At 39.0% G+C, this 144,179-nt stretch overlaps 1 protein-coding gene across 8 annotated transcripts; it reads left to right on the top strand.

Annotated features, from left to right (window-relative positions):
* The first annotated feature begins 32,258 nt into the window (after positions 1–32,258).
* Positions 32,259–98,141, top strand: TUBGCP5 (tubulin gamma complex associated protein 5). Of its 8 annotated transcripts, none has more exons than XM_007098929.3 (24): positions 32,259–32,617; positions 35,195–35,248; positions 35,359–35,467; positions 47,992–48,088; positions 48,499–48,578; positions 49,212–49,347; positions 74,250–74,357; positions 76,282–76,396; positions 77,152–77,241; positions 78,011–78,104; positions 78,595–78,841; positions 80,486–80,688; positions 81,934–82,049; positions 84,013–84,281; positions 85,223–85,421; positions 86,064–86,252; positions 87,326–87,508; positions 90,413–90,497; positions 90,601–90,721; positions 91,449–91,627; positions 93,031–93,156; positions 93,722–93,810; positions 95,643–95,743; positions 97,684–98,141. In XM_007098929.3, exons 1-24 carry the CDS (start codon positions 32,472–32,474, stop codon positions 97,728–97,730), a joined length of 3,183 nt encoding a protein of 1,060 aa, XP_007098991.1. In that variant the 5' UTR covers positions 32,259–32,471; the 3' UTR covers positions 97,731–98,141. The 8 variants fall into 8 exon arrangements, with proteins under 8 accessions (XP_007098991.1, XP_007098990.1, XP_007098993.1 ...); XM_007098928.3 differs by having other exon boundaries at positions 76,279–76,396; XM_007098931.3 differs by having other exon boundaries at positions 32,261–32,617; positions 76,279–76,396; positions 90,679–90,721.
* The last annotated feature ends 46,038 nt before the right edge of the window (positions 98,142–144,179 follow it).

Raw genomic sequence — 144,179 nt, 5'->3', positions numbered from 1 at the left:
TCGGAAAAAACCTAACCAAAGATGTAAAAGATCTGTATGCTGAAAACTATAGAAAGCTTATGAAGGAAATCGAAGAAGATATAAAGAAATGGAAAAACATTCCGTGCTCATGGATTGGAAGAAGAAATATTGTTAAAATGTCAATACTACCCAAAGCTACCTACACATTCAATGCAATCCCAATCAGAATTACACCAGCATTCTTCTCGAAGCTAGAACAAGCAATCCTAAAATTTGTATGGAACCACAAAAGACCCTGAATAGCCAAAGTAATATTGAAGAAGAAGACCAAAGCAGGAGGCATCACAATCCCAGATGTTAGCCTCTACTACAAAGTTGTATTCATCAAGACAGTATGGTATTGGCACAAAAACAGACACATAGACCAATGAATAGAGTAGAGAACCCAAAATTGGACCCACAAATATATGGCCAGCAGGAAAGAGTATCCAATGAAACAGTTTCTTTACAAATGGTGCTGGGAGAACTAGACAGCAACATGCAGAAGAATGAAATTAGACCACTTTTTTACACCATACACAAAAACAAATTCAAAATGGATGAAGGATCTGAATGTGAAACAGGAAACCATCAAAACCCTAGAGGAGAAAGCAGGAAAAAACCTCTCTGACCTCAGCCGCAGCAATTTCTTACTCAACACGTCTCTGGAAGCAAGGGAAACAAAAGCAAAAATGAACTACTGGGACCTCATCAAAATAAAAAGCTTTTCATGGTGAAGGAAACAACAAAACTGAAAGGCAACCGACGGAATGGGAAAAGATATTTGCAAATGACATATCTGACAAAGGGCTAGTGTCCAAAATCTATAAAGAACTCACCAAACTCCACACCTGAAAAACAATCCAGTGAAGAAATGGGCAGAACACATGAATAGACACTTTTCCAAAGAAGACATTCAGATAGCCAACACACACATGAAAAGATGCTCAACGTCACTCTTGATCAGGGAAATGCAAATCAAAACCACACTCAGATACCACCTCACGCTGGTCAGAGTCGCTAAAATGAACAAATCAGGAGACTATAGATGCTGGCGAGGATGTGGAGAAACTGGAACCCTCTTGCACTGTTGCTGGGAATGCAAACTGGTGCAGCCGCTCTAGAAAACAGTGGGGAGGGTAGTCAAAAAATTAAAAATAGGTCTACCCTATGACCCAGCAATAGCACTGCCAGGAATTTACCCAAGGGATACAGGAGTGCTGATGCATAGGGGCACTTGTACCCCAATGTTTATAGCAGCACTTTCAACAATAGCCAAATTATGGAAAGAGCCTAAATATACATCAACTGATGAATGGATAATGAAGATGTGGTTCATATATACAATAGAATACTACTTGGCTATGAGAAAGAATGAAATCTGGCCATTTGCAGCAACATGGATGAAACTGGAGAGTGTTATGCTAAGTGAAATAAGTCAGAGAAAGACAGATACCATATATGTGAATCTTGAGAGACTTATTGAGGACCATGGGGGAGGGAAGGGGGAAAAAAGTTACAGAGAGGGAGGGAGGCAAACCATAAGAGACTCTTAAATACTGAGACCAAATGAGGGTTGATGGGTGATGAGGGAGAGGGGAAAGTGGGTGATGGACATTGATTGAGGAGGGCACTTGTTGGGATGAGAACTGAGTGTTGTATGGTAACCAATTTGACAATGAATTATAGTTCTTAAAAAAATGAAAGTAATTAAGGGAGACACAAAAATATGGAATATTCCATGCTCATGTATTGGAAGAACTTTTTTTTTTAATGTCATTACTACCCAAAGGAATCTACATATTCAGTGCAATGTGTATCAAAATAACACCAACATTCTCACATAGCTAGAACAAAAATCTTAAAATTTGTTTGGAACCAGAAAAACACTAAATAGTCAAAGTAATGTTGAAAAAAGAAAACCCAGCTTGGAGGCATCACAATTCCAGACGTTATGTTGTATTACAAAGTTGTAATCATTGAGACAGTATGGCCCTTGCCCAACAGACACATAGATCAGTGGAACAGAATAGAGTACCCAGAAATGGACATACAAATGTCTGGCCAACTAATCTTTGACAAAGCAGGAAAGAGTATCCAATAGAAAGCAATCTGATGCAAATGGTGCTGGAAAACTGGACAGCAAGAAGAATAATGAACCTGGACCACTTTCTTACACTGTACACAAAAATAAATTCAAAACGGATGAAAGACCTAAATGTAAGACAGAAAAGCATCAAAATACTAGAGGAGAAAAGAGGCAGCAACTTCTTTGACCTCAGCCAGAGCAACTTCTTACTAGGCATGTCTCTGGAATCAAGGGAAATAAAAGCAAAAATGAACTATTGGGACCTCATCAAGATAAAAACTTCTGCATAGCCAAGGAAACAATCAACAAAACTAAAAAGGAAGAAGATATTTGCAAATGACATATCAGATAAAGGATTAGTATCCAAAATCTATAAAGAACTTATCAAACTCAACACCCAAAAAACAAATAGTCCAGTGAAGAAATGGGCAGAAGGCATGAATAGACACTTTTCCAAAGAAGACATCCAAATGGCTAACAGGCACATGAAAAGATGTTCAATATCACTCATCATCAGAGAAATGCAGAGCGAAATCACAATGAGATACCACCCCATACCAGTTGTAAAGAGGTTCCTCAAAAAATTTAAAATAGAACAACCGTACAACCCAGAAATTACTAAGTAATTCTTCAAAAGATACACCAGTGGTGATTTGAAGAGGCATCTGCACCCCCAAAATTTATAGCAGCAGTATTGACAGTAGCCAAAGTATGGAAAGAGCCCAAATGCCCATTGACCGGCAAATGGATAAAGATGAAGTGGTATATATACACATTGGAATACTGCTCTGCTTTCAAAAAGAATGAAATCTTGCCACTTGCAACAACATGGATGGAACTAGAGTGTATTATGCTACATGAAATAAGTTGATCAGAAAAAGACAAATATCCTATGATTTCACTCATACGTGGAATTTAAGAAACACAACAGGTGAACATAGAGGAAGGGAATGAAAAAATAAGATAAAACACAGAGGAAGGCAAACCATAATAGATTCTTAAAATCAGAGATAAACTAAGGGTTGCTGGAGGGGAGGTAGGTCAGCAGATGAGTGAAATGAGTTATGAGCATTAAGGAGGGCACTTGGGATGATCGCTGGATTTTATATGAAAGTGATGAATCACTGGGTTCTATTCCTGAAACCAATACTACACTCTATGTTAACTAAGTTGAAGTGAAATGAATATTTTTAAAGAGAAAGTAATCAAGCTGAGCAAATAAGCAAAAAAGAAAAAAAAATAGACCAAATTAGAATAGACATAGGGAGCTCAGTCACTTCATCAAGCATAATAACATTCATATTATAGTGATGCCAGTAGAAGAAGGGAGAGAAAATAGGGCAGAAAACTTTTTTGAAGAAATAATAGCTGAAAACATCTCTAATCTGGGGAAGGCAACAGATATTCAGAAATAGGAGACACAAGGATCCCTCAACAAAATCAACCCAAAAATTTCCACGCTAAGACACATAGTAATAAAAATGGTTAAGTAGCAATAAACAATTTTAAAAGCAGCAAAAGAACAGTTTCACACAAGGGGAAACCCCATAAGGTGATGAGCAGATTTTTCAGCAGAAATTTTGCTGTCCAGAAGGGAGTGGTATAAGACATTCAAACTGTTGTAAGGGAAAAATCTGTAGCCAAGAATATTGTATACACAGCAAGGCTATCATTCAGAGTAGGAGAGATAAAAAGCTTCTCAGAAAACAAAAACCAAAGGACCATTAAATTGGCCCTTCAAGAAATATTAAAGGGGACTCTCTTAGTGGAAAGGAAAGACCATAAGTGAGAGTATATAAAGTAGAAAACATAAAAGCAGTATAAATATGTATATCTTCAAAAATCAGGCATAGGATGGGAATGTAAGCTGGTGCAGCCACTCTGGAAAACAGTATGGAGGTTCCTCAAAAAACTAAACATATAACTACCCTACAACCCAGCAGTTGCACTACTAGGCATTTATCCATGGGATACAGTTGTGCTGTTTTGAAGGGACACATGCACCCCCATGTTTATAGCAGCACTATCAACAATAGCCAAAGTATGGAAAGAGCCCAAATGTCCATCAATGGATGAATGGATAAAGAAGATGGAGTCATACTCCATACAATGGAGTATGACTTGGCAATCAAAAAGAATGAAATCTTGCCATTTTCAACTATGTGGATGGAACTGGAGGCTATTATGCTAAGTGAAATTATCCAGTCAGAGAAAGACAAATATCATATGACTTCACTCATATGAGGACTTTAAGAGACAAAACAGATTAACATAAGGGAAGGGAAACAAAAATAATATAAAAACAGGGAGGGGGACAAAGCATAAGAGACTCATAAATATGGAGAACAAACAGAGGGTTACTGGAAGGGGGATGGGAGAGGAGATGGGCTAAATGGGTAAGGGGCATTAAGGAATCTACTTCTGAAATCATTGTTGCACTATACACTAACTAATTTGGATGTAAATTTAAAAAATAAAATCAATCAATCAATCAGGCATAGGAACACAAAATAAAATAAAATAAAATATGGATATAAAATATGACAGTAAAAAAGTGGGGAGAAGAGTAAGGAATGGGTTCAAACTTAAGGGACCATCAATGTATTATAGACTACTGTACGCAGAAGATGTTATAAACAAACCTAATGGTAACCACAAATGAAAAACCACTAATAAATATTCAAAGAACAAAGAAATCTAACAAACCATGAAAGAGAGCAAGAAAAAAAAAGGATCAGGAAAACCTACAAAAATAACGCAAAACAACACAAGGGCAATAAATACATATCTATCAATAATTGCTTTGAATGTAAATGGACTTAAACCCTCCAATCAAAAGACATAGAGTGACAAAGCCAATAAAAACATGAGATTCATCTATATGCTGCCTACAAGAGACTCGTTTCAGACTTAAAGACACCTGAGGCTTGAAAATGAGGGGATAGAGAAACATTTATCATGCAAACGAATGTCAAAAGAAAGCCAGGGTGGCAATACTTACATCTCACAAAATAGACTTTATTTTTTTGTTGTTCATTTATTTTGAGAGACAGAAACAGTGTGAGTTGGGGAGGGGCAGAGAGAGGGAGAGGGAGAGAGAATCCCAAGCACGCTCTGCACTGCCAACTGGAGGCTGACATGGGACTCAAACTCAGAAACTGCAAGATCAACCTGAACCAATACCAAGAGTCAGACACTTAACCAACTGAGCAATACAGGAGTCCCTCACAAAATAGACCTTAAAACAAAAGCCATAATTAGAGAGAAAGAAGGACTATATAATAATATAATAATGTATAATATAAATATTAATCATAATAAATATATAAATATCGGACATATATAATATATAATAAAATAAATATATAACAATGTATAATTATATATAATAAAGGGGACTCTTATTGTCCTATATATAATATAATATAATATAATATAATATAATATAATATAAATATATAACAATGTATAATTATATATAATAAGGGGGACTCTTATTGTCCTATATATAATATAATATAATATAATATAATATAATATAATATAATAAACAATAATAATAAATGGGACAATCCAACAAGCAGCTCTTGAAACATATTTTACATCTTCTTTCATATTCACTATTCATATGAAAAACATTGTATTTAATATGCAAAAATGTTATGCTAACAAGCTTTTTTGCATTTATTTTTTTACCTGGGAGGCTGAATATATATTTTTAGGTTAGCCATTTACTTTTTCTATTGCAAATTTTTTCTTCAAGTTCTTTGCTTTTATGCACTGGGAACTGAATGTTCTTATACTTGTTTTAGATTGAATTCTTTCAAACAAAAATTACATTTTTCACCAAGTACTCTGCCATTTAATTCTTGAGTATATATTACATGTATTTGCGAGGTGCTATGAGACATTATAATTTATTTGGTCAAATATATTAGTCAATCACATTGTATTCCCACATTCTTTTTTTTCTCCCCCCTTCCTCATTCCTTTCTAAACATAGGAAGTTTTGCACCATTTTTATGTGTATTGTCCCTGTATTATACATCTGTTTTTCCTATTTGTTACCTTTTTACATTTTGTAATTAGACCTATTTTTTAAAAAAACAATCATTATCTTCCATCTTGTGGAACACATTCTTTGTCATTCAACTAAAGATCATCTATACAATTTTTTGCACGTATGAATACCTTTATGATTATATAAAGGGTGAAATTGTAACTTTGGATACTGCTTTCTACATATTTTTAAAAATGTAGATTTTCCAGGTCTTTTAACTCCAGTCTTTCATCCATTTAAACTTGAGTTAGAGATTCATGTTAATGTGATTATTTTATTGTTATATATACATATATATGTGTGTGTATATATATATGTATATACACATATCTACATGTATATGTGTGTATATGTACACATGTATACATAAACACATGTATATGTGTGTATATACATATACATGTAGATATGTGTATGTACACATACATATATGTATATGTGTACATATATACATATATACACATATGTGTGTACGTATATACACATATCTACATGTATATGTATGTATATATACATATACATGTATATGTGTGTATACACATGTATACATATACACATGTGTGTATGTGCACATGTGTACATATACACATGTATATGTGTGTATATATACATATACATGTAGATATGTGTATATACATATACACATATGTATACATATGTATACAATATATGTATACATATATACATATATGTATACACACATATACATGTAGATATGTGTATATACATATATATATGGCAGTTTCAAGATTTCAATTCCATTAGGGAGGAAGGGTTAAGATGGCAGTGTGGTAGAGGGCCCCTTGGCTAGTCTCATTGCCTGAACATGGCTAGATCAACACCAAATCATTTTTGAACACCTAGGAAATTGAGTTGAGGATTAAAATTTTTTATTTATTTTTGAGAGAGTGAGAGAAACAGAGTGCAAGCAGAGGAGGGGCAGAGAGAGAGAAGGAGACACAGAATCTGAAGCAGGCTCCAGGCTCTGAGCTGTCAGCACAGAGCCCTACATGGGGCTTGAACTCACAAACTGAGAGAGATCATGACCTGAACCGAAGTCCAATGCTTAACCAGCAGAGCCACCCAGGCACCCCTCGATTTGAGGATTAAGAGAACATTCTGCATAATTTGAGGGTGAGAATGTGACATATACATGGTGCAGAGAGGGAAACAGGGAGAGAAAAGCCACAGTGCTGCAGTGGAGTGGGAGCCCTTTTCATGGAAAGGAGGAGAGAAGGGGAGAGAGATAGCAGTGCATTAGGCTTGTGCAAGAAACCACTCCCCTAAAACCTTTGATGGGTAAATTGTGAGGAACTATCATAAGTTTTTGCAAACAGTAGAGCTGAAATTCTGAGTTTTTGGAAGTCTGTGACATTCATTTGAGTATATTCAGGTGGGTGGCGGTGCTCCAGGGGAGAGGGAAGGGAAGCTGGGAGCGAACAGCAGACTGCATGGTACAAGGATCCCATGGGTCACACTGGGACAGAAAGTTCCCCTTTTCCAAGTGCATTTGGAAGACAGTACACTGCTTCTTCAAGGACAAAAGATCTGGCTGGCACCTTTGAGTAGCTTTTCAACAGCAGAAGACAGAAGCATGTGCAGAGGGCAGAAAAAGTGGTTGCAGCTTTTCACTGTGCTTCACTATAAACGCCAGGCACCTGCACAGCCCTGGGACTGCTTTTCTGGGTCAGAATGGTGCAGCAATGGCGAGGCTTTCCTCTGCAAGAGGAGAATGGGTCCATGCCTTGCCAAGTTCTTCAAGATTTGGAGTTTTGAATCCCAATCACACACCAGAGATAAAGCACAGGAGAGCTGTGGCACTCTGTGGGTCGATGGCCCAGGCACACAGGGTTAAGGGCAGGGATCTGACACAGGAAGCATAGGACATGGGAAAGGAGATCACTTATCTGTGAGAATGACCTGAACAGAGGTGAGCACCAGCTCCCCTACACCAGAAGAGAGAGTGGGGTGACCCCATCTTACCCTACCCACCAGAAATGCTGGACTTCAGCAAACAATACAGTACCTCAGGCAAGGCTGCGGCCACCTACACCAACCCCCCACCCCTGGGCCCTACAGCAACAACTTTATAAGGGTAGGTCTAATTGTGTGCCAGCACAGCAGGCCTATCCCCAACAAGACCAACACAGGCTTCCCTACATGCACCAAATCTACTGATCATAGAGCACTCCAAAACAGCAGTTTCGGTTCTGGTGGAAATACAACCAGGCTTTTTTATTTTTATTTTTTGGAATCAGGCTTATACTCTTTTGTTCATTTGTTCTTCTTGCCTTTCTCATTTTTTTGATCAGGCTCCTTTTTCTTGTTCTTTTCTTCTTATTCTCTTTTGCTTTCTTTTTTTTTTTTTTTTTTTTTTTTTTTGGAATTAGGCTTATAGTTTTGTTTGTCTGTTTTTTAGGGTTTTTTGTTCCTTTTCCTTTTTTTATTTTTTTGGATCAGGCCTTTTCTTTTTTTCTTTTTTAATTTAAATCCAAGTTAGTTTAACATATAGTGTGATAATGATTTCAAGAGTAGAATTTAGTAATCCATCACCTACATACAACACCCAGTGCTCATCCCAAGTGCCCTCCCTAATGCCCATCACCCACTTAGCCAATCCGTCTACCCAGTATCCCTCCAGCAACCCTCAGTTTGTTCTCTGTATTTAAGAGTCTCTTATGGTTTGCCTCCCTCTCTGTTTTTATCTTATTTTTTGCTTCCTTTCCCCTATGTTTATCTGTTGTGGTTCTTAAATTCCACATATAAGTGAAATCATATGATTTTTGTCTTTCTCTGACTTATTTTCCTTAGCACAATATACACTAGTTCCATCCACATAGTTGCAAATGCCATGATTTCATTCATTTGAATGTCAGGTAATATTCCATTGTACCACATCTTCTTTATCCACTAGTCAGTCGATGGATATTTGGGCTCTCTCCTTAATTTAGCTATTGTCAATAGAGCTGCTGTAGACATTGGGGTGCATGTGTTCTGTTGAAACAATACTCCTGTATCCTTTGGACAAATACCTAGTAGTGGAAATACTGTGTTGTAGGGTAGTTCTATTTTTAATTTTTTGAGGAACCTGCATACTGTTTTACAGAGTGGCTGCACCAGTTCACATTCCCACCAGCAGTGCAAAAGAGTTCTCCTTTCTCTGCATCCTCACTAAATCTGTTGATTCCTGAGTTGTTAATGTTAGCCATTCTGACAGGTGTGAGGTGGTATCTCATAGCGGTTTTGATTATTTCCCTGATGATGACTGATATTTAGCATCCTTTCGTGTGTTTGTTAACATTTTGATGTCTATATTAGAAAAGTGTCTATTCATGTCTTCTGCCCATTTCTTCACTGGATTATTTGTTTTGGGGGGTTGAGCTTGATAAGTTCCTCATAGATTTTGAATACTAATCCTTTATCTGATACGTCATTTGCAAATATCTTCTCCCATTCTGTTGTTTGCCTTTAGTTTTCCTGATTGCTTTCTTTGCTGTGCAGATGCTTCAACTTGATGAGGTCCCAATAGTTCATTTTTGCTTTTGTTTCCCTTGCCTCCAGGGACACATCTAGTAAGAAGATGCTCTGGCTGAGGTCAAAAAGGTTGCTGCCTATTTTCTCCTCTAGAATTTCAATGGTTTCCTGTCACATTTAAGTCTTTCATACATTTTGAGTTTATTTTTGTGTATGGTCCAGGTGCATTTTTCTGCATGTCACTATCCAGATTTCCCAACACCATTTGGTGAAGAGACTCTTTTCCATTGGATATTCTTTCCTGCTTTGTCAAAGATGAGTTGATCATATAGTTGTGGGTCCATTTCTGGATTCTCTATTCTGTTCCATTGATCTATGTATCTGTTTATGTGCCACTACCATACTGTCTTGAGGATTACAGTTTTGTAATTAAGCTTGAAATTTGGAATTGTGATGCCTCCAGCTTTGTTTTTCTCTTTCAACATTACTTTGGTTATTCAGGATCTTTTCTGGTTCCATACAATTTTGAGAATTGTTTGTTCTTGCTCTGTGAATAATTGTTTGTTCTTGCTGGTGATATTTTGATAGGGATTACATTGAATATGTAGATTGCTTTAGGTAGTATTGACCTCTTAACAATATTTATTCTTCCAATCAATCTTTGTGTCTTCTTCAATTTCTGTCATAAGCTTTTTATGGTTTTCAGTGTATAGATCTTTACATCTTTGGTTAGGTTTATTCCTAGGTATCTTATCATCTTCAGAGCAATTTTAATGGGATTGATTCCTTGATTTCTCTTTTTACTGCTTCATTATTGGTATATAGAAATGCAACTGATTTCTGTACATTGATTTTATATCCTGTGACTGCTGAATTCATGTATCAGTTCTAGTACTTTTTTGGTGGAGTCTGCTGGGTTTTCATGTAGAGTATCAAGTCATCTGCCAAAAGTGAAAGTTTGACTTCCTCCTTACTGATTTGGATGTGTTTTACTTCTTTGTGTTGTCTGATTGCTGAGGCTAGGCAACACTATGTTGAATAACAGTGGTTTGAGTAGACATTCCTGTCATGTCCCTGATCTTAAGGGGAAAGTTCTAAGTTTTTCCCCATTGAGGATGATATTAGCTGTTCTTTTGTATACAGCTTTTATGATCTTGAGGTATGTTCCTTTACTCCCTACTTTCTTGAGGGTTTTTATCAGGAAAGGAAGCTGTATTTTGTCAAATGCTTTTTCTGCATCTATTGAGAGGATCATGTGGTTCTTATCCTTTCTTTTATTAATGTGATGTATCACATCGATTGATTTGCATTATTAAACCAGCCCTACATTGCAGGAATAGATCCCACTTGATCCTGGTGAATAATTCTTTTAATACTTTGTTAGATTTGGTTTGCTAGTATCTTGAGAATTTTTGCATCCACGTTCATGGTGGAAATTGGTCTGTAGTTCTCATTTTTAGTGGGGTCTTTGATTTTGGAATCACTGTAATACTGGCCTTCCAGAGTGAGTTTGGAAGCTTTCCTTCCATTTCTATTTTTTGGAACAGCTTCAAAAGAAAAGGTATTAATTCTCCTTAAAATGTTTGGTAGAATTCCCCAGGGAAGCCATTGGTGTATAATTGCTCATAATATTTTTATTATTGTGTGTATTTCTGCTGTGTTGATTGTGATCTCTCCTCTTTCATTCTTGATTTTATTTATTTGGATCCTTCCCTTTTTCTTTTTGATCAAACTGGCTAGGGGGTTATCAATTTTGTTAACCAAAAACCAGCTCCTGGTTTTGTTGATCTGTTCTACTGTTTTTTTTTTTTTCATTCTGATATCATTGATTTTTGCTCTAATCTTTATTATTTCCCTTCTTCTGCTATTTTTTGGCTTTATTTGTTGTTCTTTCAGCTCCTTTAGGGATAGGGTTAGGTTGTGTATTTGAGATCTTTCTTCCTTCTTCAGGAAGGCCTGGATTGCTATAAACTTCACACTTATAATGGCCTTTGCTGTATCCCATAGGTTTTGGGCTGTTGTGTTTTCATATTCATGGGCTTCCATGTACTTTTTAATTTCTTCTTTAATTTACTGGTTAACCCATTCATTTTTTAGTAGGATGTTCTTTTATCTCCAAGTATTCATGGTCTTTTCAACTTTTTCTTGTGGTTAGTTTCAGGTTTCACAGCGTTGTAGTCTGAAAATATCATGGTATGATCTGAATCTTTGTGTACCTGTTGAGGGCTATTCTGGAAAATGTTCCGTGTGCACTCAAGGAGAATATGTATTCTGCTTCTTTAGGTTGAATTTCTGAATATATCTCTTAAGTCCATCTAGTCCAGTGTGTCATTCAAAGCCATTGTTTCCTTGTTGATTTTCTGCTTAGATGATCTGTGCATTGCTGTAAGCTGGCTGTTAAATTCATACTACTATGGTATTATTATTGATGAGTTTCTTTATGTTTGTCATTAATTAATTTATATATTTGATGCTTTAAGTTGGGGCATAAAGAGTTACAATTGTTAGATATTTTTGTTGTTACAGTCTTTGTTTTAAAATCTAGTGTGTCTTATAGAAGTATGGCTACTCCAGCTTTCTTTTTTTTTTTTATATCCATTAGCATGATAGGTGGTTCTCCATCCCTTCCCTTTCAATCTGCAGGTATCTTTAGGTCTAAAATGAGTCTCTTGCAGGCAGCATATATATGAGTCTTGTTTTCTCATCCATTATGATACCCTATGTCTTTTGATTAGAGCATTTAGTCCATTTACATTTGGAGTCATTATTGGAAGATACTAATTTAGTGCCATTGTATTGCCTGTAGAGTTGGTGTTCCTGGTGATGTTCACCAGTTCTTCCTATTCTCTGTTTCTTTTCAGGTTTTTTGTTTTGTTTTCTTTTCTCCACTGAAATATTCCACCTTAAAATTTCTTGAAGGGCTGGTTTAGTGGTCACAAACTCCTTTAGTTTCTGTTTGGGAAACTCTTCATGTCTCTTTCTATTTTGAATGACAGCCTTGCTGGATAAAGAATTATTGGCTGCATATTTTTCCAATTCAGCATATTGAATATATCCTGCCACTCATTTCTGGACTGTCAAGTGTCTAAGGACAGATCTGCTACAAACCTGGTTTGTCTTCCCTTGTAGGTTAAGGACTTTTTTTTCCCCTTGCTGCTTTCACAATTCTTTCCTTGTCTGTGTATTTTGTGAATCTGACTATGATATACCTTGGTGATGGTCATTTTTTTGTTTAATCTAATGGGAGTTCTCTGTGCTTCTTGGATTTTGATGTCTGGGTCCTTCCCCGGATTCAGAAAGTTTTCCGCCACAATTTGCTCACATAAATCATCTGCCCCTTTTTCTCTCTCTTCATGTTTGGGATTCCTATGATTCAGATGATGTTTCTTTTTCTTTTTTTTTTTTTTTTTTTTTTAATTTTTTTAATGTTTATTTATTTTTGAGACAGAGAGAGACAGAGCATGAACAGGGGAGGGGCAGAGAGAGAGGGAGACACAGAATCTGAAACAGGCTCCAGGCTCTGAGCTGTCAGCACAGAGCCTGACGCGGGGCTCGAACTCACGGACCGCAAGATCATGACCTGAGCCGAAGTCAGACGCTTAACTGACCGAGCCACCCAGGCACCCCGCTGATGATGTTTCTTTTTAATAAGTCACTGAGTTCTCTAAGTTTTTGCCATGATCTTTTGCCTTGGTTTACCTCTTTTTTTTCTACTTCATTGTTCTCCATAATTTTATCTTCTATATTACTGATTCACTGTTCTGCTTAGTCAATCCTTGCCATTGCAACATCCATTCGAGATTTGCATCTTGGTTATAGGATTTTTAACTTTGGCTTGAATAGATTTTAGTTCTTTTATCTCAGTAAAAAGGGAATATTTTATCTCTGTAAAAAGGGAATGTCTTTTATGCTTTTTTCAACCCTATTCTTATACGCATGCTTTAAGTTTTAGTTCAGACATCTTACTTATATCTGTGTTAATTAAATCCCTGGCCTGCATTTCTTCCTGTTAATTAAATTCCTGGCCTGCATTTCTTCCTGTTAATTAAATCCCTGGCCTGCGTTTCTTCCTGTTCTTTCTTTTGTGGTGAATTCTCTCATCTTTCATTTTGGAGGAAGAAAAAAATTAACAAAATTAAAATTAAAAAATTAAAAACAAAACAAATCAAATAAAGGAAGCTAGATCTTCGGTGTGTTTTGGTCTTCTTGTTGAAAGAAGCTTTATAGAATAGAGAAAAAAGGGAAAGGGAAGTGAAAAAAGTGAAGAAAAAGTTTTAAATTAAAACATGTAAATGATAAAATAGAATAAAATAAAGAAATAAAATGGAATATGAAATTTTTAATTAGAAAATTAAAAATTAAAAAATAATTTTCTCTTTCTGTATTCAAGAAAGAGGAAAAAAAAGAAAGAAAAAACACAGTTAAAGCAAAAACAGGAGTAAAGAAAACAAACCGATAAATGAGCCAGCAAATGTAATGAAACCTGAATGAAGTTACATCAAGTTTCCCCTAGAACTGACACTTTGAAACACATTATAGTCTGGTTAGCTAAGCTGGTGGAGGAATTTGTGCTGGTGTTCTGGGGGATGTGCCTGGAAGGTGCAGTTGGGTGGGGTTTGGTATAACAGCTCCCTTCTCCACTAGGTGGCACTTCTTAGCATACTGGGGTGGATCCGTGTGAGTATACACATGCCCATGCATGGTAGAGGTGAAAATGGTTTCACCCAACTACTTAGTCTATGATGCAGGAACTTCATGCTCTCACCAACTTGTGATCAAGCACACCTTTTTTGTCTCTGGCCTCTGTCCGCTCCCCACCTCTACCCTGTCTGTGTCCAAGCTGTCTGCCTACCAGACAGTACCTCCTGCCAGAGTTTTATCTTAGATGGGGTTGTGTTTCAAAACCCCACACTTCAGAGATCCCTGTGCCTTGGACCCATGCTGACTCTCTGGGGGTCTCACTGAGCAATGGCCAGACACCAGCTTTCCCCAGCAAACATTCATGTGATCACACAGGGGCAGAGGTTCAGAGATTTTGGCAAATCACAACACACAGCCAGCACAAGGTTTCACCACATTCTGGTGTCTTTCTCCCATTACCAGCAAATGTGGCTGCTCTATGGGATCTACCAGGACCTTTGCCCACACAGAAGCCATATGGCCTCTACCAAATGAACTCCAAGCAGAGGTACTGATATTCCCTGTGTGGCACATGGACCCCTCAGACCACACTGCCTGCTCCTGGGGATTCACCCTACTTCTTCACCAGAGCACTGCCAGGCAGTGAGCTCTGAACCTTCAGACTCTGAACTCCACTGTTTATAGAATCCAGGTGGTATTGAAACCCTCTCCTTTCTCCCCATCAATGGTTTTGGGGAACAGATTTCTTTTTCAGTCCCCTGCAAGTGTTTCCACTCTTTTTCTCAATCTTTCTCTCCAGCTACTTTCAGGGGGAAGGCTTTTCTTGTGCCATCCCAATGCACCACACTCTCCCCCATAATCTTTCTTGCTCTGTCCTCTTTCTGTGAAAATGGCTCCCTACACTCTGCAGCTTTTCTCTCCCCCAATTCACCTCTCCACACTGTGTACCTGCCAAGTTCTGTGGCTCAATTTATGCATATTGTTGGGTTAATCCTCAGATCAATTTTGTAGGTGTTCAAAATGGTTTGGTGCTGGTCTAGCTGCGTTTCAAGGACAATACAAGATCAGGGTCCTCATACTTCTCCACCATCTTAACTCCTCTCTCAGGACTTTTATTTAATCAGGCCTATTTTAACAAACAATCAAAGAACACCTAGTGAAAGGCCCAAACACTCCCCACCGCAAACAAGGAGTAACTCTGAAGAGGACTAACCTGGGGAAAAGACCAGCCAAATCACAATAGCAGAGTGCAAACAGCATACACTAAAAACATTTCCTGAACTGCTAAGCCCTGGACAGTATAAACCCCTTCTTAATATAACATTACACTCAGAATCAGGAAATATAACATGCTTTCCTAACATGCAAAAAACAGAAACTTAGACAAAATGAAAACACGGAGGAATTCTCCCCCAAAGAAAGATCAAGAAGAAACCAGAGTTGAGATATGTTCGAAACAGGTATAAGTAATATATCTGAACAATAATTTAAAACAAGAGTCATGAGAGTACTAGCTGGCTTGAAAAAAATCAAAGCATAAAAGACTCAAGGGAAGACCTTGCTGCAGATATAAAAGAACTAAAAACTAGTCAAGCCAAATAAAAAAATGTTATCACGGAGATGTAAAATCATCTGAATGTCATTGCAACCAGGATGAAAGAATCAGAGGATCAAATAAGTGATATAGAAGATAAAATTATGGAAAATAATGAAGCTGAAAAGTAGAGGGAAATAAAACTATTAGATCACAAGTATAGACTTTTTGAAATCAGCAATTCTTAAAAGCACAATAATATCTGTGTCATGGGAGTCTCAGAGAAGAAGAATGGGATAAAAGGGACAGAAGGTTTATTCAAACAAATTATAGCTGAGAACTTCTCAAATCTGGGGAAGGAAATAGGCATTCAAGTGCAACAGGCACAGAAAACTCCCCTTCCAAATTCACAAAAACAGGTCTACACCAAGACATATTATAGTAAAATTTGCAAAATATAAAGATAAAGAGAGAATTCTGAAAGCGGTTAGGGACAAAAGGCCCTTAATCTACAGGAGTAGACACATAATGTTAGCAGAAGACCTCTCCACAGAAACCTGGTAGGTCAGAAGGGGGTTTCATGATATATTCAATATGCTAAACTGAAAATACACAACCAAGAATACTTTATCCATCAAGTCTGTCATTCAGAATAGAAGGAGAGAAAAAGAATTTCCAAAACAAATAAAAACTAAAGTTAATTAGCACTAACCCAGTTCTGCAGGAATTATTAAAGGGGACACTTTGAGTGGCAAAGAGAGACCAAAAGAAACAAAGACTAGAAAGTAACAGAGACAATCTATAGGAACAGCAAATTTAAAGGTAATACAATGATAGTAAATTCATACCTATTGATAATTACTCAGAATGTAAATGAACTAAATGCTCCAATCAAAAATATAGAGAAAGACAGATACCATATGTTTTCACTCTTATGTGGATCCTGAGAAACTTAACAGAAGGAGGAGGGGAAGGGAAAAAAAAGTTAGAGAGGGAGGGAGCCAAACCATAAGAGACTCTTAAAAACTGAGGATAAACTGAAGGTTGATGGGGGGTGGGAGGGAGGGGAAAGTGGGTGATGGGCATTGAGGAGGGCACCTGTTGGGTGCCCTGTTGGCACTGGGTGTTGTAAGGAAAACAATTTGACAATAAATTTCATATTAAAAGAAAAAAGAAAAATGTAGGAAATCAGAATGGATAAAAAAACCCCAAGACTCATCAATATGCTGCTTATAGGACACTCACTTTAGATTCAAAAAACCCTCCAGATTGAAAGTGAGGGGATAGAGAACAATTTCTCATGCTAATGGACATCAAAAGAAAGCTGGCGTACACATACTTATATCAGGCAAACTAGATTTTAAACAAAAGACTGTAATAAGAGATGAAGAAGGGCACTATGTCATAATAAAGGGGTTTACCCATCAAGAAGATCTAACAATTATAAATATTTATGCCCCCAACTTGGAACACCCAAATATATAAATCAATTAATAACAAACATAAAGAAACTTGTTGATAATAATACAATAATAATAGAGGACTTTAACACCCCACTTATAGCAATGGACAGATCATCTAAGCAGAAAATCAAGAAGGAAACAATGGCTTTGAATGACACATCAGACCAGATGGACTTAACAAATGTACTCAGAGCATTTAACCCTAAAGCAGAAGAATACACGTTCTTTTCAAGTGCACATGGAACATTCTCCAGAATAAAGCACATACTGGTTCACAAATCAGCCCTGAATAAGTACAAAAAAATCCAGATCATACCATGCATAATTTCAGACTTAAACCCTATGAAACTTGAAGTCAACCACAAGGAAAAAAAAAATGGAAATACCACCAATACATGGATGGTAAAAGAACATCCTACTAAAGAACAAATGGTTTAGGAGAACCTAGGTGGCTCAGGTAGTTAAGCATCTGACTCTTGATTTTGGTTCAGATCATGAACTCAGAGTCATGAGATTGAGTCCCATATCAAGCTCCATCCTGGGCATAGGGCCACTTAAGATTCTCTCTCTCTTCCTCTCCCTCTACATCTCTTCCACACACACACTCTTTCTCTCTATCTCTCTATCTCTCTCTGAAAAAAAAAAAGAATAAATGGGTTAAGCAGGAGATTAAAGAAGAAATTTTAAAAATACATGGTAGACAATGAAAATGAAACCATGGCAGTCCAAAACTTTTAGGATGTAGCAAAGACAGTCACAAGAAGGAAGTATATAGGAATGCAGGCCTTCCTCAAAAGGAAGAAAAGTCTGAAATACACAACCTAATGTTACACCTAAAGGAGTTGGGAAAAGAACAGCAAATAAAGGTCAAAAACCAGCACAAGAAGGGAAATGATACATATTGGAGCAGAAATAAATGATAGAGAAACAAACAAAAGTAAACCACAGTAGAACAGATCAATGAAACTAAGGGCTCGTTCTTTGAACAAATAAACAAAATTGATATACCCCTAGTTAGACATACAAAAAGAAAGGAGAAAGGACTCAAATAAATAGAATCATGAGTGAAAGAGGAGATATCACAACCAGCACTACAGAAATACAAACAATTATCAGAAAATATTATGAGCAATTATATGCCAACAAATTGAGCAATATGGGAAAAAATGGATAACTTCCTAGAAACACATAAACTACCAAAACAAGAAGAAATGCAAATTTTAAACAGACCCATAATCAGTAAAGAAATAGAATCAGTAATCAAAGATCTTCAAATAAATAAGAATCTAGGGCTGGATGGTTTCCCAGTGGATTTCTACCAAATATTTAAAGAAGAGCTAATACTTATTCTTTTCAACTGTTGCAAAAAATGGAAATGGAAGAAAAACTTCCAACTCATTCTATAAGGCCAGCAATACCTTGATTCTAAAACCAGACAAAAACCCCACTAGAAAGGAGTATCACAAAGCAATAACCTTGATGAACATCAATGCAAAAATTCGTAACAAGATACTAGCAAATCAAATTCAACAATACATTAAAAGAATTATTCACTGTGATCATGTGGAATTTATTCCTGGGATGCAGGAGTGGTTCAGTATTTGCAAATCAATCAACATGATACACCACATTAATAAAAAAAGAGATAAGAACTATATGATCGTCGTGTAGATGCAGAAAAAGCATTTGAAAAAATACAGCATCCTGTCTTGATAGAAACTCTCAAGAAAGAAGGGACAGAAGAAACATACCTGAACATCATAATGGCCATATATGGAAGGCCCACAACTAATATCCTCAACGGGGAAAAACTGAGAGCTTTACCTCGAAGGTGAAGAGCACAACAGGGATGTTCACTCTCACCACCGTTGTTCAACATAGTACTGGAAGTCCTAGCCTCGGCAGTCAGACAACAAAAAGAAATAAAAAGCATCCAAATCAGCAAGGAAGAAGTTAAACTTTTAGTCTTCAGAGATGGCATGATACTCCACAAGGAAATCCCAAAAGACTCCACCAAAATACTGATAGAACTAATACATGAATTCAGCTAAGTCGCAGGATATAAAATCAATGTGCAGAAATCGGTTGCAATTCTATTCACCAATAATGAAGCAGGAGAAAGAGAAATCAAGGAATCAATCCCATGTACAATAGCACCCCAAACCATATAATACCTAGGAATAAATCTAACCAAAAAGGTAAAAGACCTGTATCTTGAAAACTATAGAAAGCTTATGGAAGAAATTGAAGGAGACACAAAGAAATGGAAAAACATTTCATGCTCATGAATGTGAAGAACAAATACTGTTAAAATGTCGATACTACCCAAAGTAATCTACACATTCAATGCAATCCCTATCAAAATAACAGCAGCATTCTTCACAGATTAAGAACAAAGAATCCTAAAATGTGTGTGAAATCAGAAAAGACCCTGAATAGCCAAACCAACCTTTAAAAAAGAAAAGAAAATCTGGAGGTATCACAATACCAGACTTCACACTGTATTACAAAGCTATAGTCATCAAGACAATATGGTACTGACACAAAAACACATAGATCAGTGGAACAGAATAGAGAACCCAGAAATGGACCCACAGCTGTATAGACAACTAGTTTTTGACAAAGCAGGAAAGAATATTCAATTGGAAAAGGATAATCTCTTCAGCAAATGATGCTGGAAAACTGGACAGTGACATGCACAAAAATGAACCTGGACCACTTCTTACACCATAGACAAAAATAAATTCAAAATGGATGAAAGACCTAAATGTGAGACAGGAAACCATCAAAATCCTTCAGGAGAAAACAGGCAGCAACCTCTCTGACCTCGGCCAGAACAACTTCTTACTAGACAAATCTCAGGAGGCAAGGGAAACAAAAGCAAAAATGAACTATTGGGACCCCATCAAGATAAAAATCTTCTTCAAGCAAAGGAAACAATCAGCAAAACTAAAAGGCAACTGACAGAATGGAAGAAGATATTTTCAAATGACTTTTAAGTAAAGGAGTATTACCTAAAAATCTATAATTAACTTGTCACACTCAACACCCAAAAAACAAATAATCCAGTGAAGAAATGGGAAGAAGATATATAGACACTTTTCCAACATAGACATCCAGATGGCTAACAGCTAAATGAAGAGATGCTCAACATCACTTATCATAGAGAAATACAAATCAAAACTACATTGAAATATCACCTCACACCCATCAGAATGGCTAAAATTAACAACTCAGGAAGCAAAAGATGTTGGCAAGTATGTGGAGAAAGGGGAACACTTTAGCACTGTCGGTGGAATGTAAACTGGTGCAGCCACTCTGGAAAATGGTATGAAGGTTCCCCAAGAAATTAAAAATTGAACTACCTTATGACCCAGAAATTACACTACTAGGTATTTATCCAAAGGATACAAAAATGCTGATTCAAAGGGGCACAGGCACCCCTGTTTATAGCACCATTATCAACAATAGCCAAATTATGGAAAGACCCCAAATGTCCATCGACTGATGAATGAAGATGATGTGGCATATATATACAATGGAATATTACTCAACATTCAAAAAGAATGAAATCTTGCCATTTGTAACAATGTGGATGGAACTTCTTTTGCTAACCAAAATAAGTCAATCAAAGAAAGATAAATATCCCATGATTCACTCATTTGTGGAATTTAAGAAACAAAACAGATTAACATAGGGGAAGGAAAGGAAAAATAAGATACAAACAGAGAAGGAGCCAAACCATAAGAGATTCTAAAATACAAAAATAAACTGAGGGTGCCTGTAGAGGAGTTAAATGAGGCCAAAAACTAATGGGTGATGGGCATTAAGTAGGGCACTTACTGGGATGAGCACTGTGTGTTATATGGATGTGTTGAATCACTGAGTTCTACTCCTGAAACCAATACTACAGTGTATGTTAACTCACTTGAATTTAAACAAAAAAATAAATAAAATAAAAACAAAAAAATTATTTTTCCTTTTTTCTTTTTGTACTTGTTCTTAAAATAGCCATTAATCTCAGTGTCAGGAATGTAACAGGCTTTCCTAACAATCACACACAGACACAAAAACAGTGATCCAGACAAAATGACAAAATGGAGGAATTCACCCCAAAAGAAAGAACTAGTGTCATAGACTCTGGGTCTAAAGTTCTTTCTTGTCCAGCAAGAAAGCGGAAGTGGGATTAAAAATGTAAGAGATGGCTAATGTCCAGAAAAAGACAAGAGCCCCAAATAAGGGTCCTTGCTCTGTATTTATTAAGATCAGAAAGCCCACAAATGTGATAGGCATGCACAGACAATGAATCTGGAACATTAACTCATGGGCATGAGGGAAAGGAGGTTTGAAGATACATGGTGTTAGGGGTTTGGGTCAATATAAACCAAATTCCTGGTGACAGGCAGATGGGTGTTAATGGCAGACAAGAGGCACTGTGTTTGTTTATCTTAGTCAGCCTAGGGGATAAGACAGCTGGACTGTGCAACCTCAAGGTTAATAAGAAACCTTTCTCTTGCTAATTAGCTCCTCTCCAGGCAGCTTCACAGGCAGAGGTCTATAGCCCTATTTACCTGTTTACCTAATTTGGTCCTTCCTTCCTGTGAAAGCAGCTTTCTGCTATAGTGCTAAATTGGGGGATGTATCTGCACTGAATATTTAATCTTATTTACCTCATATACCTTTGTATTGGGGCCTTTGCTCTGCCCTCTCTATCCTGGGGGCCTTTGCCCCCCCCACTCTATCCTGGGGGATCCCCCCATACCTATTTAGCTAATCTTGCTTACCCAAACTTGGGTGTGAGCATCCTATGGCTTTGTAATTCTTTATGCCTTGTTAACCCATCAGTGCAGGCTCAGGGAATTCCTAAGCTTATTGCCCACAAACTAGAAGTCACAGCCAATGATTTAATTAACACAGATATAGGTAAGATGTCTGAAATAGAATTTTTAAAAATAATCATAAGGGTATGAGCTGGGCTTGAGAAAAGTGCAGGAGACACTAGAGAATTCCTTACTGCAGACATAAAAGAACTAAAAAGTAGTCGGGATTAAATTTAAAAAATACTATAACCAAGATGCAAAACCAAATGGATGCAATGAAAATGAGGAAGGAGTGATGCAGAGGAATTAATCAATAAGAAGATAAAATTATGGACCATAATGAATCAGATTAAAACAAGGAAAGAAAGATATTGGATGATGAATGTAGACTTAGGGAACTCAGCAACTCCTTATAGCATAATAACATTTGTATCATAGGAGTCCCAGAAGAAGAAAAGAGAGAAAAAGGAACAGAAAGTTTATATAAGCAAATTATAGCTGAAAACAATGGCTATCCAAATCCAAGGGGCACAGAGAACCCCGATTAAATTCAACAAAAGCTGTCCATCGTGAAAACATACCATAGTCAACTTCACAAAATATGCAGGCAAGGAAAGGATACTGAAAGTAGTATTGGGAAAAAAGACCTTAACCTACAAGGGAAGACAGATCATGTTCAGAGCAGATCTTTCCACAGAAACTTGACAGGCCAAAAGGAAGAGGTATGATATATTCACGTGCTGAATGGAAAAATATGTAGCTGAGAAAACTTTATCCAGCAAGGAATTCATTCAAAATAAAAGGAGAGATAAAGAATTTCCCAGACAACAAAAACTGAAGGAGTTCATGACCACTAAACCAGCCCTGCAGGAAATATTAAAAGGAACTCTTTGAGTGGGAAAAAAAGACCAAAAGCAACAAAAACCAGAAAGGAACTGAGAACATCACCAGAAACACCAACTTTATAGGTAACACAATGGCACTAAATCCATATCTTTCAATAATCACTCTGAATGTAAATGGACTAAATGCTCCAATGAAAGGAAATAGGGTATCAGAATGGATTTATAAAAAAATAAGACTTATCTATATTTTGCTTGCAAAAAACACATTTTAGACTTGCGGACACCTGCAGATTGAAAGTGAGGGGATGGCGAAGCATCTATCATGAAAATAGATGCCAAAGAGAAGCTGGAGAGGCCATACTTATATAAGACAAACTAAATTTTAAAACAAAGACTGTAACAAGAGATGAAGGGCATTATATCATAATTAAGGGGTGTATCCACCAAGAAGATCTAACAATTATAAATATTTATGCCCCAACTTGGAACACCCAAATAAGTCAATTAATAGCAAACATAAAGAAACTCACTGGGGGGCACCTGGGTGGCTCAATCGGTTGATTGTCCAACTTCAGTTCAGATCACGATCTCACGGTCTGTGGGTTCCAGCCCCACATCGGGCTCTGGGCTGTCAGCTCAGAGCCTGGAGCCTGCTTTGGATTCTGTGTCTCCCTCTCTCTCTGCCCCTCCCCCGCTCATGCTCTGTCTCTCTGTCAAAAATAAATAAATAAATAAACATTAAATAAATAAACATTAAAAAAATTAAAAAAAGAAAAGAAACTCACTGGTAATAATACAATAACAGTAGGGGATTTTAACACTTCACTTAGCAAGGGACAGATCATCTAAGCAGAAAATCAAAGAAAACAATGGCTTTGAATGACACGTTGGATGGACTTAACAGATAAATTCCGAACATTCCACCCTAAAGCAACATAACACACATTCTTCTTGAGTGCACACAGAACATTCTCCAGAATAGAACACATACTGGGTAACAATCAGGCATCAACCAGCACAAAATTATTGATTATATCGTGCATATTTTCAGACACAATGCTATGAAACTTGAAGACCACCACAAGAAAAAAATTGGAAATACCAAATATACATGGAGGTTAAAGAAAGAATTGGTTAACCAGTATAAAAGAAGAAATAAAGAAGTACATGGAAGTCAATGAAAATGAAAACACAACAGTCCAAAACCTATGCTATGCAGCAAGTCAGTCTTAAGGAGGAAGTATACTGCAATATAGGCCTACATCAAGAAGCCAAGAAGCAAGAAAGGTAGAAAATACATAACATAAACGAATACCTAAAGCAGCTAGAAAAGGAACAGCAAATAAAGCCTAAATCCAGCACAAAGTGGGAAATAATAAAGACTAGGGCAAAAATAAGTAGTGTAGAAACAAACAAAAAAGAGTAGCACAGATCAATGAAACTAAGAGCTGGTTCTTCAAAAGAATTAATAAAATTGATAAACCTCTAGTCATACATCTCAAAAAGAGAAGAGAAAGGACCCAATAAATAAACCACGAATGAAAGCGGTGACATTACAACCAACATCACAGAAATATAAATAATTATAAGAGAATATTATGGAAAATTATATGCCAACAAACAGGACAATCTAAAATAAATGGATACATTCTTAGAAACATACAAACTACCAAACCTGAAGCAGAAGGAAATAGAAAATTTGAACACACCCACAACAAGAAAAGAAATTGAAATTGTTATCAAAAAATTCCCCCCCAGGGGCGCCTGGGTGGCTCAGTCGGTTGAGCGTCCGACTTCGGCTCAGGTCATGATCTCATGGTCTGTGAGTTCGAGCCCTGCGTCGGGTTCTGTGCTGACAGCTCAGAGCCTGGAGCCTGCTTCAGATTCTGTGTCTCCCTCTCTCTCTGACCCTCCCCCGTTCATGCTCTGTCTCTCTCTGTCTCAAAAATAAATAATAAAACATTAAAAAAATTCCCCCCCAAAAAACAAAAGTCCAACACCAGATGGCTTCCCAGGGGAATTCCACCAAAAAACAAAAGTCCAACACCAGATGGCTTCCCAGGGGAATTCCACCAAACATTTAAAGAAGAATTAATGCTTCTTCTTCTTAAACTGTTAAAAAAAAAAAAAAAAAAAAATATATATATATATATATATATATATATATATATATCGAAGGAAAACTGTCAAACTTAGCCTATGAGTCTGGCATTACTGGATTCCAAAACCAGACAAAGACCCCACTAAAAAAGAGAATTACAGGCCAATATCCCTGATGAATATGGATGCAAAAATTCTCAACAAGATACTGACAAAATGAATTGTGAGACTCATTCTCAAGTGAGATTTATTACTGAACTGCAGGACTGGTTCAATATTCACAAATCAGTTAAGGGGATATGCCACACTATTTAAAGAAAGTATAAGATCCATATGATCCTCTCAATAGATGCAGAAAAATATTTGACAAAATACAGCATCCATTCTTGATAAACACCCTCAACAAAGTAGGGATATATGGAATATACCTCAACATCATAGAGGCCATATACGTAAGACTCACAGTTACTGTATTCTCAATGGGGAAAAGCTGAGAGCCTTTCCTCTATGGTCAGGAACAAGACATGGATAACCACTCTCACCATTGCTATGTAACATCATACTGGAAGTCTTAACCTCAGCAATCAGACAATAAAAAGAAGTAAAGGGCATAAAAATTGGCAAGGAAGAAGTCAAATGTTCACTATGTGCAGATGACATAATATTCTACGTAGAAAAGCCAAAAGAATCTACCAAAAAATTATTAGAACAAATATAGGAATTCAGCAAAGTCACAGGATACAAAATCAACATGCAGAAATCTGTTGAATTTCTATACACTCATAATGAAGTTGCAGAAAAAGAAATCAAGGAATCTATCCCATTTTCAATGGCACCAAAAATGGTAGGATACCTAGGAATAAACCTAACTACAAAGGTAAAAAAAACTGTACTCTTAAAATTATACAAGATTTATGAAGATATGGAAGAGGACACAAAGAAATGGAAAAGCATTCTATACTCATGGATTGGAAGAACAAACATTGTTAAAATGTCTATACTACCCAAGCAATCCTGAAAAAGAAAAACAAAACTGGAGGCATCACTATTCCAATTTTCAAGCTGAATTACAAAGCTGTAGTCACCATGAAATATGGTAATGGCACAAAAACAGACACCTAGATCAATGGAACAGAATAGAAAACCCAGAAATGGACCCACAACTAAATGGTCAACTCATCTTTGACAAAATCAGGAAAAAATATCCGATGGAAAAAAGATAGTCTCTTCAACAAATGGTGTTGGGAAAACTGGATGGCAACATGCAGAAGAATGAAACTAGACCCCTTTCTTACACCATACACAAACTTAAACTCAAAATGGATGAAAGACCTAAATGTGAGACAGGAAACCATCAAAAGCCTAGAGGAGAATACAGGCAGCAATCTCTTTGACCTCAGCCATAGCAACCTCTTACTAGACATGTTGTTGGAGGCAAGGAAAACAAAAGCAAACATGAACTATTGGGACTTCATCATGATAAAAAGCTTCTGAACAGCAAAGAAAAAAATCAACAAAACTAAAAGGCAGCCTACAGAATGAGAGAAGATATTTGCAAGGGTTAGTATCCAAAAATATAAGGAACTTCTCAAACTCAAAACCCCAAAAACAAACAACCCAGTTAAGACATGAGCAGAAGACATGAATAGACACTTTTCCAAAGAAGACATCCAAATGGCTAAGAGACACATGAAAAGATGTCAACATCACTCATCATCAAGGAAATACACATCAAAACCATGATGAGATATTACCTCACACCTGTCAGAATGGCTAAAATTAGCAACACAGGAAACAGCAGATGTTGGTGAAGATGTGGAGAAAAGGGAACCTTCTTACCCTGCTGGTGGAAATGCACTCTGGTGCAGCCACTTTGGAAAACAGTATGGAGGTTCCTCAAAAAACTAAAATTAGAATTACCCTACTATCCAGCAATTGCACTATTAGGTATTTACCTAAAGGGTACAAAAATACAGATTTGAAGAGATACAAATTTTCAGCCATAGCCAGACTATGGAAAGAACTCCAATGTCCATTGACTGATGAATGGATACAGAAGATGTGGTATATATTCACAATGGAATATTACTCAGCCATCAAAAAGAATGAAATCTTACTCATTACCATTAGTAATGGTGTGGATGGAGCTAGAATGTATTATGCTAAGCAAAATAAGTCAATCAGAGAAAGACTAATATATGATTTCACTTATATGTAGAATTTAAGAAAAAAACAGGTAAACACATGGGAAGGGGGTGGGAATTGAGAATAGAGGGAGACAAACCACAAGAGACTCTTAACAATAGAGAACAAACTGAGGGTTAATGGAGGGAGCTGGTGGGAGATTGGCTAGATAGGTGATGGGTATTAAGGAGGGCACTTGTTGTGATGAGCACTGGGTGTTGTATGTAAGTGATGAATAAATGAATTCTAGTCCTGAAACCAATATTGCATTATATGTTAACTGCCTGAAATTTAGATTTTAAAAATAATACATTATATAATATATATAAGATACAAAGTATGCATTAATCAACTATTTGTGTTATTTGGTAAGGCTTCTGGTCAATAGTAGCTATTACAAGCTGTTGAGCAGTCAAAAGTTTTACCGGGATTTTCAACTGTATGGGGCCAGGCACCCTGAACCTCCATATTGTTCAAGGGTCAACTGTATATACTATTGGCATAATTTTATAGTATAGTTTTGCTGTGCAACACATATAAGCTGAACAGCATTAGAAAATGAATGAAACCCACTGGATGTGCAAGGGTCAAATTGAATAGCACATGTTGTGCACACCAGGAGTGATAGTCAAATGATACAGAGTGGTTCTTCATAGAGTGGTTGAATCACAAACAAGTTTGAGGGGTATGGTATTTGGTTGGGAAATTGCTGATGAGCAGGAATTTGAAATCAACAGCACAACCCGGGTTGAAAATGTGATGACTCGCAATGGGTATGAGGCATATAGACTGGATAACACAATTGGTTTGCAAATTATTAGGTGCATAGAACATCTAAATGTATAAGGAGTCAAGTTAGAATGATGTAGAATGGGTAAGCAAGAAGTTGTTATTTCTCTATAAGTTATAGTTAAATGGCACAGTGTGTATGCAAAGTACAGAAATGGAGAAAACAGCCTGGTTATGCATCAGATGCCAGGTGAATTCTACAGAGGGAGCTCAGGCAGGTGGTTTTTGGGGGGTGGATGGGACTGGGATCATCCAGGGACACAGCCATAAGGCTGCTAGAAGCCATGCTAGCATTTGGTCAAATCTCTTAGTGCAGTGGTTTAGATGGAGTTGTTATATGCCAAGATTTCTACAATCCTCACCCCCAGGGCCTCCCAGGATGCCCTGTTTCCACCAGCACAGGGGTGGGTGGGTCCCACGCAGGGGTACGGGTGGGCTTGAACAAATCCCATGGTCATCCCTCTCCAGCCAGATAGTTCCAGTCCTCTAGGAAACATTTTTTGAGGTGCTGCCAATCCTAGGAGTAAGAAGCCAGTCCCAGGAACCCTTTCCAGGCCTCCCTGCATGGTCCGAATGGACCTGGAAACATTTTCTAGAGGGTCATGTGATGACAAGGTTCCATGTGGGACTATGGTCAGACCACTGACTCTTCCACAGACGTCTCTGACTGGACACTCCAGAGACATGAAAAATATTTAAAAGGCACATCTGACCACCTAACCACACCCAGGACTGTGGCCAAAACCATGCTATCACTGGGCCTCCCTTTCCATCCTAAGCTTTTCACTGCCTTCAAGTGGGACTAAGAAAAAATTTCAAGAGGCCTATCTGGTAGCCAGGCCTCTCACAGGACTATGTTTGGGCCCCAGCACCATCCCATGCCATAGACCCAGTGCCATAGACAGGACTTAGAAACGTTTTCCACGGGCACATCAAGTGATGAGGGCCCACACTTGACCATGGTCAGGACACCTCCACAGAGCTTCCTAGACACCCAAGCTGTGCTTGTCACCAAAGAGAGCTTAGGAAATTTGTTGGGTGGTGCTTTCAATGACTGGCCCTACACAAGACCTCAATGAGCATGGGGTGCAATCTCAGAGTGTAGCTGACCTGCCTGCAGTGTTCCTTTCTCTGGTGAGGGATATGAAAATATTCAGAGGGCTGAGATAAGCAGGCCCACATAGGAAACCGCCAGGCATGGGCAACCCCTTTTTGGTTCTTACTGGCCCCCATCATTGGAGTGGGCCTTGGGAATGTTTGGGGAGTGCCTTATGTGACTGGGTCCCATGCAGGGCCACAGCTGGGTTATAGACACCCACCTAAGACCTCTCTGGCCAGCTTGGACCAATCCCCATTTGTCAGAGGCATCTGACAACCATGGCCAAGACCAAGGTGCCCTGCTGAGTTCCCTATGTCAGTCACAGGCTGATGTCCACCTCCAGAGAGGAACATAGAAAAAGTTTCTGGGGGCACATCAAAACCTAGACCTCATGAAGCACCCTCCCTGGGCAGCCCTTACTGGCCACCAGTACCCACATTCTCCAGAGGGGATATCCAGAGGCCATCCAATGACCAGATCCACACAAGACCAGGGCCTGATCCTTAGTGCACTCACAGGCCTCCGTGGCAGGATGTTTTTATCTCAGCCACTGGAGGTGGGTTGAGAAACATTTTGGGGAGGCACCTCTTTACTTAGGAATCAAGTATCAGCTCAGGTCAACAGGAAGGCACAACAGGTCACCCCAGTTCTAGTATGATCCCACTTGGGAGACTAGAAGCTGAATGCACATTCTGAAAATGTTTATGCCTCCCTCCAAAGGGGAAACCACCAGGGAAGTCCTGGTATAGAAGGGCACCATGGGCCTGGCTGTGGCCTTTCCTGGGAACTTTGGAGGCACCCCCAAAACATTTCTAAGTCTCTAGCATGGAAAGGCTTGAGAAGGCCAGCAAGTCCTCAAGAAGGAGCTCTGATGGATCATGGTATTAGGAACCCCACCTGAAAAGTTTCTAATTCCCCCTTCACAAACCAGGACCAGTCCACTTAGTACAGACAGGTCTGGGGAGTGCACTCTGGGCTGGCCACAAGTCCCACATGAGTCCTGGTCATTGACTGTATCTCCCAAGAACATTTCCAGTTTCTCCTCCAGAGGTGAACATTGCCTCAGGTTGGCCATGGATGAAGAGAAGGGCATTGCAACTCCTCCAAATTTTTGTAAGTTCCCTCCAGAAGCCACTACAGACTTGGGTGGGCATGCAGGTCTGCAATAGGCATCCCCGGATTGGCATAGTCCCGTGTGTGGAACATTTGACAGAGATAATCCTTAAATATTTCTAAGTCCCTCCAAGTGGTGGGAGGGGGTCATGGGACAAGGTGGACAAGTGGGATAAGGATGGTGCCTTTGGCCAGGCTGTAGTCATGCATGGAGCCCAGTCTTTGCATGCACTTCCAGAAAATTTATCTAAGCACCATACTGGAGGGCAGCACTGATCCAGGTCAGCAAGGGACAGATGGCAGTACTCCTGGCCTGTTTGCTGTCTATCTTTCATTTGTACTTCCCAAAAACTGTTTCCATGTCCATTGCCAAAGGGGTGACCAGCTAGGGCCAGACTTAGAGGTCTACAGAAGATGTCTGGAGGCTTATGGTGTTTTGAATGGAACTCAGTCATCTAAGGCACCTTGGGAAAATTATTTCAACTCCCCTTTCAGAAAAGAGATGCTAACCCAGGCCAACCAGAGAAGCCCAGGAAGAGTGGCTCAATCTTTAAGAAGTCCAAGTCACTGGGAGTGACCTGTGGAAAGTTTTCTAAGTCTCCCTCCAAAGGTCAAGACCAACTGGCTGGACAAAGAAATAGAGACACATGTAAGCATATGCATATACTTTGATTTTTAGAGATGTACAGAAAGCAATTAGATTATAGGTTTGGGGTCCTGAGAAAAACGTGAACTACTTACACAGATTTGAGAGTGATAAATGTACAGACGACAGGTGAAACTGGAGTAGAAAAGACTGCTCAAGAATAGAGTAAAAATTCCCTTTCATAGAAGCATCTAATACTATGATTTTCTCCTTCTTGTAAGATTTGTGTAATCATGTGCAGTCTATGTTTTCGGTAGTTGCTATGGTGTCTGAATGGTCTGCCCAAAATTTATATGTTGAAATCTATTAAGTTGAAATTTATTAATCTATTAAATCTATTAATCTATCCAGTGATGATGGTATTAGGAAGTTGGGCCTTTGAGAGGTAATCAGGTCATAAGGACAAAGCCGTTATGAATGGGATTAGTACCCTTATAAAAGAGACCCTAATGAACTCCCTTGCCCCTTTCACCATGTGAGGACACCCTCACCCAACCCCATGCTGGCACCCTCATTTTGAATTTCAGCCTCCAGAATTGTGAGAAATAAATTCTGTTGTTTATAAGCTACCCAGTCTATAGTATTTTGTAACAACAGCCCAAATGGACTGACAGTGGTATATCAACTATTACTACAGTAAAACAATGTAATAAATCACATGAAACCCTACCAGATCCCTAAAAGAAAACATAAAGAAGTCCATGTAACAGGTTTTGGAATAGTTAGATGCAATATTGAACAGAAACAGTTCAGGGGCACCTGGGTGGCTCAGTTGAGCTTCGGACTCTGGCTCAGGTCATGATCTCACAGTTCCTGGGTTCCAGCAACACATCAGGCTCTGTGCTGACAACTCAGAACCTGGAGCCTGCTTCAGATTCTGACTCCCTCTCTGCCCCTCCTCCCCCCTCAAAAATAAATAAAAACTTTTTTTTAAAATGAACAGAAACGGTTCACAGGTACAGTTTTAACTACTGAACTGTATTTCAGTAATTTAATTACTGAATTTTAAGTACTGAACAACAAAGACATACTCCATCTTTAATCAACAGGAATTATAAAGTCCTTTGGCAGCTCCCAATCACAAGCCAGTGAGAGCAGAAGGAGCAGCGCTCAGCCTGTCTGCCTCTGCCAGACAAGCCACTTTGCTGACACTTGCTGTAGTGAGGACCATGTAGTGTGTCCTATGTAGACAGAGGGAAACTGAGAGATCATTAGAGATCACCTCTAGAAGGAGAAACTGAAGCTTGGATAAGAATGGACAATTAACTGGTCACGGTACCTGAAAAGGTAGGTGCGAATGAGGACTAATGACTGTTCTCCAAACATCGTAAATTAAACCACCAACCAAGGTTAGCCAGAGATTATTATTAATCTGACTAACAGTAACGGTTATTTCTTTGAGGACGCTCCTAAATGTACTCAAGGTGAAACTGGAAAACGCACGCAAGAGCGTCCTACAAGAATCAGCAAGGACACAACCAGGCAGGAGCTAGAATTCGAACTCTCGCGACAGCGGCCGGAACCTCTCCGAGGAGCAAAGTGGTGGGAGCGTGAACTCTCGCGAGAGCAAGGAACAACCTCACGGAAGGGCGTCGTTGTGGAAGTTAGAGCAGTATGTTCCGGCCCGCGCCGTCTTGGAGCCAACTGGACCCACAGCAGGAGCGCGACGTTCGCGAGCTCATTCGCCATGTGGCTGGCCTTCAGGATGAGGCGGACCCCAACTTCCAGCTCGCCCTGCACTTTGCCTGGTCCAACTTCAGGTGTGGGGTGCGGCTCCGGGGCCGAGGCTGGGAACAGGAATGGGTCAAGGGGTATCCGGGCGCGCGGCCGTGTTTCCGACCGTCATGCGCGCTGCCTCCCAGGAGCTTGGTGCTCTAGTGTCCTTTGGATCCCTGTCGCGTGTGACAAACGCATAATGAAACAGTGGGTTTTGGGTTGTTAAGGGTCGGCCTTACCCTTAGAAGCGCACTTCTGGGGAAGGGGTTTGTGTCTCTCATGTTCCTTCTCCCACTCTCTGCGCTTAGCGCTGTGCACTGCGCAGCAAACATTTTTTGAATGAGTAGGTAAATGAAGTTTTAGAGCAAAATAATGGTCAAACCCTACTTAACACTGTATTCTTACTCCCTACCCCTTATTTACTCCCTACCCCTTATTGAGCCACTCCAGATCTCTCTTACCTTGGTCTTGTGTTTTTGTTTTTGTTTTTTTTTTCTCTTTTCAAAACGCACAGCATAGTACACTGGATAACTTGTATGTTGTTTACTGTTTGTCTCCTCCACCCCTCCTTCCAGCTAAAATGTAACTTCCATGAGGGTAGGGATAATGGTTTGTTTTGTTCATTTCTTATCCCAACACTTGGAATAGTTCCTGGCACATAGTACACTAAGCCACCATGTAATACAATTTCTAATACAGTGTCTCATGTAATTTCTCGAGATTTATGAAGTCAGAGCTCCTATTTTTATTTATGGAAGATGTAAATTAGACAGTACTGTTATGATCATTACCTATAATAGAATTATTACTAAAAGAATGTACATCCTATATGTAATAGGCAACATACATTTGCCTATTTAATTTCAATAGAAATGGTTTTTCAGTTTCTGTATTCTTGATCATCAACCTTAATCATACATACAGTGCCTACTTGGTTTATAATGAGAACAGACAATGAGTCTAAAAGCCTGCCAAGTTTCTGAAATAATGAGTTCAGTTCTTAAGTGTAACCTATAAATATAACAATGTCTGAATAGGTCATATAAGACAGAAATTTAAGTGCTGTACCCCCAAATAATTTCTCTATTAGTTAATATGTCAATGGCAGTAGGTAGCTGGACATCATTTTAGACTTCAGAGAGACATTAGAAGTTACTGTCTCACATTGAGAAACTAAGTGATAAAGGGATGTTCTGTATTCAGCCATTTACTGGAATAGAATTAGATATATATTTTTAGTGGTGTAAATTATTTCTTTTAAATACAGATTGTTGTCTTTGATACTAAAAATTAGAAAGTGAGTTGAATGAGCTATATGATGCTTTAATCCATGAGAAAAATGAACAATACATGTTTGCTTTTTTAAAATTTTGTTTATTTTTGAGAAAGAGAAAAAGAATGAGTGGGGGAGGGGCAGCGGGGGGATGGGGGGGGGTAACAGAGGATCTGAAGTGGCCTCTGGACTGACAGCAGAGAGCCCCATGCAGGGCTCAAACTCATGAACCATGAGATGGAAGTCAGATACTTGACTGACTGAGCCACCCAGGTGTCCCATGTTTGTTTGTTTGTTTCTTTCTTTTTTGAATTGTGGCCATGTTCTAAGGCCCTAGAAATTCAGAGATGAGTGAAATATAGCCTCTATCCTAAAGGAAGACAGGTCTACATATGATATAGAATTGGAGTTTTTAATCTGAGAGCCTGTAGAATTCAGGTGTTATGAACTTAGACAAGAAAAAATTACACTAACCTCTAACTAAAAACTGGCATTTCCTCAAATTACAAATAAAAGCAACAAGCAATAATAATTTACCTAGGACTGTGTCACAGGTAGAAATCACATAGTTCACATCATAAAGTTGTGGCAGATATTTTCAAATATTTTTTGCTGTTGCTTTACTGATAATTGTGGATCCATTGCTAGATCTTGTTATTTAATGCTTTAATAAATGTCTCATTATATCACAAACTTTAAAAGGTACTTCACAACCATATTTCAGTAGGCTTGGGTTTTTTTGTATTTCATCTCACTGGCACCTGGGTGGCTGAGTTGGTTAAGCATCCGACTTTGGCTCAGGCCATGATCTTGCAGTTTGTGAGTTCAAGCCCCGTGTCAGGCTCTGTGCTGACAGCTCAGGGCCTGGAGCCTGCTTCAAATTCTGTGTCTCCCCCCACTCCCCGCCCCTCCCCCTCTCGTGCGCGCGCGCTCTCTCTCTCTCTCTCTCTCTCTCTCTCATAAACAAACATTAAAAAAATTTTTTTAAACATTACTTTGAGAAGTAATGTTTCATAAATTCATAAAGCCTAAGCTTCACTGGGCTTCACTATGGCATAAAAAGATTAGGAACCCCTGCTATAGAATGTGCTATACTGACTTAGATACAAGGCATTATGGGAAGATGAAGGAATCAGAGGACAAAGGAGGCTAAGGATGACCTGTACTTGAGCAGTTTCTGAGATGCAGTGGCTGTTTGCCTGGGTGGTAGAGGTGATACAGGGAGAGAGGTGCACTCCTGGAAATATCTTGCCGAATATAGGGTGACTGTGGGGATATAGAGGGCTCTGAGACTGGTCTACTTAGCTATATGACAAGGTTCACCTAAGAATTGCATTTTCTCTTTTAGATTTCATCATTTCTTGGATGTTAACAGCCACAAAGTAGAAAAAACAATAGAAGGGTAAGTTAGTTTCGTATATATGTACATATTCAAAAATATATGCATTTTCTTATAAATCTTTCTATTAATGTAAGTTTATAACTGTCAGTTTACTTTTAAATATATTTTAGAATTTATGAAAAATTCATCATTCATTCTGATCTCAGCAAAGCTGCTAGTTGGAAGAGATTAACTGAGGAATTTCTAAATGCATCTCTTCTGAGCATAAAGGAAATAAAGGTATGCATTATATTGTGAGATCTCTTTTATATTTTACCATTTCTAATCGGTTATCATCAACTTGTTTCTGTTACTATTTAAACATTTATTTTACAATTATGATTGGAGCAGAGTCTTCTGGAAATTGACTTAAGCATTGTCATCAAACCCAGTGTGCCTCAGGCTTGTGATCCAGGAAAAAGCATGTTCTTGTGTAATTATCTTCTTAGCCCAACCTACTATGGAGATTGAGATCAGAGATTGGCACAAATAATAACACTGTCTGACTGTCTTAAAATTTTAAATGGCTTTTCAGCACTTGGTAATAATAACTACCTATGTAATGCCTACTAGATGCCAGGTGCTGTCCTCAGCACATTCACATTCAATTGTGGGTTCCTAAGATCACCCTTAGACTTGGTGATTCACTGTAAGGATTCACAAAACTTTAAAAACGCTGTTATCGGGGCGCCTGGGTGGCGCAGTCGGTTGAGCGTCCGACTTCAGCCAGGTCACGATCTCGCGGTCCGTGAGTTCGAGCCCCGCGTCAGGCTCTGGGCTGATGGCTCGGAGCCTGGAGCCTGTTTCCGATTCTGTGTCTCCCTCTCTCTCTGCCCCTCCCCCGTTCATGCTCTGTCTCTCTCTGTCCCAAAAATAAATAAAAAACGTTGAAAAAAAAAAATTAAAAAAAAAAAAAATAAATAAATAAATAAATAAATAAAAATAAAAACGCTGTTATCCTCACTGTTAACAGTTTATTACAGTAAGAGAATACAGATTTAAATTGAGCAAAGAAAAAAGATACATAGGATAAAGTCCAGAAGAGACCAAGAATAAGCTTCTAGGTATGCCTTCCCATAAGAGTTGTATGAGGATGCACTTAATTCTCCCAGTGATAATGTATGACAGCACATGCAAAGTGTTGCAAACGAAGGAAGCCCATCTGAGCCTCGGTGTCTAGCATTTTTGTTGGGGGTCAGTCACGTGGATGTGCAATGCACATGTGACTGACCTTAGTTCCTCAGTCTCCAGCCTCCCGCAGAGGTCAAACCAAGGACCTCAAGCATAAGAAAATACATTCACAGGGGCGCCCCGGGTGGCTCAGACAGTTGAGCATCCATCTTCGGCTCAGGTCATGATCTCACAGCTCATGAGTTCGAGCCCCACATCAGGCTCTGTGCTGACAGCTCAGACCCTGGAGCCTGCTTCAGATTCTGTGTCTCCCTCTCTTTCTGTCCCACTCATGCTCTCAGGAGCTAGTCAAGGGTGAGTTGTCCTGAGACCTTTGAGATATTCAGAGTTTGGGCAACTCAGGCTTCCTGAGTAAACCCTTTATTATGCACATACATTAACTCATCTTCACAATAATTTCTGTGAGATATTCTGTAATTGTTAGGTTTTACCTTTGTCTACACTGTGGGAAGTGGTAAGGAAGAGAGCTTTCTTCTTTGTAAGGAAGAGAGCTTTAAAAAATTTTTGAAACTATCGGAAACTAAGGAAAGGCTATAAAAGTATTTCTGGAAAAAAGAGCTGCAGTGCTCTGAATCCATGCCCTGAGAGTTAGGAACACTTGTGTGTAGGGAAATACAAATCAAAACCACAATGAGATACCACCTTACACCTGTCAGAATGGCTAACATTAACAACTCAGGCAACAACAGATGTTGGCAAGGATGCAGAGAAAGAGGATCTCTTTTGCGTTGTTGGTGGGAATGCAAGCTGGTGCAGCCACTCTGGAAAACAGTATGGAGGTTTCTCAAAAAACTAAACATAGAACTACCCTACAACACAGCAGTTGCACTACTAGGCATTTATCCATGGGATACAGGTGTGCTGTTTTGAAGGGACACATGCACCCCCATGTTTATAGCAGCACTATCAACAATAGCCAAAGTATGGAAAGAGCCCAAATGTCCATCAATGGATGAATGGATAAAGATGTGGTATATATATACAATGGAGTATTACTTGGCAATCAAAAAGAATGAAATCTTGCCATTTGCAACTATATGGATGGAATTGGAGGGTATTATGCTCATTGAAATTAGCCAGCCAGAGAAAGACAAAACTCATATGACTTCACTCATATGAGGACTTTAAGAGACAAAACAGATGAACATAAGGGAAGGGAAACAAAAATAATATAAAAACAGGGAGGGGGACAAAACAGAAAAGGCTCATAAGTATGGAGAACAAACTGAGGGTTACTGGAGGGGTTGTGGGGGGGGGGGGATGGGCTAAATGGGTAAGGGGCACTAAGGAATCTACTCCTGAAATCATTGTTGCGCTATATGCTAACTAATTTGGATGTAAATTTTAAAAAATAAAATTAAAAAAATATATATTTTTTAAATAATTGGCATAATTTTCCAAATGGATGTCAGTGAATTGTGTAAATCCTCTGAAAATAAAAAAGGAACAATTCCAAAAAACAAAAACAAAACAAAAAAAGGAACACTTGTGTGTATTGTGTGGAATACACTCATGTGTATTATTTCTGCAAGGACCATTTTGAAAGAGGAGGCGGCAAATCTTTGCTTGATTTATTTATACAACTTCCTGGGCAGACTATAGAATTTAATAATTTAGACCTTATGACAGCATAGTACTAATAAAAAAAAAATAATGGCAAGCATTGTTACAGCACTTACTGCATGCCAGGCCCTGTTAGTTCCATAAAGACCATGTTCACCAGGTACTATTACTATACTCATTTTGGCAAGACAAATGCCTTAATCTCAGTCTCATTTGAACCAGTGAAAACTTGTGTTGTACAGAATAATTAAATAAAACAGTGAGTGTCACTTCTGATTCCTGCTTTGACCTTTTCATTGTCATATCCTGTGATTTTTCTGTACATTCCTTGAGCACAGGGGGACCACATTCCCTTTGCTTTGCTGTGGCACGTCCTATGTCCTGTACTTGAACTGCCCTTCCCCTTCTCTCCTGCCTGAGAAATCTCATCCTTTAATATTAAATCCAAGTGTTGTCTCTATTGATACTATGTATTGCAGTATGTTATTACGTTCGTTATTGTTTCTTTCATATTTTCCCCTTTCACATGTGAGTTTTACAAGTTTAGGGTTCTGTATCTGATTTATTCTCAGTCACCTGGAACAGTGTAGACAATAAATATGTGTGGAAGAAAGAAATCTGTACAATCCTATCCTCTCCCTGTCTGTCCTCAACTCTTGTGCCACCTACATCCAGAATTGGTTGCTGTTTTCCCCCTTGCTGTGGCATCTTCCACACACCTGTTATAGTGTAGCAATGTTGTAGACTCTTGAGTCTGTAATTAAGAGTCTCTTATGGTTTGCCTCCGTTTCTGTTTTTATCTTATTTATGCTTCCCTTCCCCTATGCTCATCTGTTTTGTTTTTTAAATTCCACATATGAGTGAAATCATTTATCTGTCTTTCTCTGACTTATTTCACTTAGCATAATACCCTCTTCTAGTTCCATCCATGTTGTTGCAGTTGACAAGATTTCATTGTTTTTGATCGCTGAGTAATAATTCCATTGTATATATAAATACCACATCATCTGTATTATCTGTTGATGAATATTTGGGCTTTTTCCATAATTTGGCTATTGTAGATAGCAATGCTATAAACATTGGGGTGCATGTGCCCCTTTGAGTCAGCATTTTTGTATCCTTTTAATAAAACCTAGTAGTGCAATTGCTGGGCTGTAGGGAAGTTCTGTGTTTAATTGTCTGAGGCACTTCCATACTGTTTTCCAGAGTGGGTGCACCAGTTTGCCTTCCTACCAGCAGTGCAAAAGCGTTCCCCTTTCTCTACATCCTCACCAACATCTGTTGTGTGTGTTGTTAATTTTAGCCATTCTGACAGGTGTGAGGTTTTGATTTGTGATTTTTTTTTGATTTGTGGCTTTTCATTGTGGTTTTGATTTGTATTTCCCTATGATGAGTGATGCTAGGCATCTTTTCATGTGTCTGTTAGCCATCTGGATGTCTTCTTTGGAAGTGTTTATTCATGTCTTCTGCCCATTTCTTCACAGGATTGTTTTTTGGATACTGAGTTTGATAAGTTCTTTATAGATTTTGGATATTAACCCTTTATCCAGTATGCCATTTGCAAATATCTTCTCCCTTTCCGTCAGTTGCCTTTCAGCTTTGTTGATAGCTTCACTGTGCAGAAGCTTTTTATCTTCGTAAGATTCCAATAGTTCATTTTTGCTTGTTTCCCTTGCCTACAGAGACCTGTCTAGTAAGTTGCCATAGCTGAGGGCACAGAGTTTGCTGCCTGTTTTCTCCTGTAGGATTTTGATGGTTTCCTGTCTTACATTTAGGTCTTTAATCCATTTTGCATTTATTTTTTGTGTATCCCATTTATAAGTTACCCATTTACAATTGCACCAAAACCCATAAGATACCTAGGAATAAACCTAACCAAAGAGGTGAAAGATCTATATGAAACCTGTAGAACACTTCTGAAAGAAACTGAAGAAGACTCAAAGAAATGAAAAAACATTTAATGCCCATGTATTGGAAGAACACGTACTGTATTGTTAAAATGTCTATACTGCCCAACACCATTCAATGCAATTCCTGTCAAAACAATAGCAGCATTCTTCACAGAGCTAGAAAAACAATTCTAAAATTTGTATGGAACCACAAAAGACCCCAAATAGCCAAAGTAATGTTGAAAAAGAAAAAAGAGAGAGAAAAGGAAATGAAAAAAAATAAATAAGAAACTATTACCTTGATTCCAAAACAAAAAAAGAAGAAAGAAAAATATTAAGCCTGGCCCTGTTTCCACCAGAACTGCAGTTGTCATTTTGAAGCATTCAATTTTCAGTGTACTTGGTGCATCCTGGCTGTGCTGTTCTTCTAGAGGAGAGCCTGAGCCACTGCCTTGGTTCAGAGTTAGTCTTGCCTGAGTAAATAAGCAGTTGCCAGGCACAGGGGGGGCGAGGTTTGTTGTAGGTAGGGCCTGCCTCCACTGGAGGCTGCTGTGTTGCTCTCCGAAGTCATACTGTGTTGGTATGTGGGGAAAATGGCACTACCCCAATCCTTCATCGCTGGACAGATGATTGCACACCCCACACTGGTCAGGCAACCCTCACAGAACAGTGAGTGAGGGCAGTCAGCTTGCCCTGTACCACAACTCTCCTGCATCTTTTCTTTGGGAGTTCAAACTTATGCAGCTGGGATTCAAAACTTGAAGTCTTAAAGGACATGCAACCGTGCTGACCCATGCCCTCCTCTGGAGTAGTGCCCCTCTACTCTGTCTAAACTCTTTTGTCTCTGAAAAACAGTCCCAGGCCTGCACAGTGTGTGGAATCTATGGTGTAGCACCACTAAAAGCAGCAAAGGTTATTCTCTCTGGGTGCATCTCTGTCCCCTGCTGATTAAAGACCTTTTGCTGGCACCTGCAGGGTCTTTTGTCCTTGGGGAGGCAATATACCCTCTTACAAAAGTACTCTAGGAAGGAGAATGTTCTCTATCAGTATGCCCCTGAGATCCCTACACCACGCTATGCACTCCAGCACCAGTGTCCTTCTTCTCCCCAGTAGCTCATGCCACAGCTCCACTCTGGAGTAAGTTGCACACTTCCAAAACCTCAGAGTTTAAGCTCCAAACACCGTTTGCAAGAAAACCTGCTACACTCAGTACTTCTTATTCCCCGGCCCATGGTCCAGAGAGGCTTTTCTCCTGTGCAAATGAGTGCCACACTCTCTCATCCCCTCTCTTTTTCTTGCCCTTTTGTCTCTCCACAGAAAGGGTTCCCTCCCCTCCATGGCACCACTGTTTTTGTCTCACCCAGTTCACTTCTTGTACCTTGCACCTGCCTCGCTGTCTCCCTCCAACAATGGAGATCGTTTTGCCACTCCAGATTAATTTCCTAGGTGTTTCAGAAAGTGATCTGATCTCAGTACAGCTGTGTTTGAGGGACTAGGAAAGCCCAGGGTCAATCTACTTCTCCACCATTTTAATTTCCGAACTTCATACTTTTTTTTTTTTAGTTTTATCAGTATATAACAACATACCATAAAATCTATCTACTGTGGATATACATTTCACCAGTTTTAGTAAATGTGTAGTTGTGCAACTACAATCCAGTTTTAGAACATTTCCATTACCCCAAAAGTTTCCCTCAAGCCCATTTGCAGTCAGTGCCTGCTCCCACCCCAGCTCCAGACAGCTGCTAATCTGTTTGCTCTATTTATAAAATTGCCTTTCTTGGATATTTCATATAAATGAGTTCACAAGGTATATAATTTTTGTGTGCTTCTTTCATGATGTTTTGAAGTTTCATCCATGTTGTAGCATGTGTTCATCTTCTATTTTAATTGCTAAATAGTATTCATTGTATGGATAAGCCACATTTTACTTACGCACCAGTGGATGACATTTGGATTGTTGCGAGTTTTTGGTTAGTATGAATAGTTCACTATTGTGAACTTTCACTATATGAACATTCTTATATAGTTATATATTCTTATAACACTATGTGAACATTCTTATAGAAGCTGTGTGTGAACATAAGTCTTCACTCTTTTTGGACACATTTCTAGGAGTGGAATTGCTGGGTTATATGGTAAGCTTAGGTTTAACCAAATTATTTCCCAAAGTGGCTATATCATTTATATTCCCCCAAGCAATGTATAAGGGTTCCAGTTTCTCCACATTCTTGCCAACACTATTTTTTATCTATCTTTTATATATACATCATACAAAATATGTAGTAATACATTGTTATGGTTTTGATTTACATTTCCCTAATGACTAAAGGTTGAGCATTTTTATGTGCTTTTTAGCCATTTATATGTCTTCTGTAATGTCTGTTAAAGTTTTTTTCCGTTTTTAAATGATTGTCTTCTTACTGAGTCATCATTGTTTCTTTCTTACACAAGTTCTTCATCAGAAAAATGGTTTACAAATATTCTAGTTCCTAGCTTGTCTTGTCATTTTTTTTAATGGTGTTTTTTGAAGTTTAAAAAGGTTTTCATTTTAATGAAGTTCATTTTATCTATTTCTTTCTTTTATAACTTGTGCTTTTGGTGTCATGTCTAAGAACTCTTTGCCTCACCCAAAGCTAAAGGCTTTTCTCCTCTGTTTTCTTCTAGCAGTTTAAGCACTTGTATTTCGATTTATAATTCCTTATGAGTTAATTGTTGTATATATTGTGAGGAAAGGATCTAAGTTAAAGGTTTTTTTGTTTTTTGTTTTTTGTTTTTTTACCTTCAGATATTCAATTGTCCCTTCACCATTTGTTGAAAAGACTATTCTTTACCTATTGAATTGTCTTGGCAACTTTGTCAAAAACAAATTGAACATAAATGTAAGGATTTATTTCTAGACTCTGAATTGTTTCATTAATTTATATGCCTATCCTTACACAAATACCATAATGTGTTTATTACCGTAGCTTTATAGGAGTTTCAGAATCAGGTAATATAAGTACTACAACTTTTTTCTTTTTCAAAACTGTTTTGTATATTCTAGACCCTTTGAATTGCCATGCACATTTCAGGACCAGCTAAAGTTCTACAGAAAACCTTCTAGGATTTTGGCAGGGATTGCATTGAATCAGTAGATCATTTTGGGAAGTAGTGCCATCATTGGTTGAATTACATCCCCAGAAAAGATAGTCCAAGTTCTATCCAGGGAAAAATTCTTCCCTCAAGCATTCAGATTGAGCATGGCTTTGCTGACAGCTTTATTTTAGACTTCTAGCTCCCAGAACTGAGAGAAAATAAATTCTGTTTGTTGCAAGCCATGCAGTTTGTGGTATTTTGTTATGGCAACCTTTAGAAACTACTACATGGTCTTATCAATACTAAGTCTTCTAATCCATGAACATGAACTCTCCATTTATTCATATCATCTTTCATTTTTCTCAGCAGTTTTTTCCATGTACAAATCCTTCATTTCTTTTACATTTATTCTAAATATTTTCTTCTATTTGATGGTGTTATGAATGGAATTGTCTTCTTAATTTCATTTGCAGTTTGCTTATTGCTAGCATATTAAAATGTTAATTCACTTTTAAATTTTTTGTGTATTTAGACTTGCTAAACTCATTTATTCCAGTAATTGTCATCTGGATTCCTTAGTATTTTCTGTTAGGGTCATGTCGTCTCCAAAAACAGTTTAACTTCTTCCTTTCCAATGTGAAGTGTTTTTTGGCTTTTTGCACTAGCTGGAAGCTCCAATACAGTGATAAATAGAATGGATATCTTTGCCTTGTTCCCAGTCTTGGAGGAAAAGCTTCAGTTTTAACCCTTAATTATGATGTTAATTGTAGGTTTTTCACAGATACCCTTTATCATTTCAGAGATGTTCTTTTTTATTCTTAGTCTGTTGAGAGTTTTTATCATGATTAAGCTTTGGATATTGTCAAATTTCGTTCTGCACCTTTCAGATAATCTTATGTTTTTGGCTTTGTGTTATATTAACATGAGGTCTTAGCTCAGTCTGCCATAACAAAATGCCACAGACTGGGTGGCTTAAAAAAAACAAAAAAATTATTTTCTCATGGTTCTGGAGTCTGGGAGGACTAAGAATAAGGTGCTGACTGATTGATTTGCTGGTTATGACTCTCTTCCTGGCTCATAGATGGCCACCTTCTCCCTGTGTCCTCACATGGCAGAGAGAGCTCTCTGATATCTCTTCTTATCCCATTAGACCAGGTCTTCTTATGAACTAATTACCTCCCGAAAGCCCCATCTGCAACTATCATCACACCAGGGGTTAGAGTTTCGACATACGAATTTGAGGGGGACAAACTTTTAGTTCATAACATATGATGTGTTATATTAAATGATCTTTGGGTGTTAGTCTGATCTATTTGTGTGTGGTCTGAGAAGTACACTCATACTTAAGGCCTGGCTTATATTTTGTGTTAGTCGTCTCTCATCTCATTGCATGAATTCGTGCTCCATCAGCCAAGAATGTATAGGTGGTTTGGGTCCACTCCAGTCTCTGCTATGTACAGCACAACCTGTAGTCAACCCAAGACATGAAAAGCTTAACATGCCCCTTTGGCTGTCTTGCCTCAGGATTTCCCTAATAAACCCTCAACTGTTCTGCTGGTTGGCTACTCGCCCCACAGAGGCCTACAACCACTGACTCCCCACTTCACTTGCTACTGCATTTAGCACTTTAGCTGACAGCTCTTTGATTTCAGTTAGACTTTTCCATCAACAACAGCAAAGCTGCTGGTTTTCACTTCCTGTCTATCCTGGTTAAACTACAACTGTGATAGAACTAGAAGGAGTGAAATAGCAAATATGCCACAAACTCACATAGTTCTTCCCTGAGATCATTTTCATGGATTAATTCCTCTCAGCATTTGTATGCCCATAGTCCATTGAGAGCACTGAAATGGTTGTCTGGTAATTTTGTCTAGCTTTTAGTTACTTTTAGAGGAGAGGATTTGAAGACCATGTGCCTCCAATCATGCCAGAAGTGAATCTCTAACTTCACTATCTATTATAAATAGAGATATATAGTATTCATGGGAGTTACTCAGTAAATGGCAGTTTACCATCCTCCAGGCTCTTAATGATATTTGGCAAAAGAGAATTTGGAGTTAGTTATTGTTGGAAAAATAAGCAAAGACTTTGACCTACTTTTAAAACCCCGCTGGAACTATAAATTCTTAATTCTTCGTAGCTTTGAGTTTCAAAGAATGTGAAAGTAGAGTATATGTTATTCCTAAATTTGAGATTCAGGACCACCTCTGATATAATGTACAACACATTGGATTGCTTCTTTCATCATATATGTAAATGTGTTCATTGACTTTCTGCAGAGTAGCAGGGACCAGGCAGGGCTTCAGAAAACAGAGACTAGGGGCATGTGGTTGATGTGTAGATAGAGTTCCAGCTCTTTATCTTCATCTCTTATGTAAAGAGATGGCATAAAAGAACAAATTAACTTATATTTTTAAACTTCAGTAAAATTGGGGCACCTGGGTGGCTCAGTCGGTTAAACGTCTGACTTTGGCTTAGATCATGATCTCACGGTCCATGAATTCAAGCCCTGCATCGGACTCTGTGCTGACAGCTCAGAGCCTGGAGCCTGTTTCACATTCTGTGTCTTCCTGTCTCTCTGACCCTCCCCCATTCACGCTGTGTCTGTCTCTGTCCCAAAAATAAGTAAACGTTAAAAAAAAATTTTTTTTAAGTTAAGTAAAATAGTTCATATCTTCTAAATGTAAGTGCCAGAGTCCCCACTCTTAGCAGTCTTCTTTTTCTTTATTACAATTAGTAATTGTGGTCAAAGCATGGTATACAGCTGGTTGATAGGCTACATTTTGGCCATTAGTGCTAATTGCTAATTTATTGTTCAGTGATAAACTCAATTAATTGAGTTCTCTCAGGGGAAGTTCCTTTATAGATGTTACTCAGAAAATGAACAAGGAGTAGGGAAATGGCATCATTCAGGTCCTCTTCCCGTGACCAAGAGCTGCTTTTGTGCATCCTTACACCACAACAGGTCAATGCTCTGATCCTTTGCAAAGTAGGGAGATCCACAAGGGTTTGATGTGTACCATTTTACTGCATACACTTCTTTCCTCTGCCACTGGTAACTTTCACCTTATTCAGGTGCACAAAATAAAAAAAAAAATCTGATGTTAACAATTATTACTAAGTAACAGATTTATATAGTGAGAGGTATTTCTTTTTCAAGTATTTATATTTTAGACCACTTTTCTCTGTGGAATAAAAATTCTTTTCCTCGGTAAAGGAATTCAGGCATTTCCAGGCAGGTGAAAAATTACCAGAAAAAGGGCAGCTCTTTGCAGTCTTATTAGTGATGTATTGCCTAAGCATTCCTAGGAAAGTTCAGCAAATGTTTACTGTGTCCCTGGCATCATACTAGGTGGTAGGAACACAGAATAAACAAGACATGATCATCACTGCCCAGATAGTTTAAGTTATTTAATTATAATAAACACTCTGAAGACACATATAAGGTACTACAAATGGTCCCTGACTTACAAAAAAGCAATTGGCATTCAGTGGAGATTCATATTTTGAGGGGTACCTGGGTGGCTCAGTCGGTTAAGCATCCAACTCTTGGTTTCAGCTCTGGTCATGATCTTGCAGTTTGTGAGTTCAGGCCCCACATCAGGCTCTACGCTGACAGTGTGGAACCTGCTTGGAATTCTCTCTCTCTCTCTCTCTCTCTCTCTCTCTCTCTCTCTCTCTCCCCCCCTCCCTCTCTCCCTCTCTCCCTCTCTCCCTCTCTCTGCCCTTCCCTGCCTCTCTCTTCCTCTCTCTCTCTCTCTCTCTCAAAATAAATAAATAAACTTTAAAAAATTAAAAGATTCAGATTTTGAACTTTTTCTTTTCCCAGGTTAGTGATGTGCAGTAGGATACTGGTGATGCTGGGCAATGGCATTGAGCCACAGATCCCAGTCAGATAGGTGCTCATGAGGGTAAACAACCAGTATACTTACATACACTTACTTGTTGGGTTGTATCCATACAACCATTCTGGTTTTTGCCTTCAGTTCAGTATTCAATAAATTACATGAGATATTCAGCACTTTATTATGTTAAGTAGGCTTCACATCCAGCATGGAGCCCACTGCAGGGGCCTGAACTCACGACTCCGAAATCAAGACCTGAGCCAAGATCAAGAGTCAGACACCCAACCGACTGAGCCACCCAGGCACCCCAGCACTTTATTATTAAGTAGGCTTTGTGTAAAATGATTAAGTGTTCTGAGCATGTTTAAGATAGGGTAGGCATGGGGTGTGTAACTGGCTCAGTTAGTAGAGCATGGGATCTTGATCTTGGGGTCCTGAGTTCAAGCTTCATGTTGGGTGTAGAGATTACTTAAAAAAAAAGGGGGGGGGGTATAGCCAATCTATGGTGTTCAGTAGGTTAGGTGAATGTATTAAATACATTTTCAACTTACAGTCTTTTCAACTTAAAATGGCTTTATTTGGATGTAACCCCATTAAGTTGTGGAAGATTTATGTAGAATATACAATAGGAAAAGCTCACCTGGTCTTTAGACATCCGAGACTTACCTTCCTTGAGTTTAACCCATCTTTTCTCTCCTTTCCAGCACAGTTTATGACTTTTAACATATTTGGGGGTATTTTTATTTTTTGGTAACTTTTTAAATACTTTTTTAAAAATAATTCGTTTTAAAAAAAACTTAAAATTTGAAGAAAGTAAAGGAGATCCAGTATACCCCTTGCTCAGGTTCACTAATCAGTATCCTTTGATCTAGAATAGTTCCTCAGCCTTTCTTTATCTTGACCCTGACATTTTTGAAGAACACAGGCCAGTTATTTAGTAGCATTTCCCTCAGTTTAGGTTTTTCTGACAATTCCTCATTAGCATTCAGGTAATGCATTTTTGACAGATTCTTTATATGTACACATTTGAACTATAAAAAAGATAAAGAGATTAGGATTTATTTAGATATAATTCATGTTTTCTCCAACTAGGAACAATATTGGGGACACAACTGACATGGGGTTAACTTTTCTTAAACTAGTTTTGAAAGCTCTTTACAACCTCAGTGATTTATATTCCTCATTTTTTGTTTTAAAGACAGATGTGCATTATTCAATACTGTCACTTCTTCTGTGTCTGTCTGATTCTCCTTCAAACAGCAATTATGTGGAAACACCAAGAGATAAAGAAGTGGGTATGTTACCAAATGCTTTAATATATAACAAAAGTAAAATTGGTTTTATTGTCAGACATTGAGATTTTATAAAAAGTTGTAAAAATCTATGAAACTAAAATATTCTCTTGCTTTGGATACAATTGCAATTGCAAATCCTCATTTAAAATATCCTCATTTTGAAAGTCCTCATTTTGACTTTGTCAGTTAAACTACTTTCAATTAGATAAAGAGAAAAATCACTTTTGAAGATGAAGTTAAAATTTAAAATGTATTAGAATATCAATTTATTGAGTATTTTGATATTTTTGAACTTTTGTTTTCTGAGTGTATTTTATTTGAGTTTTGTTAGACTTTTTTCCTATAGCTTTGGGAGTTTTTCCCCCACATATTTTTTATAAAACTAATGAGTTTCTTCTGTTACATTATAGAAAAGAAAGATGATTTTGACTGGGGAAAATACTTGATGGAAGGTGAAGAAATTGCCCTTGGTCCGAATGTAGACACACCAGTAAGTAGCAATAGTTTAGCTATTGTAAATACAAATACATGCCAAGTGATATATTATTTTTATGGTTCCTTCCACCCTAGAGCAACTTAACTAAAACAGGAATACTCTTCATTAAATTAGAGTAGTTTATTATCAAAGATTTATTAAGATTTTGCACTGAATTAATAGTACTAGAAAGTTGAATGGAATGAATGTAAGTATCCCTTAAGGAGCTGTGACTCTAGGGGCGCCTGGGTGGCTCAGTTGGTTGAGCGTCCGACTTCGGCTGAAGTCATTATCTCACAGTTCTTGGGTTTGAGCCCCGCATCAGTCTCTGTGCTGACTGCTTGCTCAGAGCCTGGAGCCTGCTTCAGATTCTGTGTCTCCTTCTCTCTCTGCCCCTCCCCTGCTGACACTTTGTCTCACTCTGTTTCTCAAAAATAAATAAATGTAATAAAAAAAAGAAGCTGTGACTCTTGGGGGGCTTTGCCACCAAAAATAATTCCATGCTATAATAGTAACTTTCAAGACATTTAGAAAAAAGTGTCATTTGGTTTAGTTTTGCTTTTCTTCTGAAATTTTCTTAATCTTATCATCTAGATAGCTCTAGTCACTACACACTCTAAGGGTAGGTATATTTCCCTTTTTAATCAGAACTGGTCTGAAGAAAGTGAAGACGAAGATGATCAACAGCCCTTAAGTAGAGAAGACTCTGGGATTCAAGTGGACAGGACACCATTAGAAGAACAAGATCAAAACAGAAAATTGGGGCCTCGTGTCAGCTGGAAAGGTACCATGTGTTCTCAGATGCTGGCATCATTTTCTCATACAAGAATTCTCTGGAAGGACAGGCAATCTTTGGGGATCAGTTCTGTGTGATTTAAGATATTGGTAAGCTCTGGCATCCTCATAAATGTTTTTAAACCATTAGTAGATCTTTCTTCTATAGTGTCTAAGAAGTGGCACTACAAAATTAATGTTGAAAAGGGATTTAGAGTGAAATTCTGTTCCTTTTTTATAGTTCTGAGAACTTTGATAGTCCTAAATGTTAGTTTGTTTTTTTATTAGAGAAGGGTTGACTTTGCTAGTTAGTAACTAAATAAAAGGAGAAAAGATCTATACAATTTAATTTTAAATTGGAATGTCTGCTTTTTGAGTTTTAGTGAGGAACTATGAATTGGTAGAATCTAGAAAGAAGTGGAAGCAACCTCAGAGTTGTATTACTTCTCTAGTTGTATTACCTCTCATTACTTCTCATTTTGTAGGTAAGGAAACAAAGTCCTGGTTACATTGTTTTTTTTGTGGTCATGTAACTGTGAAACTAACCCCTTCACTAACCATGAAGCTTGGGATATGTAACCAGACTCTGTTCACTGTACTTGAACCTTGCCACATGGACAAAGAAGTTAAAGCTGATTTGGCATCCTAATGATTTTCTGGCTTATTTTTTCTTTTTAACTTGTGTATTAGACCTTTATCAGAGCACATCATCATCCCTAGTCCATGGAGGAACTTTTAGTTTGGTTTATATCATCTCTTCTGCTATTTCTGATTCTCACTTCCCTTTCCCTTTTTCTGCTAGCCCAGTTGTAGGCACTATTCTAATGTATTTGATACCTGTGTTATCACATATGTTGGGTTCCTGTAAAACATATTCTGTTGATTGGTATATTCTGTTTTGAAATTATGTACTAGTATTATCCCATGTGCAAAGCTTTGTTCTATTCCTCTTTTCATTTATCTTTATTTTAAATCTGTCCATGTCACTCTTGAACCTCTCTTCTGTCACTCCTAACTGCTACATAGGTTTCTGCAGTTTGCAATACCACATTTCTATTATCACTTCCCTGTGGACTGTCTTGAGCTGCCTTTGCCCCCCCCACCTAGTGCCATGTGCATTATGGACCTGGCCCCCACAATCTCCTCCCTGCTTGATAAGATCCACCTCTCTGGTTTGGGGTACTTTTGTTTCCATTTGCATTTGACTGTTTGGGATAAGTACTTGTGGCTCCTCAGCTCCTTCAGTTTTTTGTTTGTTTGTTTTATCCATGTTAGTTAACATACACTGTGGTAATAATTTCAGGAGTAGAATTTAGTGTTCCATCAATTACATACAATAGCCAGTGTGCATCTCAAGTGCCCTTCCTAATGTGCATCACCCATTTAGCCCATCCCCCCCACCTGCTGCCCCTCCAGCAACCCTCAGTGTGTCCTTTGTATTTTAAGAGTGTCTTATGGTTTGTCTCCCTCTGTTTTTATCTTATTTTTGCTTAGCTTAATACACTCTGGTTCCATCCATGTTGTTGCAAATGGCAGATTTAATTCTTTTTGATTGCTGAGTAATTGTGTGTGCGCATGTGTGTACACACACACGTGTGCGCGCGTACACACACACACACACACATCTTCTGTATCCATTCATCAGTCAATGGACATTTGGGTTCTTTCCCTAATTTGGCTGTTGTCAGTAGTACAGCTATAAACATTGGGGTACATGTGCCCCTTCAGATCAGCATTTTTGTATCCTTTGGATAAATTCCTTGTAGTGCAAATTACTGCGTAGGTCTATTTTTAATTTTTTGAGAAAACTCCATACTGTTTTCCAGAGTGGCTGCACCAGTTTACATTCCCAACAGCAATGCAAAAAAAAAAAAAAAAAAAAAAAAAAAAAATCCCCTTTCTGTGCATCCTTGCCAACATCTGTTGTTTCCTGAATTGTTAATTTTAGCCATTCTGACAGGTGTGAGGTGATATGTCATTGTGGTTTTGGTTTGTATTTCCCTGATGATGAGTGACGTAGAGCATCTTTTCATGTGTCTGTTAGCTTTGTGGATGACTTTTTTGGAAAAGTGTCTATTCATGTTTTGCCCATTTCTTAAATAGATTATTTGTTTTTTTGGGTGTTGAGTTTGATAAAAGCTAGAACAATTCTAAAATTTGTATGGAACCAGAAAAGACCTTGAATAGCCAAAGTAATGTTGAAATAGAAAAACAAAACTGGAGGCATCACAATTCTGAACTACAAGCTGTATTACAAAGCTGTAATCATCAAGACAGTATGCTACTGGCACAAAAACAGGCACACTGACCAGTGGAACAGAATATAGAACCCAGAAATGGACCCACAAAGGTATGGCCAACTAATGTTTGACAAAGCAGGAAAGAATATCCAATAGCAAAAAAAGACAGTCTCTTCAGCAAATGGGGTTGGAAAGCCTGGACAGTGACATGCAGAAGAATGAACCTGGACCACTTTCTTGCACCATACACAAAAATGAACTCGAAATGTAAGGCAGGAAGCCATCAAATTCTGCTAGAGAAAACAGGCAACAGCCTCTTTGACTTCAGCCGCAGCAACTTCTTACTTGACATGTCTCTGGAGGCAAGGGAAACAAAAGCAAAAATGAACTATTGGGACCTTGTCAAGATAAAAACATCCTTGGGTCGCCTGGGTGACTCAGTTAAGAATCCGACTTCAGCTCAGATCATGATCTCACAGTTCATGGATGTGAGCCCCACGTCGGGCCCAAGTGCTAACCACATTATGAACAATTTACAGGTCTGAGTACAACAAAATAGAAAAAAAGAATCAGATTCTGTTTGAAGTATCCCATGAAAAACGTTAACTAGACAACAACTGCAATGTTAAATCTAGGAATTAGTATCTAGACATACAAAAGACTCTGAAGGGTGCGGTTGGGAAGGAAAGACATGAAACCCGAAAGAAAACAAGAGGGATATCAGTGGCCACTTCACAGAAGAGGCAAGACTGAAGGAGCTTTTTATCTTTTTTTTTTTTTATGTTTATTTATTTTTGAGAGAGAGAAAGAGAGGTGCAGTGTGTGAGCGGAGGAAGAGCAGAGAGAGAGGGAGACACAGAATCCGAAACAGGCTCTAGGCTCTGAACTATCAGCACACAACCTGATGTGGGGCTCAAACCCACAAGCCATGAGGTCATACCCTGAGCTGAAGTCGGATGCTTATCAGACTATAAGCCACCCAGCCACCCCTTCCATAAGCATTTTAGAAGCAGTAGCAGTTCTTTTTAAAAATCCAGCTGGAGGGGCACCTGGGTGGCTCAGTCGGTTAAGCGTCCGACTTTGGCTCAGGTCATGATCTCACAGTTTGTGAGTTCGAGCCCTGTGTTGGGCTCTGTGCTGACAGCTCAGAGCTAGAGCCTGCTTTGGATTCTGTGTCTCCCTCTCTCTCTGCTCCTCCCCTGCACATGCTCTTTCTCTCTCTCTCTTTCTCTCTCTCTCTCTCTCTCTCTCTCTCTCGCCTTCAAAAATAAATAAAAACCATTTTAAAAAATTACAAAAAAAAAATCCAGCTGGAATTTTTATTGGGATTGCATTGAATTTATATATTTAGCTTGGAGAGATTTAATATCTTTACTTTGAAAATACCTACATTAATTCTAATTTTTTGTCCGACGATTTGGGAATTCTCTTTATAAAGATTATAAGTATTAATTTTTACATGTGTTAATCATTTTTGCTGTGAATGATGTCTTTTTTGTTTTATCACTGGTGTATGGGAACACTGTTGGTTTTTGTAAATTGTTCTTATATCCAGCATTTGCTGAACTTACATATTAATTGTAATAGTTTGTTGATTCCATTGGGTTTTTCTTTCTTTCTTTTTTCTTTTTTTTTCTTTTTTTTTTTTTTTTGAGACTGAAGTGTTTAGGAAAGATGAAGTTTTGGTTTTTTTTAATGTTCAGAGAGAGAGAGAGAGAGAGAGAGAGAGAGAGCGTGAGTGGGAGAAGGGTAGAGAGAGGGAGACACAGAATCTGAAGCAGGCTCCAGGCTCCGAGCTGTCAGCACAGAGCCTAACTTGTGACTCAAACTCACAGATGGGGAGATCATGACCTGAGCTGAAGTCAGAGGCTTAACTGACTGAGCCACTGAGGCGCCCCAGGAAAGCTGAAGTTTTAAAGGTGTTCCCAGAATTTTAAAAAATTCTGTTTTCCCCAGCTCCCAAATTGTAACTGAATATTGGACAGATTAATTGATGGTAATTTTATAGTATTTGGAATTGGGAATAATAAGGTTTTTCATCATGGGCACAAGTGAAAGGCACATGTTCTTTTTAGAACTGTGATGTTTCAAATGTGCATTTAACTAAATTCATTGAGCTCTTGCTATTCATCATATATTGTCAGACTAAAAATACAAAAAAAAACAGGAAACATTATTCCTTCATATGAAGAACTCACAGTATAGTGTGGGAAACTATATTGTTAACAGATAAACTGTGATTCAGTGTGATAACTGCTATAAATAAAGTGTAATGCTTTAGAGAACCTAAAAGATGGAACAACTTTGAGAGAGGCAGGAAAGGTTTATACAGTGAGAACAACTTAGAATTTATATTTGTGGTCTTGAAAATAGTTATTTCCAAAACTATTATGCAAAAGGAGCCATCTGGGGAAACTGTTTAAAAATACTGATTATAGGAGAGGAGCCAAGATGGCAGAACAGCATGGAAGCTTTTTGTGTATCTCGCGTCCATAAAATAACAGCCAGACCAACGCTAAACCATCCTACACACCTAGAAAACCAGTTGGAAGATTAACACAACAATCTACACAACCTGAACCACAGAATTCAGCAGGTATGTAACACGAAGAGCTGAACTTGGGGAGCAAGAAGCCCTGAAAGGTAGGGAACCCCTTTTGCAGGTGGAGAGAGGACAGAGACTGGGGAGAGGGGGAGCGTACAGGAAAATCACCCCTCCCCAAAAGCAGCTGGAGAGAAAGTAGAAAATTGGAAATGGCCGCAGGGACTAAACTAAAAAGGGAGAAAGGAGAAAGGAGAGGGTTTAAATTCCATTAGGACTGTAAACAAGGGGAGCGCAAAGGCTGCAACTCCACAGCTTGATACCTGACAGTGCTCTGGTGGGAAAGGTGAATCCCCAGGAACAGAGTGGGGTCCGGGAGGTTCTCGGGCCACACGGGGAAAGCGGTTCCACTGCTGGAAGGACATTTGGTAGAGACTGTTGAAGCCACCTGGTCCCAGCAGACCCCGGAAGGCAGCCACATTCACTGGTGCTGGGACAAGGTTGTTGAGGGTGAAGCCTAGTGTCAGATGTGTGTTGTGATTTTCCATGGTCCCTGAAACACTGAGGCCACACTGTCTCGCGATTTTTTGGGGGGGCAGGCTGGCAGCTGGCTGCAGTCTCGGGTCACCGTCAATAGCAGGATCCAGTGGGCCATAGCTCATTCGGCCATCGCTTGGTGAGACCCTCCCACAGAGGGGCGGAGCGGGTCAAAGCCACAGTCCTTCGGAAGTAAGGGACCCAGGGAAAACAACCACATCTGAGACAAAACTTGGGAGAGAGGTACTCCCTGGGGCCTGGTCACAGAGAGTGGAAAAGTGGGGAGTGGATGAGAGCTGAAGACGGATAACTCGTGCGCGACGCTAATCTGGGAGAACAGACTGGGTGGCACCATTTTTCACCACTCCCGCGCATGTGCACTGATGAGCACTACAACAATCCACCCCAGTAGGCTAGCAGCACCATCTAGTGGAGAGCGGATCTGTTACACTGAGCCCCACCCAACTGGGCCAGTTTTGCTCTTCAGGAACACAAACCTCACTGCCGGCTTAATCTATGGACTATAAAGAGCTACTTTGACCTACCTCTAGAGGAAAACAAAGCAATTTCAGTTCTACTTCAATCTGTTAGCAGGTTCATCTACTCAATTTTTTTCTCTCTCTCTTTTTCCTTTTTCTCTTTTACAATTCTTTTCTTTTTCTTGAATACAGAAAGAGAAAAAACTCATTTTTATTTTCAATTTTTATTAAAAATATCTGTTTAATTTTTATTACTGTATTTTTTACTTTTGTTTAAATTTTCTCAAATTATACTTTATTTCCATCATTTTATTTTAGTCTACTTCAGTGTACACACCTTTTCAAATTTTCAAACAATTTCCTTTTTTTAATTTCTTTTTCTTTTTTCTTTTAAAAATATTTTTATTTAATTATTACTATATTTTTTGCTTTTATGTAAATTTTTTCAAATTCTATCTTACTCCCATCATTTGATTTCAGTATACTATATTCACTTTTTCAAATTTTCAAACGATTTCTTTTTTTTGCCTTTTCCTTTTTTCTTTTTATCTTTTTTCTCTTTTTCATTTTTTTTCTTAAATACAGAAAATGAAAAAATTCGTATTTATTTTTAATTTTTATTAAAAATATTTTTCTATACTTTTTTCTACTATATTCTCTACTTTTGTGTATTTTAGTCTACTTTAGTATATTCATTTTTTCAAATTCCCAAACGATTTCCTTTTTTTTCTTTCCTCCCCCCCTTTTTTATTTGTTTTGTTTTTTTTTTGTTTGTTTCTCTAATCTGTCAAACCACTTTCTACACCCAGACCAAAACACACCTAGAATCTAGCATCATCTATTAGATTTTTGTGTGGGTGTGTTTTTAATTTTTAATTTTAATATTTTTTTAACTTTAATTTTTTTAATTTCAATTTTTCTACCTCATTAAGTCCTTTTATCCCTTCAAAATGACCAAGTGAAGGAATTCATCCCAAAAGAAAGAGCGCAAAGAAACAACAGCCAGAGATTTAACACAGACACAAAGCAAGATGTCTGAACCAGAATTTAGAACCATGATAATAAGAATACTAGCTGCAGTCGAAAATAAATTAGAATCCCTTTCTGCAGAGATATAAGAAGTAAAAAATAGCCAGAATGAAATTAAAAATGTTGTAACTGAGCTGCAATCACAGATGGATGCAGCAGCGGCAAGGATGGACGAAGTGGAACAGAGAATCAGCGATATAGAGGATAAACTTATAGAGAATAACGAAGCAGAGAAAAAGAGGGAGATTAAGGCAAAAGAGCACGATTTAGGAATTAGAGAAATCAATGACATATTAAAAAGGAACATCAGAATCATAGGGGTCCCAGAGGAGGGAGGGAGAGAAAAAGGGGTAGAAGGGTTATGTGAGCAAATCATAGCAGAAAACTTTCCTAACCTGGGGAAAGACACAGACATCAAAATTCAGGAAGCACAGAGGACTCCCATTAGATTCAACAAAAACCAACCATCAACAAGGCATATCATAGTCAAATTCACAAAATACTCAGGCAAGGAGAGAATCATGAAAGCAGCAAGGTAAAAAAAAGTCCCTAACCTACAAGGGAAGACAGATCACGTTTGCAGCAGACCTATCCACAGAAACCTGACAGGCCAGAAACGAGTGGTGGGATATATTCAGTGTGCTGAATCAGAAAAGTATGCAGCCAAGAATTATTCCTGTATTATCCCATTTTATCTTCATAACAATCTAATAGGTACTTTTCCCATGACTCCAAAGAAGGAAAATGAGTCAAGGCAGGCCAAGCAATGTGCTCACCTGGGCTCATGTAATGATATTGGAGCAGACATCAACAACTCAAAGCAGCAGACTTGCCAGGACCCAGCTTGATCTCACCTGCTCAAGTCTGTCTTTCCTACCACTGGGTAGCTGGGTGGTCCAGACACTGAGCTGACCTCTCTATAAGGTGATGCTAGTGAAACACAAATCAAAAGCCAGGACACAGTCACACAGTGAGAGGGACAAAGGGAACACTGGCCCATCTGAGGAGTGGGAAGGCAAGTGCTCCTGGAGTGCTGAGTACGCATATTGCCTTAAAAGAATCATAAGCGAGTGATTCAGTAAGTGTGTGTGAGGGTCAGGTCCTAGGATCTAACATTTTGGGGAAGGTATTTGGGGCAGCTTCTTTCTCATTTTCAACTTGATGTATGCAGTCAGATGCTTGGATGTATGCAGTCAGATGCTGGCTCTGCTACTTACCAGGCACATAACCTTGGACACGTACTTCATTTCTCTTTGTCAATTTTCTCATCCATAAAGTGGGCCTAATAACTACACCTACATTTGAGGGCTGCAAGGATACATAGTATGTAAAGTACCCAGAACTAGAGTTAGCCACACTGGTGTTACTGTAATTAAACTTTTATTGAAACACAGCCACACTCTCATTATATATTGTCTATGCCGCTTTGATGTTACAACAGTGGAATGAGATAGTTGTGATAAATATTCACTCTCTGGACCTTTATAGGAAAAATAACCCTGGCTTAGAACATTGCTGGAGCATAGGTACTCAAGGTATTATTTAAACCCAAACTCACTTCCAGAATGATAAGCCTGAGTATGTGCACAAAGATAGAAACAAAAGTATTGACTATGGTGGTGACAAATGTGAAACAACAATGTCAATTAATAAGAAGCTGATTATATATATTATAATATGTCCATGTTATGGAACACTATACAGATATTAAAAAGGAATGAAGGAAAATTTGTGTATATACACTGTGTATGCCAACATATAAATATCTCCAAGATCTTTAAATGAGCCAAAATCATCAAATGGATAGGTACAGTGGTATATGCAATATAATCTCATTATGTTACCAAAAGAACACACACAAAAAAACAAAAACTATGTGTATGTACAGAAAAGGCTATATAGTACCACAGAAGTACTGAGGAAATTTCACTTTTAATATATATAGTTCCGGGGGCGCCTGGGTCGCTTAGTTAAGTGTCCGACTCTTGGTTTTGGCTTAGGTCATGAACTCATGGTTCATGGGATCAAGCCCCGCATTGGGCTCTGAACTGATAGCACAAAGCCTGCTTGGGATTCTCTCTCTCCCTCTCTCTCTGCCCCTTCCCTGATTGCACACTCTCTCTCTCAAAATAAATAAGTAAAGTTAAAGTATATGTATTATATATGTTATGTATAATATATATATTTATATATACACACACACACACACACAGAGTTCTTTAATTTTTTAATAACTGGAAGTTTTATTCTTTTCATGACTTAAAAATATTACTCAAGATTACACCGTGCATATTTTCAGACCACAACGTTATGAAACTCGAAATCAACCACAAGAAAAAATTTGGAAAGGTAACAAATACTTCGAGACTAAAGAACACCCTACTGAAGAATGAATGGGCCAACCAAGAAGTTAAAGAGGAAATTAAAAAGTTCATGGAAGCCAATGAAAATGATAACACCACAACCCAAAACCTCTGGGACGCAGCAAAGGCGGTCATAAGAGGAAAGTATATAGCAATCCAGGCTTTCCTAAAGAAGGAAGAAAGATCTCAGATATATGACCTAACCTTATGCCTTAAAGAGCTGGTAAAAGAACAGCAAATAAAACCCAAGATCAGAAGACAGGAAATAATAAAGATTAGAGCAGAAATTAATGCTATTGAAACCAAAAAAAACCAGTAGAACAGATCAATGAAACCAGAAGCTGGTTCTTTGAAAGAATTAGCAAAATTGATAAACCACTAGCCAGTTTGATCAAGTTAGAAAAAGGAAAGGACCCAAATAAGTAAAATCAAGAATGAAAGAGGAGAAATCACAACCAACACAACAGAAATAAAAACAATAAGAGAATATTATGAGCAATTATATGACAACAAAATGGGCATTCTGGAAGAAACGGACAAATTCATAGAAACATCTACACTACCAAAACTGAAACAGGAAGAAATAGAAAATTTGAACAGAGCCATAACCAGTAAGGAAATCGAATTAGTAATAAAAAATCTGCCAAAAAAACAAGACTCCAGGGCCAGGTGGCTTTCCAGGGGAATTCTACCAAACATTTAAGGAAGAGTTAACACCTATTCTCTTGAAACTGCTCCAAAAAATAGAAATGGAAGGAAAACTTCCAAACTCTTGTCTCTGAAGCCAGCATTACCCTGATTCCAAAACCAGACAGAGACCCCACTAAAAAGGAGAACTATAGACAAATTTCCCTGATGAACATGGATGCAAAAATCCTCCACAAGATATTAGCCAACCGGATCCAACAATACATTAAAAATATTATTCACCACGACCAAGTGGGATTTATACCTGGGATGCAGGGCTGGTTCAATATCCACAAAACAATTAACGTGATTCATCACATCAATAAAAGACGTAATTCATCACATCAATAAAAGAAAGGATAAGAACCATATGATCTTCTCAACAGATGCAGAGAAAGCATTTGACAAAATACAGCATCGTTTCTTGATAAAAACCCTCAAGAAAGTAGGGATAGAAGGATCATACCTCAAGATCATAAAAGCCATATGAGCGACCCAATGGTAATATCATCCTCAATGGGGAAAAACTGAGAGCCTTCCCCCTAAGGTCAGGAACAAGACAGGGATGTCCACTCTCCCCACTGTTATTTAACACAGTACTGGAAGGCTTAGCCTCTGCAATCAGACAACACAAAGAAAAGGCATCCAAATAGGCTAGGAGGAGGTCAAACTTTCACTCTTCGCAGATGACATGATACTCTATATGGAAAACCCAAAAGATTCCACCCAAAAACTGCTAGAACTGATTCATGAATTCAGCAAAGCTGCAGGATATAAAATCAATGCACAGAAATCGGTTGCATTCCTATACACCAACAATGAAGCAACAGAAAGAGAAATCAAGGGATCGATCCCATTTACAGTTGCACCAAAAACCATACAATACCTAGGAATAAATCTTACCAAAGAGGTGAAAAATCTGTACAATGAGAACTATAGAGAGCTTATGAAAGAAATTGAAGAAGACACAAAAAAAATGGAAAAAGATTCCATGCTCCTGGATAGAAAGAACAAATATTGTTAAAATGTCAATACTACCCAAAGCAATCTACATATTCAGTGCAATCCCTATCAAAGTAACACCAGCATTCTTCACAGAGCTAGAACAAATAATCCTAAAATTTGTATGGAACCAGAAAAGACCCTGAATAGCCAAAGCTATCTTGAAAAAGAAAACCAAAGCAGGAGGCATCACAATCCCAGACTTAAAGCTATACTACAAAGCTGTAATCATCAAGACAGTATGTTACTGGCACAAGAACAGACACTCAGATCAGTGGAATAGAATAGAGAACCCAGAAATTGACCCACAAACATATGGACAACTAATCTTTGACAAAGCAAGAAAGAATATCCAATGGAATAAAGACAGTCTCTTCAGCAAGTGGTGCTGGGAAAACTGTACAAGGACATGCAGAAGAATGAACCTGGACCACTTTCTTACACCTTACACAAAAGTAAACTCAAAGTGGATGAAAGACCTCAATGTAGGACAGGAAGCCATCAAAATCCTCAAGGAGAAAGCAGGCAAAAACCTCTTTGATCTTGACCACAGCAGCGTTTTACTCAACACGTTCTGGAGGCAAGGAAACAAAAGCAAAAATGAACTATTGGGACCTCATTAAAATAACAAGCTTCTGCACAGCTAAGGAAACAATCAGCAAAACTAAAAGGCAACTGAGATTTTCCTGGTGGGGAGGGGGAAGATGGTGGCGTAGGAGGACGCTGGGCTCACCGCATCCTGCTGATCACTTAGATTCCAACTACACCTACCTAAATAACCCAGAAAACCGCCAGAAGACTAGCAGAACGGAGTCTCCGGAGCCAAGTGCAGACGAGAGGCCCACGGAAGAGGGTAGGAAGGGGGGGCAAGGCAGTGTGCACTACACGGACTGGCGGGAGGGAGCTGGGGCAGAGGGGTGGCCCACTGGCCAAGCAGAGACCCCGAGTCTGGCTTGCAAAAGCGGAGGGGCCGGACGGAGTGTGTTCAGACAGCGAGCGGGACTTAACATCTGAAAGGTTATAAGTTAACAGCTCTGCTCAGAGAGCGGGAAGGCTGGAGGACAACGGGAGGGAGAGTTGCTGAGCCCCGGGAGGACAGAGCTCAGTTTGGTGGGGAACAAAGGCGCTCGCCAGCGCCATCTGCCTCATCCATCCCCCAGCCAAAATCCCAAAGGGAACCAGTTCCTTCCAGGGAACTTGCTTGCACCGCACAAACACCCAACGCTGTGCTTCTGCGGACCCACACCTCCGGCGGCAGGCCTGACTCCCTCCCGCTTCCGCAGGGCCCCTCCCGAAGCGGATCACCGAAGGAGAAGCGAGCTAAGCCTGCCCCTCCCGCCCCTGTACACCTTGCCTATCTACCCCAGCTGATACGCCAGATCCCCAGCACGACAAGCCTGGCAGGGTGCAAGTAGCCCAGACGGGCCACGCCACCCCACAGTGAATCCCGCCCCTAGGAGAGGAAAAGAGAAGGCACACACCAGTCTGACTTTGGCCCCAGCGGTGGGCTGGGGGCAGACATCAGGTCTGACTGCGGCCTCACCCACCAACGTGAGTTATGCAGGACAGCACAGGGGAAGTGCCCTGTAGTTCTGCACCACTCCAGGAACTATCCAAAATGACCAAACGGAAGAATTCTCCTCAAAAGAATCTCCAAGAAATAACAACAGCTAACGAACTGATCAAAAAGGATTTAAACAATATAGCAGAAAGTGAACTTAGAATAATAGTCATAAAATTAATCTCTGGGCTTGAAAACAGTATAGAATACAGCAGAGAATCTATTGCTACAGAGATCAAGGGACTAAGGAATAGTCAGGAGGAGCTAAAAAATGTGATAAACGAGCTGCAAAATAAAATGGAAACGACCACGGCTCGGATTGAAGAGGCAGAGGAGAGAATAGGTGAACTAGAAGATAAAATTATGGAAAAAGAAGAAGCTGAGAAAAAGAGAGAGAAAAAAATCCAGGAGTATGAGGGGAAATTTAGAGAACTAAGTGATGCACTAAAGAGAAATAATATACGCATAATTGATATTCCAGAGGAGGAAGAGAGAGGGAAAAGTGCTGAAGGTGTACTTGAAGAAATAATAGCTGAGAACTTCCCTTTTCTGGGGAAGGAAAAAGGCATTGAAATCCAAGAGGCACAGAGAACTCCCTTCAGACGTAACTTGAATCGATCTTCTGCACGACATATCATAGTGAAACTGGCAAAATACAAGGATAAAGAGAAAATTCTGAAAGCAGCGAGGGATAAACGTGCTCTAACATATAAAGGGAGACCTGTAAGACTCCTGACTGATCTCTCTTCTGAAACTTGACAGGCCAGAAAGGAATGGCAGGAGATCTTCAATGTGATGAACAAGAAAAATATGCAGCTGAGAATCCTTTATCCAGCAAGTCTGTCATTTAAAATAGAAGGAGAGATAAAGGTCTTCCCAAACAAACAAAAACTGAAGGAATTTGTCACCACTAGAACAGCCCTACAAGAGATCCTAAAGGGGATCTTGTGAGACATCGCTACAAGCATAAAACATACAGACATCACAATGACTCTAAACCCATATCTTTCTATAATAACACCGAATGTAAATGGACTAAATGCGTCAACCAAAAGACATAGGGTATCAGAATGGATAAAAAAAACCAAGACCCATCTATTTGCTCTCTACAAGAGACTCATTTTAGACCTGAGGACACCTTCAGATTGAGAGTGCGGGGATGGAGAGCTATTTACCATGCTACTGGAAGTCAAAAGAAAGCTGGAGTTGCCATACTTATATCAGACAAACTAGACTTTGAATTAAAGGCTGTAACAAGAGATGAAGAAGGGCATTATATAATAATTACAGGGTCTATCCATCAGGAAGAGCTAACAATTATAAATGTCTATGCGCTGAACACGGGAGCCCCCAAATATGTAAAACAATTACTCATAAACATAAGCTACCTTATTGATAAGAATGTGGTAATTGCAGGGGACTTTAATACTCCAATTACAACAAAGGATAGCTCATCTAGACACAGGATCAATAAAGGGCGCTGAATGATACATTGGATCAGATGGACTTGACAGATGTATTTAGAACTCTGCATCCCAAGGCAACAGAAGATACTTTCTTCTCGAGTGCACATGGAACATTCTCCAAGATAGATCACATACTGGGTCACAAAACAGCCCTTCATATGTATACAAGAATTGAAATCATACCATCCATGCTTTCAGACCACAATGCTATGAAGCTGGAAATCAACCACAGGAAAAAGTCTGGAAAACCTCCAAAAGCATGGAGGTTAAAGAACACCCTACTAAAGAATGAGTGGGTCAACCAGGCAATTAGAGAAGAAATTTAAAAATATATGGAAACAAACGAAAATGAAAATACAACAATCCAAACGCTTTGGGATGCAGCGAAGGCAGTCCTGAGAGGAAAATACATTGCAATCCAGGCCTATCTCAAGAAACAAGAAAAATCCCAAATACAAAATCTAACAGCACACCTAAAGGAAACAGAAGCAGAACAGCAAAGACACCCCAAACCCAGCAGAAGAAGAGAAATAATAAAGAGCAGAGCAGAAATAAACAGTATAGAATCTAAACAAAACTGTAGAGCAGATCAATGAAACCATGAGTTGTTTTTTTGAAAAAATAAACAAAATTGACAAACCTCTAGCCAGGCTTCTCAAAAAGAAAAGGGAGATGACCCAAATAGATAAAATCATGTATGAAAATGGAATTATTACAACCAATCCCTCAGAGATACAAGCAATTATCAGGGAATACTATGAGAAATTATATGCCAACAAACTGGACAACCTGGAAGAAATGGACAAATTCCTAACCACCCACACGCTTCCAAAACTTAATCAGGAGGAAATAGAAAGCTTTTGAACAGACCCATAACTAGTGAAGAAATTGAATCAGTTATCAAAAATCTCCCAACAGATAAGAGTCCAGGACCAGATGGCTTCCCAGGGGAGTTCTACCAGATGTTTAAAGCAGAAATAATACCTATCTTTCTCAAGCTATTCCAAAAAATAGAAAGGGAAGGAAAACTTCCAGACTCATTCTATGAAGCCAGAGTTACTTTGATTCCTAAACCAGACAGTGACCCAGTAAAAAAAGAGAACTACAGGCCAATATCCCTGATGAATATGGATGCAAAAATTCTCAATAAGATACTACCAAGTCGAATTCAAAGCATATAAAAAGAATTATTCACCATGATCAAGTGGGATTCATTCCTGGGATGCAGGGCTGGTTCAACATTCGCAAATCAATCAACGTGATACATCACGTTAATAAAAAGAAAAGATAAGAACCCTATGATCCTGTCAATTGATGCAGAAAAGGCCTTTGACAAAATTCAGCATCCTTGCTTAATAAAAACCCTCGAGAAATTCGGGATAGAAGGAACATACTTAAAGATCATAAAAGCCATTTATGAAAAGCCCAGAGCTAACATCATCCTCAATGAGGAAAAACTGAGAGCTTTTTCCCTGAGATCAGGAACATGACAGAGATGTCCAGTCACACCGCTGTTGTTTAACATAGTGTTGGAAGTTCTAGCATCAGCAATCAGACAACAAAAGGAAATCAAAGGCATCAAAATTGGCAAAGATGAAGTCAAGCTTTCACTTTTTGCAGATGACATGATATTATACATGGAAAATCCGACAGACTCCACCAAAAGTCTGCTAGAACTGATACATGAATTCAGCAAAGTTGCAGGATACAAAATCAATGTACAGAAATCAGTTGAATTCTTATACACTAATAATGAAGCAACAGAAAGACAAAGAAACATCCCATTCACAATTGCAGCAAGAAGCATAAAATACCTAGGAATATATCTAACCAAAGATGTAAAAGATCTGTATGCTGAAAACTATAGAAAGCTTATGAAGGAAATTGAAGAAGATATAAAGAAGTGGAAAAACGTTCTGTGCTCATGGGTTAGAAGAATAAATATTGTTAAAATGTCAATACTACCCAAAGCTATCTACACATTCAATGCAATCCCAATCAAAATTGCACCAGCATTCTTCTCGAAACTAGAACAAGCAATCCTAAAATTTATATGGAACCACAAAAGGCCCTGAATAGCCAAAGTAATTTTGAAGAAGAAGACCAAAGCAGGAGGCATCACAATCCCAGACTTTAGCCTCTACTACAAAGCTGTCATCATTAAGACAGCATGGTATTGGCACAAAAACAGACACATAGACCAATGGAATAGAACAGAAACCCCAGAACTAGGCCCACAAACGAATGGCCAACTCATCTTTGACAAAGCAGGAAAGAACATCCAATGGAAAAAAGACAGTCTCTTTAACAAATGGTGCTGGGAGAACTGGACAGCAACATGCAAAAGAATGAAACTAGACCACTTTCTCACACCATTCACAGAAATAAACTCAAAATGTATAAAGGACCTGAATGTGAGACAGGAAACCATCAAAACCCTAGAGGAGAAAGCAGGAAAAGACCTCTCTGACCTCAGCCACAGCAATTTCTTACTTGACACATCTTCAAAGGCAAGGTAATTAAAAGCAAAAATGAACTACTGGGACCTTATGAAGATAAAAAGCTTCTGCACAGCAAAGGAAACAACCAACAAAACTAAAAGGCAACCAACGGAATGGGAAAAGATATTTGCAAATGACATATCGGACAAAGGGCTAGTATCCAGAATCTATAAAGAGCTCACCAAAATCCACACCTGAAAAACAAATAACCCAGTGAAGAAATGGGCAGAAAACATGAATAGACACTTGTCTAAAGAAGACATCCGGATGGCCAACAGGCACATGAAAAGATGCTCAACGTCGCTCCTCATCAGGGAAATACAAATCAAAACCACACTCAGATATCACCTCACACCAGTCAGAGTGGTCAAAAGGAACAAATCAGGAGACTATAGATGCTGGCGAGGATGTGGAGAAACGGGAACCCTCTTGCACTGTTGGTGGGAATGCAAATTGGTGCAGCCACTCTGGAAAACAGTGTGGAGGTTCCTCCAAAAATTAAAAATAGATCTACCCTATGACCCAGCAATAGCACTGCTAGGAATTTACCCAAGGGATACAGGAGTACTGATGCATAGGGGCGCTTGTACCCCAATGTTTATAGTAGCACTCTCAACAATAGCCAAATTATGGAAAGAGCCTAAATGTCCATCAACCAATGAATGGGTAAAGAAATTGTGGTTTATATACACAATGGAGTACTACGTGGCAATGAGAAAGAATGAAATATCGCCCTTTGTAGCAACGTGGATGGAACTGGAGAGTGTGATGCTAAGTGAAATAAGCCATACAGAGAAAGACAGATACCATATGTTTTCACTCTTATGTGGATCCTGAGAAACCTAACAGAAACCCATGGGTGAGGGGAAGGGGAAAAAAAAAAAGAGGTTAGAGTGGGAGAGAGCCAAAGCATAAGAGACTCTTAAACACTGAGAATAAACTGAGGGTTGATTGGGAGTAGGAGGGAGGGGAGGGTGGGTGATGGGTATTGAGGAGGGCACCTTTTGGGATGAGCACTGGGTGTTGTATGGAAACCAATTTGACAATAAATTTCATATATTGAAAAATAAATAAATAAAAGGTGATTTAGAGAACAAAAAAAAAAAAAAGGCAACTGATGGAATGGGAGAAGATATTTGCAAATGACATATCAGATAAAGGGTTAGTATCCAAAATCTACAAAGAACTTGTCAAACAATGCCCAAAAAACAAATAATCCAGTGAAGAAATGGGAAAAGACATGAATAGACGCTTCTCCAAAGAAGACATCCAGGTGGCCAACAGACCCATGAAAAAATGCTCAACATCACTCATCATCAGGGAAATACAAATCAAAACCACAATGAGATACCACCTTACACCTGTCAGAATGGCTAACATTAACAACTCAGGCAACAACAGATGTTGGCAAGGATGCAGAGAAGGAGGATCTCTTTTGCATTGTTGGTGGAAATGCGAGCTGGTTCAGCCACTCTGGAAAACAGTATAGAGGTCCCTCAAAAAACTAAAAATAAAACTACCCTACAACCCAGCAATTGCACTACTAGGCATTTATCCAAGGGATACAGGTGTGCTGTTTCGAAGGGACACATACACCCCCATGTTTATAGCAGCACTATCAACAATAGCCAAAATATGGAAAGAGCCCAAATGTCCATCGATGGATGAATGGATAAAGAAGTGGTATATATATACAATGGAATATTATTCAGCAATCAAAAAGAATGAAATCTTGCCATTTGCAACTACATGGATGGAACTGGAGGGTATTTTGCTCAGTGAAATTAGAGAAAGACAAAACTCATGTGACTTCACTCATATGAGGACTTTAAGAGACAAAACAGATGAACATAGGGAAGCAAAACAAAAATAATATAAAAACAGGGAGGGGGACAAAACAAAACAGACTCATAAATGTGGAGAACAAACAGGGTTGCTGGAGGGGTTGTGGGAGGGGGGATGGGCTAAATGGGTAGGGGCATTAAGGAATCTACTGAAATCATTGCTTCAATATATAGTAACTAGTTTGGATGTAAATTTTAAAAAATAAAAAATAAAGTTAAAAAAAAAAATACTGATTATAGGCACCTCACTCGGGTAGTCTGATTTTTAGTAGGTTAGCATTTCAGGTGATTCTGCAGTGGGTCATAGGTCTCACTTTGGAAAACATTGAGATAAATATTTATGAATTGGAATCCTACTTGAGATCCCAGAACTGTTATATCATTTAAATGATTTTAAATATTTTTGAAAGAGGTGTGGTTATCCAAAGGGCATTTTGATATGTTAATAGCATTTAATGACCATACATTAAATATTTGACTCATTGAAATTTTGTTATTTGTGGGAGTATCTGTTAAAAGTCACTGGTTTTGGGTAATATTTAATTTTTTTGCAACAAAATTCAGTTTCACAGAAAGCCAACAAAATACAAAATGATATATTAAAGAATGGGTTTGGATAGATAATTTTTTGCCTTATAGGAGCTGATGAAAATGATTAACAAAAGTTTCTGAACATGTATATCAACATAAGCAAATATATGTAAACAAAAATGTAGTTTGAGTTGCAAGATTTTGGAAACAGGCAAACCACAATTGTGGATTGCCTTGTTCTTCATTCAGTCTTTTTTTTCTTTCTTTTGAATTTTTTTTTTTTTTAGTTGAAGTATAATGACACAATTTTGTATTACTTTCAGGTGTACAGCATAGTGACTTGAGATTTTATATGTTATAAAATGCTCACCACCCTTAAATGTAGCTATGATCTGTCACCATACAAAGTTATTACAATATTATTGACTGTATTCCCTATGCTGTACTCTTCATCCCAGTAACTTATTTTGTGACTGAAAGTTTTTACCTCTAAATCTCCTTCACTAGTTCCACCCATCCCCCCCATCCCTCTTCCCTCTGGCAAACACTAGTTCTCTGTGTTTACAAGTCTTTTTCTATTTGTTTTGTTTTGTTTTGTAGATTCCACATATAAGTGAAGTCGTATTTATCTTTCTCTCACTTATTTTAATACCCTCTTGGTCAATCCATGTTGTCATGAATAGCAAGATTTCATTATTTTTTGTTGCAGAATAGTAGTTCAACCTCTATATACACCACGTTTTTTTTTAATCCATTCATCTATTGATGGATTTAGGTTGGCTATTGTAAATAATGCTGTAATAAACATACAAGTCCATATATTGTCTCAAATTAGTGTTTTCATTTTCTTTGGGTAAGTACCCAGAATTGTAATTCCTGGGTCAGTGGTATTTTTATTTTAATTTTTTGAAGAAATTCCGTACCATTTTCTACAGTGGTCACACCAATTTATTTCCCCACCAGGAATGCACAAGGGTTCCCTTTATTCCACATCCTTCTCAAAACTTCTTATTGTTACTTCTTGTCTTTTTGACTAGCCATCCTAGATAATGTAAGATTATATCTCATTGTGGTTTTGATTTACATTTCCTTGATAGTAATGCTGAGCATCTTCTCATGTGTGTCTCTTTGCCGTCTGTACATCATCTTTGGAGAACTATTCAGGACCTCTGCCCATTTTTTAATCAGAGTATTGGGGAGTTTTGGTGTTGGGTTGTATAAGCTGTTTATATATTTTGGATGTTAACCATTTGTTGGATATATCATTTGCACAGATCTTCTCCATTCAGTAGATTGCCTTTTCATTTTGTTGATGGCTTCCTTTGTTGCGCAAAACCTTTTTATTTTGATGTAGTCCCAATAATTTATTTTTGCTTTTGTTTTCTTTGCCTTGGGAGACATATGTAGAGAAATATTGCTAATATTGATATCCAAGAGATTACTGTCTGTGTTTTTGTTGTTTTTGTTTTTAGTTTTGTAGTTTCAGGTCTTCCATTAGATCTTTAATCCATTTTGAGTTTATCTTTGTATATGGCATAACATAGTCATCTAGTGTCATTATGTTGCATGTAGCTGTCCAGGTTTTTCAATACCATTCTTAGAAGAGACTCTCCTTTCCCCATTGTATATTCTTGCCTCCTTTGTCATAGACTAATTGAGCATATAAACATGGATTTATTTCTGGTGTCTCATTTCTATTCCATTGATCTATGTGTCTGTTTTTGTGTCCATACCATACTGTTTTGATTACTGTAACTTTGTAGTATAGTTTGAAAACTGGGATTGTGATACCTCCAGCTTTGTTCTTTCTCAAGGTTATTCTGGCTATGGGGCGAATTTTGCGGTTCTGTACAAATTTTAGGATTGTTTGTTCTGGTTCTGTGAAAAATGCTCTTGGTATTTTGAAAGAGATAGCATTGAATTTATAGACTGCTTTGGATGGCATTATGGACATTTTAACAGTATTCTTCCAATCCGTGACAAGGGTATATGTTTACATTTATTTGTGTTGTCTTCAATTTCTTTCATCAGTGTCTTATAGTTTTCAGAGTACAGGTCTTTCAGCTCTTTGGTTAGTTTTATTCCTAAGTATTTTATTATTTTTGGTGTGATTATAAATGGGATTTTTTTTCTTAATTTCTTTTTCTGCTACTTTGTTGTTAGTATATAGAAACACAATAGTTTTCCTTATATTTAAAAAAAATTTTTTTTAATGTTTATTTATTTTTGCGGCAGAGAGAGAGAGGGATACACAGGATTGGAAGCAGGATCCGGGCTCTGAGCTGTCAGCACAGAGCCCAACGCAGGGCTCAAACCCACAAACCATGAGATCGTGACCTGAGCCGAAGCTGGATGCTTATCCAAGTGAGCCACCCAGGCGCCCCAACAGTCTTCCTTATATTAATTTCTGTATCCTATAATGTAACTGAATTCATTTATTAGTTCTAATAGGCTTTTTTGGTAGAGCCTTTAGGGTTTTCAATACATAGTATCATATCATCTGCAAATAGTGACAGTTTTCTTTCTTACCCAATTTGGATACTTTTTAGTTCTTTCTTTTATCTGTTTGCTATGGCTAGGACTTCCAGTATTATGTTGAATAAAAGTGGTGAGAGACTTGTTTCTATTCTGATCTTAGAGGAGAGTTTTCAGCTTTTCACCATTGAGTATGATGTTAGCTGTGGGTTTTTTTTTTTTTTTTTAAATTTTTTTTTTTTCAACGTTTTTTATTTATTTTTGGGACAGAGAGAGACAGAGCATGAACGGGGGAGGGGCAGAGAGAGAGGGAGACACAGAATCGGAAACAGGCTCCAGGCTCCGAGCCATCAGCCCAGAGCCTGACGCGGGGCTCGAACTCACGGAGCGCGAGATCGTGACCTGGCTGAAGTCGGACGCTTAACCGACTGCGCCACCCAGGCGCCCCGCTGTGGGTTTTTTATATGTGGCCTTTATTATGTTGAGTTATATTTCCTCCACATCCACTTTGCCGAGAGTTTTTGTCATGAACGCATGTTGAATTTTGTCAAATGCTTTTTCTGCTTCTACTGAGGTGATATTTTATCCTTCATTTTGTTAATGTGGTTGTATCATGTTGATTGATTAGCAAATATTGATCCATCCTGACATTTCTGGGGAAAATTGTAGTTGATCATCATGGTTGGTGATACTCTTAATGTATGTTGAAATCAGTTTGCTAATATTTGTTGATGATTTTTGCATCTGTGTTCATCAAGGATATTGGCCTATAAAATTTTTTGTGATGTCTTTATCTGGTTTTGGTATCAGAGTAATGCTGGCCTAATGAAATGAATTTGGATTTTTTTTTTCTATTTTGAAATAGTTTGAGAAGAATAGTTATTAACTCTTTTTTTAACAACTTGGTGAAATTCACCTAGGAAGTCATCTGGTCCTAGATCTCTGTTTATTGGGAGTTTTTTGATTGCTGATTCAATTTTGTTACTAGTAATTAGTCTGTTTGGATTTTCTATTTCTTCCTTATTCAAGGTTAGAAAATTGTATGTTTCTAGAAATTTATCCATTTCTTCTAGGTTGTCCAATTGGTGGTATATAATTTTTCATAGTAGTCTCTTACAAAATTCTTTTTGTTTCTATGCTATTGGTTGTAACTTCTCTTTCATTTCTGATTTTATTTGAATCCTTTTGATGAGTCTGTCTAAAGGTTTATCAATTCTTTTTTATCTTTTCAAAAACCAGCTCTTAATTTCATTGATCTTTTCTACTTTTCTATCTCTATTTCATTTATTTCTGTTCTATTTTGTCTGGGTTACTTTCTTCTACTAACTTTGGGTTTTGTTTGTTCTTGTTTTTCTAGTTCCTTTAGGTATAAGATAGGATGGCTTATTTGAGAATTTTCTTGATTCTTTTTAAAAAAAATTTTTTTTTAACGTTTATTTTTATTTTTGAGACAGAGAGAGAGCATGAACGGGGGAGGGTCACAGAGAGAGGGAGACACAGAATCTGAAACAGGCTCCAGGCTCCGAGCTGTCAGCATAGAGCCCGACGCGGGGCTCGAACTCACGGACCGCGAGATCGTGACCTGAGCCGAAGTCGGCCGCTTAACCGGCTGAGCCACCCAGGCGCCCCAATTTTCTTGATTCTTAAGAAAAGCCTGTATCACTATAAACTTCCCTCATAGAACTGCTTTTATGACTCCCAAAGAGTTTCAACTTTATGTTACCGTTTTCCTTTGTCTGCATATATTTTTTAATTTTCTCCTTGTTTTCTTCATTGACCCATTGGTTGTTTAATATCATTTTGTTTAGTTTGCACGTGTTTTGGGTTTTTTTCCCAGTTTTCTTAATTAATTTCTAATTTCATACCATTGTGCTCAGAAAAGATACTTGATGTGATTTCCATCTTAAATCTATTGAGACTTGTTTTATGGCCTAACATGTGATCTGTCCTGGAGAGTGTTCCATGTGCCCTCAAAAAGTACATATATTCTGCTGATTTGGGAAGAAATATTCTGCATCTATTAAATTCATCTGATCTGTTGTGTGGTTCAAAGCCACTGAAGTCTGTTTTTTCTGATGTAAGTATTGCTGCACCAGGTTTTGGGGGGTATGGGGGAGTGGGGAACTGATATTTGCATGGAATATCTTTTTTCATTCTCTCACTTTTCAGTAGGCTGTATGTGTCTTGGGTCTGAAGTGAATCTCTTGTAGGCAGCATGTAGATGGACTTACCTTTTTTATCCATTCAGTCATTCTATGTCTTTTCATTGGAGCATTGAGTTCATTTACATTTGAAGTAATTATTGATAGGTATGTAAGTATTGTCTTTTGGTAATTGTTTTGTTTTTGTGGTTCTTTCCTGTTCTTCTCTTGCTCTCTTCCATAATGATGGATGACTTTTTTTAGTGCTCTGCTTGTATTCTTTTCTATTTTTTGTGTATCTTCTATATTTTTTTGGTTTTTGGTTGCTATGAGGTTCATATATAACATCCCAGATATATAACACATTTGAAAGGCACATTTTCACTCTACCTCCCCACATTAAACTTTCATACTAGGTTTATAAGTGATTGATCTACCAACTTTATTATGTGTTTACCAGTAAAATTTTTCCCTTTCATAATTTTCTTCTATTCATAGCCTTTTCTTTTCTGCTTAAAGAAATCCCAATTAAAAAAATAAAATTAAAAAAAAAAGAAATCCCTTTAACATTTCTTATAGGCCAGTTTAGTGATGATGAACTCCTTTAGCCTTTTTTTTTTTTTTTTTTTTAATATCTCTCCATAAATTCTGAATAACAGTCTTGCTGGGTAGAGTATTCTTGGTTGTAGGTTTTTTTCTTTCAGCACTATGTATATATCATTGCCACTCCCTTCTTACCTACAAAGTTTCTGCTGAAAAGTTAGCTGATAGCCTTATGGAGGTTCTCTTGTACAAAACTAGTTGCTTTTTCTCTTTCTTCTTTTAAGTCTCTCTCTTTATCTTTAATTTTTGACATTCTATGTGTTATGTGTCTTGATGTGAACCTCCTTGGTTCATCTTTTTTCAGGCTTTCTGTACTTGGACCTGGATATCCAACATCCTTGAACCTGGATGTCCATTTCCTTCCCCAGGTTAAAGAAGTTTTCAGCTATCGTATTTTCAGATAATTTTTTTGCCCCTTTCGCTCTCTCTTTTCCTTCTTGGATCACTATAATGTAAATGTTAGTATGCTTATTGCTGTCTCAGAGGTATAACCTAACCTTGTTGTTGTTGCTTTTAATTCTTTTTTTCTTTTTGCTGTTCCATTATTTTGCTTTCCGTTATTCTATCTTCTAGATAGCTACTGCTATCTAGCTGCTTCTAGATAGCTTCTAGACATCCTCTAATCTGCTGTTAATTCCTTCTAGTGTTTATTTTATTTCAGTCATTGTATTCTTAAGCTCTGATTGGTTCTTTTTATATTTTCCATCCCTTTGTTGAAGTTCTAAGTTCATCCACTCTTTTCTCAAGTCAGTGAGGATCTCTATGATTATTACTTTCAACTCTTTATCAGCTAGATTACATTTCTCTGTTTCACTTAGTTCAAAAGTTGTTTTGTCTTATTATTTCATTTGGAGTATATTCCCTGGCCTTCTCATTTTGTTTCACTTTCTGTGTTTGTTTCTGTGAATTAGGTGGAACACCTACGTCTTCCAGTCTTGAAGGTATGGCCATGTATAGGAACATCCCCTGCATAGACTGTATGTCTGGAAACGTAGGCTGGCTGGCTGGAGATATAGCAGGTGCGGGCTGAAGATCTGGGGGCAGTCTGTGTCAGGGGTACCCTGATGGACCAGTTGAACAGCCACACATCTGGCTGCTCCATGCAGGGGGCCCTGTCATAACAGCTGGCGCTGGAACAAGCACAGGCCAGGGTGTCCCCAGGGTACTCCACATCAGGGCTATTTTGGCAAGAGGGCTGAAGCTATAGTCATTGCAGGCTAGGGGTGTCCCATTACCTGCTACACTGGGGTAGCTTTGTTGGGAGGGCTAGAGCTGGGATGTTTGGAGGCAGTGGTGCCATCTTAGGTATGTAACTGCAACTGGTGTTGGCTAGGGACCCAGGGCTCACCAAGGTAGCAGGCCACCTAGAGTGCCCAGACCCTGCTTCCCTCTATACTATCAAGGTTGAGGAGAAACATAAACAGTGGTGTTCACCAGCACCTCTGGCAACTCAGAGAGTTCTAGCTATTCCTTCACTGTTTGGTGGACACTCTAGGGTGGTAAATGGGTTTCCTTCAATTCTAGTCTAGTTTCCCTTTAATCCGCAGCTTTTTCCTGTGTCCTAGGGTGGGCAAATCTTCTGGTCCCTCAGTACTGTCCCTCACCACTGCATTTCACAGCATTGGGGGTCATGTTCCTGTCATTACCATGTTTCTGTCTCTCCTACCCCTCTCTATGTGGTACCTCTGTCTTTTATACAGAAACTGTTCAGTCAGCCCTCAGTTCTTTGGGCAAAATTGCTCCATATGTAGGTATAGATTTGGTATGTTGATGGGTGGAGGGGAATTCAGAGTCTTCCTACACCACCATCTTGGACCTCCCTCCCCATTAGGTTTTTTCTTTTTTTAACGTAAGCTCTACACCAAACATGGGGCTTGAACTCTTGACTTCAAGATCAAGAGTCGCATGCTCCACTGAGCCATCTAGGCCCCCCTCCCATTTGGGTTTTTACGTAGATGACCATTATCATCTGCAAGTGTTGACAATTTTGTCTCCTGTCCATTCTTATATCTTGTATTTTCTTTGTGACACATTAATGGTGTCTGTTTTGGCCAGGCCTCTAGTCTGCAGAGGAAGCATCAGCAGTGAGAGCAGGTTTCCTGGAGTGGGTCTCAGTCTAAGAGGGATACACCTGAAATTCCTTCATTAAGTGTGATTTTGTGTTAGTGAATCATCCTTGAATTCCTGAACTCCTATGATGGTTCTGTTATTTTTTACTACTATTTTTTTTTTTTTAAATAAGCTCTACACCCAACATGGTGCTCAAACTAAAGACCCTGAGATGAAGAGTCGCATGCCCCACCAACTGAGCCAACCCCTGGGTTAGCTATTTTCTAATTTAGAATTTTTCATTTTTATTCTTTGATGAACTTTTTTTGTCTTTATCTGGTTTTAGAAGCAAGGTTATATTAGCTTATAACCCAAATAACATATCTAATTCTTTTTTTTATTCTGAGAGAGAGAGAGAACGAGTGGAGGGGCGGATAGACAGGGAGAAAGACAGTCCCAAGCAGGCTCCACCATGGCAGCACTGAGCAGGGGTTCGAACTCATGAACCATGAGAGATCATGACCTGAGCCGAAACCAAGAGTTGGATGCTTAACCGACTGAGCCACCCAGGTGCCCCAGATATCTAATTCTTTAAAGCTTAGCACCAGCCCTCAGGGTTTGAAGGTTCTTGAGAGCATCTTTGGTTACCATTTCAATTTCTTTCGTGACTATTGAACTATTATTCATGGGGTTATTTAAAATTGAGTACATTTTTATTTTATAGCCAGTGATACTTAATTAAATTTTGTATATATGTTCCTGTATGTATATTCTAAAGAGCCTTTTTCAGTTGAATGTTTGAACAAGGCCATAAGTCCAAAATTGTGAAATAGTTGATCAGGTGTTTCTTTGTTAATGCTCATAACTTAAACCTACTAAATATCCTTCCAGTAGATGAGCCAAATGGCCGAAGCTGGCTGGAGCAGCATGTTGTTCATCAGTACTGGACAGCCAGATCCTCAAGGTTTCCTCATAGTTTACATTTGCATTCCAATTTAGCCTCTGTCTGGTAAGAAGCTAAGTTTTTCATTTAATGTGTTAATAGAATAAACTTTGATATTTTAATATTTGCTTTAAATTTGTGGTTTAAATCAAGTACTTCCCTAAAATTTAAACTTGTTTTTTTTTAAACAATTCTAATTGAACATAGTTTTAAATTATTTAATTATTTTTAAAATGAGATTAATTATTTAATTATAATCTGTCTTTTGACTTATTTTTGAAGTGAGTGGATTGGTTTAAATTAGGCCATTTATTTGATTTCTGTTTTAATGCACTTATTACAAAATCACAATTACTATTTGCCCAAACAATACACAGTTTTAAGCATTTGACTCAGTCAGATGTAATATAATATATATATATTATTATATATATATAATATAATAATTGGAATTATTCTCAAAGTACTTCTGTTAGAGTATTACAGTTGACATGTAGAAATGAGTATGGGAGGGCATTTAAAGCATATTATGTTTATTTGCCTTATTAATTACTTGTTAAATTACCACTAAAGGCATATATATTTTTTTAATGTTTATTTATTTTGAGGGAGAGAAAGAGAGCACACAAGGGGGGGTGGGGGGAGTGTCAGAAAGAGGGAGAGAGAATCCCAAGCAGGCTCCACACTGTCAGCACAGATGTCAAGAGTCAGACAACCAGCTGAGCCACTCAGTCTCCCCTAAATGCATATATTCCTTAAAGCATGTAATTTTACTTCATGAGAAACCTTTTCATTGACATTTGTTGTTTACTGTCTAATAGGGACCAACACTTGTATAGCAGTGACCCATTATATGTTCCTGATGACAGAGTTTTTGTTACTGAGACACAGGTTATTCGGGAAACCTTATGGTAAGATCTATTAACCTAAGTATTCGTGTAGAAGATTTTATTAGTGAGAAGCCAGAATTTTAGTTTATAAGGAAAAGTATTCACAGTTTCTTTACATGCTTTCTAAAAATAGGCCCTTGGGTTTAACCTAAAACTGTTTCTAGTGCTCCCCTACAGGTAGCCTGGGGTCCTCAGTAAACCCATATTTCAGAATTGATTGTGGAGATTATGAGAATTTGGTATGTTTGCTTCTTTCCCATTTTAAATAATTTAGTATATGATTTAATTATATTAAACCATTACTTTTTTAATATCTGAGTTCAAAGAAAGTTTCCTGGTTTGCTAACTGCTCTTAATAGGCAAGAGTTTATCAGTGAGAGCCTGTGTCCTATACCTGGAAACCAGAAATCTAAGAATTTAGATTGTGTTCACACAAAAATGAAAATGAGAAATGCAACATGTAGTGCTGGTATTACTGAGACTTCTAGGTTATGGTCCTCTCTACCAAAAAGTATATTGACTTTCTTAAAAATGGGAAATCTGTTTGGGCCATCACAAAGAGGAGGAAATGCTTTAACAACACTATTTCAACTTCTCTGTAAGATAATATTGAAATACCTTGAGTCTTAAGTTAATCAGATAAAAAGATTGATGTCTCTTATTTTCTAATTATCTGACCTGTTTGCCCCCAACACCCAATTTTGAATCTTTTGTTAAAACTTCTTAGGCATTACTGTAATGAACATTTTTATAGATTTAAAGTACATTCATCTTTTTTATTTCATTTCAGGTTACTTTCAGGGGTAAAAAAGCTCTTTATATATCAGTTGATAGATGGGAAGGTAACTGTGAGAAACAGTATTATAGTAACTCATTTGACACATGTAAGTTATTTGTAATTTTTCTAATTAAAATTAAATAAAAGGATTTATGTAAACCTTGGTTATATAACTTTAGAACATTTTGCAATATTAAAATTAGTTATCAAATCTACTTAACGTCCCAAAGACCAAATTAAGTTATGCATCTTTACAATGCTAGAGAATTCTTTAATAGTGTGTGTTATATTCACATTTAGTTTCAATTTACGTGTTCTGCTTTTTGTCAGTTCTATATTGGAAAGCTGTATACTATAAATTTTTTGCTTGTAGCATATTTATTTACCTTATAGGTGTTTTTAAAAAGTATAAGCCACAATTCTATATTCTGTAGAAATTAATGCTTGTATTCCTTTGAGTATAAAACTAAATATTCATTTTGTTCTCTACTAAGCATAGTGTTTAAAACAGTCACAAAATAAATATTTTAGTGAAAGAATATGAATTTGAATGTTTATAGAAGACTCCACATGTTTGCGGTTTGCTTCTATTGTAGAGCTGTTTACGATCAGTGCTAGAACAAATAGCAGCATATGGCCAAGTTGTGTTTCGACTCCAGGAATTCATCGATGAAGTCATGGGGCACAGCTCCGAAAGCATGTTACCTGGAAATGGTTCTCTTCCCAAGAAGTTGACTGAAGCTCCCTTTAGGACATACCAGGCTTTCATGTGGGCCCTGTACAAATACTTTATTAGTTTCAAAAAGGAACTTACAGACATTGAGAAGTACATCATCAATAATGGTATTTAAATGTCCTTCCCTTCTACTCATAAGACATAAGTCATATTTTGAATGCCATCTAGGTTATTAACTGATAAAAGGTTTGAAAATTCTATTGCAAGTAAGTAATAATCATGATAATTTTTAAATCATTTTAAATTTGTATTTTAAGCCATTCCATTCCCTAAAAATCCAAATACTATAGAAAGTTTACAGTGAAATTATTCTTTCTGTGCTATTTCTCCAGTCAAGTACTCAGTTCCCTTCCCCAGAGGCAACCAAGTCATAAGTTTCTTGTGCATCCTTCCAGAAATAATTTAAACATATGCAAGCAATGCATATTCATATATACATACCTTGTAGTCTGTTAACTACTCTCTTCAAATTATTTTCTAATTTAAATTTTGAGGATTATATTATACAAAAATGTAAAGAGCCTCCTCATTCTTTTCTACAAATTCTTTTTTACAAAGATGTATGAATGTATCATAGGCTTATCGCCTTTTGTTTGTTGTGGACTTTTTTATTTTATTTTAGAGAGAGAGAACGCAAGCAGTGGGGAGAGGGGCAGAGAGGGAGAGAGAGAATCCCAAGCAGGCTCCATGCTTGGTGTAGAGCCTGATGCGGGGCTCAATCATATGACCCTGGAATCATGACCTCAGCCAAAATCAAGAGTTGGATGCTCAATTGACTGAGCTACCCAGGCACCCCCAACCACCCAACCAATCCCCCTTTGATGAACATTTAGGCTATTTCTGGTCTTTTGCTATTGCCAACATTGCTGTAGTGATAACCACTAACATGTAATTGTACACACGAGCTGCAAGTTATAGCATAAATTGTTCATGGAATTGCTAAAGAGTATGTGATAGCATGTGTGATTTTGATACACATCACCACATGGTTTTCCACAGAGAACAGTTGCCAGCAATGTATATGAATACCTGTTTCCTTACACTCTTACCAACAGTGTGCCGTCAAACCTTTTGATCACCAGTATGACAGCTACAAAATGGTAACCAGTGTCAGCTCCCCTCCACCACTTTTATTTTCAACTACTACAAAAAATAGTACCCAGAAGAACTGTATTCTCATCATCCAATTTCCCCTATAACTTCCACCCTTGCATATAGTATGTTATCAAAACTAGGAAATTGACATTGGCACAATACATGTAATTGCTCTGCAGACCTGACATGAGTTTTACCAGTTTTGCAGGTACTTGATATTTTGTGGGGAGAGGAGTAATATCTTTGTGTATAGTTTTGTGACACTTTGTCACATGTATATATTTGTATATCCACTTCCATCTTCAGGATACGGAGCTCTGCCAATCCCATGAAAAAACTGGCTCTTGCTCCCCTTTGTAATAACCATCCCCTCACTAAAACAATAGTCAACTGTTATTTGTTTATTTGCCCAGTGTAAGAATTGAAGTCAAGTTTAAGAATCACTTTTATTTCCTTTTCCCTGAAATTCAGTTACTTTCTACATTATTTTTCTTCAGAGTTGTTTTTTCTTTAGGGAAATTAGCTCCTTACGAAATGAGATTAAAACCCACCACCCTCCAGTTCGCCATATCTTTCTATGACTTAGCTTTTATATCACATTCTGAATGCAGATATTCTTCCTTGCTAGTGAGTTTGATTCCTTGATAATTTTGCAGACACTACAATAACTCTTGCAATAGTGGTGGACAAGTTGTCACCTCGACTGGCTCAGCTCAAAGTTCTCCACAAAGTATTTAGTACTGGAGTAGCAGAAGTTCCACCTGACACTCGAAATGTTGTTCGGGCATCTCATCTGCTCAACACACTGTACAAGGCCATTCTTGAATATGACATTGTTGGAGAAGCCTCTGAGCAAACTGTATGTAAGACTTTTGTCCTTTCTAAGTTGTATGACTCCATTCTGTTCAGCCAAAGGAGTGGTGGATAGACTGTCATATAGTTCTTTGTAAAAATAGTACTTAAATCTTGTGTCAGACAGCTGTTCAGAGGGTGTTTTTGTTTTTAAAGAGAGAGTATGTGAGTGGGGGAGAGTGGCAGAGGGAGGGAGAGAGAATCAATCTTAAGCAGGCTCCTTGCTCAGCACAAGCCTGACACTGGCCTCAATCCCATGACCCTGAGATCATGACTGGAGCTGAAATCAAGAGTTGGATACTCAACTGACTGAGCCACCCAGGCATCCTTTTGTTTTGGTTTTGGTTTTGGTTTTGGTTTTTTCAGAGTTTTAAAATTGGCTTCTAAATTCAAGGCTACAGGAAACTGGCTTCTTACCTTTAATCGCCAAGGTCACCAGAAGGATGAAGCAAGAACAAAGCAAAGCATAAAAGCAAGATGTGAAAAATGCCTAGCTGACTTATTATAGATATTTGCAAGCAACTCTTCCTTGAATAGAAATACAAATCTATTATATGAGGTATCTAGAGTAGTCAAATTCATAGAAACAGAAAGTAGAATGGTGGCTGCCAGGGACTGGGGAGAGGAGAAAAGAGAAGATATTTAATAGGTACAGAGTTCCAATTTTGCAGCATGCCAGAGATCTGTTTTCACAACAATATGAATATACTTAACACTACTGAATTGTACACAGGTTTGTACTGCAGGTTTGTTTGGTCAGATACACATTTTGTTTGGATGTTTGGATACACATGCACTAGGTATATTTCCTAGTTTGGTGATGTAACTTTTCTCACCATTTTGATACTTCAGTTCAGTATAAAACAGGTTGATTTCTTTCAGCTATGCAGTTTTTTTTTTTACTATTTGGAACTATAGTAGAATGAAATCATTTCCTCATTCCAAATGGACATTTTGCTAATAGTGTGCTTTAGATAGGATAAGCGTGCCTCAGTTTGGACTATCCTATTTAGAACTGTTGTTCCTCTTTAATTTTCACTCTCAAGAGAGTCCTGGTATGGACTACAGACAATATGGTCATCTCATATTTAGGTGAGTTTTCATAAGGATTTTATAGAGTATGTTTTGGATTTTTAATTTCTTTTTGTCAAAAAACAATTACTTTTGAAAAGGTGTTTCAGAAATGTTTAAACTTCATTTTATCCAGAGACAAGGGGGTTCTGAGAGTTGATTGTGCACACTCTGTCCTCAGGTCTCCCTGCTGTTCTCTCTCTGGGTGGAAACAGTAAGACCCTACCTGCAGATTGTGGACGAGTGGATCGTGCATGGGCACCTATGTGACTGCGCTAGGGAGTTCATCATCCAGAGGTTGGGTCCTATGCACAGCTCGGGAGACCTGGGGTGCTGCTCATACCTTTTTTCTCTCACAGGAAAATAATGCACTTTTGTAGTTCAGGTGATACTGAGGGAGACCAGTGCAGTGACAGACTATGTTTTTACCATAAACAAGTTGTATTGAATTTTTATAGAAGATGTCAGGAATCAGCCAAAAATATGTCTCCCAAGTTTTATGTCAGTTCACAGCTTTCCTTAGCAAATTCTGCTTTTTAAATGATAGTGTGTTTATGGTTGGCTGGTATAGTAAAAGGCATATTGCTTCCTAAAGAGGGAATTTAGGTGATAATAAGTGGCTTCAACTAATTGCTGTTATAAATTAATCAGTAGGATAAAAGATTTGAAAATATTACAGAATATGCCTCGAGTACATTTATTTTTCCAAATTAGCTGGCTTTTTTAACCTTCTTAATAAAATATTTAAGAAAACAATTAAGGAAAATCATAATTCACTTATGATTTCCCCTTCAGTTAATTGATTTTTCTGAGCAGAATCATACAAACTGCAAATGTAGAACTCTCTTAACTCACTTTTAAGTTATGCACTCTGTTTAGATGTGTGGTTTTTATGGATAGCTATCCATTTAACTCATCAGAAAGGAGACTGTTAAGTCCTTACAACTCTGAAAAGGTAACCCTGCTTATACACTGCAGATGTAAATTAGCTAGCCTCCTTTAACTGAATCTCATGTCTGTTATTATATCGTTTTTCATCGATCTTACATGATAATTTTTGTGAAAATGGGATTCTGGCTGTTATTAGAGGGTGGTGAGTGACCATCATTTGATTGTTAAAAGCATTTCAGTTAAGAATCTGTACGGGTCGAAAAAAATGTAGAAGTGTGGAGATTACTTTTATAGGAAACGGCAAAATCGGTAAACTTTTATTCTACTTCTAAAGAGAATCAAAGTAATCATATTTTGTTTAATTCTAATTCAAGAAACTTTTTGTCATAGACTCTAAATCTGAAGTTCTCTTTTGGCCAGCAAAAGAGCAGGACACAGGATGAAAAGCAAGAGATGGCTAATATCCTGGAAGACAGGAGCCCCAAATAAGGGTCCTTGCCCTGTTTTTATTAAGATCAGAAGGCTTACAAACATGGCGATGGACATGCACAAAGAGAGACTGAATCTGTGAACATTAACTTGTAGACGTGAGGGAAAGGGAGTCTTGAAGATATTTGGGGTTAGGGGTGTGGGTTAATATTAGGGGTGTGGGTTAATACAAAGCAAAATCCTGACACCGGGGCAGTCAGGCAGGAGGTTGTTTACAGCCGACTTGAAGCACCACCTTTGTTTATCTTAGCTAGCCTAGGGGTTGAGACTGGTAGGGGAAATAACCTCAGAGTTAACAAGGCACCTTTCTTTTGTTAATCATCTCCTCTCCGGGCTGCTTCAGCTGCAGCCCAACAGTCTGTAGCCCAATTTATCTGTTTACCTAACTTGTTCCTTTCCTCCTGTGAAAGCAGCTTTCTGCTATAGTACTAAACTGGGGGGGGGGGGGGGGGGGGTGCTTCCACCCTGAATATCTAATCTTGTTTATTTCATATGTTCTATATTGGGGCTTCTGCCCCACCTTCTCTATGCGTATTTACCTAATCTTGTTTACCCAAACCAAGGTGTGAGCATCCTATGGCTTTGTAATTCTTTATGCCTTGTTAACCCATTGGTATAAACCCAGGAAATTTCTAAGCTTATTCCCCACAACTTTTTACTTAAATTTTACCTGTGTCATTTAGAGTATTTATCCACTTTTCTGTTAAACTGAAGTCAGATAAAACCTCTGCCCCATTTTGCCTGAAGATTGCTTCATATTACTAATAACTGATATTATTGTGTTTTGGAATGTCTGGACAACATGCCTAAGCTAAAACAGATACACTGTTGTTTTTAAGGAAGTAAAGTTGAAGTTTAAAATTCTTTTGAATCTCTATAGAAACAAAAATGTTCCAGTAAATCACAGAGACTTTTGGTATGCAACTTACACACTATACAGCGTATCGGAAAAGACAGAAAATGAAGAAAAAATGAGTGATAATGCTAGTGCAAGTTCTGGCAGTGACCAGGGGCCCTCCAGCAGGCAGCATACCATGGTGTCCTTCCTCAAACCTGTCCTTAAGCAGATAATTATGGCTGGCAAGTCAATGCAGCTGCTGAAGAACCTGCAATGTGCAAAGAGCACCACGTGCCAGGACACAGCCAGAGGTAGCAGGTTCCTTTTCCATGTATCCCTCAGCATTCGGGCAATTACTCTGTCTTCATTTTTGTCATCCTGAAATATGTAATTATTTTGTAGTTTGAAAATTATCAAAGCCTTTTACTTTCATGGAAATTATCACCTTGTTACTGCTCCTAATTGAAAAGATTATCCTCGGTGGAAACTTTTAGCACTGTTTCAAAGGCAGTGATTGCAGTGATGATAAGTTCCACATGCTTTTTCCTTAGTCTGGATTCCTTAGAACTGGTCATTTAAAAAATAAATCTCTAGCATTTCTTAATGCAGTGCAGCATTTAGCTGTTGAGGACATAAATGTAAACCCTGGCAGATATGAATTTGTTGGTTAGCAGTTTAGACTTGATCATAGATTTCAAGAAAATCTTGATATAATTTATGGCCTTTTTTGATACAATTTAAGCAAATACTTCAACTTTTAACAACTGACTAAAAAGATTTGAAAGGTGTATATAGCCTTAATTGTTTTTAAATCACCTTAATGTTACATTACTTTGAATTGTTGTATTTACTTTAAATAATATTTTCATTTTGTGGAATATTTCCTTTTTGACTGAATAATAAAATGTAATGAGCTTTCAGGACCACTGTCAAAAGTGTTTTCCCCGATGAAATTATGACTCTTATAAGTATTATAGTGCTGTCCAGTATGGTGGTAACTTAACTTTTAAGCACCCTACTTAGGGTGTTACTCTGTTCAGAAAAAATTAGCTCATACTTTGTTTATGAACTTTGCAATTATCTAACAGGGTATAAAAGTATTTAGTTGTACTGTACTGTGGAAGTAAAGAAACAGGGATAAACTCTCATAGGCCAAAGGAAAAATACCAGACTATATTAGGATAAAACTACCTAATGCTACTTAATATTATTTACAGGAATATAGTTCACCAAACATATTTCTTTGTTTCAGATGCAGAGAGAAAAAGCTTGTATACCCTGTTTCTGGAATCTGTACAGTCGCGTCTTCGACATGGAGAAGATTCCACTGCACAGGTCCTCACTGAGCAGCAGGCTACCAAAGAGAACCTAATTAAGATGCAGTCCATTGCTGAAAGGCATCTTGAACTGGATGATGTTCACGATCCCCTGCTGGCAATTAACTTTGCAAGGTGATACATACCTGCAAGATTTTAGATAATTGAAATGGCAGAATCTGTGCAGTATTTAGTAACTGTTAATTTCTGCTAGTTAGGGCTTTCCAGCCTTAAAAATAAAAACCTTTGTAGCTTATCCTTTCTAATGAATGGAATGCAAGAGGGCACTGTGTTCAATTTGGCCTCCTTGTTTGTGAAAGTCCATAGACTACCTTGTGTCCTACATCCATGGGGAGTTGCTGTTACTCATACAGAAGATACTTCTGAAAGTCTAGGTCTTGTGCAAGCATGTCACACATACACACACATACACACACACACACACACACACAAACTCTCTACTTAAAATGTATCTTGGCCCTTAGGTGGTTTTAGGCGCACCATGCCTTACTGTCTAATGGCCCTTATTCACCTCATATACTGCCTGAGACGCAGTGGCTAAAAAGACCTACTCAGTATTTGACCCTTAAGGCAGAAGTGGTTGAAAAACTGTTTCACTTAAAGGATATTTGGGGTGGGCGGGGGGAGTTTCTTTCTGTAATAGTTGGTAATTTTAAGACTAAAGGTAAAAATGGGACTCTGGAGTTTTGCTTTTAAGGGAATTCTGTTGATAGCAGCTCATAAAAAAAAAAAAAGACTCACGTTTTTATCCTAAAGGTTGTATTTGGAACAGAGTGACTTTCATGAGAAGTTTGCTGGTGAAGATATATGTGTGGATAGATCATCAGAATCTGTGACATGCCAGACTTTTGAGTTAACACTGAGATCTTGCCTGTATCCTCATATTGATAAGCAGTATCTCGAGTGCTGTGGAAACCTCATGCAAACTCTGAAAAAAGACTACAGGTATAAAGGAGTAGTTTAATTTTGGAAGTAGTCAGTAGTTTATTGCACTTTAAGAACAATTGAAATTATTTTAAAACCTATGTTTCAAGTTAATTTTTAATAAAGTAGGAAATGAGTATGCAATAAATAATTTTGAGAGAATCAACTAGCCATCTGTGTTTCACACCATTATGTTGTGAAATTTAATCCTTTATTTCTGAGACTCTACCCCAAAAGAAATACAGAAAAAGCTTGTTGCACAAAAATGCCCATCTGAAAGTTTGCTGTCAGAGGGAAGAACATGAAATTACTTAGTAATAGATGACCAGTTCTTTAAATTATGGCATATCCATAAAAATGGCATATCCATATAAGCTATGGCAAATCTGTCATGTATGAAGTTTATAAAGTTTATGTTTCTCCAGAGTTTTAAATAATATAAAATGTTCTTAAATCTTAAAAAGGATATATAATATGGTGGGAACTATATTTTTTCAAATGCATAGAAAAAAAAGACTAGAAAGACATATCCCAAATATTAACAGTAGAAATTCACTATGAATAGCAGGATTTGGACTGACTGTTACACTTTTTTTTTTTAGTTTATTTTATTTATTTATTTTGAGAGAGAGTGCACGTGTGCGCAAGTAAGCAGGGGAGGGGCAGAGAGAGAGAGGGAGAGAAAATCCCAAGCGGGCTCTGCACGGTCAGCACAGAGCCTGATGTGGGACTCGAACCCATGAACCATGAGATCATGACCTGAGCTGAAACCAAGTGTTGGACACTTAACTGACTGAGCCACACAGGAGCCCCTAGATGGTTACACTTTTTTTACTTTGGCCATCTTTCTACAGTGTTATAGAAAAGTAACATTTCTTTCTATTAAAGGCAAACATATACTATTTTTATTATTTTAAAAGTCTCTAAGAGGTGTTAGTATTTTGGGATTTTTTTTTTTTTGTTGTATTTCTGTTTTTAGTAAATGTAGAATGTAAAACTCTTTCAAAATTAGTAGTATACAAAATCTGCTACTGATCTAAAATTCTGTCTCATGAGTGTAAGATCTTTCTGTAGCTTATTTTCTCTCCATTTAGATTGGTTGAGTACTTGCAGGCCATGAGAAATTTTTTCTTAATGGAAGGTGGAGATACCATGTATGACTTCTACACATCAATTTTTGATAAAATAAGAGAAAAGGAAACCTGGCAGAATGTGTCTTTTCTTAATGTTCAGCTTCAGGAAGCAGTAGGACAACGTTATCCTGAAGATAGTTCACGGTAAAATATATCACCTTTTTATTTTAAATAATATAAAACAATCCATGTGTAATAACTCCTTTGTGAATTCTTACATACATCATTTATTCCTCACACTAACCCTATGAATTTTAACATTATTTTTCATATTAGAAACCTGAGGCCAAAGGTAGCTACATGACTTAACCTACTAAGTAAGAAGTGATGATGAGCTGGTGCCATGTAGACTGTCAGGGTCTGATGTCCTCCCTCATAGGACAGTGTTAGCCACTGGGTGTGGAATTTCTCTGCCCACTGGCCTCACCCTCCAGCCAAATGCACTGGCCTTCTTACATAGGAGTCTTAGGCAGTGTTTTGAAACAAGAGCAAAATTCTCAGGGCCTGCTGAGGCCTGAGCTCCGGGCCTCATAGACCTTCACTTCTACCACATGCTGTTGGTCAAACCATGTCCTAGGCCAGCTAGGTTCAGTGGTGGGAAATAGATTCCACCACTTAATGGGCAGAGTTGCATGTTTTCAAACTGTTAGGTGAGCTTATCCCCAACTGTGGAGCTAATCAACCCTTTCTCCCTGTCAGTATGCCTGCTGAACAACTCACCCAGGTCTGTGGGTTGGTGCCATCAAATCTTTGTGAAGCAAAGACTCATCTTGTACGCTGCTTGGCAATCCTTTTTCCTGTTCCATGTCCCTGTTCAGCTCTCTTTCTCAGCTCCCTGAATGGTCCTTCAAAAGTAATAGTCATAATAATTAACATTACATGCCAGACAAAGCATTCTTTCTCTCACAACCACACCCAAGTTCCCAACCTACTACTTAGTAGATTATTTTTATTTTTAATTTCTTTTATTTTTGTCACTCTTATTACCTTTAATTCTTCTATAAAAGCAGAATTTTCATCAGTTATGTGGTTAGTAAAAGCAGGGTGTAACAGCTGGATTCTTTCCATAAGAAGTAATTGGTACCCAGCAATCCCCAGAGGGAGCTAGAGAAAGTTGTTTTTCACTACCAGCAGAAACTCATGAACTTGTTGTATTTAATATGTTGCAGTCTATTACACTTATTTTTGTTGCTCAGACTGTCTCATTTTCACCCAGAGGGAGACCCTTCATTCAGCCCTAGTAATCTCAGAGAGCATTCTTACTTTCAGGACTAGATGTCCAGGCTTGTCTTGTGCACCTCCTGCTAGGAGCAGTAGTCCCATTTAATTGATGGCTTAAAAAGCCCTTGATCTGGTGCCAGAGTGTTCATCAGTATTGGATTGTCAGTACTTCTGGGCTTAGTTGACAGAGCTGGAAAATATGTAGGAAGAAAAAATCATAAGCTCATATTGATATTTCCAATTTATATTAAAGATTCATTTTTCACTTCTTTGATTTTCCTTTGTATTTCTTCCCTTGAGTGCTTACTAATACATTGATATAATCAATGGTTTTATTCTCTAAGTAACAGTTCCAAAGTGACAATAATAGCAACAAGCCCACTGAGAGTTTAAATTAATGCTTGTGATTGTTTTCTCTTCCTCTACTATCAAGCCATCAGAATACTATATTTCAAGGTCACTTGGAATAATTCTCCATGTGATTATGCTACCAACTTAATGTAGGGTCAAGTTCATTTGTTTTAGTTTACTTTCTACTTTTAGGAATTTCTATTTCTGTTTCTTAAGTTAAAGTCATTGGTACAAAAGGAGATGTGTCTAGGGAGCTGCTTCTCTTGAGAGGGCAAGCTTTTACTGTCTGGTTCATTTCTCAGCCTCATTTCTAGTATGTGTACACATATAGACACATCATGTTCTCTCTCCTACCACACTTTACATTTCAGGGATTCAGAATATTTCTGGTTTGCCCAAGAGCTATACTTTCCCTGCTTCATAGCTTCCTCTAGTTATGTGCACTTCCTTTTGCATGGCCTGGCAATGGTCTGCTTTCCTACAAAGTCCTGCCTGGCCTGGATTGGTGTAGCACCCTATGTCTGCTTTGTGATTTGCTCTGGGCTCTGAGGAGAGGGATTGACTTTCTTTCACCTGCTTGGCATGGTGATGACAAATAACGTATTCAGTTAGTGCCTTCTGAGTACTTAGTGGATACACATGTAACAAATTTATGGGCTAAAAAAATTCTGACTAGTGCCTGTGACATGGAATGAATTGGTTAATTTATAAGTCACATGCTACGTTTTCCATCTCTAGTTGTAAGGCTGCCTCCCCACCTCCATGGTACACTTAAACCTTCCATGGTCTGCATCCCAGTTTCATCACTTGATGCCCCTATAATTGTGGGAGAGTTACATCATTTCCTAGTCTTCTGACAGGACTACTCTGAGGATTAAATGAGTAAGGGCACTTAAGTGCCCACGTAGTGCCTGGTGCAAGGACATTTCCTTGCATATTTGTTGATTATTTCTATTGAGGGTTACTTTCAAAGCATCATTAGGAAAGAATGGATGAAGCAGTGTGCAACACCTTTGCTTTGGAAGCAGACCCATTCTTGTTGACACACTTGCATACACACTCTTCAAGGCAAGGAGAGCAACCTCCCCCCCACTATCTTCAGCAGAGGGTCCATCTTCTGAGCCTGAATTTTAGCCTGAATTTTATCACAATTAAGCACCCAACCTATTACCATTATATTTTCTTCCCCAACTTCATCTTTTTTCCTAATTAACTTACTACACTTAAGAGTCTCTTCTCTTTCATAGCAAAACCCATTGTTTAAAAACTTTGCCCCTCTTCTAAAACCAAATTCTTATTCTGGAATATAGGCTAGAAAATAGGACTTTATTTAAATATTTGCATTCCTTTTATGAAATATGTCTTCTTTGAAATACGTAAATAAAATAAATGGTAAAATGCTAGTGGTTTTTTAGAGTTTTTTTTTAATGTGAGCATAGAATTTTCACAAACTAAAACTGAAATTTCTTTATCTAGTCTGTCTATATCTTATGAAAATGTTGACACAACTAAGAAGAAACTCCCTGTTCATATCTTAGATGGTCTAACCTTGAGCTACAAGGTATGTGCTAATACATTTAGTAAGAACATTGTTTTCTATTAAAATTATAAGGTACAAGTAATAGGTTACTTTCTACTCTAATTTTCTGTTTTTGTTTTCATAGATCCCATGGCCTGTGGATATTGTTATAAGTTTGGAATGTCAGAAAATTTATAATCAGGTGTTCCTTCTCTTATTGCAGATAAAATGGGCAAAATATAGTCTGGATGTTTTACTATTTGGTGGTAAGATTTGTTTGCAACAGATAAATTATAATTTAATTTTAGCCCTGAAAAAAAGAAGTAGGTGATCTTTGGTCATTTTTTATGTATATACAAGTGCCCAGATGACAAGTATTTATAGTAACAGTTTTACAGATGTCAGAATTAACTTCCCTGAATGAAATACCAGGGAATTAGTACTGCAGTCAACCTGAAATATAGCAACTTGATTAGGAATTTAGCCAGAATAAATATTCTTAAATTATGCAAAAATTTTTAATGACAAGTTACTGGGACTTTGCATTTAAATTTATTTATTTTTTTAATATTTTTTTTAACGTTTATTTATTTTTGAGACAGAGACAGAGCATGAACAGGGGAGGGTCAGAGAGAGGGAGACACAGAATCTGAAACAGGCTCCAGGCTCTGAGCTGTCAGCACAGAGCCCGACGCAGGGCTCGAACTCACGGACCGTGAGATCATGACCTGAGCTGAAGTCGGACGCTTAACCGACAAGCCACCCAGGCGCCCCGCATTTAAATTTAAATGACCGTGATAATCAAGGTGATAAGGGGGAACTTTTCACTGCTTTACCTTCCAGAGACACTGAAGGCATGGTCCCTGATGTGACTCCTGTAGAGTGCCCTTTGCGGGTTGATGATGACACTAGAAGTCCCACCCCTGTGCAGTGGTATGGGTGGGGCCTGAGTAGATGTTCTTCCCACCTACTCTGATTTTGCATCTTATACAGAGCTAACTAGTACTGCTGGAAAACCACAGTTCAGAGAAGGACTTTTATGTGAAGAAGACACAACTGTTCAATTTGGACCACAGAAGGAAACAGTAAGACAACAGATTCATCGTATGTTCCTCTTGAGAGTGAAGCTCATGCACTTTGTGAACAGCTTACACAACTACATCATGACCAGGGTTTGTGTCTGGATTACTTGTGATATATTTATAGGTAAAAAGCCCACAAAATACTTGTAGACTGTAAGTGTGAAAATAGCACATATGAAATATTTGATCATAAAATAACATGGCAGTGGCGGAAATATTTTTTTAAACATTCCACAGAATGTGTATCTTGAGACTCCTGTCCCTCCTGTCCAGCAGCCTCTTGGGAGAGGCATACCCAGAGCTCCTCTTTTGGAATTGCCTTTAGAACTTGTAGTATAGCCCTCTAAACTTTATTAGTGGTTAACAGATCTGCCCCTGGAAAATGGCTTCAAATTTTAATAACAGCCAAAAAATCTGTCAGGCTAGTGTGGTATATAAGGAGATAGATGCAGCCAGATTATTTTTTTTCTCAAAAACAAGAGGCAACTCATTACAAAGTAAGTGAAACTACTCTCATACACATCTTAAAACCAGATCTAGAGGAAGTCTGGAAGAAGTGTTCAGTTATTTGAATAGTGGCAGTATTGTTGGAAGACAGTACTCATTTGGGATTTTTTTTTTTAATTTTTTTTTTTAACGTTTATTTATTTTTGCGACAGAGAGAGACAGAGCATGAACGGGGGAGGGTCAGATAGAGGGAGACACAGAATCTGAAACAGGCTCCAGGCTCTGAGCTGTCAGCACAGAGCCCGACGCAGGGCTCAAACTCACAGACCGCGAGATCATGACCTGAGCCGAAGTCGGCCGCTTAACTGACTGAGCCACCCAGGCGCCCCCTCATTTGGGATTTTAAATGGTTGCTTTAAAAAACTAATTTGTAGTCATTCTGGTATAGAAGCTCTGAGACTCATTTTATTTGAAAGAAATGAAACTTTGAAGCCTGTGTTTTAGACATGATGCATATGGCAGAGGTACTCTCTGTTTACCATGCATTAGTGGCCTTCAGAGGGCCAGCCTTAAGCCCTTAATTATTGAGAGTAATTGGTAGTTTAATTTTTTGCTTAATTTGTTTCTTGTTTTCTAGTTGAAGAACATCTGTGCTCCTTTTAAAGAAAGACCAGTATATAAACATTGGGACTTTAAAAAAAAAAAGAAAGAAACATATAAATTCAATTTACCTGATAATTGTTGTTGTTATTGTTGTTTTTTTTTTTTTTAATCAGTGCATTTGTCCCTCCCCACCAGAAACAGTCTGCTAGTCCAAAGTAAGGCATTCATTTACCATGCAAATGGATTTCCTAAAGGACTGGCATCTACCATTATTCTAGGATAAGAATTTCAACCTTTAAAGAAGGCACTTTGTGAGTTTTACAGTTGTAATTATTGAAGAAAGAATTTGAGAGGAGTAGAAGAGTTTGGTAATAAGTTTTGTGTCTGGCATATAAGTCCTCAAAGAAGTCTGCTGATTAAACTTTTCATCTTTCTCTTCCAAGATTCTTCACAGTACAGGACTAGAGTTTCAACATCAAGTCGAGGAAGCCAAGGATTTAGATCAGTTGATTAAAATTCACTATAGATATTTGTCCACCATCCATGATCGATGCTTGCTGAGAGAAAAGGTACATGAGATGTCACCTGCAGATTTGGCCAGTTGAGGCAGGAAGGAAGCTGGTCAAGGGAGGTTGTCTCTGTATTTTGGAATTTTAAGGATATTCGTTAAGAAATGACCAGGTCAAATGAAGTATGTGTACTATACTACTAGAAATTATACCTGAGAGAAACAAATGAGAACTGTATTGTGATCATCTGCACCCTGCTCTGTGCTTGGATTCAATTGGAAAATTGTGTCTGCAGTTGTGGAATAATAGTGTTTTAGTCAGGAAGTACATCCAGCTTAGTGAGAATATATGGGATTAAGTCAATTTATAGCCATTGGAATTACTTACTCCCTTTCGTTGGTGAACTTAAATGGTCACTTGCTTTGTTAGTCAGACTCTGCTGGTAATACTCCCGGTATCATAGGTGCATTAGATGTGTGACCTGATTCCATATCTGATTCCAAATGCACTTATTCAGAGCCTAGTACCCTTCTTTATTTGATTCAAGGCAGTCTTTTAAAGTGTTGGTGTCAGTATCCAAACATAGTTACAGAGCCTGTGTTCTCTCTGTGGCTTTGATCTCCAGGTCAGTTTTGTGAAAGAAGCCATCATGAAGGTACTGAATTTGGCTCTCATGTTTGCGGATGGTTGGCAAGCAGGCCTAGGGGCATGGCAGTAAGTATGTAGCTTGTGACCATTTCAGCTTCCCTTTTAATTGGCTTCTTTCTGGAAGCCTTTTTTTTTTTTTTTTAAAGTAAGCTCTATGCCCAACATGGGGCTTGAACTCATGACCCTGAGATCAAGAGTCACATGCTCTACCAACTGAGCCAGTGAGCTACCCCACTAATGAGAGGAAGAAGAAATGCCTTTTTTTAAAAAATACATTCTGGGAGCCTTTTTTCTCAATCTTGGCAATATATCATATGTCACTTATATTTAAGGGAAGAATTGAATGTGTTCACCTTAACTAGGCAGCATCAAGAAAGTGCAGTTTTTTAAGAACGGTAAAACCAGAAAAATATGAAAATTTAAATTAGAACAAATAAATATTCTTAGGTTGCATTCATGTATTCTTGTATAGGTTTTATTAATTATGAATTTCAAACATATACAGAAGTAGAGAGAACTGCTTGACAAACCCTGGTTGCCCATCACCCCATTTCAGCAGTTACCAGCAATGACCAGTTCTGTTTTGCGTTTACCACACACCCCTGTTCATACTTGCTGAATCATTTTAAAGCAAATTCTGGATGTTACGGTAGATTATAGTCCAGAGTCATATAGAAAGACAGATGCTCTGAAGTCAGAGTACAGTTGCGGAGCTCAGAGCTTGCTCTTCCTATGTAGAGTGCCATCCTCTACTGTTAACCTGAATGTACAGTTCAGTAGCTTGTCCTTGTCTTGTTCATAAAATTAATGTAATGATGATGCATCTGTTACTTCTCAGAAATAAAAATACAAGTCTGGTTGACTGGGCTGTTGAAATAATAGCTTGTAAAAGTAAAAAGGGGAGAGTTTATGATCTAATTTAAAATCTTAGTCTATGGCTGTATCAGTCTATGGCTGTGTCTACAGTCTTTGGCTGTATGAAGAAACTAAGAGTGTAGGTAAAATTCATAATTGAAATATTATGAAAAAGGATGAAAATAAAAGTCTTATTTGTTTTATTATGGGTGTCTCAAAGTGTGTAAAGAACATTTTTCTTTCCATATCACTGTGAGATGGAGGAGAAAATAATAACACTCCTGCATATGCTTGGCTAAAATTGAACTGTTTCCGTTTCTTCAATAAGTAAATTATGAAGACAAAAACAGGGAGTGAGGAGGACTTAAGCATATCAGCCATTACAGTTTTGGAAATTAATTGATTCTGATTCAGACTTGAAGCAGAAGAGTGAAAAATTGCAAAAGCGATGTGAAAGTCAAAAGCTGACTGGTTATTTGATGATATTAAAAAATCATTAAGTATTTTCAAGAAAATGGTATTGTGGCTGTTTTAAAAGGCTGTTTTATCTTTACTATATACACACTGAAATATTTATGACTGAAGGGCTGTGATGTTTCAAATGTGCTTCACAGTATGGCAGGGCTGGGCTGGGCTGTGCTGAAGCTGGATGTGGGCATGTGAGTGTCCTCTGCGTTCTCTCCTAATGTATGTTCTAATACAGGGTTTTGTATCTTTAATGTATTCTTTGTTTCAAAAAGAAGATATGCTTGTGAAAAGTGAAAATACAGAAATGTGTAATGGAAAAGGGAACACCCCCAGTCATCCCAACTCCAGAATTCAATGCGACCCCACAGCAGCACAGTTTTATGTGTTAATAACTCTTTCCTTCAAACATTTGGAAAGCTTTTATTTTGAAGTGGGGCAGGAAATTTTCTATTTTATAATCTTTAGACTTAGGAAATTTAGCGAAAGTACATTTGAAATTATCCCAAAGATATTTTGTAGCCTATGTATTAACACTTTATGCACTTACTTAAATTAAAATTTACTTTCTTTCCTAGGATGGAATCTATAGAGAAAATGGAGTCTGATTTTAAAAACTGCCATATGTTTATTGTAACCATTTTAAACAAAGCTGTCTGTAGAGGATCCTTTCCCCATCGTGAGTATACCATGTTAAAATAATTTTTACTGCTTTTATATTTTCTTGTAGCTAAGTCTGCATGTTCTTGCTTTGGTACTAATCTCATGAAAAATTACAACTTTTCACCATTTCAAACCTGGAAAGTCCCTCAGCAGTTGTGCCATGCTTTGACTTGTTTTTTCAGAATTACAGTTGGTGAGTGAATATGAGATGTAAAACACTGAGACTAAAGATACTGCTTTTTACTATGTGATTTGTTATACCAGTGGATTTCTAGAACCACTATTAGGTAAAGCAGAAGGCAAAATAGATCTCAGTCATACTTTACAATTATACGTAGCCTTTGTAACTATTCCTTTCAAAAGATAGGCATTTTTTTAGCAATTTGAAAAATTCCCATGGCTGCCTCTTACACAGGAAAGTGCAAGCATGACAGTTCAGAATGCAGTGTGAAGCACAGAGATTGTGTCACAGGGAGAAGAGAGCTGTTTCATCTGTAGAACAAAGGCGAACTAGATATTTGTATTTGTAGAACAAATATCTAAACTAAAAGCTCTTTGCACAGTCTTTTTTTTCAAGTGGATAAAACAGTGCATTTTATTTTAATAAAAAATATTTTTTAAATGTAGTTATATAAAAAATGTTTGAGTTAAATGAAGCCAGAATTTATCTTGACCATGAAAAATTGTTCTGTGGACTAGATAAACCAAATAACGTACTTTGTTTTCTTTCTAATACATTCCCCCCCCCCCCCCCAGAAGTGCCTTTACTCAATTGCTTAGTTTTCTGTGAAACTTTGTTGTAGTTTTTAACATGTTCAAAATCTGTCACATATCAAACAGTATTTTCCTAGTGCTTCAATATAGCTTATCTGTCTGGTTTTTAATTTACATCCAAGTTAGTTAGCATATAGTGCAACAGTGATTTCAGGAGCAGATTCCTTAATGGCTCTTGCCCTTTTAGCCCATCCCCCCTCCTAAAACCCCTCCAGCGACTCTCTGATTGTTCTCCATATTTATGAGTCTCTTTTGTTTTGTTCCCCTCCCTGTTTTTATATTATTTTTGCTTCCCTTATAGTCCTCTGTTTTGTATTTTAAAGTCCTCATATGAGTGAAGTCATATGATATTTGTCTTTCTCTAATTTCGCTTAGTGTAATGACCTCTAGTTCCATCCACATAGTTGCAAATGGCAAGATTTCATTCTTTTTGATTGTCGGGTAATACTCCATTGTATATACACACCACATCTTCTTTATCCATTCATCTGTCTGTGGACATTTGGGCTCTTTCCATACTTTGGCTATTGTTGATAGTGCTGCTATAAACATGGGGGTGCATGTGCCCCTTTGAAACAGCATACCTGTATCCCTTGGATAAAACCTAGTAGTGCAATTGCTGGGTTGTAGGGTAGTTCCGTTTTTAATGTTTTGAGGAACCTCCGTACCGTTTTCCAGAGTGGCTGCACCAGTTTGCATTCCCATCTTTACACAGCCTTTTTATTTTTTTTTTTGAAAAGTACACAGGTTAATCTCTTCCTTTTTTCTACGTATTCCAATTATAATGTACTAATTAAGAGTAGCTGAACATTTTAAAAAATACTGTTAGAAATGTGTTAGAGGAAACATTGATGCATTTGTCCATTTTTGCATTGGGTGATTGTTATGCAAGTTTGTTATGAACTGACTCCAAATTCTGTGACATAGCGGACAAGAGTGATTTGTTCAGTGAAATGCCCAGACTTTGTCTTCAAAATTAAAATGATCTGAAATAGAAATAAATCATACTCTTTCAATTTGTATTTAATAATTATCATTTTATTGTACATTTAAAATAATCAGTATATTAATTAAAAGTAGAAAAGTCTAAATACTTTCAATTCTGAAATCATTGAGGCCTTATTCAGACATTTTCAAATATTTAAACCTATTTTTTTAACCTTATTTTTATTCTTTCCACAGTGGAATCTCTAGCACTGTCACTCATGGCTGGCATGGAACAAAGTTAAATATCTTTATTGTATTATATACCTCAGATTTGATCTTCATACATATAATTCCACTATATGCAGCTGAGGAGTGGAAATCTCTATTTTGATTTATTTTGAAAACTGTTGTCTACTGTCTAAACAAGTACATTTGTAGGTATTTTCTTTGGAGATTATTGGATAGTATATAAATTTATGTGTATAAAATTGTATCAATAAAGTATATATAGGCTGTTTACACTTATATTTCCTACCATAAGCTATAGATTTATGGTGAATTATGTGAATTATGTCTTTTGAAATGCAATTATTGCTATTAAAAAAAAGCATTTTAAATTCTTCTATTCTTTTACTCAGTCACAGAAGTATTTTTTTGTTTTGATTTGAAAGTAAGAAAATGTGTGTATATGGGGGAGAGGCAAAGGGAAAGGGAGAGAGAATCTTTTAAAGTTTATTTACTCATTTTGAGAGAGTGCAAGCCAGGGGAAAGGCAGAGAACAGAGCCTGGTGTGGGACTCGATCTCACAACCCTAGGATCATGACCTGGGCCAAAATCAACAAGCTCAACAGACTGAGCCACCTAGGTGCCCCCAGAAGTTTTTTTTGTTTCTGTTTTTAATTTTTTTAATGTTTATTATTTTGAGAGAGAGAGACAAAGCATGAACAGGGGAGGGACAGAGAGAGGGAGACACAGAATCTGAAGCAGGCTCCAGGCTCTGAGATGTCAGCACAGAGCCCAACGTGGTGCTCGAACTCACAGGCGGAGAGATTATGACCTGAGCCCAAGTCGGATGCTTAACTGACTGAGCCACCCAGGCGCCCCTGGAAGTGTTTCATATAGAGTTTTACATGCTGTCTTCCAAGTTTGTCCTGTATTTGGCTGTCAGAAAAATGTATTTTTATTTGCCTGGGAAGTTTCAAAATGGAAAATAGCTTTAATCAATATCAATAAATGTAAAAGCCAACTTCACTTAGGGCCAACTGTTGACACATACATTGACAATTCTGAGCAATTCGTGTGAACTGGCCAGTTATATCTTAAATAAAATTATGCTTCCTATTTAAATGTTTCACATTTTCCTTGTAGATTTCTTGGCATGTCTCTAGTACTTACGACTTAACACTATATATATAAGTGGTATATATACCACTTTTTTTTTTTTTTTAAATATAATTTATTGTCAGGTTAGCTAACATACAGTGTATACAGTGTGTTCTTGGCTTCGGGAGTAGATTCCCATGATTCATCACTTACATACAACACCCAGTGTTCATCCCAAAAAGTGCCCTTCTCAATGCCCATCACCCATTTTCCCCTCCCTCTTGCCTACCCCCCCCCATTAACCCTCAGTTTGTTTCGTGTATTCAAGAACCTTTTATGGTTTGCCTCCCTCTGTAACCTTTTTTTTCTTTCCCTTCCCCCATAGGCATCTGTTAAATTTCTCAAATTCCACATATGAGTGAAAATATATGATATCTGTCTTTTCCTGACCGACTTATTTCACTTAGCATAATATCCTTCAGTTCCATCCACATTGTTGCAAATGGCAAGATTTCATTCTTTTTTGTTACCAAGTAGTATTCCATTGTTTATATATACCACATCTTTATCCATTCATCAGTTGATGGACATCTGGGTTCTTCCCATAATTTGGCTATTGTTGATACCACTGCTATAAACATTGGGGTACACATGCCCCTGTGAATCAGCACTCCTATTTCCTTTGGATAAATTTCTAGTAGTGCTATTACTGGATCATACAGTAATTCCATTTTTTGAAGAGGCTCCACACTGTTTTCCAGAGTGGCTGCACCAGTTTGTGTTCCCACCAAGAGTGCAAAAGGGTTCCCCTTTCTCCATATCCTCACCAATATCTGTTTCCTGAGCTGTTAATTTTAGCCATTCCAACAGGTGTGAGGTAGTATCAATGTGGTTTTGATTTGTATTTTGCTGATGATGAGCAATGTTGAGCATCTTTTCATGGGTCTGTTGGCCATGTGAATGTCTTCTTTGGAAAAGTGTCTATTCATGTCTTCTGCCCATGTCTCCACTGGGTTATTTGTTTTTCAGGTGTTGAGTTTGGTAAGTTCTTTATAGATTTTGGATACTAACCCTTTATCTGATCTGTCATTTGCAAATATCTTCTCCCATTCTGCTGATTGCCTTTTACTTTTGTTGGTTGTTTCCTTTGCTATGCAGAAGCTTTTTTTCTTAATGAGATCCCAGTAGTTCATTTTTGCTTTTATTTTCCTTGCCTTCAGGAACGTGTCAAGTAAGTTGCTATGGCTGAGGTCAAAGAAGTTGTTGCCTGTTTTCTCCTCTAGGATTTTGATGGTTTTCTGTCTCCCATTTAGGTCTTTTATCCATTTTGAGTTTATTTTTGTGTATGGTGTAAGAAAGTTATATATAATCAGTTATTTTTAAAAGCATCCTGAACCCCAAGTATCCTCAGAGCTGAGCATCAGGGACCCTCTGCCTTTAGATACAATCTCAGTCATCTTGCAGCATCAGCATTTCCTGCATGCAGATGGCAAAGTCTGGTAATAATGCCTCCTGGGTGATAGCCAAGGTCTGGAGCTTTACTCTGAAGTCTTGGTGAGGATGCCTTCAGACAGAAGATGAACAGCTGCTTCCATGTCTCAAGAAAATACTCCAGTATAACCTAACAGTTGTAAGATATGTGAAGGTTTTTGTGATCTGGTCCCATTAAGTGAAAACATTCTTCCATTAAAGCAGTCATGATGAACTTGAGTTTTAAACAATGATGGGCTGACTCTTTTGGTAAAGTTTTTATACAGGCATACCTCAGAGATAATCATGGGCTCAGTTCCAGTCTACAGCAATGAAGCAAATTTCACAATAAAGCAAGTCAAATTAATTTTTTCATTTCCCAATTTGTATAAAAGTTATGTTTTTTACACTATTCTGTATCTGTTAAGTGTGTAATAGCATTATGTCTTTAAAAATCTATGTTAATTTTTGGGGCGCCTGGGTGGCTCAGTCGGTTGAGTGGCCGACTTCGGCTCAGGTCATGATCTCGCGGTCCGTGAGTTCGAGCCCCGTGTCGGGCTCTGCTGACAACTCAGAGCCTGGAGCCTGTTTCGGATTCTGTGTCTCCCTCTCTCTGACCCTCCCCCATTCATGCTCTGTCTCTCTCTGTCTCAAAAATAAATAAACGTTTAAAAAAATATATTTTTTTTAAATCTATGTTAATTTTAAAATACTTTATTGCTAAAAAATGCTGACCCATCATCTAAGCTTCCAGTGAGTCATAATCTTTTGCTGGTGGAGGGTCTTGCCTTGATGTTGATGGCCACTGACTGATCAGGGTGTTGGTTGCTGAAGGTGTGGGGAACTGTGCCAATTTCTTCAAATAAGATAAACTGATGGGCTAATTCCACTGACCTATACTGCAAGCTCACTTTTCTCTCTGGCTGTTCTACTTTTCCCTTCTTTCCACTGGGCAATCTGCATGTCTAAATCCATCTTGGAGGCTGTTTCCCAAAAAAACTAACTAATGACAGTTATAGTCTATTCTTCCTCCAATTTAAACTTGGTAAATGTCCTTGGAAACTCTTAAAATCACAAGTCAAATACAGGTTACAGCGTAAAGTCAGAGTCCAGATTTCTAATTTTTTTTATTTAGGAGACAAAATGTTGGAAACCACTGATTTAGAACATAGGCTCAACTTCTGTAATAGACCTAAGCTCATTTCCATGAAGAAAGTAGTTCATTCTAATAGTGCAGAGGGTGGTTCAGGGTGGATGAGTGTCTCCACACCATGAGGTTGTTCACAGCGCACGTTCCTTGTGCTTATTCTGCGATTGCCTTTGGTGCTTCCCTTGTTTGTATGGTCAAAGCTGGCTTGCAGAACTGTCTACCTCCCAGTCCACAGGAGGGAGGAAGAGAAGACAGAGGGCAAGCAACTTTCTTACATGGTAACACCTAGTTGTAAAGAGGCTGAGAATTTAGTTTGGGTATTTAGAGTTCCAGCCATTTGGAAATACTGAGATCTAATTTATCTACAATTCCTCTTGTCAGAGATTTGTCAGACACTTGATTCAAATTCTTAGAAAATGTTCTACATCTGCTTTGGGTTAGGAAATAAAGGACACTAAAGACTTCTACTCCTGTGGTTAACAAGAAAAGGCAAAATAAATGTATACTTTTCTGTGGGATTAATGCAGACTGTCTATACAGAAAACTTGAACTGAATTCCAGAGGGAAATAAGCCCTTTATAAGAGAGCAAAGAGCTGTGCAACTTCCATACCTGGGAGGGATGAATGGTGTAGGTTGGCAGTTGGACCTAGCCTGTCATCGATAGAAAGAATATACAGGAATGAGAAGAAATCAGTTGACCCTTTGACATCTGCTAGGATGGAATGGAATGCAAAAATTGTAAATACAAGCTCAGTCACTTGTTCCAACAATTTTCTCCCTGAATCCTGCCCAAATTTTGCTAAGGTGGCAGCAGGTAGAAAACTGGGAGTGTAGTCCTGTGCATTCTCAGAGTGATTAGATTCTGGAGCCCTAACAAAACTAAATCCAAAGGTGAACCAAAAATACCTGAAAGTACAGCTCAACCTCTCCTAATTCAAATACTCACAAGATTTAAAAAAAAAAAAAAAAATAGTGATAGTGGAGTTTAGAGATTGGAAATCACATGTGAAAATATAATTAAAGCTGAGGTCCAGCAGCAATTCAGTTCAACTCTAGAAGAAATCTGAGGACTCCTTCCCTATCAAATTCCAATGTGTATGTGGTTTTTCCAGACACCAAGTATTTCCCCAACACCAGCTGGCTGTCCTACAATTTTGCTGAATTCTGACAGTGTTAGGATAGCTTGCAAATTGACACTTGCAAATAGCTTCCGAGAGGTTAAGGGCTCAGTCCCACAAGAATGCCTCCCCACTCCCATTTCAGACACCAATTGCAAGTCTAGATTGGCACTTCTTCTCACTGACCAGGTGTAGATCATAGGTTCCAACAACCCCCTCCTTGGGTTTCATTTGTTTGCTAGAGCAGCTCAAAGACCTCAGAGAAACATTTTTCTTAGTAGATTACCAACTTATTATGGAAGGATGTAATTCTGCAACAGCCAGATGGAGGAGATGCATAGGGCACAAGGTATGTGAGAAGGGGCACAGAGCTTCCATGCTTTCTGAGCACTCCACACTCCTAGAACTTCCATGCATTCACCAACCCAAAATCTCTCTGAAACCTGTTGGTTTTAGGTATTTAAGAAGGTTTCTTACATAAGCATGATTGATTAAATCATTGGCCATCGATGACTGAACGCAATTTTCAGCCCCTCTCCCCTCCCCAAAGGTGGGAGGAGAGACTGAAAGTTCCAACCCTCTAATCACATAATTGGTTCCTCTGGGGCCAACCTTCATACTTAGGCTACCTAGAAACTTTCCCAAAGTTGCTTCATTAACACAACAAAGGCACATTTATTGCTCTCCACACAGGAAATCCCAAGGGTTTTAGAAGATCTGTGCCAGGAATGGGACAGAGACCAAATACATATTACCAGGTTGCCTGGTTGGCTCAATTGGCTCAGCGTCCAACTTTTGATTTTGGCTCAGGTCATAATCTCATGATTCATGAGATCAAGCCCCATATCAGGCTCACATGGAGGTAGCATGGAGCCTGCTTGGGATTCTCTCTCTCCCTCTTTCTCTGCCCTTCCCCTATCCCCTCTCTCTCTCAAAATAAATAAATACACTTAATTTTTTTTTTTTTTTCTTAAGAAATAATGGCCTCACTTTTTGGGCATAGATCCTAAATCCAAGCTGAAGAAAGACTCTTAACCCTCTTATCCAAGAAAGGTAGTAACTCCAGGGTTTTTCCTACTACTTTGTTTATTACTAAGGATCTGCTTGAGTAGGGAATAGAGAGGAAACTCGCTAAGGCATGACCAATGAGATGCAAGAGAGCCTGTATGTATGTGTTCCCAGGAGCCAGCCCTGTACTATTCTGTAGTCAGGTTACTGTCTGGGGGCACTAGTCACTCCAGTGGAAGATTAATGTAACCTGCATGGTGATTAAAACAACCATTTCCCCACTGGCTCCAGAAGATTGGGATCTAACTGAATGTTATTGTTGCATTTACTTTTACAAATATACATGTAAAAATAATACAAAACAAAAACCCTTCTGGGGTCCCCATCTGGGGAACTATTGCCACATGTGATTATCCAAATATAAGCCATTTTTCATAATATGTGATAAACTCCTTCACTTCTGAGGCCTAGGAGTTCATCCTCCTGTGTGTTTTAGAATCTCTCCCCAGTTTTAATGTTTTATAGCAGTGAAATGCCTCTTGATCCTGTCCAAGTTTGTCTTTCATCATATCTGTTTCTGATCATGTTTTTGGCCCTGCCACTTGTGCCCAAGTATTCATTTTGAGTGTAACTGTACTAAATCTTTTTCCCAGATCAGTATAATAAAGGAGTGATGTGCAAATAAAAAATAGTGGCTCAAACTTTTCCAAATTTGATGAAAAACATGAACCCACAGCTTCACAAACCTCAATGAATATCCAGTTGGATAAAAAGAAAGAAAATCATACCTATGTTCATCATGGTTAAACTGTTGAAAACAAAAGTAAGGAAAATCGTAAAAATCAGAGGAAAAGAGATACATTACATACAGGATAACAGTGATTTAAAAAAAAAATGATATTGACATATCAGAAGCAAAATAACCAAGAGGAAACTAACATCTTTAAAATATTGAGAAAGGTTGCAGATTCTAGTGATGGCTGAGTAGTGAATATTGGACTAAAATTTTGCCAACAATAACAAATTGGAAAAAAAATTTTAAATGGTGCTAGAGAATGGACAAAAGCAGGCAGAAATTAAGGGTACTTACCTTGAAAGGGGAACCATACTGGGTGAGACCCACACCTATATGGCTTTCTCTAAGAACACTTCCAGAACGCACAGTACAGAGCAGACCAATCTCAACCAAAAAGCTCAAGTCTCATTGACCTTAAACTCCAGGACTGCCATGAAGGTATGAGCTATGAACAGGAGTCCTAGAAACTGTATTAACTCTTCTCAGATCTTTGATTCCTAAACTATGCATGTGTATAGTAATGATGAGGTTTTGGGGTGATGATGGGATTCATGGGGTCTGGAGCCATGGCCAAGAAGGAATTTTTGAAGACATCTTTGGTGCAAAAGGTGGTTTTATTAAAGCACAGGGACAGGGCCCATGGGCAGAAAGAGCTGAACTGTAAGTGTTGGGGGTGACTTTTATGGAGTCGGTGGATATAAAGTCAAGAGGGAGTTTCCAAAGAGACTTTCACACGCTAAAGACTTAGTGGAGGCCTAGGTATTGTCAAGCTAAGGTTGTTTTTCCCTCTAGCAAACATTAACATTGAGACAGTAAAGAGTTCCTGGACTTTATGCTATTGATGGAATTGCCTTTTTCTTGTAATTTACTAAGATATTTGTGAATTGATGGAGACAATCTGTTTAACCATTTGTTTTCTCTCCTTTCCTTTGTCCTTGGGCAGTCAGGAGTGTCTGAGGAATGTCACATATATCCCACCTTGTGGGGGGGGAGGGTGGGGGGAGGTGCTGTTAGCCTATACTTTGCCCTCAGCTAGCCCCATGCTCTCTCATCAGTAAGACCTAAAAACCCAACGTGTAAAACAATAGGTGGTAGCCAAAACAACTGAACAAGGATTTTGAAAGATACTCCCTGAGGAGAAAGTATTATGTTCAAGGCCCATTTGGTTATGATGAGGGACCATAAGGTAAGCTGAGGGCCAAGCACAAGCTAGCATTACCCAGCCCCCAGATGGGTAATAACCAATCATTCTACACAACCCCAGTGCAGCTCTTCCTGCCCATGGATCCTATCCCCATACTTTAATAAAATCACCTTTTTGCAGCAAAAACTTTTTCAAGAATTCTTTCCTGGCCATTGGCTCTGAACCCCACAAACCCCACCATCATCCCCAAACCTGGTCATATGGCACCCAATGTGTGAGGCTATGAGTCTTTTCATCTGGATTCTGAGCTTCAGTGTAAACTTGGTGAGTACTTTCTCTTTGTTCCTTTACATTTATTTCAGGGGCTTTTCAAGAAGTATGGTCTTATTGGAACACTTTCATGTTAATTGCTTAGGCTGCAATCCTCTAACCTGCTACTCTATGGGAGGAGAAAGGCTGGAAGTTAATACCCTGGCCAGAATGATAATAAGACCCAGAAATTTGATGCCTTCTCTTTATTCCTGTCCTTATACAAAATTGTCTTGGGCATGGGACAGCCACCTAGGTCACCAGGATGGCTGCCAATCTTAACACTGCCTGTGAGGTTTCCTCCTCATTGGTCAAATGTGATCCCTTCCACATCTCTGGTCTAACTACTTCTGGACCCAAGACCTCCATTGAGAGCTGGCCAAAACCAGTACCCAATTGAATTAAAATCCAACTGGGGACCATTTCCTAGGGAATTTGGCTGTAGAGACTAACTGTCTCTTAGATCATGATGGATTTCTAGCTTTACTGTTTTCCATCAATATCTTCTACTAACTACTACTTAAACTACAAAATTGGGTAATTTCCCCTTGTAAAGCTTTTCCAGTATTTTCCATGAGTTAAAAACAATGATTTCTTGGCCTTCTCAGCAAGGTAAGCTCAGGCCCATATGCCAGAACCCATTTGCAGCCTAGGATGCAATGGGGAAGCCAGGGGGATGCTAGCATCCCTCTTTCAGTAGCCCTTAGTCGGCTGGTCAGTGATCATAGTGATTTCATTGCAGGGACACCTCGGGTCACTTTGACACCCAGAACCTCTGACATATTCTGCGTGTGGGACACAACCCAGGAGCTGGGGGGGAGGAGGAGATCTACATGGTAATGGGCCTTCTCTACTTCTCTCTATCTCTAGGAGCGTGGGAGCTTCTCTTCAGTCCCCAAGGACTCTCCCTTGGGATGCATTTTTAACCCACTGGAAACGATTCGGATTGCAAAATTTAGGAAAGGACTGATCTCCTGTAATACTGCATGGCCTTAGTAGGATCTAGCAGTTAGATCTCTTTTGCAGGAAACAGGGAAAATGGATGGAGGTACGCTAGGTCCAGGCCTTCGCAGCTCTAAATCAGGACCCAAACGACAAGGCCTCTTGCAGAATGTGTTTGGCTAGTAAACTCCCTCCTGACAAATTGGATGTGTAAATAGGCCTTCTCCTGATAAAACTCAGTTGCTGGAGGAAACACAAGCTATCTCTCACAAAGGGGACACTGACTCTTTCTCTGTTCCTCCTAATTGATGTGGGGCCTCTCCCTCATTCATTTCCCAGGTTAACAGCTATAATTGGAGCCAACTGGGGTTAGTCTACCTTGAGATGGGGACTTTAAGGTATATTCCCAAGCAGCTGCTGAAACTCCATTTGTTTTGGGGAAATTCTTTCTTCTCCAGCCTGACATAGATTGCCTAATTCCACTAGTTGGTGGAAAGAGAGAAAGAGAGAGAGAGAGAGAGAGAGAGAGAGAGAGAGAGAGAGAGAGAGAGAGAGAGAGAGAGAGACATGGCATCTGCTCCTCTGTCCTAGCTGACAAGGTTTAGGACCAGAATTCTTTTTGTCTGCCTTCTGCTGGCATCTCACCTCTTCTGCCTTCCTCTCCACCTCCTCCTGTTTCTGCACCACCTTGAGTGCAGCCTGCATAACAAGTTTCTATACCATCCGCAGTGCCTCAGCCACCATTGGCTCCTCTTCCCAGTCTCAAGGTCAAGCGAGGAGCACCCCCTCAGACCTCCCACTTCAGATTTCCCCACCAGCGTTCCAGGTAAAAATTGACAATGGGGAACAAATTGTCCTAAGTGGACACATAGGTGGAACGTATTTGGTATTTAAACTAAGTTTGTGGTTTAAGATAAACATGTCTTTAGAGTTATAAACATTAAATACGAAACTTTTATTCTATCTAGGTTTCCTGAAGGTCAAATAAGCTCATGTTATCCATTGCAATTTGTTAGTAAAAAGACAACTTAAAATGATTCTATGTCAAAATTCCATGGATAATTGGTAAGATAGCTTTCAAAGTCTTTGATAACCTAAAACGTTAACAGTTTTTGCTTGCATGACAAATTGGGGTTGAATTCATTGGATATATAATGAGATAAGAGGCTAAAGCACTAATTACTAGATGTGGGTATGTGCTTTTGACTTGTTGCAGAGAAACTAAGGATATTTGGATCTGTTGGAAAACATGTTTTGTGCGTAATTGGTTCATAAGTTTGCCATCTAAGGAATTCTGATGTAACAGACAGTACGCAATTGGTTACTACTTAATTTTCCCGGAGACTAAGGTTTCTAAGTGTTAAAATTCTGCTAAATGTAGTTAAGACTGATGGAAATAAGGAAAGCAACTCTGTATATAGAAAAGTAGATGTGTATGAAAGACATAAGGAATGGAAATACACTTTTGTTGAAGGTAAAAGAAAGTAATTTTGTCCTAAATGAGACTGGTTGTTTGGAGAGAAATGGCTTGGGGCAAAATCCAAAAGCAAAAGAAAGTTGTAGAAGGTTCGTGAAGGGAAATATTTGGAAAGGAATTTTATGTGTGGTTAGGAGGGACTGAGGTTGCAATGAAGGGATTTTTTTTTTAATGTATGCAGTATATTTATTAAAGAATTATCATTGATTTATTCAACACCTTTCTATTTAGTGACTAAGTGTAAGATTCTACATTAAGCACTGCAGAGGATCCAAAGGTGAACAAAATCTTATAAATAATCATCTTACTGTAGACTATCATCCACTCCTAACACACAACTATGGAGGAGTTCATGAGAAAGAACAAAGATCACCTATGGTGGGGAATGGCTGAGGGTCTGAGAGCAAAGCAAATAGTGTTGGGAAGACAGGATGGGATGAAAGAGTGGACACTCTGGAATGTGAGCATAAAGGTTTATTCCCCCAAAAAATAAAATAGCGACATGGACAGAACTGTGTTGTAAAATGAGGAATCTGATGGAAGTGGGGAAAGGCATTAGAAATGGGAAAAACAATTGTATGGCTACTTAAATAGAGTGTGTGAGAATAAATGAGGTAGAGATTAAGTTACCATTAAAAAAAATACAAGGGAAGGGATTAAGCAAAGCCTATCACAGAAGTGAGACCTCTAGGATTCAGCAACTGATTGGATGAACAGGTCTAAGGAATGAAAGGAGTCATTTGTAACTCCAGGTGACTGGAAGGTTATTGGTGCTTGCAATGAATGATTTTAAAAAGCACACTGGTATAAGGTTAAAATTCTGCTTTTCTCTATGTTTAAAAAAAAAAAAAGGTTTTCTTGGATTGTTGGTCTGTTCTTTTTAAAAAACTTTTTTTTTTTAACGTTTATTTATTTTTGAGACAGAGAGAGACAGAGCATGAACGGGGGAGGGTCAGATAGAGGGAGACACAGAATCTGAAACAGGCTCCAGGCTCTGAGCTGTCAGCACAGAGCCCGACGCAGGGCTCAGGCTCACGGACCGCGAGATCATGACCTGAGCTGAAGTCGGACGCTTAACCGCTGAGCCACCCAGGCGCCCCAGTTGGTCTGTTCTTGATAAGAAAATGTAAACAAAGTTTTTTTCTCTTGTCTCCTGGAAAACCAAAGCTTGTTTTAAATGTTTATGTTTATGTCTTTATCAGGTCTTTGATTACTTAAAGTGAAAACTTCTCAATGTTAAATGAGCTAAATTTTGCTAACAACTATATAACCCTACATATCTGCCTTTGGAATCTCCTGTTTCTTTCTTTCTTTCTTTTTTTTTTTTTTTAATCTCGTATTGCCTAACTTGGTTAAATAAGATTTGTAAAGATCTGTAATCCTATTTAGGATATGCTTTATAACTTTCTAAGGTTTTTATAAACCTAAATTGTAAATGAAGTCTTTTTGACCAGTTAGGCCTTTTTATTTGGTATGTTAAGTGGAAAGCCCTGTCAAATAATGGTAAAACTTAGGTTGTATTTCTTGGGTAAAAGCTAGAACTGCTCAAATATATATGCAATTCCTAAAGTTTTAATGTTTTGGTAATAAGACCATCACTTGATATTCTGACCATCAAAGTGTTATGTGTCACAGTAATAACCAAATTTCCTTGTCAATTGCATCATCATGAACTCTCACATCATATTTTTAACCATGTCCATTTTTTACTTCTGTCATTTATAGTTAATTGTTCTGATGTTCCTACAAAACGTGTTTCATCTTCAAGGAGACTTATAAAAAGGATCTTTAAGACAGATACAGGTTTTTGAAATCTTTAAGATTAATACTAAAATGGGTAAGAACTTCCAGAACTAAAAAGCTGCATTCAAACTGAACAAGAATTAGAAACATAGAACTAAATGAACTGAGGGAAATGGTTATAGTTTTGTGACTCTTGTTTTAAAGTATTTCTGGTTCTCTAATGTTTGCTCTTCTAGATTAAGGAAACTTTCTCTTAAGATATCCATAATATACAGTAGTAGGATACTGAGTACAATAGATAGGATAATAGAGTACAAACTGAAGTATTTAATTTTTCTCTCTACTTAAACCCTCTAAAATTCAAAGATTATCAGTGAGTATTCTTTCATGACAATTACAGTTATTTGCATTAGTTCAATAAGAATCTGTTCTTGGGGCTCCTGGGTGGCGCAGTCGGTTAAGCGTCCGACTTCAGCCAGGTCACGATCTCGCGGTCCGTGAGTTCGAGCCCCGTGTCAGGCTCTGGGCTGATGGCTCGGAGCCTGGAGCCTGTTTCCGATTCTGTGTCTCCCTCTCTCTCTGCCCCTCCCCCGTTCATGCTCTGTCTCTCTCTGTCCCAAAAATAAATAAAAAACGTTGAAAAAAAAAATTAAAAAAAAAAAAAAAAAAGAATCTGTTCTTGTAACAAGACACCATTGGAAATACTGGTCATTTTACCAAGGCTTTGGCTGGAATTGTAGCAGGTTTCTCGCACAGAGAGTCGTGACACTGAGGCTTTTCTTTCCAGAAAGGAACTTTATTTGTACTGACATGGGCTTAGAGGATTTTTACCCCCAAGCTGAGTCCTGAACACCACATGGTATAGCCTTTTATGCATTTTCTACTTTGTATCCCATATATGGGTAACATATAGACATACAGTCTCATTGATTGGTCTCATGTTACAGGGTAGTGACTGATGCACATATGCACATAGCCAAGTGGCCTTCCCTTATCTTAAGGTCTTTTCTCACCACATTCCTTAGGGAGGGGATTCTACTACATTCCCCCATTTGATTCTCAGACCCCCCTATTTTGGGTCAAAGAACATCACCTTGGTTTAGAGGTCTATATTTTCATAACATTATCACATGCGTGGCTATAGCTATTTTTCTTTCGACCATTGCCTCAATGAGGCTGTAGACAGACTGTATAACCAGGGGAGCTAAGCAAGGTAGGATTAAGCAAGCTTCCAAAATCAAGAGGATAATTCCCATGAGGGTTTTGAATCCCCTAAGAGTTAAAAAAAAAAAAAAAAAAAATCCTCTGAATAAAACTCCCTGGGGTCCCAACCTTTCCAGGTCTAGACTGGGACATGAGCAACTTTCTCATTTGATCTGTGATCTTTTCTATAACTTTTCCTTCGTCATCTATCATCTATCTGTAGGCAACAGTTAGTTAAACTAACTAGTTAAACTAACTAGTTAGTTAAACTAAAGTTAAACTTAAACTCCTGCCTCTGAAGCAAGCAAGTAATCTAAGGCCAAGCGATTTTGATAGATAGCATTGCACGTTTTGGTCTGCTGCTCAGCTAGTAAATTAAAAGCCCTGGCAGTTCTATTGGTTATAATGTCTACAACTTCTTGCAGCATAATTATGTTGTTTAGCATATAAATGGGATTACAGTAGCCCTAGGACCCATCCTCTGCCCAGGTGGCAGGGCCATAATATTAGATTATATGCTCAGGAAGTCATTCATCATCTTTCCAATTGCCAATTTGTAAGGCACATCATTTCCTTTGAGTCTCCCTGTCCCCATACACTTGGACTCCCAAATGTTCCCCTCTGGCAAGTGGGAGCAGTAAGAAATATTGACGGATAGTTCCCAGCACACATAACCCAGACCAACCTGAAGGAAGTACTGTATAGGCTGTCCTTCCACATATCCAGTATATTCCACCTGGTGCCCACCATTTGATGGCTGCATTGACATTATCCCAGGCCTCTTGGAGATGAGAGAAGTTAGACAAGGGTGGGGTGTCACAGACTTTGAGTCTGGAGTTCTCTCTTGTCCACCAAAAGCAGATGCAGAAATGAATACGAGAGAGGCTAATGTCTGAGAGGAGACAAGAGCCCTGCATAAGGGTCCTTTCTCCATATTTATTAGGATCAGAAGGCTTACATATGTGATGCAGAAGTAAAACTTACATACATGGTGCAGAAAGAAGCAATAAAACAGTAATCATTAATTCATGTGTGTGAGAGAAAAGAGATTTTCAAAGATACGCGGTGTTAGGGGTTAGGATCAAGACAAATCAAAATAGCCATGCAGATGGCCATTTATTGCAGGAACCAGGCACCTTATCTGTTTATCTTAACTCTTCTACAGGCTAAGACAGATAGAGAATGCTACCTCAGGGTTAACAAGGTATTTTGGTCACTAATTAGCCCTCAGCCCTTTCACTGTGTGGCGACTTTCCACCCTAACCCTTGTTAATCCATTGTTGCAAACTCAAAGAATTCTTAAACTTATCTTCTACAGTGGGGATCTGGCTCAAGGTGATCTGGGGTCCCCCACTATTGGGTTTCCCAGGCAGTTGAGTTATAAAATCTTTGGCCCAGGCATGTCAAGCTTCCAACAGAGATGGTGAACTTCCTTCCCCAAGGCAGGAATATTTTTTCCCCAAGGCAAGTTCCCTTTCCCCAAGGTAGTTTTTGTTTTTGTTTCTGTTTTTTTGTTGTTGTTGTTTTTTTTTTTTTTTTTTTTTACCAATAATTGAGGTTTTGCGGAACCCCAGTAGTAGGACGGGGTATTCTGTTCCACTATAAGATTCATGTGGATCTATTTCTGTAGAATCCCATGGCCATTGATCCCCCATGTTGGTACCAACAAAGCATCCTATCCACAAAAGGAAGGAGAGTGCTAACAGAAACCTCTCACCATATTCCCAGCCAGCCAAAGTGGTTTCAGCCATTTCTATGGTGAAAAATAGACCAAGAATCACAATAACAGTGAGAAACAAGGGGTAACAGTACATCACAGTAAGGAAACAGATATGGAAAATAAGAACAGTATTTTGTTCCACTGGACCGTGATTCCTCACGCTTGTGCTGTGCATAGATTAGTCAGCTTCCAGAGTGACTAAAGCAGGGCTGCAGTCTCCCAGAGCCTCTGGAGTTGCAGATTGCTTCTTCCATATGGTCAGCTTGCACGTTGTTGATGGATCAGGAATGCATTCTCAATTTTGAGATATCAGTTTCACTCTGCTGTGGTGAATCCAGGGTCCCACGTTGGCTACCCTTACTGCAGTAGAGGTAGACAAAATAACACTGAACGGGCCCCTCCAGAGGGGCTCTAGGGGTTGGACATTCCACTCCTTCACCCATACAGCATCCCCTGATTTAAAGAGGTGAGCGTCTGTGGTCAGACTCACAGCTCCCTAACCTAGTGGTGTAAGATGGTTAAGGTAGAGCCAAGGACCGTCATTTGTTGTCTTACGGTTAGATTGCCTGTCTTATTTAGAACCCCCCCTTATGCCCTTGGTAATGGGGGGAGGGCACCCATAAAGAATTACATAAGGGGAGAATTCCATCTGCTTCTTTAGTCTCCCATTTATAGCTGCAGTCTGCCTCCCTGAAGGTCCCTTATCTCTCCCTGCCTAATGTTAACCCTTTCCCTATTCATTCCTCCCCTGTAGTAGGACCCCTAACTGTTGTTAGGGAACAGGGATGATGACCATTCTGGCTTCTTCAAGTTGATAAGGGACAGTGTGGGGGTACAGCAGTTAGAGTCTACCCAAGGTTTGGTTGAGTGACCCATGATATGGTTCTACAAGAAGGCTGGTAGGCATGAGGCAGCATAAACATTAGCAGACACAAAGAGAAAAACACAAAGTAAAGATTATACTGACCAAAAAGATGCCATCTTAAGATAATGTCCCCAGTTCCCAAACTAGTCACACAATCCAGGAGAGACCCTGACTTTGTTCAGTTATGCCCAAAAGTCATCTATATCAGTTCTAAGACTGTGAGAATTATCGGTTATATTGAAACAACATATGTCAGGGAATCTCTCATAACCCAGGTGATGGAGGAGCAGTAAGTAATCAATGGTGGCTCTAATGTCCAAGAGTTTGGCCCTAACTCAATTTAAAAATGTTTAAGCATCTAATGTGTGTGAGATGTTATTTATAGTTTTTGCTGAGTATAAGCAGACACTTTGCTTTATTTCAAGGTGTAAAACTTTTCCAAGAGCCGGGAGTCCTGCTAGAGTCAAGGCAGCCATTTACCATTATTAATTTGGAAATTTTTAGGGAAGCCAAACCTGGGTATTATTTTATAAAGCAGAACTTTTATTATTTCTTGTGCCTTTTCTGTCTTGCAGGTGAAGGCCTCTACCCAATTAGTAAAAGTATCAACCCATACCAACAAATGTTGAAACCCTTTTGACCTTGGCATATGAGTGAAATCTAATTGCCAGTTTTCTCTGGATAGCCTCCAGTTCCTTGATTGCCTGGGAGAGCAAGTTTGTGGTTGAGAGGATTGTTTCTAAGACACACTTAACAGGCTGATACTACTTGCTTAACTGTCCTCGACAAATTTTTCTCAGTAAACATACTTTGGGCCACTTGGTAAGTTTTACCCCTCCCTAAATGAAAGGCCTGATGTAGTGCTTTAATGATCTTTTAGCTCTGTGAGCTGGGTAATAATAATTGCCCCTGCTCTGTTTGTAAGCATCCTGAGGGTTGGAGTCAGTATCCATGAGTCAGACCCCAGTTTATTTCCTTGGGAGAGTAGGTGGGATTGAGTCTTCTTTAATAACCGATATAGCAGATGAGCTATTTTCATGTCCCTTTCTAGCAAGGGAGTAAGTTCTCCGGTATTATCAAGAAAGGATGAGAAAAAAATTAGTTTTCCCCATATGCATCCCAGGGGCTGAGAGAAAAATTTAGTTATAAGTTTTCTAGAGATGCCTCTAATCATCATACTGGTGTTTGGATAGTTGGCCTGGAGTGGAAAGAACAGAAAAGGTGGCTTCAGTATCAAGAAAGAAATGAACCAGCTTTTAGTTACCTGAATTTTCCAGAGTTACCCAAGGCTCTGGGCTTCCAATAGACAGTTGGATCTGGGTAGCCACTCCAAAGAATCCCAGGCCCCATCAGTCCCTTTCAGAGATACTGTTTATCTGAGCCCTCATAGATGGAGGTCCCTGAGGACATTCAGACTTCCAGTGATGGTCTCCACATAAGGGGCATGACTTGCAGAGCTTTGACTTCTGTTGTCCCTCTTGAGGACAGTCTCATTTCCAGTGCCCTGACTGGCCACACAGTGGCATTTGGGGCCAGGACCTTGGGAAATCTAGTCTGACATAGTACATAAGACTGCAACTAAGGCCTCAGTTTTTGTTTTTGTTTTTAAGCCTCCTTCCTGTTTTGTTTTCTTGATCTTGGTTGTAATATACCCCATTGGCAGCTTGTAAGAGCTCCTCCAGGGTCGGGTCCCTTCTGGTCCAATAGCCAATTTTTGTATTTCCTCTGAATATCTAGGGCTGATTGAGTGACAAATTTGTCCTTTAAAATCATTTCAGCCTTAGCAGTATCAGGGGAGATAGCCATATATTTAATGAGAGCCTCCCTCAACCTCTCCAGGAAGGCCATTGGGCTTTTATTCTGTGTTTGTAAAATATTGGCTAATTTAGCATAATTTAAGGGCTTAATCTTAGATTTCCTTAATTTTTCCAAAACACAAGCTTGGAGGTGGCAGCGACACCATTCCCCAAGGGGATGGTCATAGTCTCAATTAGGATCTTAGGGTGGAACTGCCTGAGCTCCAGTAGGGAACTGGAAGTTCCCTGTAGGACCTGCATTCCATGCAGTCCCATGGTAATTAATGAGTTGCTCATCCCCATATCTCTCAGCTGCTGCCAGAACCCCACATTTCTCTGATTCATTAAGAGTCTGATTCAACAAAAGCATTATATCTTTCCAGGTCAACTCAAAAACATATGTAATATTCTGAAAAGCCTCTATAAACTTATCTAATCAGAAAATTTACCTAGATCTCCATTTATCTGTTTTAGATCTTGTAATATAAAAGTTTTCTCCTTCTGGCATTCTAGATTCTCATAAGGGAAATATGCCTGTTACGTTGTGTGGAGGGCCTGGATAAGGTGGGCAACAGAGAGCAGAATTGTACTTTTTATATACATTAAGGACCCAAGGAGGAAGAGGTTGAGGTAGAAGACTTCCCTTCCTCCTTCTCTAGGTTTGCTTTGGATACAGGTAAGTGGCCTTTAATTGTCTCCCCTTCTAATTGCTGGACTTTAGAAAGGGTTGCCATTAAAAATCAGAATCGACCTTACATTGCATACATATATGTCCATTTTTTCTTACAGCCCAAAAACACTGAACATAGGGGACTTCTCCCCATTTCCCTTCACATTTGCAAACCAAGTTCAATTGTAGGATAGTATTATCATTGATATTTCCCTCTGGTGGGCAGGTTTCCTCCTCCAATTTGCATTGGGGCCAAGACTTTGTGTAAAAGAAAGAGTCATAATGCATTCCAAAGGAGTATTGGCCTTGGTTTGGGAATAGCCCATCTATAGAAAAAAGGAAGAAAGGTGTCCCTTATCTCAATTTCCTATAGCTGGCCAGGAGAAACCTCAACTCCTGGCCCCCTGTTTTGGCTGACTATGCGACTGGCAGCCAAAAGTCCTGTCAGTCTCATGAGGTGCTGGGAGTAGTTGCTCTTACCCAGACTTGACCCTACTTCCAAGAGCTGACCTGGTCTTCCCCAGTTTTTCCTACCCCTCCATTTCCTGCCCGCAGGACATTGCAGGTATGGACTGTGACCAATCAAGACTTCCCTGGTTGTGGTAGGATGCACTAATTTTATTTTGGCCCAATAGTAATTTATATAGTGATCATAGGCCATTGACGGGGTGGTTAAAGAGCCAAAGTCAAGATCTACTCCCGTGCCTTTTTCAGCAATGCCCACATAAATATATTCCAGCCATGTGGATATCCATTTTTGGCATACAATGGGCTAGGCTGAGTAAAATCATTCCCATGTATCCCAGTAAAAGCTCTTCATATATCATCCATCCCTTATATGTCACAGGCATCCATTCCTCTGCTAAACAGGAACAACACATTTGTGGAAGTTTTGGAGGCTGACACCAAGGGTATTACCACCATTTTCCCAGCCTTTGAATCAAAGGAGAAGGAATTTTAATCTTAAACCAGTGTACTTTTAAAATCCATTCATTTTAACCTTAGTCAGTCCTGACCACATATAAAATTTTTCTAAAGATTTCCCTTCACAACCTTCTACAACTTTCATTTGCTTTCAGATTTTGACTTAAGCCCTTTTTCTCCAAACAACCAGTCTCATTTAGGACAAAATTACTTTCTTTTACCTTCAGCAAAAGATGTATTTCCATTCCTGATATCTTTCATACACATCTACTTTTCTATATACAGAGTTGCTTTCCTTATTTCCATCAGTCTTAACTACATTTAGCAGAATTTTACACTTAGAAACCTTAGTCTCCGGGGAAAATTAAGTAGTAACCAATTGCGTACTGTCTGTTACATCAGAATTCCTTAGATGGCAAACTTATGAACCAATTACGCACAAAACATGTTTTCCAACAGATCCAAATATCCCTAGTTTCTCTGCAACAAGTCAAAAGCACATACCCACATCTAGTAATTAGTGCTTTAGCCTCTTATCTTATTATATATCCAATGAATTCAACCCCAATTTGTCATGCAAGCAAAAACTGTTAACGTTATCAAAGACTTTGAAAGCTACCTTAACAATTACCCATGAAAACTATGATACAGACAAAGTTAACCATTACTTTAAGTCATTCTTTTGCTAACAAATTGGAACAGAGATAACATGAGCTTATTTAACCTTCAGCAAACCTAGGTGGAATAAGTGTTTTTTTTTACTTTTTTTTATTTAATGTTGATAAACAGGTCTATCTCAAACCAACAAATTTAAATTAATTTAAACACTGAATACGTTTTACTTGGGTTCACTTAAGACAACTTGTTCCTCGTGGTTAATTTTTACCTGGAACACTGATGGAGAAATCTGAAATGGGTGGTCTTTGCTCCTTGACATCTAGAGTGGGAGGAGGAGCTGATGGTGCAGGAGGCATTGAGGAGCCAGTTATGCAGGCTGCACCCCAGGTGGTGCAGAAACAAGAGGAGGGGGAAGGGAAGGGAGAAGAGGTGAGGTGCTAGCAGAAGGCAAAGAAAGAGAATTCCAAGTTTTAAATCTTGTCACCTCAGACAGAGGAGCACACTCTAGGGTTTTTTTATTTTGTTTTGTTTTCCACTAGTGAAATTAGGCAATCCATGTCAGTCCAGAGAAGACAGGGAATTTCCCCAAAACAAAGGGAGTTTCCGCAGCTACTTGGGAATATTCCTTAAAGTCCTCATTCTGAGGCAGACTAACCAGAGACAGTTGACTCTAATGATCATAGTCATGGACCCAGGAAATAAATGAGAGAAAAGTCCCCACACACAGTCACATAGCAACTCTAACCAGCATGTTAGAGTCTGGTGACCCCACACGTAGTTACACTGCAACTCGAACACTCTGGTTAGAGTCATATTTCCATTCCTTATTCCTTATGGAACTACTCAGGCAACTCTGGGAGGTGATCATGTTAGGGAAAAATCTGTTATATGATGGCCAACAGGACTGATAAGGGAATTTCTGTCCCTGCCTGAAGACTTCCCTTGTTCCCACGCTGCTTGCCTCTTGCCTCCGGTGCCAAATTACTACTAACGAGGAATACGGAAGTAACAGACTATAAATTGTCCCCTTTGTTGATGCTCTGGACTCAGACCTCTGGAGAATGATCTCTTCTGAGCCCACTGATGTAAAATAAACTTCCTGCTTTCCAAGATCTCCAAGTGCCACTTGGTTCTTCTGCCGGGTGATCCAGACCAGTTTCTGTAACAATCAGGCTCCCCTTCTGCCTCTTAGGGGCAGGTCTACCAAATGAGCCCGGGTTCTTATCAGATTTTGGTGGCATTCCCTGAGCTGGTTCTGGGGCATACAGAGGGTCCTCACCCTGGCATGCCCAGAGGGCAAGTTTTCTATGGATTAAGTGGGTCCACTGGCACCAGGTAAGGTCACTTCCCCTGGCATTCCAAGGTCCATATCCTGGCAGCAAAGGAGGTAGAAATGCACCATCCCTCAATCCCAGATGCGAGCCCCCAAGAAATGTAGCAGGATTCTCTCACAGAGAGTCGTGACTCCAAGGCTTTTCTTTCCAGGAAACAACTTTTTTCATACTAACATGGGCTCAGAGGGTTTATACCCAAAAAACTGAGCCCTGAACACCACATAGGGTACCCTTTTATGTATTTTCCACTTTGTCTCCCATATATGGGTAACGTATAGACATATAGTCTGATTGGGTGGTCTCATGTTACAGGGTCATGAGGGATGTCACATAAGCACATAGCCAGGTTGCCTTCCCTTATCTTGAGGCCTTTACTCACCACATTCCTTAGGGAGGGATCTCTACAGCAGAATGTCATATTTGAGAGTGACATGCATAGACTCAGATATGACCACCCAGCTCTAAGGAACCAAGGTTGACTTTATGAAACATGGATCCATAAAGACCCTTGGAAATGTTGGCCTGATACCTTACTTACAGAATTCCCAGCTGTCTTACCAGGTAAGTGAAGAATGTTACTTCCTGGCAGGTGCAGGAAGCTCAAGATATCTTGGGGACCTCCTGAAGAGGAATTTGCCCAATTCTACAGGTATTGCAAGCATGTCTGACAGCAAGTACTTGACTTTGGCTTCTGGCCTGGAGAGGCTACTAAAAGTTCAATCTGGAGATTCCTTATAAAAGATTCCAGCAAAGCAAACTTTAAAAGATCCTTATGATCAATTGCCATTCTTGCCAACCTTATGTAAGTAATCAGACCAAGTTTGTTAAAACTGGACTTGTTTTATAAATGAATTAGTCTTGATTTGGCTGTCTCTGGAAATGAGGGTTTTTAGAAAAACTCTTTCAATAATGCACCTTTATGGGTGTTAAATTCTAGTTCTGATTGTTTTTAAATGTTTGTTGTTTGCCAACTTGAGGTAAACCTCAGAAAAATTGTCACAACAGCACAGATATGGACAATCTTCTTGTTTGTTATTCTGTGGAGATAGTAACAGGACCCCACTGGTATATTATTTAAACAACTAGAAAATGGGATAGATTTCCCCCACAATTGTATTTAAAAGACTTTTCTCAGTATTGACCTATCAGTAGATAAAGACTGTAGTGCTTTATTAAATTGTTTCCTTAAGGCCAGGTTAATTCATACATCTCTGATTGAATATACAAACCTTACCCTCCCTATGCCTGATATGACAGTTACTAGAAACCCACCCTCTATAAACCTAGGAGATCTGGTTTTATTTAAAGGATTGAAAGTCTAATACAGCAGGGCATTTAATTCCAAAATGGAAGGGCCCCTACTGGGTCATATTATATAGTGTCACTGCAGTAAAGTTAGAGAGGCACTCTTCATGGTGTTACAGCAAATAGTCAGCACCCAGGAAGAGACCAGCGACAAGCACTGGGGAATCAGAAAAGACTGTTTATTTCACACCAGTGCCAGCCCATCAGAGTCACCTCCTAAGGCTGAGCATCTGGCTCAGATTTTACTGATCTTCTACCCATATGTGCTTCTGGGTCGGACAGGACTAGTATACTCAAGCTTCTGGTTCCTGCCTGCTGGCTGGTGCAAGAGGGAAGCAAGATTGCAGAAGCCAAAAGCATGCAGGGGAGGTATCCAGCCTCAGACACCTGTCTCACCCTTTTTATTTGTGTTTACCAGTTTTCTTCTCAATGGGCTCATATAATCTAGAACAAAACCTTCCTCCTTCACAGGAAACCAATGAGCAAACTAAAGCACCTTCTTATTCTTGTAAACCTATGGAAGACCACAAACTTCTCTTATAATGACAGTACATTTCTTTTGTATTCTCCTTTCCCCAATCTATACTAACAATTCCTTCTTATAAAGGGCCGTTCAAAAGGATCACCACAGACATTTGAATTACAAAGCAGAAAAACCCATCTGATTCCTGCTGCCAGTTCCCACTCCATCTGAGGAGGCTTCAATCCTGACATCTAAAAAACTTATCACTGGCAGACACTTGGTTTGTAATTTGCCCTAACCATTAACCTATATTTTTCTTGTTTCTATAAAAATTCCTTTTATTAATTACCTGATTGCTTACTAAACAAAACAGAGTCTATACAATGGCTAAACTCCATCTGTTACACAGTTAAGGCCTTAAGTGGCTCTCAAAATAACATCATATAAAATAACTCAAATGCATAAAACAGTTCTATAAAATAAAATGTCATTAAATGTTTTAGCTACTGCACACGGTGGAACGTGTGCTCTCATAGAAAATGCTGTGTGTGCATCCCAGATTACTACAAAAATATTTCTGGATTTCTAACTGACATGAATATTCAAACTGATGCTTTAAACAATCCCTCTCTTTCCTTTAGTGATTGGACTGGAGGATTTTCATTGGAGGATTTTTATTAACTACCAAAGAACTTTTATTTGGGCTTCTCTTTAGTGTTGTACTGAATATGTTTTGCAGTTTTCTCCCCTGTCTCTCTGCTTGGTGCTGACACTCCATCACTACAATGACTTCTCAAGGACAGATGATCCTTACCCACAGAGATACCACCTTACTGATGAAGTTTTGGGGTGATGGTGGGGTTTGTGGGGGTTGGAGCTGACGGCCAAGAAAGAATTCTTGAAGATGTCTTTGGTGCAAAAAGGTGATTTTATTAAAGCACAGGGACAGGACCCGTGGGCAGAAAGAGCTGCACTATTAGTAGGGGGAGATAAAGTCAAGAGGGAGTTTCCAACAGACTTTCGCATGCTAAAGACTCAGATTACTGAAGGCCTAGCTGTCAAGCTAAGGTTGTTTTTCCCCTAGCAAAGCATTAAGACAGTCAGTAGGGAGTGCCTGGACTTTAGGCCATTGATGGTATTGCCTTTATCTTATAAACTGGTGGAGACTTATCAAAACTTTTTGATAAGTTAAGTTGAGACTTAACAAAAACTTTTTGTTTTTCCTTTCCTGTTTTTGGGTAGCCAGGAATGTCCAAGGAATAGCACACATATCCCACCTAGGGGTGGGGGAGGGAGGGTGTGCTACCTTCTACTTTGCCCTCAGCCTGCCTAATGCTCCCTCATCACCAACACTTCTATGCAATATTATACTGGAGGTTCTAGCCAGTGCAATAAATAGGAAAAAGAAATAAAAGGCACAAAGATTAGAAAATAAGAAGTAAAACTCTTTACTCGTAAGTGGCAATTGTATATGTAGAAAATGCAAAGGAATTTCAAACTACTAGAACTAACAAGTGAATCTAATAAGTTCACAAGATTCAAGGTCAATATAAAAAATATTTCCAGGCGCCTGGGTGGCTCAGTCATTTAAATGTCTGACTTCCTCTCAGGTCATGATCTCCTGGTTTGTGAGTTCAAGCCCTGCGTTGGGCTCTAGTCTGACAGCTCCAAGCCTGGAGCCTGCTGTGGATTCTGTGTCTCCCTCTCTCTCTGCCCCTCCTTTGCTGGCTCTCTCTCTCTCTCTCTCAAAATAAATACACATTAAAAATTTTTTAAACATATTTCTAAATAAGAGTAACAAACTGAAAAAAATTGAATATATAAGCAAATATAGTAACATGCTATTAATAGGAACTAGGGTATAGGTTCAGTGTAGAATTCTTTCAACTTTCCTGTATGTTTGAAATTTTTATAATAAGATATTGGAAGGCAAAATTGTAAAATATAACATTGGAAATATTAACTAATAGGAATACATTTAACACAAGATATACAAGGCCTCTGTATTGAAAACTATAAAGCATTGTTCAGAGATTAAAGACCAAAATGAGAAGATATACCATAATTAGGAATTAGAGATTCTATGTGAATGTCAGTTCTTCCCAAATGACCTATAAAATCAGGTCCTATAAAATCAACCCAAATTAATTCTAGTAGGTATTTTGTAGATGACAGACTGATTCTGAAATTTACATGAATATGCCAACGACCTGGAATAACCAAAGCAATCTTGAAAAGACAATATCAGAGGACTTTCATTACCTGATTTCAAGACTTTCTATAAAGCCACAATAATCAAGGTTAGTGTGGTACTGGCAGAAGGATAGACAAATGGATTAATGGAATAGAATATAGTCCAGAAATAGATTTATACCTATACCACCTATTGGTGTTTTGTTTTGTTTTACTGTAAAAAAATTTAATGGAGAAAGGAAAGTTTTTAAACAAATGGTGCTAGAACAACTGGATGATTCTAACTATATGGCATTCTGTAAAAGACAAAACTATTGAGAGAGTAAAAAGATCAGGGGTTGGAAGGAGAGAAGGATGAAGAGTGGAACACAGGACTTTCAAGGCAGTGAAACTATTCTGTAGGACACTACAATGGTGGATAAAAGTCATTATACATTTGTCAAAAACCATGGAATGTACAACACCAGAAGTAAATCCTAATGTAAATAATGGGCTTTGGGTGATATTATGTCAATGTAGGTACATCAACTGTAACAAATGAAACAGAGTGCTCTCGAGAAAAAAAACCACGAGACGCTGAATAGAAGTGAGGCAAGATTTTATTCATGGCTGGGCCAAACCTGATCTCCTGATCTTAAGGAGGAAAGTGCAGACAATGGCTCCGAACAAAGGCAGCAGTGAGCTTGTATGGATTTTAGCAAGTCAGAATACGTCATTATTTGGTTAACCAATTACAATTTACAACATTTCATGGTAGCCAATTATATTGTGACACACAGACGTTAGTTTTGGCGGGAACCTATCAATTTAAAGGTCTTTGTCCTAAGAGGGTTTAAAATGACCAATCATAGTTAGACACCTGAGATGCCGTAGGGCAGCCAGTAGGTGATCTTTTACATGTTGGTCTTGCCTAGGTCAGATCTTGGTAGAGGGGGTGGGGGAACGTTTTGCATCGTAAGTTATCTATTTAGCAAGCAGGCAAGGTCACAGAAGTGAGATAGGGTGGTTAGTAATTTCTGATAACCCTAATAGGGAACTATGTAAGCCTTTTATCTCAACTATTCATGAAAGGTAAGTTTAAGCCAAACTTATATACAATGAGCTTTCTGATATCTTATAAGTTGACCTATTACAACAAATGTACATACCAATCTGGTACAAGATGTTGATGGTAGGGGAAGATGTGTATGTGTGTGGGGGCAGAGGGTATACAGGAAATCTCTGTACCTTCTTCAGTGAACTTTGCTGAGAACCCAAAACTGCCCTAAAAGTAAAGTCCATTTTTTAAACAGTAGTACATTTATGACACACATAACAACATAGATGATTTTTCAAGAAATTTATGCTGATAAAAAAGAAGCCAGATTTAAAGGATTTGTGGTTTATGACTCCATTTATATTAATCTAACAACAAACAGCACTAATATATATTGATAGAAATTGTAGTGGTTCCCTCGGGCAGGTCATGGTGCCCGAAAAAGGTCAAGGGAGAATTTTCTAGGGTAATGAAAATGTTCTATAGTGCTATTGGTTATACACATACATACCTTTGTCAAAATTTACTGAACTATAGGTTTAAGATCTGGGCATCTTATGTATATAAATTATACCTCAATTCTAAAAAGTAAATATTTTTAAAAATTCAACACAATTAGGGGCATCTGCCTTGCTCAGTCAGAAGATCATGCGACTCTCGATCTCAAAGTCATCAGTTTGAGCCTCAAATTACTAAAAAAAAATAGATAAACTTCAAAAAATTCAGCACAATTATATGCCATTTACACACCTATTAAAATGGCAAAAGTAAAACAAGAAACTGATAATATCACGTTTTGACATGGATGTGGAGCAACTGGAACTTTTTAAAAAAATTTTTTTTTACATTTATTTATTTATTTTGAGATACGGAGGGAGACAGAGCACAAGCAGGGGAGGGGCAGAGAGAGAAGAAGACACAGAATCTGAAGCAGGCTCCAGGCTCTGAAGTGACAGCACAGAGCCCGACGCAGAGCTCGAACTCACAAACTGTGAGATCATGACCTGAGCCGAAGTCAGATGCTCAACCGACTGAGCCACCCAGGCACTCCACAACTGGAACTTTTATTTTTTTTTATTTTTATTTTTTTTTAGATTTACTGTCAAGAATTTTTTATTTATTTATTTATTTATTTTTATTTTTTAATATATGAAATTTACTGTCAAATTGGTTTCCATACAACACCCAGTGCTCATCCCAAAAGGTGCCCTCCTCAATACCCATCACCCACCCTGCCCTCCCTCCCACCCTGCCCTCCCTCCCACCCCCCATCAACCCTCAGTTTGTTCTCAGTTTTTAACAGTCTCTTATGCTTTGGCTCTCTCCCACTCTAACCTCTTTTTTTTTTTTTCTTTCCTTCCCCTCCCCCATGGGTTTCTGTTATGTTTCTCAGGATCCACATAAGAGTGAAACCATATGGTATCTGTCTTTCTCTGTATGGCTTATTTCACTTAGCATCACACTCTCCAGTTCCATCCATGTTGCTACAAAAGGCCATATTTCATTTTTTCTCATTGCCACGTAGTATTCCATTGTGTATATAAACCACAATTTCTTTATCCATTCATCAGTTGATGGACATTTAGGCTCTTTCCATAATTTGGCTATTGTTGAGAGTGCCGCTATAAACATTGGGGTACAGGTGCCCCTATGCATCAGTACTCCTGTATCCCTTGGATAAATTCCTAGCAGTGCTATTGCTGGGTCATAGGGTAGGTCTATTTTTAATTTTCTGAGGAACCTCCACACTGCTTTCCAGAGTGGCTGCACCAATTTGCATTCCCACCAACAGTGCAAGAGGGTACAACTGGAACTTTTATACATTGCTAGTGGGAATACAGAATGGTTTAGCGACTTTGGAAAAAAGTTTTTCTGGTTGTTTTTTTTTTTTATAATATTAAACATATACTTATGACCTAGCAATCCCAGCCCTAGGGATTTACCCAAAAGAAATGAAATGTGTGTTCACACAAAAACCTGTACACAAATGTTTACAGCAGCTCTATTCATAAGGACCAAAAACGAGACCATCCACATGTCCATCACCTGGTCAATGAACAAATGGTGCCATTTCATACAATGAAATACTGTTCAGCAATGGGAAGACATAAACTTTCAACAACCTGGATGAATCTCAAAAACAACACTAAGTTAATCCATCCTCGAATGGCTACATAATGTATGATTCCTTTTAGATGATGTTCTGGGAAAGACAACACCGTAAGACAGAGAATAGATAATTGGTTGCCAGGGGCTGGGGCTCAGGGAAGGAGATTAACACAAAGGGGCATGTGAGAATTTCTGGAGATGATAAAACTATTCTCTATTTTGACTGGAGTAGTGAATTCATCAGGATTCATGAAACTGCATATCTAAAAAGGATAACTTTTACCATAAGTTATACTTCAATAAACTTGACTTTAAAAATAGAGAGGGGTGTCTGGGTGGCTCAGTCATTTAAGTGTCTGACTCTTGGTGTCAGCTCAGGTGATGATCTTGTGGTTGTGAGATTGAGCCCTACCAGGCTCTGTGCTGAACATGGAGCCTAAATGGGATTCTCTCTTTCCCTCTCTTTGCCCCTACCCTGGTTCATGCTCTCTCTCTCTCTCTCTCTCACTCTCACTCTCCTTCTCTTTCTCTAAGTAAACTTTTAAAAAAATAGGAAGTAGGGACGCCTGTCTGGCTCAGTTGGTAAAGCATGCAAATCTTGATCTCAGAGTTGTAAATTCAAGCACCGCATTGGGTAAAGAGATTACTTGAAAATAAAATCTTAAAAAATTAAAAAAAGAAAGTCATTTTATAAATGAGTAGGTGGAAAATTTAATTCCAACTAAAGTTCAATATAGTGTCCTAATTCAATGCAAAGAATATGACCTGATTTGTAAAAGCAAACCAACAAAACAACAGCGTAATCGCACATAGTCTCATATTCTGCAATGCAATATGTAGCTCTGATTTGGGTTTATATGAAGACATATAGGTTCATGACACATATAATCCCCGTGTTTCATTGTGCTAGCTATTCACTCAACAAATATTGAGCATCTACTGTGTACTTTGCCCCATGAGAGATGCTGACCATAACATGGTCAGATATAGGCCTGTTCCCAAGAATCTCATCGTGCAGTGAAGAAAATATATCATAAAAAGGACATATTTATCTTCAAAAAATTAATCATACCATTATGAAAGAAACTGAAGAAGACACACACAAAAAAGGAAAAAGATTCCATGCTCCTGGATAGGAAGAACAAATATTGTTAAAATTTCAATACTACCCAAAACAATCTATATATTCAATGCAATCCCTATCAAAATAACACCAGCATTCTTCACAGAGCTACAAAAAACAATTCTAAAATTTGTAGGGAACAAGAAAAGACCCTGAATAGCCAGAGCAATCTTGAAAAAGAAAACCAAAGCAGGAAGCATCACAGTCCTGGACTTCAAGCTGAATTACAAAACTGTAATCATCAAGACAGCATGGCACTGGCAAAATACAGACACTCAGATCAATGGAACAAAATAAAGAACCCATAAATGGGCCCACAAATGTATGGCCAACTAATCTTTGACAAAGCAGGAAAGAATATCCAATGGAATAAAGACAGTCTCTTCAGCAACTGGTGCTGGGAAAACTGGACAGCAACATGCAGAAAAATGAACCTGGACCACTTCCTTACACCATACACAAAAATAAACTCAAAATGGATGAAAGGCCTAAATGTAAGACAGGAAGCCATCAAAATCCTCAAGGAGAAAGCAGGCAAAAACCTCTTTGATCTTGACGGCAGCAACGTTTTACTCAACACGTCTCCAGAGGCAAGGGAAACAAAAGCAAAAATGAACTATTGGGACATCATCAAAAGAAAAACCTTCTGCACAGCAAAGGAAACAATCAGCAAAACTAAAAGGCAACCGATGGAATGGGAGAATATATTGCAAATGACATATCAGATAAAGGGTTAGTATCCAAAATCTATAAAGGAACTTACCAAACTCAACACCCAAAAAACAATCCAGTGAAGAAATGAGCAAAAGACACGAATAGACACTTCTCCAAAGAAGATATCCAGATGGCCAACTGACACATGAAAAAATGCTCAACATCGCTCATCATCAGGTGAAATACAAATACAAATCAAAACTACGATGAGATACCACGTCACACCTGTCAGAATGGATAACATTAACAACTCAGGCAACAACAGATGTTGGCAAGGATGCAGAAAAAGAGGATCTCTTTTGCACTGCTGGTGGGAATGCAAACTGGTGCAGCCTCTCTGGAAAACAGTATGGAGGTTCCTCAAAAAGTTAAAAATAGAACTACCCTGTGACCCAGCAATTGCACTACGAGGTATTTATCCAAGGCAGGCAGGTATGCTGTTTCAAAGGGGCACATGCACCCCAATGTTTATAGCAGTACTATCGACAATAGCCAAGGTATGGAAAGAGCCCAAATGTCCATTGAGAGATGAATGGATAAAGAAGATGTGGTATATGGAAATGCCAGCTGGTACAGCCACTCTGGAAAACAGTATGGAGGTTCCTCAAAAAAAAAAAACAACAAAAATAGAACTACCCTATGACCCAGTAATTGCACTACTAGGTATTTATCCACGGGATACAGGTGTGCTGTTTCAAAGGGACACATGCACCCCCATGTTTATAGCAGCACTATCAACAATAGCCAAAGTATGGAAAGAGCCCAAATGTCCAATGATGGATGAATGGATAAATATGTGGTATATAAATACAATGGAGTATTACTCAGCAATCAAAAAGAATGAAATCTTGCCATTTGTAACTACATGGATGGAACTAGAGGGTATTATGCTAAGTGAAATTAGCCAGTCAGAGAAAGACAAATATACATGATTTCACTCATATGAGGACTTTAAGATACAAAACAGATGAACATAATGGAAGGGAAGTAAAAATAATATAAAAACAGGGAGGGGGATAAAACATAAGAGACTCTTAAATATGGAGAACAAACAGAGGGTTACTGGAGGGATTGTGGGAGGGAGGATGGTCTAAATGGGTAAGGGGCACTAAGGAGTCTACTCCTGAAATCATTGTTACACTATATACTAACTAGCTTGGATGTAAATTTTAAAAATTAATTAAATAAAAATAAAATGAAATGAAATGAAAAAAAAATTAATCACACCTTGTCATTTTCACCAACAGACAGGAATGTTCGTGTTCGTTATAACACATCCTGAATAGCAATTTGATGATCTGAAGCCCTTATTCTTTATTTCCTTTGTTTATTTTAGCCTGATGTCAATTTAAAATAAAAGTCAATTCAAAAACCCCTTTGCATGCTACAAAATATTTTGTGGCTAATATTTGTCATCATTATAGTAAAAGACGTAAAAGATTTAAAAAAAAAAGATTGCATTCTGAAGGCCTAAAAACTCCACTTTAAGGCTCACAGGAGGGTGACCCCTCTGGAGTATATCCTAGTAGAAAGAGTAATAAATATGTTAATACTTTTAACATGTGAAGTACTCAGTGGCTGTGACATACAAAGAAACATTCTGGTTTCTGCCTTTGAAGAGCTTATAATTTAGGTAAGGAAACCTGAAGTTTATGAAGAAACATCTTCCCTATAATATCCACATGCAGTGCTTATCCAGCTTGAGTGTGCATCAGACTCACCTAGTAGGCATGTTAAAACATAAGTTCCTGGACTCCACCCCAGAATTTCTAATCCAATAGGTCTGGAGTGGAACCCAAGAATCTGCTGTTCCCAAGGGATCCCATCTTGCTGTCCTAATGAGTAAAATGTCAAAGGTTTGTGTCAGAGGAGAGATCACGTCAGATGAGCTGATCAAAAAAGCTTGGAGCATCAAGTGAGGACAGAGCTAGGCTCAGAAGAAAAGACTCAATTGCTTTGGGAATATCTATATATTATATATCTATAATGTCGATATATAATAAAAGTAAAACATCAAAAATGCAGGTTGGGTGTTGTTCATGAAGTTTAGTGGGAAAGAAAGTTGGAAAGTTCAATTGCATTAAATTGTGGGGGGATTTGCGTATCATCTAATGTATCATTTACTATCCTCTAGGTTGCAAGTAATAGAAACAAACTGTTTTATCTATTGCTGCACAAAAAATTATCCTGAACTTGGTGTCTTAACACTATTTCATAGCTTCTGTGAGTCAGGGATTTGGGTATGGCCAAACTGGGTGCTCCTGGCTTAATAAAAATGTTGGCCAATCCCCTGGCTGCATGTGTCCTGGGGTTCAGGTCCTATCTGCTGGACTCCTGGCATTTAATAACTGTTTCTCAAAGACATGTGGTAACTTGCTTTTTCTTTTTTGTTTTAAAAATAATAATGTCTCAAAAAATACACAAAACAAAAGGAAGAATATCTAATCACAGAGCAGAAATAAACACTGCCGATATTTTGCGGCTCCTGGGTGGCCCAGTTGGTTAAGCATCCCACTTCAGCTCAGGTCATGATCTGGCAGTTCATGGGTTTGAACCCCCTGTCTGCTCTGACAACTCAGAGTCTTGAACCTGTCTCAGATTCTGTATCTCCTTCTCTTTCTGCCCCCTCCCCTGCTCATTCTCTCTCTCTCTCGAAAATAAACATTTAAATTTTTTTAAAAAAATACTGTCGATATTTTAGTACATGACTGTCCAGTGTTTTGTATGCATACTTCTAAATTTCTGGTATCAATATCAAAAGTGACATCATCCTCTACTTCTGATTTATAACCACTTTGTTTCATAACATGCTATTTTCCTGTGTCATTAAATAATTATGTCAAAAAAAATATCGATAGGCTGCAATGATCTCATGGCATCAAAGAGAAAATGTGCCCCATGCTCATTCACATGAGCCTTGACAAGCTTCAGGTCCTCACTGGCTGCTGGCCAGAGATCATGATTCCTTGTCATGTGGCCTTTCCACTGGGCTGCTCACATAATGGCAGCTGGCTTTCCTCAGAGCAAGGGATGAGAGTGAGAAAGACCCAAAATGCAAGCCATAGTCTTCTTATAAACTATTATTGAAATAACATCTAACCACCTCTCCTATATTCTCTTCAACAGAACTGAATACCAAATGCAGCGCACTATCCAGGGGAAGGGTTTACATAAGGGAATAGACATCAGGTGTTGGGGATTTGGGGTACCAACTTCAAAGCTATCTACCACAATCTACCCTCTGGCCTCCCAATCATTTGTGTCATTAAAAGCATCAAAATGCATGCACTGCTCTTGCAAGGCTCTCAAAAGTTTCATCCCACTGTAGCATTATAGTGATTTAGAAGGTGATTTAGACTCACCTTCTAAATCAAATTCACATGCCAATAGGGTATCTTGAGACAGTTCCTTAAGTACAGTGGCTCACTCTGGTTTCTTCACCTGAACATAGATGAAACTAAAGTGACAAGTGATCTACCCCATACATAGTCACTATATAGTGGTGGGACAAGTGTGGGATAATTGTCAGGGTCATTCCTGTTCAAAAGGGGTGGGGGGGGGTGGAGAGATAGGAAGCAGATTCACAATGATTTTGTTACCCAGCTGACCAAACATGGAAGTTTCTTGACTAGATCTGAAGACCTGGGAATACTTTTCAGAGTTCTTGGCTCTACCCTCTGGTCTCTTGGTTCTGCACTCAGTCACACTTTTTCCTGTTCCTAGACTGCCTCCTGGCAGTAGAATTCTGAGGGTCCAAAGTACTTTCCTCATTCCCACAATCTCTGTTCCTTCTAGTCCAAACTGGTGGTTCTTCTGGTGACATAATACTACTAAAGTTTTTGTGGGTGTCCTTTAAATCTTTTCAGGTTCACTCAATTAGATACACCCACAAATAAATGTCTTTGAAATAAACCCCTTCCTTATATTTCTCTTCCTCCAGCTTACTAAGGACCCTAATATTTGAAACACCCTTAATCCATTGACAGGGCCTTTTATGTGACTGAAGTATACTCTGAAGCACAACTTTTGCTCTTTCTGGAGAATCAATAAAATATTTTGAAAAGATTTTAGTTATAGTCTCAGTATCTTTAGACCACATTTTCTTTTAATTTTTTTTTATTTTTTTTAACGTTTATTTATTTTTGAGACAGAGAGAGACAGAGCATGAACGGGGGAGGGTCAGAGAGAGGGAGACACAGAATCTGAAACAGGCTCCAGGCTCTGAGCTGTCAGCACAGAGTCCGACGCGGGGCTTGAACTCACGGACCGTGAGATCATGACCTGAGCCGAAGTCGGCTGCTTAACCGACTGAGCCACCCAGGCGCCCCTAGACCACATTTTCTTGACAATGCTACATATTTCCTCTTTGCTCAACAGCCATTTTTTAATTTTAGCCTCATTTGCCACATGGATAAGCTGAACATATTCAAAACCATTAATTCAAGTTCCTTTTTATTTAAGAGTCTTCTCAAATTATCACTCCTCTCTCGTGTTTACTATAACCAGCAAGAAGAAACCAGGCAGTATCTTTAATATTTCACTTGGAAAATTCACTAGCTAGGTCACTCAATTCATTAGGGATATTTTATTCTTTCAGCATAGCTGCAGGCAACAGCATTGGTAAACATTCTGCTTGGACATAACAAGGATCTTCTTTCTACAGTTTCCAACAATATTTTTCTCATTTTTTAGGCCTTTTCCAGTATTTTCCTCAAAGTTCAAAACTCTATGAGCACTGTTGCAGGCATTTCAAGGTATCATCAACACTAAACTCAAACCATGGTTTCAAAGCCACACCCACATTTTAGGGTTTTGTTACAGCAGCATTCCTGCCTTGGTACCAAATTCTGTGTCAGTCAAGGTTTGGTCCAAGAAGAAGGAAACACTAATATATATATAACCCATGTATATGTGGATATTCATATATAGACTTGTCACAGGACTTCTGCTACAAAGATTTGATCTTACAAAATTGTGAAAGCCAGTCTATCAGTCTCCACAAGGCTGTGGGTCTGCATCTGATCCTGGAGGATGTTGTCCACAGGGCAGAATGTTAGGAGGAGAAGATGGATGTGAAATGAGACAGAACAAAAACAAGCTGGAGTCCAGAAGCTTATGCTAGAACCCCATTCAGTGAGACTGAAACCCATGTCAACTCCTGTTGCTTCTGACCATAGTAGGCTAGGTGACCTGCAAAACTGGGGCCTTTCATCATGACACTAATAAGCACAGAACCTGGTTCAGGAGTCAGAGGATCCAGAGAAGGAGGCAGTGGCAGGCCTTGTGTTAATGACATGGACTGTCAGAAATGCAACACATGTATGAGCTACAAAGTTGCTGCTGCCTCATTTCCCTCCCAAGTCTCTTTTAAAAATTTCTCTTGTGGGTGCCTTGGTGGCTCAGTCAGCTGAACATCCAACTTTGGGTCAGGTCATGATCTCACAGTTTGTGAGTCTGAGACCTGCATTAGGCTCACTGCTGTCAGCATGGAGCTGTCTACTGATCCTCTGTCCTCCTCTCTCTTTGCCCCTCCCCTGCTCATATTCTCTCTCTCAAAAATAAATAAAACATTAAAAAAAAAAAAACACCTTTCTTGTGATACTTAGGCACCATACAGGAAAGACAACTCTGGGGACATCTGGCTGGCTTAGTTGGTGGAGCATGTGGATCTTGATCTTGGGGTCATGAGTTCAAACTCCATGTTAGGTGGGGAGATTACTTAAAAATAAAATCTTAAAAATAAGGAAATAATTCTGGTAAATGTAGGTCAGCATAGCCAACTTGAGATATCACAAAACCATCCCATCAATTCTACGTACCATTAAGAAAAGGTAATTTATTGTAAAGGGAAATCTCCACATAACTGGAGGGCAGGAACGTAGGGATTTGAGCCCAGAAATAGAAACTTGTTCTACACTCAAGGAACTCTCCTCTCTCTCCATTTCTAGTTTCTATTTCTCTAAACCTATAAGCTTTATTTCATTTCTTGGGAGAACACCTCTCTTTGCATCACTGTGCCTATGGTGGTTGGAAGACAGACTTTCACAGCTCCCAAGTGCATAAGACCATTTCTTGATTCCTGTCTTAGCTTGAGTTCCCCCAGAAAATTCAGCCTAGGGTTAAGATGCATGTGCTTCAACTTTCTGATGAAGTACAATCCCTGTAGCAGGAGTCAGAAAGGAGAGGAGTGAGTCAAGGAAGGAGGAGAGCTATTGGTATGGGAGTGCATTGTTGAGTAAAGAAAGTATGCCCATTCCATCTCTCAAGATATGTCCCCAAGAGACCACATAATCTCTTGTGTCAGGAAGAAGAGAGAATTGATCTTTTGGCTCCCCTCTTGTAACTCAAAGCTTTGCCCAAAAAAGAAAGATGTGCCCTCTGCCCATCTATGAAGTCCATCTGCCAGTTTCACAGACCCTCATGCCTCATTGTTGACAAGGAAGCCCCAGGGCAGGAAGTGAGAGGTCCATGTGGACACCTGAGGAAAGTTCTCTTGGTTTTTGGTTGAAGACCACACAGACCTATCACAGATGAAACAAGGATCCCAAAGACAGAATGAGATGTGAGTGGTACAGTTCAAACTCTAAATTTCCAAGTAAGTGTGGTACATTGAGTAAACTTAGGTTAACTGTCCACCCAAGGTTTCATACAGTGTGGGGGTAAAAAAAGAGATTTTATTGTACACATATGGCTAGTGAGATCCTGCCACTTTGGAATGGTGAGATTAGCTAAGAAGAAATTTAGGTTTTTGTTAATACAATTGGAAAAAAATATTAATATTGGAAATGAGACAAAATTATCATCATTTGAAGATAATATAATTGTCTTCCTATAACCCCCTCCGCTCAAAATCAGAGGACAATTCACTAAATTAGTAATAATGCTTTCCTATATACCAATAATAGGTTAGAAAATATACTGGAATAAAATAATCAATAACCCAAAAGATTTTTGCTACATTTAAGCTAAGTTGTCTGGACTGTGTAGAATAAAGAACATATCAAGACTAGATTCAGCAAAAATGATACAAACCCTAAAATACCATGAATATAAAGAGAATAGGGTTCTCCCTCATGTAAAACTAAAAAACTCTGGAGTTAGAGCAGCTCAGGTATGGCAGTTCTTGGTGACAAGGTCCTAGGCTTCTATCTTTTGGTCCTCCACTCAGCACAAAGCTTTCATTTCATATTTCATGAGGGTTATCAGCCAGCAGAAAAAAGGAAGTACTAGAGACTGACATATCTTCCCTTTAAAGACACCTTTCAGAAGCTTCACACCTACGCCTACTTGGGTCACAATGGTCAGAACTTTGTATCTAACTGATGAGGTTTTTCTGGGGTGATAGTGGGGTTGACAGGCTCCAAGAAAGAATTCTTGAAGATGTCTTTGGTGCAAAAAGGTGATTTTATTAAAACATGGGGACAGTACCCATGGGCAGGAAGAGCTGCCCCCAGACCATGAGGAGAGACTGGTTATACACTATGGAGTTGGGAGAGGTAAAGTCCAGGGGAAGTTTCCAAAGAGATTTTCATATGCTAAAGAGACTCACAGGAAACTGAAGTCCTAGTTATTGTCAAGCTGAAGTTTTTCCCTCTAACAAAGCATTAGTATTAAGACAGTAGGGAGTTTCCTGGAGAAACTTTTACTCTGCCTGCTTCAAGTATTTACCAATGGGCTGCAGGTTATAAGGAAATTTGGTTCTATCTGACGTTTCCTTCTGCCTTTGTTCCACACATCACTATGGAGGGGTGATGTTGGGGCTCCAGGAAATGGAGTCTATAGGTTTCTAGAGATTAGACTGTTGATAAGATTGCCTTTTTCTTGTAATTTACTAAGATATTTGTAAATAGATGGAGACTCAGGTCCTGCAGGACAATAATCTCTATCAGTTAGCCATTTGTTTTTCCCCTTCCTTTGTTCTTGGGCAGCCAGCGGTGCCTGAGGAATATCACACATGCCCCACCTGGGGATGGGGGGGTGGGGGGGGGGATGGCGGCCTGTCAGCTTGCCTTATGCTCCCTCATCATAACTATACCTAATTGTAAGCAAGGCAGGGAAATGTGCACCCAGCTAAAATGGTAAAGGTGGTCATGGATGTGATCCATCCATTAACAAAGAAACAGGGGAAGCAGCTACTTACTTATGGGTCACTAGCAGTTTCTAACACAGTAAGAATAAGAGAGAAATGATCAGCACTGTACTTCTTGCTTTGGTTTAGTTTGGGTTTTTAATATTTTTAAAAACTTTTTCTGGTACAAATACCAAGTAGACAGCTCAAAGTGTCTGACCTCAACAAAAACATGCAAAAACCAAACAGAAACTGTTAGAATCAACTTTGCCAGAACTCTGGAACAGTCAAAGGTTAACAGCAATGAGAACACCAATAAAATCGAGCAACTTAAAAACAATATGAAAGATTTGTATGTTTTTATTTGCCCTTCTCCCATCCCCTCCCCATCTTGTTTGTGGCCTTGAGGACAGGAGCCTATTTTCTCAGTGCAGGACATTTGGTCCCAGAGGAAACAGGACACATCTTATTTGCAAAGATTATGTTTATCTGTTTATCTGGGGCTACTGGCAAGACTGATACATGGTGTTTGCCTTTGTTTTGCCAAATTCAGAGCTCATTTAGGGAAGAAAGGAAGTAGGTATTCTACAAAAACACTGTAAGTTAAAAAGCAACCTACAGATGCCTCAGGCAAAAGATTGTTGAGGAATACAGTAGAGCACCTAAATTCTGAGAGGAAAACCAGGGGTAGAGAGTTTGAGGAAATGAGGGCATTCAAAAGTCCTATATGTACTGGGGATTTTGAAAAACACACACATGCTGAGGGCAGGATGCAGGCTCAGAAAAGATATGAGAGTATCTTAAGCTTTTACCTCTAACTGATCTACAGGCTCAGTGCAAGCAGGAAGTGTAGATTAAGGCCTGGCTAAGCATTGAAGGAGCACCCCAGCACAGAACCAATCTGAAAAGATGGGAAGAGAGTTTTCTTCTCTTCTCTCCCTCCTACCCTCCCTCCCTTTCTCTCTCTTTCTCCTGTCATTAAGGAAATCTTTGTCAAAACACTAGCTAAACACAAGCTAAGAGAATATAGACTTCAGAGTCACACGTGGGTGTGACAAAGAATACAGACCTTACACTTTAGAAAAGACAGTAAGCACATGAACACCTACAAATCATAGCAAATGAAAGGGAGGACCTACGCCGGCTGACTCCATCTTGTTCTGTGTCCTCCACCTTGAGTGAGTATGTCACCGATATGCCCCCTTTCTGGGAAAATCGCAGAAACCTCAGACCGGGCCTCCTCCCCTTGAGTAACCTCCTGCTCACCCGTTCAAACTTCCCTATCAAAACACGACCTGCATAACAGGACTCCGACCCTTCCCCAGCCAATCGGCTGAGGCCACAGCCATTACCTCACCAACTGCCCCTAGACCCCAATAAAACCTTTGTGCTTTTAAAACTCTCTCTCCCCAGCATCTCACCGCTGCGTCGGTGCAGGTAGGGGATTGAGCTCGAGCTACTTCGAATAAAGGCTCTTTGCTTTTGCATTGGACTCGGCTCCCTGGTGGTCTTTGGGGATCACGAATTCTGGACATAACACAAGCAAGAAATAAACCCTGATAAAGGGGGAAAATCTGATTTCTAGAGTTACCACATTATAATAAACAAAATGTCCAGGTTTCAATAAAAAAATTATGAAGCATGCAAAGAAGGAAGGAGTATGGTCCATTCCCAGGTAAAATTAAAAGCAACTCCCTCTGAGGAAACATAGACATCAGACTTACTAGACAAAGGTTTTAAGTCAGCTGTGTTAAATATGCTCAAGGGGTTAAAGGAAATCATGGATAAAGAGATAAAGCAAAGCAGGAAAAGAATGTCTCAACAAATAAAGAATATCTTGGGACGCCTGGGTGGCTCAGTCGGTTGAACGTCCGACCTCAGCCCGGGTCATGATCTCGCAGTCTGTGAGTTCGAACCCCGCGTCGGGCTCTGTGGTGACAGCTCGGAGCCTGGAGCTTGCTTCTGATTCTGTGTCTCCCTCTCTTTCTGCCCCTCCCCTACTCATGCTCTGTCTCTCTCTGTCTCAGAAATAAACATTTAAAAAAATTAAAAAAAAAAAACAAAGAATATCTATAAAGTGATAACATTATAACAAGGAACCAAAAAATTCTGGAGCTGAAAAACACAATAACTGAAGTGAAAACTTCCCTAGAGAATTTCAATAGAGATTTGAGTAGCCAGAAGAAAGAATCAGTAAGCTTGAAGATAGGTGGGTTGAAATTGACAGGTGTGACAAGAATGAAAAAAAGTTCAAGAGCCTAATGTACAGCGAACAAGTGTACCAACATACAGATAATGAGAATCCTAGAAGGGAAGGAGAAAAGGGAGCAAAAATAATTTTGGAAAAAATAATGGTCAAAAACTTCCAAAGTTTGATGAAAGAAATGAATCTACACATTGAAGAAGTTCAGTGTTGGGGTACCAGCTGCTTAGTCAGTTAAGCCTCCAACTCTTGATTTCAGCTCAGGTCATGATCTCAGGGTCATAAGATTAAGATTTAAGATTCTCTCTCTCTCTCTTGTAAAAGGTCAACTTATAAAATATCACAAAACTTATTGTATATAAATTCGGCTTAAACTCACCTTTAATGAATAATTGAGATAAAAGCTTATGTAGCTCCCTATTAGGGTTATTGGAAATTACTAACCACCCTATCTTGCTTCTGTGACTTCGCCTGCTTGCTAAATAGATAACGTAGGTTGCAAAACGCTCCCCCAGCCTTTCTACCAAGATCTGGCCTAGGCAAGACCAACATGTAAAAAGTCACAAACTCACTGCCCCATGGTATCTTAGGTTTCTAACTATGGTCATTTTAAACCCTCTTAGGACAAAGAACTTTAAATTGATAGGTTCCCGCCAAAACTAACGTCTGTGTGTCACAATATAATTGGCTACCATGAAATGCTGTAAATTGTAATTGGTTAACTAAATAATGACATTATCTGACTTGCTAAAATCAATATAAGCTCACTGCTACCTTTGTTTGGGGCCATTCTCTGCACTTTTCTCCTTAAGATCAGGAGATCAGGTTTGGCCCAGCCATGAATAAAATCTTGCCTCCCTTCTATTTGGCGTCTGGTGGTTTTTTTCGACAGCACCCTGTTTCATCTCTCCTTCTCTGCCCCAGCCCCCCCCCGAAAGGGCGGGCCTACACCGGCCGACTCCATCTTGTTCTGTGTCCTTCACCTTGACCACACCTCCTCCCCTTGAGTAACCACCCCCTCACCTGCCTAACAGGACTCGGACCCTTCCCCAACCAATCGGCTGAGGCCATAGCCATTACCTCACCAACTGCCCCTAAGCCCCAATAAAACCTTTGTCCTTTTGAAACTCGCTCTCTCTCCCTGGTATCTCACCGCTGCGTCAGTGCAGGTAAGGGATTGAGCTCGAGCTAGCTCGAATAAAGGCTTTTTTTGCTTTTGCATCGGACTCGGCTCCCTGGCGGTCTTTGGGGATCACGAATTCTGGGCATAACATTTGGGGGCTCGACCCGGGATCCCCAAGACCCCCGAGGGACCCCGACCCGGAGAGCCTGACTGGCCATGGTTAGTGTCTGTCTGTTTGTTCTGTCTTTTCTGTGTGAGCTCATTTCTGGACTTCTGGTAGTGCCCAACGCGGTCTAAGTGGACGCACTGGAGGACCACAGCCGGGAGTTTCGGAAGACGTTCCGATCCTCCCTTCTGGAGGGACGTGGAATCCCCTCAAAGGTCTGAGACGAGGCGGGTCGCTCCCGCTGGTCGTCTTTGGAGGGACATGGAATCCCCTCATTGGTTTTGGAGGGACATGGAATCCCCTCAAAGGTCTAAGCTAGCTTTCAGTTTTGCTTCCATGGAGTTGGAAGACTTTTTAGGGGCCCTCTGTTTGTCTGTTTTTGTGTTTCTCTGTTTTGTTCTGTGGACTTACTGGACGGACGTTATGGGACAGACTCAAACTACCCCTCTACCCACCCTCTTGGCTTAAGCCCTTCCTAGCCCCGCTCCCTCCGGAGCCAAAACCCATTCTTGCTTTGCAGGGGACAAAGAAGAAGAAAAGTCTTACCCAGCTCTCAGCACCCCTCTACCCTGTCCTACAAGGGGGGACTGAAGAAGAATTAATTTTTCCTCCGGCGTATAACCCCCCTAGGATGCTGGAAGAACACCATCCTCCCCCTGCGGGGGAGGCAGATGCTGTTCCGAGAGCGGGAGGTGGAAACGCTCCAGTGGGAAGCCCGCCCTTTACCAAAGCGCTCAGAGGGAGCAATCCGCCTCCGCCGCCGACTCCACTATTCTGCCCCTGCGAGCCACCGGACCCCCAGACGCGGAGGGGAATCAACCCCATCACTATTGGCCTTTCGCCACTAGTGACCTCTACAATTGGAAAGCTCAGAATCCTAAGTTTTCCGAGAAACCGGCAGGGCTTATTGATTTATTAGACTCTGTTCTTTTTACCCATCAGCCCACGTGGGACGATTGCCAGCAGCTTTTGCAGGTCCAGTTCACGACTGAAGAAAGAGAAAGAATCCTCAATGAGGCCCGAAAACTAGTTCCGGGCGCAGACGGGAATCCCACCACCAACCAGGCTCAGATAGATGCCTCCTTCCCCTTAACTCGGCCCCAGTGGGATTTCAACACGGCAGAAGGTAAGGAGAGGCTCCGGGTCTACCGCCAGACTCTAATGGGGGGTCTCCGAATGGCTGCTAGAAAGCCAACCAATTTGGCCAAGGTAGGAAATGTACAACAGGGAAAAGATGAATCTCCGGCTGCCTTTTTAGAACGGATCATGGCAGCATTCCGTACCTATACCCCCATGGATCCAGAGGCTCCGGAAAGCAAGGCAGCTGTTATCATGGCCTTTGTAAACCAATCAGCCATAGACATTAGGAGAAAATTACAGAAAATAGATAGACTAGGAGAAAAAAGTCTGCAGGACTTACTGGTGGTAGCCGAAAAGGTATATAATAACCGGGAGCCTCATGAGGACAAGCAGGCTTGCGCCATGGCGGCTGCCAGCAGTAAGCAGACTCGAGACCTGGCCAGAATACTACTAGCTACCACTGCTGACTTCCCCGAGGAATGAGACCGTCGTCTCCAGCAGCTGGCAGACGACGCAAGAAAAGGTAAAAGAACCACCAAGGGGGGGAAGCAGAGGCTGCAGAAGGATCAGTGCCCATACTGCAAGGAGATAGGGCATTGGGCCCGAGATTGTCCAAAAAGGGCCGGTGGGAAGGGAAGCAAGACTGATCGAGTAAAAGTCCTAGAGCTAGATGAACTAAGTGATTAGGGGAGTCGGGGTTCGGACCCTCTCCCCAAACCCAGGGTAACTCTTAAAGTGGAGGGGACCCCTATTGACTTCCTTGTCGACACAGGAGCACAACATTCGGTCCTCTGCACCCCACAAGGAAAACTAGCCAGCAAGAAGTCCTGGGTACAAGGGGCAACTGGTATGAGCCAGTATTCATGGACTACCCGAAGAACAGTAGATTTGGGAACGGGCCAGGTATCCCACTCCTTTATGGTAATACCAGAATGCCCCTACCCGCTGTTAGGACAGGACTTACTGACCAAGATGGGAGCTCAGATAACTTTCAGACAAGGGGGGCCTCAGGTCACCGATGGCAAGGGCCACCCCATCCAGGTCCTGACCATGAAACTGGAGGATGAATACCTCCTCCACCAGGAGGCGCTCCCGAGAGAGGATAATATAGACAGATGGCTACAAGAATTCCCCTCGGTTTGGGCAGAGATGGGGGGGATGGGACTAGCCGCTCATAGGACCCCAGTCCTGGTAGAGCTCAAGCCAGGAGAGAGTCCGGTAAGGATCAAACAATACCCCATGTCTCAGGAGGCCTGGAAGGGGATCCAGCCACACATCCGGAGACTACAAAGCCTAGGGGTACTAGTTCCTTGCCAGCCTGCCTGGAATACCCCCTTACTGCCGGTCAAAAAGCCTCACACAAATGACTACCGACCAGTACAAGACCTCCGGGAAGTAAATAAGAGGGTCGCGGACATACACCCAACTGTTCCCAACCCATATACTCTCTTGAGCTCCTTGGCGCCCTCCAGGGTCTGGTATACTGTACTAGATTTAAAGGATGCCTGCTTCAGTCTGCCGCTGGCACCCCAGAGCCAACCCTTGTTCGCCTTTGAGTGGCATGATCCAGAGGAGGGCTACAGTGGGCAACTCACCTGGACAAGGCTACCTCAGTGATTCAAAAATTCACCACCATCTTTGACGAGGCACTACACGAGGACCTGGGGAGTACAGAAGGGAGCACCCTGGCCTCACCCTTCTACAGTACATAGATGACATCCTGATTGCTACCGACATGGCCAAAGACTGTGAGCGAGGGACCCAGGACCTGCTGGCTACCCTGGGGGCCTTAGGGTACCGGGCATCCTTGAAGAAGGCTCAGATATGCAGGGAGAGGGTAAGTTACCTGGGATATATCCTGGAGGGCGGACAGCGGTGGTTAATCAGATGCCAGAAAAGAAACTGTCCTAAAGATCCCTACTCCCACTTCCCAAAGAGAAATGAGGGAATTCCTAGAATCAGCCGGCTACTGCCGCCTCTGGGTTCCAGGTTTTGCTGAGATCGCCAGGCCCCTATATGAAGCTACCAAAGAGGGGAAAACATTTAAATGGGCTGAAAAAGAAGAAACTGCCTTTAATCAGTTAAAAAAGGCCCTCCTAAGTGCCCCAGCCCTGGGCCTACCAGACATTACGAAGCCCTTCCACCTCTTTGTAGATGAACATAAGGGAATAGCAAAAGGGGTTCTAACTCAAGCCTTAGGCCCCTGGAACCGCCCAGTGGCTTACCTGTCTAAGAAACTAGACCCAGTGGCTGCCGGCTGGCCTCCATGCCTAAGAATTATTGCAGCGACAGCACTCCTAGTCAAGGATGCAGACAAACTAACCCTAGGACAGGAGATCTGGATCACGACCCCACACGCCATTGAAGGGGTCCTGAAACAGCCTCTGGATAGATGGATGAGCAATACACCTATGACTCATTACCAGAGCCTCCTACTCAACCCTCCACGAGTGCGGTTCCACCCCAGTGCAGCCCTCAATCCTGCAACCCTGCTGCCCGACCCTGACCTAGGTGCTCCACTACATGACTGTGCGGGAATCCTGGAACAAGTACATGGATTCCGGACGGACCTGACCGACCGGCCCCTCCCCGATGCCGAGGCTACTTGGTTCACTGATGGCAGCAGCTTTGTGCGAGACGGACACAGGTGTGTGGGTGCAGCGGTGGTCACCGAAACGGACACCATTCTCAGCCTTGACTGTGCCATTGAATTTGCATTGGGCAGAATCATACTGGAACATGTAGACCATGTTTAGGTCAATGAAGGGGTTATTGATGGTGACAATATCTATTCTGCCAGAGTGAAAATCAGCCTTGGTGACTAGGTGCCCAATACAGCCAAACCTGCTTGCTCCAACCTTCACCACCATGTCTTGGGATGTAAGACATGGCAAAACTGCACCAGAAGATGCCACATCTGTTGAACAAGGAGGAGCAAAGAGCTCCTTCTGCTAGTTATTTCTAGTTTTATTCCACTGCAATCAAAAAAGATGTTTTGTATGATTTAAATCTCTTTAAATTCCTGAAGACTTGTTTTGTTGCCTAACATATGGTCTATTCTAGAGAATGTTCCTTATGCACCTTAGAAAAATGTTTATTCTGATGTTGATTGGAGTGTTCCGTATATGTCTTTTAGGTGAAATTGATTTAAAAAATTTACTATAAAGCTATAGTAATCATAACATACAGTAATCATAACAATGTAGTACTGGCATAAAGACAGACGTACAGACCAATGAAATAGAATAGAAAGCCATAAAGAAACCCTCACATATATGGTCAAATTATTTTTGACCAAATAAGAAAATAGAATACTTGAACAATATGTCCTTAGCTTATTAATAATAGTTTTGAAAAGTCTTATTCTGATAATTCCAACATCCCTCCCATATCTGAGTATGGTTCTGATGCTTGCTCTGTCTCTTTAAACTGTTTTTTTGCCTGTTATTGTACTTAAAATTTTTGTTGAAACACATATATTATGTACTGGTGATGCTGGCAGGCTGGCTCCAGAGATCCAGAGAGAGTCCTGCAGGACCAGCCAAGAGGGTCATTGG

The sequence above is a fragment of the Panthera tigris genome, chromosome B3, assembly GCF_018350195.1.
Source record: "Panthera tigris isolate Pti1 chromosome B3, P.tigris_Pti1_mat1.1, whole genome shotgun sequence".
NCBI lineage: Eukaryota > Metazoa > Chordata > Mammalia > Carnivora > Felidae > Panthera > Panthera tigris.
This window is presented reverse-complemented; position numbering and strand designations above follow the sequence as displayed.

Excerpts from the sequence above, each read along its gene's own strand:
- TUBGCP5 (XM_007098928.3), top strand. The coding sequence starts at position 32,472 with ATGTTCCGGCCCGCGCCGTCTTGGAGCCAACTGGACCCACAGCAGGAG. Across the intron at positions 35,249-35,358 it reads GTAGAAAAAACAATAGAAGG|AATTTATGAAAAATTCATCA; the intron begins GTAAGTTAGTTT and ends AATATATTTTAG. Across the intron at positions 48,089-48,498 it reads ACCAAGAGATAAAGAAGTGG|AAAAGAAAGATGATTTTGAC; the intron begins GTATGTTACCAA and ends GTTACATTATAG.